This window comes from Coptis chinensis, chromosome 6, assembly GCF_015680905.1.
Source record: "Coptis chinensis isolate HL-2020 chromosome 6, ASM1568090v1, whole genome shotgun sequence".
Taxonomy (NCBI): domain Eukaryota; kingdom Viridiplantae; phylum Streptophyta; class Magnoliopsida; order Ranunculales; family Ranunculaceae; genus Coptis; species Coptis chinensis.
The window spans coordinates 63,432,690-63,576,868 of NC_141461.1; the positions used below are offsets into that span (position 1 = coordinate 63,432,690).

Sequence of the window (144,179 nt, forward strand, 5' to 3'; positions counted from 1 at the left end):
AGAGTAATACTTGTTTATAATTAACAATGTATCCATTTATTATAGTTACGAATACTTGTTTTATTTTTCTTTGTAGCAATGGGTCCTCGATCAAAGAATGTGAAGAATGTAGCGAAAACTACATTCAAAGGTGTGAAGAAATCGTTTGGCGGCGGTTCCTCTAGTAGTGACGCAGTTGGAAAAAAGAGACAAAGGGCAGAGGGCTTAACGACATCAGCGCGTAGAGGGGACCACAAAGAAAAAGAGGTTCCTGAAGTTCATTCATCGAGTAAAGATATTGTAAATAGTGTAGATAGTGATAACAATATAGGTTTAGATGTAAATATGGACAAAGGGAAGAGTATAGTGGAAGAGGAGAGTGAGGAGGGTGAAAAGGAGGGGGAAGAGGATGGTGATGACAATGGGGATGATGAGGAGGAGCAGGATGATGATGTGGAAGAAAATGTGGTAGAAATTATACCACCAATGGAAGAAGCACCTCCAATATTGGATTTTGTGAGAAAATCCAATGATGATTTGGAGTTCAAAAGAGGTGAGTATAGGGGTGGCCCGCATAAGTCAGAGTTGTTGTATGACTATGCAGTGCATGTCGCTCACGATGTTTGGGAGAAGAGGGTAATATTTTGATTTTCTTTAGTACTTTGATTTTCTTTTACAAAATCTTTTGTTTCTGCTCATATATATCTAATACGTGCTTGGTTGTTTCAGGAGGATCACGGAGCGTTGAAGTGTGTTTCGCAATTAGCGAAGTTCTGCCAATGGGATTTCATGAGTGAATTTAGAAGGTCTCTGAGATTTGCCCGCGAGCTGAGAAGGACTAGGTTGTATGATCTCGTGTTAAGTTATCACGAGCATATGGATCCACCCATTGGTCTCTGCGTTTGTGGAGAGGTGGCATCCAGAGACTAACACCTTCCATATGCCATTTAGGGAGATGACTGTGACTTTGGACGATATTGTGCAAATCTGTGGAGTCGCAGTTAGAGGAAGAGCGGTGCAAGGGGACAGTGAGTTGAACTTACAACAATCGGTAAATCTCCTACACCATGCTTTGGGTTTCCCCATTCCTTTGATTAAGGCGGAGATGGAAGCTAGCAAGTTCACTTCAAAAGTAAGGCTAGAATTCCTCCGAAAGCATTTTGCTAACAAGGTTCATGATAACGACTTACATGACGCTGCTGGGAAGGTGGTGGAGAAGGCCTCAAGTTTACAAGAAGTCCAACGGGCTGTCAGAGCTTTTATCCAGTTTTTCTTTGAATGTGTCGTTTTTACTGACAAGTCTGGGACTGGAGTGCCTCTATGTTATCTGAGGCCGTTGTTGAAATTTAGTGAGATAGGAGAGTATGCATGGGGTGCAGCAATTTTAGTGTTTTTGTATAGAGGTCTTGGGGCTGCCATATGTGCGAAGGTGAAAGGGGTTACAGGCTATATGACTCTTCTACAGGTAAAACTTTAGTATTTTAGAGCTTATTTTTAATGTTAATTTTATTACTCTATCAATATGTTAACTATTTGTGTATATATATATATATCTAGGCGTGGATCTATGAGTACTTCCCGGTATTCAGTCCCAAACATGGATTATAGCTTGACTGAGGCGCATGCTCATAGACACACAGTAGTCACTCTACACTATGACAATACAACGCATGCATTGCAGTATTATCGAGCGATACTTGATGATATGAATTGTTTCAATGTAAGTATTTAAGTTTGTTTATAAGTTTTTTTTTTAGTAATTGATCATTGGAGTTGTTAATGACATATTTGATTTTGTTTCAGGTTGATTGGCATCCCTACAATAATGTCAGAGCTACAACCCCGATCGATGACATTGTAGTTTTTGAGGGATTGATATGTTTTTTCAACATTATCGAGCTTTACGTTGTCGCAAGGGTTGTGCGTCAGTTGGGTCACGTGCAGCTTATACCCGTAGATCCTCCAACACCAACTTGGAGGACAAGAATTGTAGCAGGACGCGGGTATGAGGTGAAATGGGCCAATATTAGGCCAACTTACTGGGAGTTGTGGCAGAATCATGTGATTTAACCTTACAATCGAGGAGTTATCTCATCTTATCCATGGGAGTGTCATCCAAACTACATGATTTGGTATACAAAGAATTCTCACATTCGATTGGAAAACCCTGAGCGTGCTCCTATTCATTTCTCCATAGGGACACTTCCCAACTTTACACCGATTGTGAGTATTGTGATTTTTATTGGAGTTTCTCTAATTGTAATTTTTTGCATTTGATTTGTAACTTATCTTGATTTCCCTTTTTTCGACAGAATGACGTCATCGATGAAACTAGTCGTATGCTAGAGAGAGGTTTGCAATTGGCTGAGAATAATATTCCAGAGGAAGCATGGTCCTCCTTCGAACAGGCTTACAACTTGACTAGGTGCAAGTATAGTGGTGGGCATTATAATGGATGAATTTGTAATGAATGATGTTTGATGTTTGAATGAATGATTTTGAATATTTTGATTTTGATTTTGAATGAATGATGTTGTTTGATTTTGAATGAATGATGGATGTTTGAATGATGTTTGAATGAATAAGTGGAATTTGTTATTATTTTGAATGAATGAAGTTTGGAATGAATGGATGTTTGTGTGGTTGTATAGATATGAAAGTGTTGTAAAAACAAAATGAAATTCGAAATTTTTTTTGTCCAAACGACCCAGCCACATCGTTTGGTATAAAGGCCAAACGACCACTTCAGATCGTTTGGCTAAAAAATGGACAACTTTTCTCAAATGACCAGCTCAAACCATTTGGCTCAAAGCTCAAACGACCCAACCACATCGTTTGGTATAAAGGCCAAACAACCAGCTCAAATTGTTTGGCTCAAAAAACAAACAACTTTTATCAAACAACCAGCTCAGACCGTTTAGCTTAAAGGTCAAATTACCAGCCCACATCATTTGGTTCAAAGGTAAAACGACTTGACGATGTCGTTTGTGGTAAAATCAAGTAAAATCAAATCAAATCAAATCAAATTACACTTATTCCAAATTGCATCAAAATATCATATTGACAACATACGAACATTATTTCCAAATCACTCCATTGCCATCCAAATCAACTTAGTCGATCAGTCGATTTCCAAATCAAATCACTCGATTTCCAAATCAAAAGCCCAAACATTATTTCCAAATAACATAAAAATCAAATCAAATTACACTTGTTCCAAATTACATCAAAATAACATGTCAAAATGAATTTACAAATTACATCAAAATATCATATCGACAACATACGAACAACTTAGTCGATAACATGTATTGGGTCTTCAACAGGCTCGTCTTCCCATATTAGATTGGGAATGTTCAATTCCATCAATTGCAATTGCCTTGCTGTCAATGCCAAATTCTAACTTTCAGCAATATCATATCGAGCTCTAAGCTATTAGTGCATTACTGGAGGAACCGGACAATCTTTAACAAGTTCAATATTAACAAAATGATTTCCACCAACATGTGCGCTACCCAACACTTTTTTCACTCTCTCAGGATTTGCTTGGGTTCTCAGCGGCATGATAAGGAAGCACTGACGAGCTCCTAAATGCAGGAGGACAACATTAAATCTTGAAGCAAATAGTTATCCAGCAAAGGGAATGCTCATCCACTTATTGAAGGGTGCGTAACCTTTTTCAGGTAGGATTTGCTTCATCACATAAACAACCTCATTTTGACTGTACAAAGTACAATAAATAGGAAGGTGGTCAATAAGCTCTTGGTACAAGTCCTTTCTCATCTATGGCCAGTCTTCTTAACTTCTTCCTAATGTAATGCAAAAAGCGAGCTCTATAACCGCAGTTGCCATCGCCAACAGGGTCATCAACTCTAACAATGTATTTGTGCATTTCTTTAGGAATATCTAATCCGTAATCCTTAGGACCCCTCGTCTTTTCAAAGTCTAACCCATCTCTCACATTTCGTGGTGTAGCTGTTTTTGGAGAAGCCTTATTTCTTGGTGTGGTTGTATTTTTAGTGTTTTTGGAGAAGGCTTCTTTCTTGGTGTGGTTGTTTTTGGTATTTTTGGAGAAGCCTTATTTCTTGGTGTGGTGTGGGTGTTTTGGGTTGGTATTTTTGGAGAAGGCTTCTTTCTTGGTGTGGTGTGGGTGTTTTGGGTGGGCATTGTGTTTGGTTGTGACGAGACCCACTCCTCATGGTCACATTGAGAATGTTCAAAATGAGATAGATCTCACTTTGAAGAGTTCTCATCTCCAGTTGGAAGCTTTCTCCTGCAGCTACCTTTCGGCCGACCTTTGGTTTTTGCTTCCTCACGAGGCGATACTAGCCATGTACTTTCTGGTACGGCAATCTCCATAAGCTTCCTAATCATAACCCTCTGCTCTTCTTTAGAAACCATTGCAAACCTTATCATGAACAAGTCGATCGAAGGTGTAACATTGGGACCAACACCCACTGACACATTGGGAGAAGCAGACAATGTTTTCCAAAAAGGGTCGATAGCAGTCAAAGGAATGGACCGTTCTTGCTCTTCAAACTCAATTAATTCATGAGCACATGGCAGTCCATGGCTCGTGCGCAAATAGCACCAACACCTGATCTCTCCATCTTTAACACACTTTACGCAGGTATTTATTTCTTTAAATAGCAAGTCCAAACACTTGCGTAAGACAAGGCCTCTGAGTTCACGAAACAAAAGAATCTGGTGGTGGTGCTAAGTTACAATCATACTCCTCTCAAAGGTAGCTCTAATCTCCAACATCTGGATCTCTAGAATCGGGTGGATTAAGCTAAACATACTCAAAAAATCATGACAGTTTGCATTTCCTAGTACACGCTTGACCTGAGCATGAGACCCTTCAACTCTATTGGTCGTTGTACTCCTAAAGTGAATGTGTTGGTCAGTCCAACAACATACGAATCGATCCCTGTCAGAAAACCAAGTCTCTCGCAAATAACTAACAAAATTGGAGTACTCAACCCTATAATATTTTTCCAAAGCATCCCATCTACGCTGGAAAATAGCCTCTATCTTTGATTTGACTATAGTGTTCCACGAGAACTGGGCCTTCTCTACAAGTTCTATGCTTTGGAAAAATATCGTAACATTTTGAAAGGACGCACATAGCGATATGCCATCTACATAGATGATTGTGTACGTTAGGGAAAACTTTGTCAGTGGCACTCATCAGGGCCAAATCCCTGTCAGACATGATCACAGATGGACTTATGTCACCATGCAAGCCACTAAATTGATACAGGGCCCACTCATAGTCGACTATTATTTCAGACTAAAGCAGCACCTAACACACGGTGAAAGACTTCCACGTTGAACTCACCCTAACAAACTGTACGAAAGGCCACTGATACCTATTAGTTTTGTTGGCAGCGTCTAACATGAAAACTATTGGAAAAGTCTGAGCCAACTTAACACCTTCTGGATGGGCTCATAATAACCCCGTTATCTCCTCGATATTCTCATCCTGTCTCAACTCCTCAAAATAATGTTCTTTTGCTAACAACTCACGCAATCTCTACAATTGTGTTAGACTGTTTATATCCAATTTCCTCACCTTCTGCCTTGCAGTGTAGACTTGGGATATACTAGAAATGTTTTCATGATACCTATTCTTGATGGAATCCAAAATTTGTTTAATCTTTATTCCACACTTACTCATCTATGACAAGTACTCGAACTCTGGAACGGTCAGACGAGTAGAAAATGCACGTCTTTCAAGGGTTTTGCCAATACATGATTGTGAATACCATTTCTAACTTCTATTTTCCATCTATCGACAGTGCCGCGTTGGAAAACACCTTTTAACTTAAATGGACATCCTGATTTCTTGGTTCCTGACCTTCTCTTATTAGCCCTCCCTTCGCCTTCCTTCTTGTGTGACCGATGATAGAGTTATATACTAAAAGCATTACTTTTGTAATAACTCTAATTCTTTATATTTTGAATGAAAATCATATGGGCAAATGTTATGCATATTATATATGTTATTAGTTATATGCATGTGTCTAATACTTTATGTTGTAGATGATATGGTGTGTGGTGACACCACGAGGAAGATCATATCATCAGTACCTTATAAAGTATAAGTAAACGTTCACAACCTAGATGGATTTGGACAAACCATTGGTACGGTTGTAGTATAATCTGGTGTTAGTCTATCTTGACTATAGGATTACACTAGTACACTTTCTGTGTATTGAACATGACCAAGTGAGGTTGTTTCTCTTTATACTGACTATATAAGAGAACAAAATCCTCTGTTATTATGGATGATTGTCCTCTTAATCCGGATATAATAATGGGCACTTAAGTGCATTGTACATTGTTTTAAATCATCAATGACTGAGATTCATTTGTGAATCAACAAACTCAATGGATTGGGTAATGACATTGTATGTAAGGTGTGTTGTTGATTATAGAAGGAATCCGTGTCCCGCAAGAAGTCGGGCTGATGATGTCCCTTTGAGGAGCTCATAAGAATTGTCATGTAAACCCTGCAGGTGGATTTGATCCGACATGACAATGAGGTTGACTGGTACTACTCAAGGACATAAGAAATTGATTAATGTAGTTGTCAGTAACTTGACTTAATCAACGGGCATTCGATATCTTAAACACGGGGAGATCAACGAGCATATAATATGGAGCCCATAAACGCTGACACGTAATTTGAGATTAGGGCGGTAGTGCAACAATGGCCACTACTAAAAAACAGACATATTATGACGCTTGTTTTTAATCTATCTTGACGGCTTTGTTGAAAACCGTCAAGATAGGTGTCTTGGTGATATTTTTATGACGGTTGTTGCAACATCATGTCATGTCTCACACAGGCGTCAAGAAAATATTATGAATTTATGACAGCTGTTGCAACATTATGTCGTGTCTCACGCAGGCGTCAAAAAAATATTATGAATTTATGACGGCTGTTGCAACATCATGTCATGTCTCACACAGGTGTCAAGAAAATATTATGAAATTATGACAGCTGTTGCAACATCATGTAGTGTCTCCCACAGGCGTCAAGAAAATATTATGAATTTATGACGGTTGTTGCAACATCATATCGTGTGAGTGTCTCACATAGGCGTCAAGAAAATCTTATGATTTAATGACGGGTTTACAAAAACAGTGAAGTTAGTAATGTAATAAACCATCAACACCTTCCATAATTTTTTGGGATATCAATTGAACCGTCAAGAACATTTAAAAAAACAAAAAATAGCAAAAAATAAAACGAATCAGTTAACCGTCAATAATATAAGGTTGCTGGTTTTGGATTTTGGTATTTAGAGTCAACCGTCAAGACTCAAAAGAGTTTTAGCTAATAAATTCTATAACCAAACTTCCAAAGCATTGAAAAGTGCAAACCCCCGACTCCATCTCTTCTCAACCCATTTTCTCTTCTCGAACCCTTCTTCTAAGAGTTTCATCTTCCCTCGAACTTTTGCACAAAACCCTAAACTGTTCTATCTTCCTCTTCCATTGTCCACTCTCAAACCCTAGCTGTTAGAGGAGTCTGATTTTTTCTAAGAAGGGTTCCGATTTTTGCTGAACGTTTGCGAACAAGTAATATTATTTTCCATATTTCGTTCTTTTTTATGTTATTAAGGAATAAAAGTTGATATTTTGAATCTGGTTTCCCCCAATTTGACTGAAAAAATTGGGTTTTTAGTCGAAAAAAAATTATGTTGTTAGAATCTTAGTTCATTCTCCTTTAGCCATAAGCATGATATGGTCTTTTTTCTAATGGGTCATGCAAAAAAATTTTGAAATGTTCTAATATGTTTCATCTGAGGCACTTCTAATTCACATATCAAGTTAAAAATTAAAATTTAGAACTCTTACAGCTGTTGTATAAATGTATAATTAATTTTACAATATGGATGGGTGTGTGTTGGGATTTCTACACAAGCTTATGTTTTGTGCCCAATAAGACGCTCAGATGGGGTTGCATTTTGTTTCATTCAGTTGTAGTGCAGTCTAGCTAGCTAATTAGTGGATTGATTAATCAATTAAGAAAGGAAATTGATTATTGATCAGTTCAATTAAATTGATAAAATATTTGTGTATTTACTTCTTTTGGTTCGTATGCATTTGATTTTAATATCTTCCTTTGGCCTATCTAGGTGTATACCACGTAAACAAACCAACCTCTTCTGTTTGAATTTGCATTCTTCTTTTACCAAGTTCAAGAATTGAATCCTAGCATAGGGTAGGTTAGTATACTGCTCAAATAGTTCACTATTGATGAGTGTTTGTAGTATTTCATTTGTCCTTTTGGTTACTCTGACTCTAGTGAATGTGATGTAAAGATATATGTACCTCATTTTCGTCTTGTGTAGCTTAGCCTTAGCCATGGTTCAGCCTAAGACCAGCTCAAGACATGGCAAGTATGTGATGGTATGTTTCTTATGTTGCATTGTGGATTTTCATGATACTTGATCCCTTCCCGCCATGCTTTGCTTGAATGCTATAGAATTTCAGTAGCCACTATGCAATAACCAAGCTTAAACACTTCAAAGTTGTACCAAGTAGTGAACTTGTTAGACACTAAACATACATATATTAATACATACATACCTTCTGGAATTCTTATGTTTACATACATGTATGAACTTGCTGCTGATTATCTTTATGATGATATCAAACTTAAGGTAATCTGTTTTTGGTATTTTTCTGTCTTTATTTCTCATTTGTTTCAAATCTGTTCTTTGTGTTAGAATTTGTGCTTTTGCGTTTCTTTGAATGTAGATATATGAATCAGTTTAAGTTTATTGTAACTGTTTTAGATCTGCTTTACTTGAAGATTAATTCCTTCAATCTGATTGATTCTCATTGAGCATATATCTTCGTTCTTGTCAATTGACAATAGAAGAGTGGATGCAATGAAGGTTCATTTAGTTGAGATATAGTGCTCTTGATCTGGTTTTGTTTCAAATCATTTTTCTTTGGTCAAATTTATCTGTGCTACTTAAACAGTAAGAAGGAAGCATGGAATTTATCGTTTTATTTTATTTATTAACTTACATGACGGAATTTTAAGGAGCTGGCTGGGCAAGCAATTCCATATTTCCCCTGATAATAGTATGGATCCATGTCATGTGTCTTCTAGCTAAATTATTTATTGTCATCATTTGCAATCCTTAATGTGGAAATGCATTCAACTGGTACTTGATTATTGAGACTTCGTCGTTGGTAAAACTGATTCACTCCTCTTGTTGCGTATTTTAGGTAATGATCGAGGAGAGCCTAGGGGATCCCAAGCTTCAAGGAGTTCAGCTCCTCCAAAGATCTTACCCATTGAAACGCCAGCAATATCTTTGGATGAACTGAAGAGGTTAACTTCTAACTTTGGGACAAAGGCTTTAGTTGGAGAAGGGTCTTATGGTCGAGTTTTCTCTGCGACCCTAAGTACTGGTGAGTCTGCAGCTGTAAATAAGCTAGATCTCGATAACACACAAGATCCGATTCTGATTTTTCTTTGCTTTCGGTGACTTGAGTAATAAAATGAAATATGTATAGCTCTTTGAAGGGCAGTATATGACGCGTTTAAGCCCCGATTCATTGTCTTGACTTTAAAATTTGTTGGCTGCAGTTATCATCAGTTTCTAGACTAAAGCATGAGCATTTTGTGGAATTGTTGGGCTCTTGTTTGGAGGCAAACAATCAAATTTTGATATATCAGTATGCAACGAAGGGTTCTTTACATGACATTCTACATGGTATATCTAATGTGTTCCTTATCATTTGGACTTATTAGCTCTACTGATCATATATGTCACATCTTACTATTTTTGTTCTCATTTTCATCTCTTAGAATTTAAATTGCTAAGTCACTAATTTCTTTATGTAGGAAGGGAGGGAGTACAGGGGGCTACACCTGGCCCTGTTCTCAGCTGGAATCAAAGAGTCAACCTTTCACATCACTTCTCACATGTTATTAAGTCACTAATTCATGTTGAGTGTAACCTTCTGACATCACTCGGTTTCTTTTTTTTTTTTTTTTTTTGCTTGGTAATTTCTTACGTTCTTTCCTTTGCATATTAGGTAAAGGGTTATTTGTGTATATAGATCAGATATCCTACAGTGGTGTACGTTTGGGGCTTAACCAACATGATTCTCTGTCATAGTAGTGTTGATCGTATCTATTTCATTTAGTAGTTATATGATTATATTTTTAGTTTACTTATTAAACAAACTAACACATTCTTCTTCATATTGTTTTTTAGGTTATAAGTGAGATAACATGGTAGCTCGATTAAGTTTGTTTGAGATGGATCGGTTTATTAGCAATTTGTTAGATGGGTTATGTAAATTGCATTATTGTTAGATTATGACTTGATTTTGAACCAAGTGTTTGAGTTATTTAATTTTTTTCTTCGTGAATAAATCATGTAATATGAACAAGTTCTTGGAATGATATATGTTGGTAATAAAAGTATGATTCTTGTTTCCGTAATGAACTTGAGTTGTCAAGGTGTATGAATGCATTGGGTTTACAGGAATTTCAGATTTATAGGAATTTTCAGATTTACAGAAAAAAAAAATGAAGAAGTTATGACAGCTTCCAAAGAACGTTACATGCCAATTTTTGACAGTTTTTAATGTTAATTTATTGACGCTTTTGTTTCTCATGGTGATGTTTAAATAAAAACAGTCATAAAGAAGGTTTATTTCTTGAGGTTTTTCTAATAAAATTATGACGGTTAAGTAAAACATGTCACACAAAATGAACCAATTATGACGTTTAAAAATGAGTTTTTGTCATATTAAGTTCGAGCGTTTATGTCAGCTTATTCAGAACCGTCATCCAAATTATGACACTTTTTGTTAACTTTTATGACGGGCTCTATAATGACAGCTGTTTTTAAAATGAAAAAAATGTCATTAAACTTGTTTCATGTCTTTTTTTTAGTAGTGGGCCTTTAGTGGAATAAGCTATTTGTTGATGGACTTGGGCCGTGTGTTATGGGCGAACATGGAAAGCCCAAGCCCGTCAGGTGCCCCAACCCTAATTTCTCCTCATGGTCCCTATTGTAGCCTATAAATAGAAGCCTCTTTCTCTAGCCGTTTTCTAAACAAGAAAAATCAAGGTTTTGCTCAAGAAAAATATATCCAAAATCGGTTCCATTTTTTAGAGTGATAAAGGTCAAGTGAGAAAGGAGAGGTTGGTAGATCGTTGCCCACACAACGTCCAATCTAAAGATAGGAATACAACAGAAGATCAAAAGGTTGATTCGGATTCATAGCTATTGGATTCTCAGAGTTATCTTAACCGGATTTATAGGTATGTTTTCCAATCCAAAATCGTGCGAAAAATTAATTCAGCTGCGCGTGGTTTCCATGGTTTGTAGAAATATTCATTCTGAAATAACGGTTCTACAATTGGTATCGGAGCATGTAGATTTGTTGGTAGATGTAGAATTGTTCTAACATGGTTTTGCAGGCATCTAGACCAACAGTTATGGTCAGAATGATTTCTGGAAAGAAATGGATCGATTTTTGTTTTTATGAAAAATTGATTGGTTTTACAGCTTTTCATTATTGGTGGATGTAATTTAAATCACGGTATGTATCGTGTTATTTGTTTATTATCCTTGATGTAATCTATTGTAAAGATCAAAAGATCAAAAAGATCAATATTTGGATTGGTCGAAATCTGGATCTGAGTTTTTTATGCTGGAGCGCGGGTGGAGCGCAGGTCGCGCTCAAGCGCCTGGAAGTCGCAAAAGGCAGGAGCACAAGTGGAGCGCGGGTCCCGTTGAAGCGCCTGGAAGTCATTGAAGGCATGAGCGTGCCACGCGCCTTATGCAGGCATATTTGGAATTGGTCGCCTTCTTCAACGATGTAGGAGAGATTTTTTTTTTCTCAGTGAGATGAAATCTATTTTTCGTTTGGGGTCTATGCGGTGATTTCGTGATGTTTCCAGTGAAGGAAATAGGCCACGATTTCTAATAAAAAATAAAAAATCGGGGCGCTGCCCCGAACCCCGCGACCTGAACACCGGACTTTGCGAAGGCAACAAAAAGAGTTCGGCGAATAGGATGGAGTAATGAATATGGGCCATATCAGTTGGGAATTTATTTTCCATTTTATTGTTCATATTTGCTTATTCTATATGCATGTTTTTATTTGTGGATGTTTGCTAAAAACTAAGCCCACATGAATAATAGATAACATGGACATAGGCCTGACCAGTAAACAAAAAGATCCTCAATTCTAAATAACTAAGTGGGAGCGGGAATTTGTTTCGTATAAATCCCACGGTCTCCATTACTGGTTTGTTGGTGATGTAATTATACTTGCGCGTCGGTTTTAGTGCCTTCCTCCATATCGGATGAGTCTAATTACAGATCACCAGAACAAACTTCTGAAGGACAACTATATGAAGTTATTAATGTATGGATTCACTTCTCCATCTGAAGGGATTCATTACAAATAATGGACTAAGAAGTTGAGTAATGGTATACACTTAGATGCAAGTAATGGTATCCTCCCCATCGGAGTCACTGCTATTATTTGTAGGACCAAAGAAGGTCAGCATTTTAGTTTTACTTGTCTAGATGGCATGTGTCCACTCTAACGAGTGGTGTGCTATTAAGTTGACGAGAAGTAGAACTAATAGGAAAAATCTCTCTACACGAATGTAGATATGGTAAACGTCCACACTATCGTGGCTTACTACTTCTCGATGTGTAGGGTGCTGACGGGGTTAATTAATTGATTTTTAAGTTAACTCCTAAAGTATTTCCACGAATGTAGAATGGTAAACGTCCACACTATCATGGCTTACTACTTCTCGGTGTGGAGGGTGCTGACGGGTTGATTAATTAATTAATTTTTGTTATTAACTCAAGAAGTTTTTGCCCTACATAATAGTTATTGTATGTGATTCTCAGGCTTTCAAAATGGTTACTTTCAACCCACTAGCAACTATTCTTAAGGAAAACAAACTTATTGTCCCTTATAACATAGACTGGAAGGGAGATGGTCCTCTTGTCAAACCAGAGAATAATGGAGGTATGTGTCATGCACTAGTTGTTGAAACATGTTTAGCGGTGTTATCTACCAATACCTGGTGTGTAGATACAGAAGCCACTGACCATGTATGCATTTTGATTCAAAGGTTCTAGGAAACCAGAAAACTAAGTGCTTGAGAGATTACCATATCTTTGGAGGATGCTACGAAAGTAGTACCTGTTGCAGTGGGAGATGTTTGTTTATCTTTTGGTAGAAATAAGACTATGGTGTTAAAGAATTGCCTTTATGTGCGTAATTTTAGAAAGACTTTAATTTCAGTTTCTATGGCAATTAAGGATGGATATTATGCTTCTTTTAATGACAAGGTAGTCATTAAGAAAAGTAAACATTTTATCTGTTCTGGTACATTAGAAGGCAATTTATACATCATTAATCCTATTCCACCCACAATGCATCAAATGGAAATTAATAACACATCTTCTAATTCAAATAAGAGAAAGGAACCTTCTCAAATGAACCAAACACATCTCTGGCATCTACGGTTAGGTCATATCAACTTGAGGAGGATTCAGAGATTGGTAGCCGATAGACCTTTGGGTTCATTGACTGTGGAAACTTTTCCTATCTGTGAATCCTGCTTGGAAGGTAAGATGACGAAAAGGCCTTTCACGACCAAGGGGTATAGAGCCAAAGATGTGTTGGAACTGGTTCATTCTGATTTATGTGGACCCATGACTATCCAGGCTAGAGGTGGTTTTGAATACTTTGTCACTTTCATTGACGATTATTCAAGATATGGGTACATTTATTTGATGTGTCGTAAGTTTGAGTGTTTTGAAAAATTCAAAATGTACAAGGCTGAGACGGAGAAACGTCATGGAAAATGTATCAAGTCACTATGATCAGATCGTGGTTGGGATTACATCCCAAATGCCTGCACCTAAGACTCCCCAACAGAATGGTGCAGTAGAGAGGAGAAACAGGACTCTTATGGAAATGGTTAGATCGATGATGAGTTATTCGGATTTACCAATTTCGTTTTGGGGATATGCCTGGGAAACGGCAGCTTACATTCTGAACCTGGTACCTTCTAAATTAGTACCTAAGACCCCCAACAGAATTGTGGACTGGGCGTGAGCCTAGTATGAAACACATTCGGATTTGGGGTACCCCAGCACATATGTTGGGAGATGCTGATAAGTTGGGACCTCGTACAAAAGTACGCTTGTTTGTAGGCTATCCTAGAGGAACGAAGGGTGGTTTGTTTTATAGTCCTAAGGATCAGAAGATCATTGTTAGCACCAATGCTCGATTCTTAGAAGAAGACTATGTGATGAACCACAAGACCCCAAGTAGTATTATTCAAGAAGAATTAAGAGGAGAGAGACCAACTACTTCAGTACCAATTGTACAAGAACAGGATCCACAACGTGTCACTAATGACGTACAAGAACTAGAGGTGATTCATCGTAGTGGGAGGGTTGTTAGACAACCTGATAGGTGGATTGGTTTGGGAATGTCTTCAGACATAACCACTAATAACTAAGATCCTGATCCCTGGACCTACAATGAGGCACTCCAAGATAAAGATGTAGAATCTTGGAAAAAGGCAATGATTTCTGAGATAGAATCTATGGATTCTAATCAGGTCTGGGAGCGGGAGCTTGTAGAGCCACCTAATGGTGTTAAAACCATTGGATGCATGTGGGTCTATAAAAGAAAAAGAGGGGCAGACGGTAAGGTTGAAACCATTAAAGCAAGGCTGGTGGCAAAGGGCTTTACTCAGAGAGAAGGTATCGATTATGAGGAGACCTTTTCACCAGTAGCCATGCTTAAGTCTATCCGGATTCTTTTATCTATCGCAGCTCATTACGATTATGAAATTTGTCAAATGGATGTCAAGACAGCTTTCCTTCATGGAAGTCTTGAGGAAACCATCTATATGAAGCAACCAAAAGGATTCATTGAAAAAGGTAAATAGCATCTTGTTTGTAAGCTTAAAAGATCCATTTATGGACTTAAACAAGCTTCTAGATCTTGGAACATTCATTTTGATGAGGTAATCCAATCTTATGGATTCGATCAAAGCCTAGACGAATCTTGTGTGTACAAGAAATTTGATGGAAACGTAGTGGTATTTCTTGTGCTTAATATAGATGACATCTTACTCATTGGAAATAATGTGAAAGTGTTGTCAGACATAAGGGTATGGTTATCAAAGTAATTTGATATGAAGGACTTGGGAGAAGCGGGTCATGTCATTGGGATCAAAATCATAAGAGATCGCAAGAAAATGATGTTGTGCTTATCTCAAGCTACCTATATTGATACTTTGTTGACTCGTTTTAGCATGCAAAACTCCAAGAAAGGTTTCTTGCCTTTCAGGCATGGAGTTCCTCTATCAAAGGATATGTGTCCCAAGACACCAAAAAGATAGAGGACATGAAAGCGGTTCCTTATGCTTCGGATGTAGGAAGCTTAATGTACGCCATGTTATGCACAAGACCAGACATCTGCTTTGCTGTTGGCATGGTTAGCAGATATCAGAAAAACCCAGGACAAAGGGCACTGGACTGTGGTAAAACATATTCTGAAGTACCTGAAAAGGATTAAGGATTATATGTTAGCATACCAAGCAGATAGTTTGGTTCCATTAAGGTATACAGATTCTGATTTTCAGTCAGATAGGGACAAGAGTAAGTCTACCTCAGGTTGTGTGTTTACCTTGGGAGGTGGAGCCATAGTATAGAGGAGTGTCAACCAGAAATGCGTGTCTGACTCCACCATGGAAGCTGAATATGTGGTAGCCACTGAGGCAGCCAAAGAAGCAGTTTGGCTCTGGAACTTCTTATTGGACTTGACAGTGGTACCTGGTTTACCTAAGAGTATCACACTTTTTTGTGATAACACTGGTGCGGTATCTAACTCGAAGGAACCACGAGCCCATAAAGCAAGTAAACACATTGAGCACAAGTACCACCTGATACGATCAATCGTAAAAAGAGGAGATGTTACTGTTACCAAGATAGCATCAGAATATAACCAAGCTGACCCCTTTCCAAAGAGCTTACCAGCTAAGTATTTTGACAGGCATGTTGAGGAGATGGGAATCAGATGCTTGGCAGCATAGCTTTAAGTATAAGTGGGAGATTTGTTAGTAGTATACTAAAAAGCAATGGTTTGAGTATAAGTGGGAGATTGATAGAGTTATATTAAAAGAATTACTTTTATAATAACTCTAATTCTTTATATTTTGAATGAGAATCATATGGGCAAATGTTATGCATATTATATATATTATTAGTTATATGCATGTGTCTAATATTTTATGTTGTAGATGATATGGTGTGCGGTGACACACAGAAGATCATATCATCAGTACCTTATACAGTATAAGTAAACATTCACAACCTAGGTGGATTTGGACAAACCATTGGTACGGTTATAGTATAATCTGGTATTAGTCTATCTTGACTATAGGATTATGATAAAACATAAAATTGAATAGTTTACCTACGAAATGAACGATGAACTCAAAACGTAAGTAAACTAAAACTATCTTATGAGCCTATATGTTTATCAAAGTTTCTACTCTCAATTCTATCGAAATAAAGTGGAGTAACAAATTCGTTCCACTCCTAGTGCTCTAGCATGGAATGTTTTCTAGTCTAATTAGTCGGTCTTAAGTCTAATGAGAGTTTTACGAAGGATGTTATACTACGATACAATATGAAATTGATTATGTTGAATTTAAACTACGAATGCTATGGAAATATGATTGTTTTTTAATCTAGATAAAGGATTATAGGGGAATTGAATCCACCTCGAATCCAACTTAATAACCTAGCATAGATTCTTGTATCTCGATTCTTACGTTCTTACGGCAAGAATTTCGAGTTCTAATCCCTAGTGTTCATGGCATTTCTACCAAATACTAACTAGCATGTGAGGTCATCCACCCATTCTCATGGCGACTCACGACCTTCTAGAGTGGAATAGATTCTACAATGTTTTTACACTATACCACTAAGTTTTCATCAAAGCTTCATCAACCCCTCTAATGGAGGTTTTAGCCTTGAGTCATCAAATCATCATTTCTCATTGAATTATAACTACTCATCATATTAAAATTCTAACTTAACTAAATTAACTAACAATGTTTCAATCTACTTAAACTACAAAATGATAATCAACAAGAATTAAAACTAGATCTATAAATCGAGATGACAAAAATCAAAATTGATAAAATAACTATTTTATTTATCTACTCAATCAAGAACAATGATTCAAAGACTTAATCTAAAACAAGAATTGAAAATGGAACTAAAACTTAATTAATCTACTGAAAACTAGATCTAGAATTATCTATATTGTTTTAGGTCTAACTAGCTACCATTAACAAAGAGCTAAGCTTTGGTTTTTATACTTTCAGATCCAAAAATCGTGCATGGGCTTGGAGCCATGTTTTGGGCCAGAGAATCAGGCCCAAAACCCAATACTTTCAATTCAAAAAGGCCTCTTCAGCTGCAGTTGGCTTCAACAGATGTTTCGTCCCCTTCTGCTCCTCTGATTGGATCAAGGCTTAGACCATTGGAAATCTCTTTCCGAGCCGGTCGTTTTGACATAAGGTAGGCCCAATTCCGAGGTCTGAGTCCAAAGATATGGTCTTCGGAAGTTCTGTTGACTTTGTGCACTATTTCTGCCCGCGTGGACCTTGACTCTTCATCTTTTGACCGGGCTTTACAGAGGCTTTGTCTTCTTGAATCTTGGCCTTTAATCACAGAACTCCTTAGCAACCGACCTTTGCTTCTTTATCTCGCTAAAGTGGCACATTTCTGCACATAATGGACTTTTACGCCTGAAATGCATAAAAACACGTAATCAGTATTAACTCTTAATTATTACTCACATAATTGGTCTAAAAGTATGACTGTTACAGGGTTAAAACTACAGTTTTAGGCTCTTATCAAACCACCCCCAAATAGCATTTTGCTTGTCCTCAAGCAAAGATGAGAAATTAGAATAAGTGACCAAAAATGGAGTTCTATCTACTCGTTTATTTGAGTGACGATTCATTGACCATATGCAACAAGGCCTTAAACTACTAGGAATTCCCTAGTGGACGAGTTATAGCCTCATGAGAGTTTTCCAGTGAAGGTACTCACAAACTTAAACTATACTACAACGACTAAGAAATAAAACTATTGTTTCCTCATTCATGTCCCAACTATCTATACATCTCACTAGCAACTGAATAAGAATAACCAAGTTAAAAACCTAAACTAATATATGCATAATAATCAATCATCTATGATACAAATATATATACTATGAGTAATACTATGAAATGCCTAGCAGGTTAAGTTTTGAAAACTTCGAATAAGCGTCCTTAAGTAGGTCCTCACATAATTGTCAAGGCGAAAACCACTCTAATTTTTCCGCTCAAGTTAGCTACTCTCCAATTAATGCGATGGGCACACTTTACCTTTACAATCTCAATGACAACAAGGAAGCCAGAGTCGATCAAACACATCTGCCACTTACTATCACCCTAACCTATTCCTAATTGAGCTAGAGGTCTTCATTAGGTGTTGCGGGGATTAGGAGATGGTTTAAGAAGGAAGGAAATGGATATTCAAAAGGACAAGTCTGAGATAATAGAGTATTTATATTATGTAACTTAGAGAAAACCTTGTTATTTTCTTTTGCTTCTATACTTTGTTTCCATCCTTAGCCATATTTTTCTTTTTCTTTTCTTTGGCTTTTGACTCCCTTTTATTCTATTTTTTGGAGTTTTTATTTATTTCTATTTTTATTATTTTTTTTTTCTTTTCCTTGGATGGAAACTTCTTTTCTTTTTCTGAAACAACTACTAATTTTTGTTTACACAGGTTTTTCTCTTCTTCTTTCTTCACTCATTCTATTCTCAGACTTATTCTAGATTGGGTAAGTTGAATTTTTTATTTTGTTTGTTTTTGTAACAGGGTAAAGGAATTGTGGGTTATGGAAGGCTAAAGAAAGGCTCGAGAGGGCTTAACTAGCGGAAAATAATTCATAGGTTTGAATTTCGGCTATATCGATCCAAAGAGGGCCTAAATTCTTTTAGGATATGGCATAGTGATCAAGCAAGTGGACGTGTGATTTCTCTATCCGGATTTTACTTCTCCCCTTATGTCATTTCTCAAATGTTTTAGCTCATATAAGGCTTTAGGCTATATTCTCACAGGATTTGTAGAATAAGTACTCTAGCCTAGATTTCAGAAACTTATCGCTAACAATCATAGATACTCATGTAATATATTTATAGATAGATGCAAAGATTATTACCTACATATTAACCTAAGTTGCTAACAATTATTCGATGCAAAAGCTACATTGAGACTTCTATATTGTTAAGCACATAGAGAAGGAAAACAATACCAATATTCCTAAGTGTATAGCATAAACTTATTTATTTATATTTTTAAAATTTTTAACTTGAAAACAAATGCATATTATACATATCTATATCCTAACGGATGCCTTTAATTACACGTGTTTCTATGCCCCAAAACAAGAAGCATGCTTTGTCCTCAAAGCATTTAAATAAAGAGGGTAGAACAATACCATGGAAACGCGTGAAATTCTGGGACATCTCCAAAACAAGGTTAGATCATACTAATATAGGAAATAAAAATACTGACGCAACTCTATAAGAGTTCCACCCATTATGGGGTTAACAGAATTAAATATGCTTGGGACATAAGAAAACAATAACAAAACTAAAAACTTACCTTATATCCCGCTTAAACGCTCCTCCTCATTAAAGAGATGAGGTTCCTTCGCATCCTGCCAGTCCATTATAACTTGCCAAGCTTGCCACCATTTATCATCTACTATTGCTAACATGTTAAGTGTTATTATGTCTGATGGGATGTACGGGGCGACCAAATGAGGCTGCACCTGCCATCCCGGCCAAGTCATTATTCACAATGAGCGAACCACCCAATTGGTGGGTCTCATGACTTCAACCCTTTTCCAATCTGTGAATTGTGCACGAAACTGGGTAAACAACTACGCGATGATGCGGCTTACCAACACAGGCATAAGAAGATACTTCGCCTCATGGTTTGGGCTCTCTTAAGACTAGCGACTAAAACTTCGGGGAATGTCATATCGGGCGACATCCCCTCCTAAAGCGAGGAAGATGTCACCAGCAGATCTTGTTTTGCGAAATGAACCGCCATTCCCCAAAATATTCATCAGGATGAATAACATGGTGGTGCCTACGTTTAGGGAAAGGCTACCAAGGGCAATGTTATATCGCCCCTGGTCCATTACTCGAAATACCCCTCCCCCATAATACTCATGGAAATATGTATAATCATAAAGATATGCATTATCGGTCATATATGCCCATGTGTGAACAGGATCAGGTATTGGTAATCCTGAAACTAAAGCGACCACATTTTTATTGAATTGATGTGTTGTGTCATCGACTACGATGGAGAATTCTTGTTCTCTATCCTGATTACAATAGAATTTAACGTGGTCGTAGAAATAAGCAGTATGATCGCTGTGGTGAATATGAATCGTCATCACTTACCAGTTGATGACGCCATCCTAACTGCAGGATCTTGTGTCGGAACCAATGTCCATAGGTCTCGGTGCCCAACACGTCTTCGAAAGACTATTCAGGTATGACTATAGGGGATGTCATCTCAACTACTCTTTGAACAGTTCCAAAAAAAATCCTGGAATGACCCTCTGAAAATTGGAATTTTCCGCGTTGACAGAAGAGCGAATGCTGGCCAGATAGGGTGCGATTCATCACGCCAAGGAGGCGCTGGTCGCCTCGACTAAAGTTTTTGAAAATGCAGAACAGCTGGCTTCGTAAGTCTTTGAAACAGAAATTTGGAGGAAAAAGAAGGAAAAGCTTAGAGTGAAAGGTGCGGGATGATGGTGGGGTGTAGTGTGGTTTGTTAGTGTAGAATAAAGGGAGTTTAAATAGGTTTTGAGCTTCCAAAACGAATCGGCAAGTTCCCAAATTGGTTTAAGGCAATTTCCGGAAATAGAAAAATTCCAAATCCGAAAACGGAAAAAAACCATTTTCGTGATTTTCTAAAAATCCTGGTATCTTTCATAATGGATTTAGAATAGTAACTTCTAAACTCTCCTACATTTCATGCTACCACCACACAAATCATAGATATGCCGATATCGGCCAAATTATCAACCTTTCCTTCAAGACTACTTTACCGCGGATGATCATATAACGAATTATGCTCGGTATAAATATTACCACCCCAAACAAATCGGGAAGGTGGGATTAATGATAAAACAAGCAAGACTTTCGAAATTAACCAATTATATTAAAAATAAAATTTAAATCCAAACAACATTAAACAAACACATTAATATTTAAATTTAACTACTTAATTAAAATCCAACTAATAAAACAATCAAAACCATGAAATAACAGCGAACACAACTGATGGTGAACACCTAGCCATGTGATGAAGATGGGCTCGGAGATGGAGATTGGTCCTGGCATGGAGAATGGCTTGAACCATCTGTCCTTCGGCGACGATACTCATGCCTGTCGGACTCGGCTGAAACAGTCCTCCACGGGTGGCATGCGTCGTAGCATCTCTATTCGAACAAGCTACCGCGGCTTCCATCTCGGTTCGAGTAATCTTGCATCTTGGGCTTGTTGATCTTTGGTGGATAGTCTCCATGTTAGACAAGATATCGTCCTGAACCCCTTCGAGCATTTCAAGTCTCGTCTGCAGGTTTGTTTGCTTCTTTCGAACTACAATCTGTCTATCTCGGATATCTTCACAAATACCATAAACGCAACGCAAGGCAGTTTGCAATACTTGCATGCGTTCTAAATTAGAACTACATGCATTTATCTAATGCATCGTCATCCAGACATGTCATATCCTCCCTTTCATCCTCCGACTCAACCATTTTTTCTTCAGACAACGGCCAAGTCTCTTGGATGCAATCCGTATAGATACTTGCATTAGAATGCAATTTCATCTTAATAGGAGCAGATCTTGCGATAGCTCTAAAGGAGAGCATGATCTTAGTGATCAATACGGGGAAGAAGCCAAGCTTTTTCCCCACTCCTCGAATCACATTAAACATTAAATCGAGGATGCAGAAATTATACTTATTTGTTTGCAAAATCCAGAGAACGCGCGGACATTGCGGGCCGATATCATCGACTTTGTATTTCCCGAGGGCGTTCCTACCAATCCACCGAGCTTCTGACCGGTTGATTGGTTCTCGTGGTTGATTGGCGGGCCTTAATGAGATGTCGGATTGTATTCACCCTCCACGACGGTATCCTTCATCAAAGGGAACTCCGATATCTTGGGATTCCTGAATTGTTGTTACCGAGTTGCTTTCTGCCGTAATTCCTAACAGTTCGACCAACAACCGCCTCGTTACTTCCCTCCTCGTTCTCGCTACCTTTATGAAAATCCTATCCCCCTCCAATTCTCGCTTCTTTTAAAATTGTTCTACCAAATCATAGTGATAAAACTCCTCAGTCGAGTACCACAGTCCATTCCAATGCCTCCTAATCATCTCCGCGTCGTAAAATGGCGCGAAGCTGTCGGAAGCAAAAGCATGCTCCGGCAAAATTCTTCGTCGTAGTGCCATTAAAGTTTTTGAGACAACTAATGGTTTTGTAGACTGTGGGGGAGGCGAGTTTGAAGAAAAACAACTAAAACAATGGTGGTGGTGGTGGTTACTTGAATTGGTGGCGGTTTTTCGGAGTTATGTTGGTGGTGGTAATGGTTTAAAGAAGATTTTAGTTGGATTTGATTATCTTGGAGTGGGTGTAGTTAGGTTTTCTTCTCTCTATTTTTTTTTTTTTTTATTTTGGTGTTTAAGGTTTGTTTTACCTTGATAACCGGCGGGATTGACTAAAAAGAAGGAAACCGTGCGTTTTTTTTTTTTTTTGGAAAGGAAGGAGACGCATAGACGTGCGTGCGGTTTGGGCCCAAGCCCAGTTTGAATTCTGAAATTTTCCGATTTTTCGCGCAATTTCAAACTCAATTTGCAGCCGTTTCCGATTTGGTCCGAAATTATGGAAATGAGATAATTTCCAATCTAATGATCCATAAAACACTCAATTTCAACCAAGGGTGACGTATAAAAGGGTGGAAAAATGCCTCGAAGTGCGTGTATGACGTAAGTTATGCGAACGAAGGAAATCTAAGTTTAGATTACGTCAACCCAATTGAACTACAAGTAATGGGCCTAAGCAACACAAATGGAAAGTTCGAGCAATCCAGATGGAGAGACCGATTGCCCACCCCCAAACAAATTTTTAAACACAAAATTTGTTCTAACACGGGTCGTTTAAATTCAGATTCCCAAGACTTGTTGGATTGCTATTTCTATGATTAAGAATTTTTTATTATTATTTATTTTATTTATTTATTTATTTTTATTATTAGTTTATTATAAGAAAAACGAAAAACATTAAATACATAATTCACCCCTTAGAGTAGGGCTGGTCATCGAGCTACCCTAGTCGAGTTTTGCTATACTCGAGCTCGACTCGCACATGTAGAAGCTCGACTCGAACTCGCATTCGAGCTTAATATTGAAGCTCAAGCTCGACTCACCTAGTTATACTAACAGCTCGAGCTCGACTCGGCTCGACTCGTTTTACACTTCGAGCTCGAGCTCAGGTTCAAACTCGAGTTCAGTTATGCTCGTTTGAACTCGAACTCGAGCTCAAACTCGAAAAAAATGTATATAAAACATTAAAACTAATATAAATTGTAAATTATAGTTGGGTATAAAGTATAAAATGTAGGTATAAATTATAAATTATATATTACGTATGGGCTTATAAAAGCGAGTAGCTCATGAGCTACTCAAGCTCGAAGCTTCGACTCGAGTAGCTCACGAAAGTAACTTCGCGAGCTACTCGAACTCGAACTCGAACTACTCATTATCTAGAATGAGCTTTAAATTAAGCTCAAGCTCGACTCATACTTTTGTGCTTAACGAGTTTGAGTCGAGCCTTCGACGAGCCGAGCTCGAAAGTTACTCACTTAATAGCTCGACTTCGATGACCAGCCCTACCTTAGAGGAACATGACTCAAAACCGAGAAAACATGCAAAAGTGGAAAAACGGAATTATGTTAACCGTGGACTTAGGATCCGGTACTTACAGCCACACACCTCCATAGGGAGGGCCCGGTTACCTAAATGGTGCACTTACCACTATATGGAAGTGAAAGGAAGTACACCAATGACAAAGGTCAATCCTCATAGACAGGGTCCTGTAAAAGGACTTCCTCTACATCAGGGGACAGAAGTTCATGAAAATTTTAACCATTGACCATTAACTTGAAAGGTACTGTTGTCATTTGGATTTACCAAGGTGATTGCCCCGAAAGGGGTGACTTCAGTAACTAGAAAAGGGCCAGAACAACGGGTTTTTTGTTTTCTTAGGAAAATATGTAGATGGGAGTTGTAAAGCAAGACCTTTTGACCGACCACAAACTCTTTGTTTATCATGAACACGTTTCATGTTAGCTTTATAATCCTTCGCGAGATCGTAAGAATCGCTACGGATTTCTTCAAGCTCATTCAATTGTAACTTGCGTTTGACACCTACCTCATCAATATTGAAGTTAAGGCTTTTTATAGCCCACAGAGCACGGTGCTCTAATTCAACGGGCAAATGATATGGTTTCCCAAATACAAGTCTAAAGGGAGACATACCTATAGGAGTTTTGAAAGCAGTTATATATGCCCATAAGGCATCCGATAAACGCTTCGACCAGTCTTTCCTATCAAGGTTTACAGTTGTTTCTAAAATCTTTTTGATTTCCCTATTAGAAACTTCTACTTGTCCGCTAGTTTGTGGATGATAAGGAGTTGCTACTTTGTGTGTAACTCCATACTTTTTCACTAGGGATGCAACAACTCTATTGCAAAAATGTGTTTCACCATCACTAATGATGGCTTTAGAAATGCCAAACCGACAGAAAATATATTCTTTAATAAAAAATACAACTGTCTTATGGTCATTGCTACGGCAAGCCAGGGCCTCTATCCATTTAGACCGTAGTCCACGGCAACTAGAATATAAATGAAACCGTGGGAAACGAGGGAAAGGACCCATGAAATCAATGCCTCAAACGCCAAAAAATTTCTACTATTAAGATTGGATTTAATGGCATCATATTATGTTTCGTGGATTAAGCCCAAGTTGTTGCCAACGAATACACGCCTTGCAATGTACTTGGGCATCCATAAAAAGGGTAGGCCAATAAAATCCACATTGAAGCACTTTAGCGGCTGTTTTTATCCCACTAAAATGGCCACCACACTCTTTGTCATGGCAAAACGATAGAATTTCATTGTATTCCCACCGGGGAATACAACGATAATAATAATCTGATCCGCACAATACTTAAAAAGGTATGGCTCATCCCGGTGAGTATAACTTAACTCGGCCAAGAACTTACGTTCATTTCTTGACCAATTATAAGGCATAACATCAGCTGCTAAATAATTTACAATGTTAGCATACCATGGTGCTGAAAAAATTGCATACAGATGCTCATCAGGAAAAGAGTCCGGTATGGACTCAGAATCACTCTGATCATCGTTTGTGAGTCTAGATAAGTGGTCGGCAACTACGTTTTCGACCCCTCTTTTGTCCTTTATTTCTAATGTGAACTCTTGTAGGAGAAGGGTCCAACGGATTAATCTCTACTTAGCATCCTTCTTTGCAAGAAGGTACTTAAGGGCTACATGGTCCGTGTAAACTAAAGTTTTAGAACCAACCAAATAAGGATCTAAACTTATCTAAAGCATAAATAATGACTAAGAATTCTTTTTTTCGTAGTTGAATAATTTCGTTCAGAATCGTTTAAGGTTTTACTAGCATAATAAATAACAGTGGACTTATTATCTAGTTTTTGTCCTAAGACTGCACCAACTGCATAGTCACTAGCATCACACATGAGTTCGAAAGGTTTAGACCAATCGGGAGGCTGTATAATTGGTGCAGAGGTTAGGGCGGCTTTTAAAGTTTCAAAAACCTGCGTACAGTTAAAATTAAAATCAAAGATTGCAATTTTCAAAAGCATATTAGTTAAAGGCCTAGCTATTTTCGAGAAGTCTTTAATAAACCGCCTATAAAAACCTGCATGGCCTAGAAAGGCTCTAATATCACGGACAGTCCGTGGTTTAGGTAGAGTCGCTATCTTATCTAGTTTGGCCTTATCAACTTGATGCCATCACTAGATACAATGTGACCTAGTACTATGCCTTTTTCACCATGAAATGACACTTTTCCCGGTTTAAAGCGAGACTATTTTCTTCACACCGTGTCAAAACCTTAGACAGGTTAGACAAACAGTCTGTGAAGGAGTCTCCATAGATAGAAAAATCATCCATGAAAACTTCCATAAAGCGCTCTACCATGTCACTAAATATATGAAGCATACTCCGCTGGAAGGTTCTAGGAGCATTACAAAGGCCAAAAGGCATTCGTTTATAAGCATACGGGAAGGGACATGTGAAGGTAGTCTTTTCTTGGTCATCAATATCAATAATAATCTGAAAATAGCCTGAGTAGCCATCCAGAAAACAATAAAAACATGACCAGCTAGGCGTTCGAGCATTTGATCTATAAAAGGTAAAGGAAAGTGATCCTTTCGTGTCATAGCATTTAAACGTCTGTAATCAATACAGATCCTCCATTTCATAGGACCTTGTGTGACAACATAGTCACCCTTTCCGTTACGTACCATCGTAACTCCCGATTTCTTAGGAACTACATGAATGGGGCTTGCCCATTCGCTATCAGAGATTGGGTATATGATACCGCGATCGAAAGTAATCGTAAGACTTCTTCCCTAACCACCTCTTTCATGGCTGGGTTCAAACGGCCGAGGAGGCGAGCGAGAAGTCTTCGCGTTATCCTCCATATGGATACGATGAGTGCAAATATTAGGGTCAATTCCCTTAATGTCGGCTAGGGACCAACCAATCGCAGACCGATGTTCCCTAATCACCCGGATTAAAGCGTGTCTCTTCATTCTTAGATAACTGAGAAAATATAATTACCGGATGACTACCATCCGGATCAAGTTGATTATATTTTAACTCTGGGGGAAGAGGTTTAAGCACTGGGGTGGAAGGAAAATCAATAGATGTTTCGTCGGGGTCGTCATTTTGCATAATGAATACTTGCTTAGGTAGCAAGTCTTCATACTCAATATGTGGAGCAACTGAAGGGTCTACAATTGGTGTGGACTCAAGGATGGTGTTGACTTCCTCTAAGTAGGAGTCATTTACAAAATCTGAAATTCAAAAGAAAGGAATTTGTACATATTATTTTCGGAAGCGTGTTGTTAAAATAATCTTGAGCTAAACTCTCGATCATGCTAACCTCCCCATCTATAGGCGAATCGGTAATTGTTTCATCATTTTAAAACATTTACCTCAACCGTAAGATGGCCAAAAATAAGGACATCTTACCATCGCAAAGCAATTTATAAGTGCATTGGCGGTTGCCAAGAAGGGCCCTAAGATGATTGGTACAGAGTCGTTGGCGACTTTCGTATCGAGGATAACAAAATCATTTGGATAGTAGAAATCCCGAACCTTAACAAGCACGCGTTTTCCACTACACCCTTAGGATACTTAATTGACATGTCCGCTAATTACAGCGTTATTTTTGTAGGTTGCATTTTCGTAGACCTATTTGTTTATACAAATAGTATGGGAATAAGTTAACACTCGCCCCGTGTCTAATGCGGGTCGTGTGGGAATCTCCTAAGGTGCATTTTACAATAGGGCGACCGGGGGTCCTTGTACTTAACAATTCCATTATTTTCAGATAAGGTTGGGAATTGTTCAGTTAGAAAGGCGTCTTTAGGTATGTTGGTCTTACGCCTAGTAGTGCACAACTCTTTAAGAAACATAGCGTGGTTAGGGAGCTTTTTAATAGCTTCAAGAAAAGGAAGGTTTATTGTTAGATTCTTGAAAACGTTCCTAATCTCCTCAAAGTTTGTATCCCTGGTTAGCATGGCTAACTTCTGAGGGAATGGTGGTTTCGCTCTATATTTAGCGTATGGCTCGACTTGATGTGTTACCTTGGCTTTCTGTTTCTTAGTTTGTTGTTTAACTGGTACCTCTACAATGGTAGGCTCTTCAGTTTCTACTTCGGTATCTAGTTCGATATCCGGTGTAGGAAGTACTTATGGGGTAACTATAGACATAGTTACTTTGTTATCAACCACTCTTCCAGAATGGAGAGTGGTGATGGCATTCAGGTCACCTACTATTGTCGTTTCCGTACTAGTATTACCGTTTACCTCAAAGGCTGTGTTTGTTGTTTTAGGGTTGGGTATCGCTTGTCCTGGAAACACGCCTTTTGGTTTGGCTTTCTCTTGGGCTAACTGTTGTATGCCTTGATTTATGGATTGTAAGATATGTTGGTTTGACTGAGTCATTGATTGGAAAATTTGTTGGGTAACTTGTATAAAGGCGTCTATCACGATCGGATGTGATGGTGTAGTAGTCCGCAGGTGGTGCATTTGGAACTATCTCACGTTGATTATTTATGGGTGGGTTGTGATAGTTACTATTGTTAACCGGAACGATACCTCTATTGGTATTATAACTATTATAATTACCCTGACCTTGTCCGTGTTTGCGATTGGTTGTTATAATTATTATAATTTCCCGACTTAGTCCCTGGCCTTGCCTAGGTGGAGCTTGATTATAGTTGTTTGCTTGCCTAACATTTTGGTTATTAGACCCTGGAGGTGAAACTTGTTGATTGTTTTGCCAACTAAAGTTGGGATGTTGTCTCCATGGGGCATTAGGAATAGGATAGTTATTAATGGAGTACACATTATCTTGCTCTAATTGTTGTTGTTCATAGGCGAAAGGACAATAGGAGTCGGGGTGCTTTCGGGACTCAAACGGACATTACATGGGTTGGAGTTAACATTCATGAGGGGTAGGCTTTTTTGTTACGTAAATAGCCTCAACCTTTTTAGTTAGAGATTGATTAAATTTTTAAGTTCTAAATCGGGTTTCATCTCAAACATACCGGCGGCCTTAAGCTGTTGAAGAAGAACTAACGGTAGTAGCGGGGATATCATCACTACCCCCAATTGTTATTACATTTAGTTTGATCTTCTAAAAATTTGTAAGCCTCAGGGGCTCCTTTACTTAGGAAACTACCCCATTCATTATGTCAAGGACTTCTTTATGGTGATGTTGAAGTCCCTTGAAAAAGGCCGCGAACTAACGTGTCTTTTGCTAGGTTATGGTGTGGACACTCAATAAGCGATCGATGAAACGATTCCAAGCCTCGTAAAACGATTCATGAGGATTTTGTCGGAAAAATGAATCTTGGAAAGCATCTCATCTGTCTTTAGGGGTGGGTAAAATGTTCCATAAACAGTTGAACAAGTTTAGCCCACGAGTCCACAGAGTTAAGCTTGGGTAGTTAACCAAGACGGCTGCCTTATCGGCTAAGGTGAAGGGAAATACCCTCCGGTTTAATTTGTTCGTACCAACCGTAGGATGATGGAATGTTGTAAGGACTTATTCAATCCCTACGATGTGTTGGTAAGGTTTTTCATGGTCTAAACCATGGAAAACGTGTAACAAATTAAATATGTTTGGGGGAATTCGAAAATCCCCCACTGGGTCTGCTAGAATGATGCAAGATTTAGGGTTATCGCTCAAGGCTTTGTAAAAGTCGGAGAGAGGAGTCTCTCTTTCTTCAGCCATTATGTCCGGCGTGGTTGGTGGAATAGTAGCTAGAGGTGTAGTGATTGGTATACTCGATAGATTTGTTTGTTGACGTTGACGGTTAATTACGTCCGGTGTTTTTCTCCGACTAGACCTTAATCTCATGCAAGTCTAAGTCTAAACACGACAACAATCCAAACAATCTTGATATATTAGTATGAACCTCTAACTGGAGATGCGAGGTATGGAAGAAAGGAATACATGATAGCGTCCTTGCTTCGCTTATGAATAGCGTCTTGTTTACTGGCGTGTTTGGTGTAAATAACAAGTTAGAACACTGAAAAACTTAAAAAATCGAAGTTCGAAACAAACCTGTAGAAATCCGGAAAATTTGGCTTAGTAGCGGTCGTCAGCATAGAAGGCGCTGTGTAACGTGTAACTTGAAATTCCAGTGTTTTAGAGGGTCGCTCCACACCGGGGTGGTCGCTCCGTATGGGGCGGTCGCTCCGTGTTCCAGTATAGCTATAGGCGCAGTGCGCTCTTATATAAGCCGATCAGCTTTAGTGTAATTTTGTCACGAATTTTTCAACGCTGAAACGGATAACCACAAGATGAATCAAACGAGGGTGGGTGGGTTTAATGGGACTTAAAATGACTAATTCTACTATATGATAACAATGCTAAAGTGCAACTAAGATGGCAGTAGCCATTTGATAAAACATAAAATTGAATAGTTTACCTACGAAATGAACGATGAACTCAAAACGTAAGTAAACTAAAACTATCTTATGAGCCTATATGTTTATCAAAGTTTCTACTCTCAATTCTATCGAAATAGAGTGGAGTAACAAATTCGTTCCACTCCTAGTGCTCTAGCATGGAATGTTTTCTAGTCTAATTAGTCGGTCTTAAGTCTAATGAGAGTTTTTCTGAAGGGTGTTATACTACGATACAATATGAAATTGATTATGTTGAATTTAAACTACTTAATGCTATGGAAATATGATTGTTTTTAATCTAGATAAAGGATTAGAGGGGAATTGAATCCACCTCGAATCCAACTTAATAACCTAGCATAGATTCTTGTATCTCGATTCTTACGTTCTTACGGCAAGAATTTCGAGTTCTAATCCCTAGTGTTCATGGCATTTCTACCAAATACTAACTAGCATGTGAGGTCGTCCACCCATTCTCATGGCGACTCATGACCTTCTAGAGTGGAATAGATTCTACAATGTTTCTACACTATACCACTAAGTTTTCATCAAAGCTTCATCAACCCCTATAATGGAGGTTTTAGCCTTGAGTCATCAAACCATCATTTCCCATTGAATTATAACTACTCATCATATTAAAATTCTAACTTAACTAAATTAACTAACAATGTTTCAATCTACTTAAACTACGAAATGATAATCAACAAGAACTAAAACTAGATCTATAAATCGAGATGACAAAAATCGAAATTGACAAAATAACTATTTTATTTATCTACTCAATCAAGAACAATGATTCAAAGACTTAATCTAAAACAAGAATTGAAAATGGAACTAAAACTTAACAAATCTACTGAAAACTAGATCTAGAATTATCTATATTGTTTTAGGTCTAACTAGCTACCATTAACAAAGAGCTAAGCTTTGGTTTTTATACTTTCAGATCCAAAAATCGTGTATGGGCTTGGAGCCATGTTTTGGGCCAGAGAATCAGGCCCAAAACCCAATACTTTCAGTCCAAAAAGGCCTCTTCAACTGCAGTTGGCTTCAACAGACTTTTCGTCCACTTCTGCTCCTCTGATTGGATCAGGGTTTAGACCATTGGAAAGCTCTTTCCGAGCCGGTCGTTTTGACATAAGGTAGGCCCAATTCCGAGGTCTGAGTCCAAAGATATGGTCTTCAGAAGTTCTGTTGACTTTGTGCACTGTTTCTGCCCGTGTGGACCTTGACTCTTCATCTTTTGACCGGGCTTTACAAAGGCTTTGTCTTCTTGAATCTTGGCCTTTAATCACAGAACTCCTTAGCAACCGACCTTTGCTCCTTTATCTCGCTAAAGTGGCACATTTCTGCACATAATAGACTTTTACGCCTGAAATACATAAAAACACGTAATCAGTATTAACTCTTAATTATTACTCACATAATTGGTCTAAAAGTATGACTGTTACAGGGTTAAAACTATAGTTTTGGGCTCTTATCAGATTACACTAATACACTTTGTGTGTATTGAACAGGACCAAGTGAGGTTGTTTCTCTTTATACTGACTATATAAGAGAACAAACGCCTCTATTATTATGGATGTTTGTCCTCTTAATCCGGATATAATAATGGACGCTTACGTGCATTGTACATTGCTTTAAATCATCAATGAGTGAGATTCATTTGTGAATCAACAAACTCGATGGATTGGGTAATGACATTGTATGTAAGGTGTGCTGTTGATTATAGAAGAAATCCATGTCCCGCAAGAAGTCGGGCTGATGATGTCCCCTTGAGGAGCTCATAAGGATTGTCATGTAAACCTTGTAGGTGGATTTGATCTAACTTGACAATGAGGTTGAGTGGTACTACTCAAGGACATAAGAAGTTTATTAATGTAGTTGTCAGTAACTTGACTTAATCAATGGGCATTCGATATCTTAAACATGGGGAGATCAACGAGCATATAATATGGAGCCCATAAACGCTGACACGTAATTTGGGATTAGGGCGGTAGTGCAACAATGGCCTTTAGTGAAATAAGCCATTTGTTGACGGACTTGGGCTGTGTTTTCTGGGAGAACATGGGAAGCCCAAACCCGTCAGGAGGCCCAACCCTAATTTCTCCTTATGGTCCCTGTTGTAGCCTATAAATAGAAACCTCTTTCTCTGGCCGTTTTCTACACAAGAAAAATCAAGGTTTTGCTCAAGGAAAATAGATCCAAAATCGGTTCCATTTTTGAAAGTGATAGAGGCCAAGTGAGAAAGGAGAGGTTGGTAGATCGTTGTACACACAACGTCCAATCTAAAGATAGGAATACAACAGATGATCAAGAGGTTGATTCAGAGTCATAGCTATTGGATTCTCAGAGTTATCTTAACCGGATTTACAGGTATGTTTTCCAATCCAAAATCATGAGAACCATTAATTCCGCTGCGCGTGGTTTTCATGATTTGTAGAAATATTCATTCTGAAATAACGGTTCCTACAACTGATACACACCCGAGCACTTGCAAGCCAAATTCAATCTTGCTACTCGGTTTCCCCTAGCATACTCCAACTTTTTAATTACCACAACCATATTAACTTGTTTTCCTCTAGCGGTTGCCCAACCAATTGCCTCGCTACGTGTATGAAAGACCTAAACACATAAAAAAAACAACAACTATTATTAATACACTAATAAAATTACATTTAGAAAATTAAAAAATTAAATGAAATCAATGCCTGCTCCATCATACCTCTTCCATAGTAAAAATTTCTGTTATATCACTTAAAATCGGTTAACAATCCACGTCATTCGAGTTTGCAGAGGATTAGTTCTCGGATAGATACAAAGGATCCTACATATAGAATAAAATAAGAGTCTAAAACAATTTGGGTAATGAGGGATTTCAAAGTCACCAAAAAAAAATGAACTTCTCACTAAATTTAGTCCAAACGACCCAATCATGTAGTTCCATAGAGGGTTCAAACAACCCAACTATGTAGTTTCCATAGTCGGTCCAAACGACTAAGCCATGTAGTTCCATAGAGGGTCCAAACGACTCATCCATGTAGTTCCATAGTGTCCCCAAACGACCCATCCATGTAGTTCCATAGTGTCCCCAAATGACCCAGCCATGTCATTTGGGCTCGGGTTTTGCATTCATTCAAGTGCTTTGCATTCATTCATTCATTCAATCAAGTAATTTGCATTCATTCTAATCAATGCTCTCTTGTAGATCCATTCATTCATTAATTCAATCAATCAAGTGTTTTGTATTTATTTTAATCAAGTGTTATCTCATTATTTAGGTTTTCTTGTCTTTGTCGTCGACGATTTCTCGGCATCTCATTTGCTCGACTAGTCGCATCTTCTATTTCTTCAACTTCTTCACCTTCACCTTCAACATTTTGTGCCACTTCTTCACTTTCAACATTTCTTCTATTTTCTCCTTCTCTAATTTGTTGTTGCACCTCAAGCATTACCTCAAATGCTTTTTCTTCATCTTCGTGTTCCATTTAGGATTTTGATTGGGTATTCTATGTAGAGAAACTTGAGTATTCTATGTAGAGATATTTGAAATTTTGATATATTTCAAATAATTGAGTGAAATATGTTTGTAAACCCTAAACCCTAAACCCCAAACTAATTTATTATTCACAATTGAAAAAAAATGGAAAATAACAAGTTTAGATATAAAACAAATTATTATTTTAGATTTGTATAATTGAGTGAAATATGTTTGAAATTAATTTTTTTTTATGTTGGTACGAAATTTATAAACCATGAATCCTAAACCCCAAACCCCAAACTAGTTTATGATTCACAATTTGAAAAAGAAAATGGAAAATAACAAGTTTAAATATAAAACAAATTATTATTTCGACTAATTAAGTGAAATATGTTGGTAGGAAATTTGTAAACCCTAAACCCTAAACCCCAAACTAGTTTATGATTCACAATTTGAAAAAGAATATAAAATATAACAAGTTTAGATATTAAACAAATTATTATTTCGAATAATTAAGTGAAATATGTTGGTACGAAATTTGTAAACCCTGAACCCTAAACCCCAAACCCCAAACTAGTTTATGACTCACAATTGAAAAAAAAAATAAAAAATAACAAGTTTAGATATAAAACAAATTATTATTTTAGATTTTGGCATGTTTGATTACATGTTTTAACTTGGTTATATAGATACTATGTCATAACAGATAAAGAGTGCTGAATGCATGTAATTGTGTTAGTGCAACTAATTGTGTTGTTTCTAACCCAATTTTTTAAATCGGATCTCAATTTTGCTAATTCAATTGGGATGTGTTGAGAATTGATCATTACTAATTCAATTTTGCAGATCATTGTTTAAATAAATTATGATCGATTAATGATTTTGTATTATAAGAAAAGTGTTCGGTGTTTATGTATAAGAAAAGTATAATTGGTGTTTATGTAATCAATTTTTATTGGTTAATCGGGTTAATCATTGGTTAATCGGGCTAATCAATTATTTTAGTTCAAATGACTCACACAAGTTGCCCTATAGTAGCCCCAAATGACCCAGCCATACCGCTTTCATGTGATACCAAACGATATAGTGGTATCGTTTGAGTGTATACTCAAACAACATGGCAATATCGTTTGAGTGTATACTCAACGACCCGGAGGTTTCGTTATGGCGAGACCGGTTGAATTGGTTGTTGGGCCTAGGCTTTGATGGCAAACTTGTAAAATTTCTTTTTTTTTTGGGGGTTGCCCAATCCAATTTGATGAGTGCCCGATTGAATCACCAAAAACCATTCTCAGTCCAAGAATTTCCAAAAACAAACATATATAGACGGCCATAAATACCGCTATGTAGTTCGCTCAATCGACCTAGTGAAGTCATCGAGGGAAGCTAGAGCGACACTGCTAAATCGTTGGGGCACCGTCAAGTATTGAATCCAATTTCCAAACGACCCGACTGGGTCGCAGAAGCTAAGCCCAAACGACACTGCTAAATCGTTGGGACATCCAATTCCCAAACGACCGGCTAGGTCGCAGAAGCTAAGCCCAAATGACACTGCTAAATTGTTGGGACATCCAATTCCCAAACGACCCGGCTGGGTCGCAGAAGCTAAGCCCGAACGACTTCACCACATTGCTCAACATAGTTCCAACGATTTAGCAGGTGTCTGCACGTAATGTTTTTTCCGAAGTATAAAACGATTTAGCTCAACATAGTTCCAACGATTTAGCAGGTGTCTGCACATAATGTTTTTTCCGAAGTATAAAACGATTTAGCACGTAATGTTTGGGAAGATAATAGCACTCTTATGTTTGGGAAGATAATAGCAGCTGGGTAAATAATAGCTAGGTTCGTTAATGAGTTTCAACCTAATTTTCTTTTTATGATAATTGTTTTGCTTTTGTGTCAATGAATACACAAATACCTGTGTATTATATGCGACTAAACCAAGCATGTATAACTTTAATTGGTAGGGACTCCTAAACTTTATCTGTTCTTAGTGGTCAATGCGTTTTGAAGCAGAAGAAGAAAAGGTAGTTACCCTTGGTGCCGGTTGGATTGCTGCTGCTACAAGTCTAAATTTTCTTCGCATCTTTATTGAGGGTGGCCTGCAGGTTTGTGAAATAACTTTTTCTATTTCATTGTTGCTAGAAGAAATCTATCTTAGAATTTTGACTCATTAGTCATTTCAATTCTAGCTTTTTTGTAATGACACTCGGGAGGAATTACAAAATAAAAGATTAATATGCGCTTACTTCTGTAATAACTATGACAGGGTGGATCAGTAAACCACCACATACATTGATTTTCACCATTTCTTTTTTTAGTGCAGTAAGTGTCGGACGAAATGGGGAAGGACGAAGGGTTGAGGACGAAGAGAAAAAGAGAAATGGGAAACTGTTTATAACCGGTTTCTTGGTTTTTTGTGTATTTGGGTGTTTTTGGTGGGGGTGTATTGGACTCCTGGTAGTGCCCAACACAATTGCAGACCCCAATTTGCGCCGGAGTCTGCCCAACATAATTTGGGGTCTGTCAATAGTAGGACCCTACAAAAAACACATCCATGAGACCATGATTCAACCAAACTTTCGCAAGGATAGAAGTCATAGAACCCATCACCTAAAGTGAACTGGAAATTCACAGCACAGCATAACAAGATCAAAACATATTGCAGCACTACTTGCGTTAAACATTCAGGCAAAAGTCACCGCATCGTGGTTTGATTTTGTAGTAGTTTCTATTGAAACAATCCTCATCTTTTCAGATAAAACCTAATACAACTTGTGCAACAGAATTTAATAGGCTACTGGTTGAGAAAACAGCAGTTCATACACATTTAAGAAGCAAACAGCACAGTACCTCAACCAAAATTGTCATGACCACTGTCACCAAAACTCTTGATAAAAGAAAGTCTATATACTAAATACCTCCCACCATATCAAAATAATTAAAAACAAACGACACTAATCTGAACCAGCAGAGGCTACAAAACAAACTAGCCTGCAGAAAAAAAACCATTACTATATCTATGCTGCAGCAACATCAATTTCAGTGGCCGGCCATCAAAGCTGGCCTCACGTATTCCTCCTCGTCCTTTGGCATGTGGATAGTTACGAGATCAGGCAAGGTCATTGGACCCTGCTTGCCCTTGGGATCCCAGTCTAACATGATTTTGACCTTGATACCAAGAACACCCTGCAACAAAAACAGGCAATCAAATACTAGACAAACTAGTTTATACCCTTTGGTTGGAGATCAGTTAAAATATGTTTTAAGTGCATTCAAACAACACCCCGGCATAACTTATTTATTTTAAGAATATCACTGCCCTAGAAAAAAAACACAACATTTAATTGATACTATGACGCCAAGTGGAACAATGGTAGGCTTAATCAAAACTACCATCGGTTGAGAGTAGTCTCGTAATTCTGAGAACACCTTGGTCTAGGTTTGAGATTCATTCGAGCGGGACAAGAAGTCAAGAATGAGCATTTCATATTTTTCTGTCCGATCTTAAGACTATCGTATGCACTCGCTTACTATCTCAAAGGGATAAAGGTATGGTAGCATAACAAAAATTTACACTCAATTTCATTGATTAAAACATCAATAAGAACTATTAATTATTAAAGATAAGCATTTGGAGATGGGTGTTGACTCTCCCTGTCCTGCTCCCTCAAACACAGAAGACATCCATACTTTGTTAGGCATGTTCCTTTCCCTGTCATGAAGTGAAATATCAATCCCTGTTTCCAAAAGTGAGATAGAAGACTATTGCCACTATGACCTAAAACAAGCTGACTTTTAGTAGATTGTCACTCACCGTATTGTTCTAAGCCTAGGTAGCTCCTTGGTATGATGGTATATCGATACTTGTAAGCTTTGGCCATATTGAAAATTTATCTAATTAAATTGATATTGATCTAGAAAAGAAAACAAGCATCAGTGCCGTTCCATCCAGGAGTTGTTTGTTTGGGATTAGCTTTCTGGTGAACAAAAGAAGTTGTAGCATTATCTAGGAGGATGCTAGTTCGTAACTTGGTTCTTAGGGATGAAGCTGAAGATTTACCGAAGAAAAGAAATCCTTGGTTCAACTTCTTAGAAAACACTTAAACTGCAAAGTAACTCTCCTGATGTATATTTTTCCTTGAACAACTACACTTTCTATTCTTACTTCTAACAGTAACGTAAAACATTTGCAACAGCAACAAATACTCCAAACATGTACTGTGTACATGGCTAACCTCAGCATGCACCCCCATGAGAGAGGCATTATGAGGTCATATTTCTGTAAATGAATCTATCAGCTGATGCATTATTTTGATTTGCATTTCTGATATGTAACGGTGATTCCATCGGGCACTCATCAAATTGGATTGGGCAACCCCTCAAAAATAAAGAAATTTTACAAGTTTGCCATCAAAGCCCAGGCCATCAACCAATTCAACCGGTCTCGCCAAAACGAACCCTTCGGGCCATTTGGGTGTGCACTCAAACAATCCCGCTATGTCGTTTGCGTATACACTCAAACGATATGGCCACGTCATTTTCATATACACTCCAACGATATAGTCAAGTCGTTTGAGTATACACTCAAACGATATGGCCAAGTCGTTTTGGTATACACTCAAACGATATGGCCACGTCATTTGAGTGTTTGAGTAACACTTAAACGATATGGGCACGTCGTTTTTGTATACACTCAAACGATGTGGTCAAGTCGTTTTAGTATACACTCAAACGATATGGCCACATTGTTTGTGTGTGCATTTTAGATTTGGCTAATCATTTGGTATCACATGCAAGCGGTATGGCTGGGTCGTTTAAGGCTTCTATGGGGCGATATGGTGAAGTCGTTTGGGCATAAACACCAATTACACTTTTCTTATACATAAACACCGAACACTTTTCTTATAATACAAATAATTAATCGATCATAAGTGTACAATAATTTATTTAAACAATTATGTGCAAAATTGAATTAGTAATGATCAATTCTCAACACATCTGTTTCGACCCCCACCTACGTGGCAAACGTCCATTAGTAGGAGTCTCTATTTTATTCATTTAATCGACAAGGCTAAAGCCCAATTTGTAATATCATGGATCAATGTACAGGCCCATTAACGCATGTGTCTAAGGCTGAACCTTAGCCACATGACTTGCCACTAATGTACATTGATTTATGTCCATATTCATTTCTTATCAAAGAGATAATTATCAGTTGACAGTTATATTATATCACAATTATTCAAGCAACAAAATTACTTGAGCTACAAGGACTCTCTACTCTACTTATATAAATACCAAACTATTTTTCATAAAGAACTACGTGGAAACTTGATCCCTAGAGAATAGATCTTGGGTACGTAGGCAGCCATTATTTGGTTCAGTTTCATCTCCCCCAACATCAAATTCCTCTGTTTCTTAGTGTGTTCTTTACCATTGCTCTCGTTGTGTTGAAGCGTTTCTTTGCCGAAACATAATTGGCGCCGTCGTGGGGATTTTGAATCCATTATCCGTGAAACAATCAAGATGGTAAGCACAAAGAAGCGGACCGAGCGATCAACATATTCCTCCTGCCAATAGGAATCGCAACCCTCGAAATTCAAATCGGCCAATGCAAGAACCGTTGAACAATCAAGTTGCTCCTAGTGGTAAGATCAATTCTTAACATCCAACCGTAGCAGCGCCACCACCACCACCGCCGCCTCCGCTACCGCCACTCCTAATACGGTTGAGTGTGAGTTACGACAAGTCAAAAATTTTAAATAGGAACTTGAGAAGGAAGCTGGCAAAGAGGCAAAGGCCGGTAGACGAGACTGCAAATTCAACAACATCAGGCGACCACGAAGGGACGCAGGCCATTCCAGTGTATGGGACCAGTCTTGAAGATCCACTTCATCGTCCTCAACAACGTGTTATTTCTTAAACACAATCAACCAGTGCACACTCTAAGAGTAATGACCCTATTACCCGTACTTATGGGGAGAATCAGATTGGCAGGGATAACTACTACCCTCGACATGTCAGATCACAAATGGAAGATTTACCTCTGAGAAGCAATTTCAGGGAAGACCGCCATCCGAGATATGTCCGACATGACTGGGAAGGCGGGCATCCCAGACAAGAGCAACAAAACATGGAGAAGTGGTATAATTATACCGACCACCCAGCCAAGGGTGACTATCGACCTAGACAGCCGGTTCTGAGGGATAGACAAAGACAATCACCCGGTCGGAGTTGATCGCGTCGCGTACGCCAAAGATCTCTAACTCCAATAAGAGATAATGGAAGGTATCCTTCTCCACATGGGCACGACCGGGGGCGTCCAGTTGTTCTAGCCAATACTTTAACTCAAACAGAACAACAGTTGAAAGAGTTGATTTCAAAAGAACTTAACGATAGAGAGTCGAGGGATGTAAGAATGAAAAACTTGACAATCAATGATGGCGTACTTGATAAGTTTTCGCTCGACATTCAGGAAGCTTACCACCATCCCGACTTCAAACAATCCGATTTTGAACTTTATGATGAAGGAAGGAGATCTTCGGCTTGCATGTTCTATCATTCAAAAATAAGTTGGTGTTATGGGGTGGAGATGATCCGCTCATATGTAAGCTCTTTCCATCAACTCTAAAGGGAGAAGCATTACGCTGGTTTAGTGAGTTGCCTTCAAGATCAATTCACCAATACAATGAACTAGAAAATCAGTTTGTTAATCGTTTCCGCCACAATTGCAAGACGCCAAAGGATGTCGACTCACTTTTGAACATCAAGCAACAACGTGACGAAAAGTTACGTACTTTTGTTACTAGGTTCCGAAAAGCAGCAGCACCGCCGCCGCCGCTACCGCAAACGGCGGTACAAACGCCTCCGAAAGAAGGCGTCGCGGAAGAAAGTATAAGGAAAAACTTCATCCCAGATTGGACCGACTTGACAGGGAAGGCCGACCTCGCAGATTTGCAGAAAATCGCCATCCTAGACAGGTCCGTCCAGACATGGAAAAAAGGCGTCACGGAAGAAAGTATAAGGAAAAACTTCATCCCAGACTAGACCGACCTGACAGGGAAGGCCGACCTCGCAGATTTGTGGAAAATCGCCATCCTAGACAGGTCCATCCAAACAGGGAAAAAAGACGTCACGGAAGAAAGTATAATGAAAATCTTCATCCTAGACTGGATCGACCTGACAGGGAAGGCCGACCTCGCAGATTTGAGAAAAACTGCCATCCCAGACAAGTCCGACCAGGCAGGGATAAAGGTGTCACAGAAGCAACTAGAGGGAAGACCACAATCCCAGACAAACTACCGACCTAGATAGGTTGGTTACACGCAAAGAAAAATACAATCTCCAGTCTGGCCCAAAAGTGTGTACCGCCTAAAATCTCTAACTCTTGTAAGAGGTAATGGCAGGTGTCATCTTCCACATAGGCTCGACCGGGGCGCCTCATGTTTTAAATCTTTCGGGTGAAATGGATTTCACTCTTCAATACAATTTTTTCCGATCTGCTGGGAAAAATAATGGAAGCTTATATCGATGATATACTCGTTAAATCGAAGGATACTGAGACTTTAAAGAGGGCGGCAACTTGGAACATTGATTGTAAGATGGCATTGCAACAACTGAAGAAATACTTGGCCAGTCCTCCTATATTGACAAGTCCTTCAACGGGTCAACCTAGTGGCATATACCTGGCAGCTACAACTAAAGCTGTTAGTGATGTTCTTTTCATTGATGATGGTAGACCCGTCTTTTTTTATCAGAATCAAGTAGATTAGCCGAATGGGAAAGTTATCTTAATGCATATAGCATTGTCTTTGAAAGTCGTACTACTGAAAAAGGACATACTCTGGCTTCTTTGGTAGCTGATTTTCCGATTGATGATTCTCCTATTGACGATTTTTTGCGCCAGGAAGAATCTGTGGAAGACATTCTGCCGCCAATAACTGGGGGCGATGAAGACCAACTTGAAAACGCAATTCCTAAACCCATTGACCTATGTATTGTTTACTCAGATGGCTCCCATAGTAAATCTAGGTCGGGAATTGGATGTGTTTTTGTTAAACCCGGCGGAGAAAAGATTGGGAAATCTATGCGACTTGGCTTCGCCGCTTCAAATAACGAAGCCGAGTATGAGGATGCCATTTGTGCCTTGAGAACAGCTTTGACACTGGGGGCGCGAAAGCTCCAGTTATACACGGATTCTCGCCTTGTTGCAAATCAGTTTGGTGGGTCTTTTGAAGCAAGAGATGAGCGTATGGCGGCTTATCTTAGTTTGATACATAGTCTTGTTCGACAATTTGATAGCATCTCTATCACTCAAAGACCCCGAAATGACTTACGTCATGCAGATTCATTGGATTATCTCTCCGCCACCGTTAGAAGCGAAGGGCTTGACACATCACTTTTGCAGTCATCTTTTCGTCAGTCTAAGTTTGAACGCTTTTACGTTCGCTTAGTTCATTACTATCATTACGAAAAAAAATCTGACGAAGTTACCACATTTAGCTTTGTCAGTCTAAGTTTGAACGCTTTTTACGCTCGCTTACTCATTACTATCATTACGAAAAAAATCTGACGAAGTTACCACATTTAGCTTTGTCAGTCTAAGTTTGAACGCTTTTTACGCTCGCTTACTCATTACTATCGCTACGACAAAATCTGACGAAGTTACTACGTTTAACTTCGCTAGTCTAAGTTTGAACGTTTTTACGCTCGCTTAGTTCGTTAAAATCGCTATGACAAAATCTGACGAAGTTATCGCATTTAACTTTGTCAGTCTAAGTTTGAACGCTTTTACGCTCGCTTAGTCCATTACTATCGTTCCGACAAAATCTGACGAGGTTACCACGTTTAGCTTCGTCAGCCTAAGTTTGAACGCTTTTATGCTCGCTTAGCCTAATTTTGCAAAGTTAAGTACGTATTGGGGGCATTTTTCTCTACATGGGGGCGTCTCGTTCTATTTCATTTCAATTACATAAATCTACAACATTGTCAGTATTCCGCAGGTATGTTATCTGACACAACAACAATATTCAATAGCAAACCCATTTTTATTTATTTTTCATCAAAAGAAGTTTTAGCTCTATGGTATTACATTCACACAATTACCTAATCAATTGTCTCTGTCAATTATCTTACAATCGCTCGAGTAAATCTTCGTTTTCTTCTTCAAAATCTGCATTCGCTTCGCTTAGCACTTTCGGTTAACTATCTTCCGCATTCATTATTTTTTCTAAGGCATTGAGCCGATATTTCTGAGAGACACTTTTCGTCGATTTTTCTGAGCAAAAATTTTCTCCGACTTCTTTATTTATTCTACGGCATTGCGGCGTGATCACCTTGAGCAAAACCTTTCTTCAGCTTCTTTATTTTTTCTAAGGTATTAAGATCTTTCCACTCAAAATTTTTCGTCACTATCTTTTGCTCGTAATTCCTCCGTTTCAACCTGCGACAAAAATACAAATATTTTCGTCAGTTTTTCAGACTTAACCAAAATTTTACGATAACTGATGAAAAAAAAAATACTAACATATCTGTTTCCGACACCGCTTTGTCATATTCTCCGTTTTCTTCGTCTTCTTCGACAGACCAAATTTAAGTTTTATCGAAACTCAATAATTTAAGCTTAATATCCTAGCCGATCCAATTTGAAGCTGCTCGATCCTGAGCTAGATTATGTCGTGGCCTCGTGTATTCGTTATATCTGTCACCTTCTTTCCACCTCACCAAGTCTACGATCGTCAACGCATCTTCTTCTTCTCAATTATATTTCTCCCATATATTACGGTCGTTTCTACCACTTAAAAAAAAAAAATCGGGTTAGATAGCTCAAAAACCGAGTTTACTAACTCCACAAGGGTGAACCGGGTCAGATCAAGGCAACACCGGTACAGTGCCCCTTCCTTCCTGGCACTGCACCGTATCTTGTTTGGTTGTAACATGTTTTTGTATATACTAGCACCATCAGTATCGCCCTCACCATCTTCTCCAGCAGGTCTTGAGGGGGTTCACTCAAAATAAGAAAAACCAAAGTGAATATTTTTCGTCGCCACTTACGTTCGACCTTTACCAGCCAAGGTCTATAAACAACAACTATCAAATATTGTTGTAGCAAGAACAGTGGCAAAAAGATATTTGATGGGACAGTGAGATTGAAGGCTTATGAAGGAGTTCCTCCTCATTATGATAAGGTTAAGAGGATGATCGAACCTGATGTTGCAAGTGGATTTTATTCTGTCTCATGAAATTGTTGTATAGTGTCGCATGTACTCCAAATCATGACTCAGCATATGTGTTTCAACTTCCTATATACGAAGATCGAGATGAGATACAGGACTTATTATCTTATCTCATTCGTTGTGCGAGACTTTTGAAGTTTGGTCTCAAATTCAAACAGAGGCCATTTTCACGCAATCTTCAATATACGATGAAAGATTATACAGAGACGAAGTGGGTGACTATCAGTTTTAAAACCGTATAAATAGACAAGCACAGTACTCATCCATAACAATTTAAGGTACGGTGGGAGACTCAGTGGTATATGTGTTATCTAATTCTATTATCCAAACCGACTTAAGTACTGGTGGGATTCTTCTCCAACTCCAACTTCATCTCTACTCTCAATTCTTATCTCATCCGAGCACTTTGAGTCCGATTAGTAGCTAACTTCCTTTGATTACTATTATTACTAGACTGCCCCTACGTTTAATTTTCAACGGTATAATCCAAGTATCGCTATTCCATTGGCACGCATCATCGAATTCAAATTTCGTATTATTACGTGACGCGTTCAGTACAGTTTTCGCCAATCGAATTTTTTTGCAATTTTATTTCTGTGCATATTTAATTTTTTTTAGTGCATTTTCGGCCATCTTTTATTTAACTACATTGCGTCCCGTATACATTAGTTTGACATTATTTCGTTCCCGATAATTCACGATTTTTTTTCGACAGTCAATTTTCCAATTATTTCTTTTCGCACGACACTTTGTTATACATTCCGCTTACTCTTTTCTTATTCCAAGTTTTCTTTGATTTTTCTTCTCTTCTTTGCCATGTGCACTTCGTTCGCATGCCAAAGAGGGGGCTGTCTTTCGACCCCCACCTACGTGGCAAACGTCCATTAGTAGGAGTCTCTATTTTATTCATTTAATCGACAGGGCTAAAGCCCAATTTGTAATATCATGGATCAATGTACAGGCCCATTAACACATGTGTCTAAGGCTGAACCTTAGCCACATGACTTGCCACTAATGTACATTGATTTATGTCCATATTCATTTCTTATCAAAGAGATAATTATCAGTTGACAGTTATATTCTATCACAATTACTCAAGCAACAAGATGACTTGAGCTACAAGGACTCTCTACTCTACCTATATAAATATCAAACTATTTTTTATAAGGAACTACGTGGAAACTTGATCCCTAGATAATAGATCTTGGGTACGTAGGCAGCCATTATTTGGTTCAGTTTCATCTCCCCCAACATCAAATTCCTCTGTTTCTTAGTGTGTTTTTTACCATTGCTCTCATTGTGTTGAAGCAGTTTACTGCCGAAACAACATCCCAATTGAATTAGGAAAATTGAAATCCGATTTAAAAAATTGGGTTAGGAACAACACAATTAGTTACACCAACACAATTACATGCTCTCTGCACTCTTTATCTGTTATGACATAGTATCTATATAACCAAGTTAAAACTTGTAAGCAAACATGCTAAAATCTAAAATAATAATTTGTTTTATATCTAAACTTGTTATTATTATTATTTTTTCAATTGTGAATCATAAACTAGTTTGGGGTTCAGGGTTCAGGGTTCAAGGTTTAGGGTTTAGAAATTCGTACCAACATATTTCACTTAATTATTTGAAATAATAATTTGTTTTATATCTAAACTTGTTATTTTTATTTTTATTTTTAAATTGTGAATCATAAACTAGTTTGGGGTTTGGGGTTTAGGGTTTACAAATTTCGTACCAACATATTTCACTTAATTATTCAAAATAATAATTTGTTTTATATCTAAACTTTTTTTTTTTTTTATTTTCTTTTTCAAATTTTGAATCATAAACTAGTTTGGGGGTTTGGGGGTTGGGTTTAGGGTTTAGGGTTCAGGGTTTACAAATTTCGTGCCGACATAAAAAAATTTTAATTTCAAACATATTTCACTCAATTATCCAAATCTAAAATAATAATTTGTTTTATATCTAAACTTGTTATTTTCCATTTTTTTTTATTCAATTGTGAATAATAAACTAGTTTGGGGTTTAGGGTTTAGAGTTTAGGGTTTACAAACATATTTCACTCAATTATTCGAAATATATCAAAATTTCAAATACCTCTATATAGAATACTCAAGTGTCTCATTTACTCCTCCTTACTCCTTTTTTCATCAAAATCCTTACTCCTTACATAGAATACTCAAGTTTCACTAAATGGAACATGAAGATGAAGAAAAAGCATTTGAGGTAATGTTTGAGGTGCAATAACAAATTAGAGAATGGGAAAATAGAAGATATGTTGAAAGTGAAGAAGTGGAACAAAATGTTGAAGGTGAAGGTGAAGAATTTGAAAATTTTGAAGATGCGTCTAGTCGAGCTAATGAGATGCCGAGAAATCGTCGATGACAAAGTGCAAACCTAAATAATGAGGTAACACTTGATTTGAATGAATACAAAACACTTGATTGATTAAATGAATGAATGAATGCAAAACACTTGAATGAATGCAAAACACTTGAATGAATGCAAAACCCGAGCCCAAAAACATGGCTGGGTCGTTTGGGAACACTATAGAACGACATGACTGGGTCGTTTGGGGACACTATGGAATGACATGGCTGGGTTTTTTGGAGACACTATAGAACGACATGGCTGGGTCGTTTGGACCCTATATGGAACTACATGGTTGGGTCGTTTGGACTAAATTTAGTTAGAAGTTCATTTTTTTTTTTGTGACTTCGAAATTCCTCATTACTTAAATGCAAATTGTTTGAGACTCTTGTTTTATTCTTCTATATGTATGATTCTTTGCTGCTATCTGGGAACCGATCCTCTGCAAACTCGGATGACGTGGATTGTCAACCGATTTTAAGTGATACAACAAAAAAAATTACTACGAAAGAGGTATGATTGAGTAGGCATTGATTTCATTTTTTTTTTTAATTTTCTAAATGAAATTTTATTAGTGTATTAATAATAGTTGTTGTTTTTTATGTATTTAGGTCTTTCATACACGTAGCGAGGCAATCGGTTCGGCAATCGCTAGAGGAAAACAAGTTAATGTTGTTATGGTCATTGAAAAGCCGGAGTGTGCCAAGGGAAACCGAGTAGCAAGATTGAATTTGGCTTGCGAGTGCTCGGGTGTGTATCGGTCACACAAGAAGGAAGACGAAGGGAGGGCTAATAAGAGAAGGTCGGGAACCAAGAAATCAGGATGTCCATTTAAGTTAAAAGGTGTTTTCTAACGCGGCACTATTGAAAGTTGGAAAATATAAGTTATAAATGGTATTCACAACCATGTATTGGCGAAGACCCTGGAAGGACATGCATTAGCTACTGGTCTGACCGTTCTAGAGTTCGAGTACTTGTTAGAGATGAGTAAGTGCGAAATAAAGCCTAAACAAATTTTGGATTCCATTAAGAATAAGTATCATGAAAACATATCTAGTATATCCCAAATCTACACTGCAAGGCATAAGGTGAGGAAATTGGATATGAACGGTCTCACACAATTGCAGAGATTGCGTGAGTTGTTAGCAAAAGAACATTATTTTGAGGAGTTAAGACAGGATGAGAATACCGAGGAGATAACGGGCTTGTTATGGGCCCATCTAGAAGGTGTTAAGTTGGCTCAGACTTTTCCAATGATTTTCATGTTAGACGCTACCAACAAAACTAACAGGTATCAGTGGCCTTTCGTACAGTTTGTTGGGGTGAGTTCAACGTGGAAGTATTTCACCGTGTGTCAAGTGTTGCTTCAGTCTGAAACAACAGTCAACTATGAGTGGGCCATGCATCATTTTAGTGGCTTGCTTGGTGACATAAGCCCATCCGCGGATCGTGATTCGAGCGGGGACTTGGCCCTCGAAGAGTGTGCCGACAAAGTTTTTTCCCTAACGTACATAAGCATCTATGTAGATGGCATATCGCTACGTGCGTCCTTTCAAAATATTACAATATTTTTCCAACTACAGAACTTGTAGAGAAGGCCCAGTTCTCGTGGAACACTGTAGTCAAATCGAAGTCAGAGGTTACTTTCCAGCGTAGATGGGATGCTTTGGAAAAATATTACAGGGTTGAGTACTCCAATTTTGTTAGTTATTTGCGAGAGACTTGGTTTCCTCACAGGGATCGATTCGTATGTTGTTGGACTAACCAACACATTCACTTTGGGAGTACAACGACCAATAGAGTTGAAGGGTCTCATGCTCAGGTGAAGCGTGTACTAGGAAATGCAAATTGTCATAGTTTTTTTAGTATGTTTAGCTTAATCCACCCGATTTTAGAGATCCAGATGTCCGAGATTAGAGCTACCTTCGAGAGGAGTATGATTGTAACTCAGCACCACCACCGGATTCCTTTGTTTCGTGAACTCAGAGGCTTTATCTCACGCAAGTGTTTGGACTTGCTATTTGAAGAAATAGATACCCGCGTAAAGCGTGTTAAAGATGGAGAGATCAGGTGTTGGTGCTATTTGCGCTCGAGCCATGGACTGCCATATGCTCATGAATTAATTGAGTTTGAAGAGCAAGAACGGTCCATCCCTTTGACTGCTATCGACCCAATGTCTGTTTCTCCCAATGTGATGGACTTGTTCATGAATGCCAATGGTTACACCTTTGATGGACTTGTTCATGAAGCTTATGGGAAGCAAAAAACCAAAGGTCAGCCGAAAGGTAGCTGCAGCAGAAAGCTTCCAACTGGAGATGAGAACTGTTCCAAGCGAGATCCATCTCATTTTGAACATTCTCAATGTGACCATGAGGAGTGGGTCTCATCACAACCAAACACTAAGCCCACCCAAAAAACCCACACCACACCAAGAAAGAAGCCTTCTCCAAAAATACCAACCTAAAACACCCACACCACACCAACAAATAAGGCTTCTATAAAAACACCAAAAATAACCACACCAAGAAATAAGCCTTCTCCAAAAACACCAAAAACAGCCACACCAAAAAATAAGCTTTCTCCAAAAACAGCCACACCACGAAATGTGAGAGATGGGTTAGACTTTGGAAATACGAGGGGTCCTAAGGATTACGGGTTGGATATTCCTGAAGAAATGCATAAATACATTGTTAGAGTCCATGACCCTGTTGGCGATGGCAACTGCGGTTATAGAGCTTTCTACATTGCATTAGGAAGAAGACAAAAAGAATGGCCGCAGATGAGAAAGGAGTTGTACCAAGAGCTTATTGACCACCTTCCTATTTATTGTACTTTGTACAGTCAAAATGAGGTTGTTTATGTGATGAAGGAAATCCTACATGAAGAAGGTTATGCACCCTTAAATAAGTGGATGAGCATGCCCTTTGTTGGATACCTATTTGCTTCAAGATTTAATGTTGTCCTCCTGTATATAGGAGCTCATCAGTGCTTCCTTATCATGCCGCTGAGAACCCAAGCAAATCCTGAGAGAGTGAAAAAAGTATTGGGTAGCGCACATGTTGGCGGAAATCATGTTGTCAATATTGAACTTGTTGAAGATTGTCCGGTTCCTCCAGTAATGCCCCAATGGCTTAGAGCTCGATATGATATTGCTGAAAGTTGGAATTCGGCATTGACAGCAAGGTAATTGCAATTTATGGCATTGAACATTCCTAATCTAATATGGGAAAACGAGCCCGTTGAAGACCCAACAGTACATATTATCAACTAAGTTGTTTGTATGTTGTCGATATGATATTTTGTTGTAATTTGGAACAAGTGTACTTTGATTTTATTTTTATGTTATTTGGAAATAATGGTAGGGCTTTTATTTGATTTGATTTGGAAATCGAGTGATCGACTAAGTTGATTCGGACGGCAATCGAGTGATTTGGAAATAATGTTCGAATAAGTGTAATTAGATTTGATTTGATTTGATTTTACTTTATTTTACCCCAAAACGACATGGTCAAGTCGTTTGGCCTTTATACCAAACGATGTGGCTGGGTCGTTTGATATTTAAGGCAAACGATTTGAAGCGGTCGTTTGGCCTTTATACCAAACGATGTGGCTGGGTCGTTTGAGTATTAAGACAAACGATCTGATGCGGTCGTTTGGCCTTTATGCCAAATGATGTGGCTGGGTCATTTGGACAAAAAAAAATTAAAAGTTCATTTCGTTTTTACAACACTTTCATATTCATACAAACTAACATCAAATTCCACTTAACATCAAATAATAATAAATTCCACTTAACAACAAACAGAAACATCCATCATTCATTCAAAATCAAATAACAACAAATTCCAAACATCCATCATTCATTCAAAATCAAATAATCTATCCATTCGTTCCAAAGTTACAATTATAAAGTTAATGATAAGAGCCCAAAACTGTAGTTTTAACCCTTTAACAGTCATACTTTTGGACCAATTATGTGAGTAATAATTAAGAGTTAACACTGATTACGTGTTTTTATACATTTCAAGCTTCAAAGTCCATTATGTGTAGAAATGTGCCACTTTAGTGAGATAAAGGAGAAAAGGTCGGTTACTAAGGAGTTCCGTGATTAAAGGCTAAGATTCAAGAAGATAAAGCCTTCGTAAAGCCCGGTCAAAAGCTGAAAAGTCGACACGGGCTGAAACAGCACACAAGTCAGCAAAACTTCCGAAAGCCGTATCTTTGGACTTAGACCTCGGAATTGAGCCTACCTTATGTCAAAACGACCGAATCGGAAAGAGCTTTCCAATGGTCTAAGCCTTGACCCAATCAGAGGATTAGAAGTGGACGAAAAGTCTGTGGAAGCCAACTGCAGCTGAAGAGGTCTTTTTGGACTGAAAGAATTGGGTTTTGGGCCTGATTCTCTGGCCCAAAACATGGCTCCAAGCCCATGCACGAGTTTTGGATCTGAAAGTATAAAAACCAATGTTTAGCTCTTTGTTAATGGTAGCTAGTTAGACCTAAAATAATATAGATAATTCTAGATCTGTTTTCATTAATTAAATTAAGCTTTAGTTCCATTTTAAATTCTTGTTTTAGATTAAGTCTTTGAATCATTGTTCTTGATTGATTAGATAAATAAAATAGTTGTTTTCTCAATTTCGAATTGTGTTATTTCAATTTATAGATCTGATTTTAATTCTTGTTGATTATCATTCCGTAGTTTAAATAGATTGAACCATTGTTAGTTAATTTAGTTAAGTTAGAATTTTAATATGATGGGTAGTTATAATGAAATGGGAAATGATGGTTTGATGACTCAAGGCTAAAACCTCCATTAGAGGGGTTGATGAAGCCTTGATGAAAACTTAGTGGTATAGTGTAGAAACATTGTAGACTCTATTCCAATCTAGAAGGTCGTGATTCACCATGAGAATGGGTGGACGACCTCACATGCTAATTAGTACTCGGTAGAAATGCCATGAACACTAGGGATTAGAACTCGAATTTCTTGCCGTAAGAACGTAAGAATCGAGATACAAGAATCTATGTTAGGCTATAAGTTGGATTCGATGTGGATTCAATTCCCCTCTAATCCTTTATCTAGATTCAAGCACAATCATATTTCCATAGCATTCGTAGTTAAATTCAAGTAATCAAATTCAGTAAGTATAAGAGTATATCACTTTCATTAAAGCTCTCATTGACTTAAGACCGATTAATTAGATTAGAAAACAATTCCATGCTAGAGCACTAGGAGTGGAACGAACTTCCTACTCCACTATCTGTTCAATAGAAAGAGAGTAGAAACTTTGATAAATATAGACTCGTAAATAAGTTTTAGTTTACTTACGTTTTGAGTTAATCGTTCATTTCGTAGGTAGACTATATTTTTTATGATTATCAAATGGCGCCGCTGCCATCTTAGTTGCACTTTAGCATTGTTTTCATAGTAAAATTAGTCATTTTTAAGTCCCATTAAACCCACCCACCCTTGTTTGATTCATACCGTGGTTATTCATTTCGGCCGTTGAAAAATTCGGGACAGAATTACACGGGCTGATCGCTTATAAGGAGCGCCGCCTATAGTTCTGACTTCGAGCCGCGCGCTCATATAAGACCCACCCTCACTTGGACTTCGGAGCGCGACCGCCCTCATAAAAAGCGACCAGCCACCACTTATGGACAAGGAGCGACCCGCTGCCCTATGCAAAATTTTGCGGATTTCTACAGACGCTATTCATAAGCGAAGCAAGGACGCTTATCGTATTCCTTTCTTCCATACCTCGATCTCCGTTAGAGGTTCATACTAATATATCAAGATTGTTTGGATTGTTTTCGTGTTTAGACTTAGACTTGCATGAGATTAAGGTCTGGTCGGAGAAAAACACCGAACGTAATTAACCGTCAACAAACAAACATATCGAGTATACCAATCACAACACCTCTAACTACTATCCCACCAACCATACCTGACATAATGGGTGAAGAAAGAGAGACTCCTCTCTCCGACTTCTACAAAGCTTTGAGCGATAGCCCTAAATCTTGCATCGTTCTAGCAGACCCAGTGGGGGATTTTCGAATCCCCCCAAACATATTTAATTTGTTACCCGTTTTCCATGGTTTAGGCCATGAAAACCTTACCAACATGCGTAGGATTGAACAAGTCCTTACAACATTTCATCATCCTACGGTTGGTGCGGAACAAATTAAACCGAGGGTATTTTCCCTTCACCTTAGCCGATAAGGCAGCGTCTTGGTTAAGCGCTAAGCCTTTAACTCGTGGACTCGTCGTGGGCTAAACTTGTTCAACTATTTATGGAACATTTTTACCCACCCCTAAAGACGGATGAAATGCTTTCCAAGATTCATTTCTTCCCACGTAACCCTCATGAATCATTTTTCGAGGCTTGGAATCGCTTCACCGACCGCTAATAGAGTGTGTCCACACCATAACCTAGCAAAAGACACGTTAGTTCGTGCCTTTTTCAAAGGACTTCAACATCACCATAAAGAAGTCCTTGACATAATGAATGGGGGTAGTTTCCTAAGTAAAGGAGCCTCAGAGGCTTACAAATTTTTAGAAGAACAAACTAAACGCAATAACAATTGGGAGTGATGATATCCCCCATTTACCGCTAGTTCCTCTTCAACAGTTAAGGCCGCCAGTATGTTTGAGATGAAACCCGATTTAGAACTTAAAAATTTAATCGAATCTCTAACTAAAAAAGTAGAGGCTATTTCTATTCAACAAAAGCCTATTCCCATCATGAATGTCAACTCCAACCCATGTAATTTTGTTTGAGTCCCGAAAGCACCCCGACTCTATTGTCCTCTATGCCTATGAACAACAACAATTAGAACAAGATAATGTTTGCTCCATTAATAACTATCCTATTCCTAATGCCCCATGGAGACAACATCCCAACTTTAGTTGGCTAAACAATCAACAAGTTACAACTCTGTGGTTTAATAACCAAAATGTTAGGCAAACAAACAACTATAATCAAGCTCCACCTAGGCAAGGAGGGGACAAGGTTAGGGAAATTATAATAATTATAATAACCAACCAAACAACCACGACAAGGTGTAGCACAAGGTCAGAATAATTATAATAATTATAATACCAATAGAGGTATCGTCCAGGTTAACAATAGTAACTATCAAAACCCACCCATAAATAATCAACGGAGATAGTTCCAAATCGCAGCACCATTGCGGACTACTACACTTACACAACCGACCGTATCGGCCTTTATACAGATTACCCAACAACTTTTCCAATCAATGACTCAATCAAACCAACAGATATTACAATCCATAAATCAGGGCATACAACAGTTAGCCCAAGAGAAAGCCCAACCAAAAGGCGTGTTTCCCGGACAAGCGATACCAAACCCCAAAACAACAAACACAGCCTTTGAGGTAAACGGTAATACTAGTACGGAAACGACAATAGTAGGTGACCTAAATGCCATCACCACTCTCCGCTCTGGAAAAGTGGTTGATAACAAAGTAACTATGCCTATAGTTACCCCATCACCCTCCCTACACCGGATATCGAACTAGATAATCGAAATAGAAACCGAAGAACCTACCACCGTAGAGGTACCCGGTTAAACCACAACCTAAGAAACGAAAGCCAAGGTTACACATCAAGTCGAGCCATACGCTAAATATAGATTTAAACCACCATTCCTCAAAAATTAGCCATGCTAACCGGGGATACCAACTTCGAGGAGATTAGGAACGTTTTCAAAAATCTAACGATAAACCTTCCTTTTCGAAGCTATTAAAAGCTACCTAATCACGCTTAAGTTTCTTAAAGAGTTGTGCACTACTAGGCGAAGACCAACATACCTAAAGACGCTTTTAACCTGAACAATTCCCAACTTTATCCAGAAAATAATGGAATTGTTAAGTACAAGGACCCCTCGGTCGCCCCATCAGTAAAATGCACCTTAGGAGATTCCCACACGACGACCGCTTTTATTAGACACGGGGCGAAGTGTTAACTTACTCCCCGATTACTTGTATAAACAAATAAGTCTACAGGAAATGCAACCTACAAAAATAACGTTGCAATTAGCGGACAGTGTCTATTAAGTATCCTAAGGGTGTAGTGGAAAACGTGCTTGTTAAGGTTCAGGATTTCTACTATCCCGCTGGATTTTGTTATCCTCGATACGTAAGTCGCTAATGACTCTGACCGATCATCTTAGGGCCCTTTTAGCAACCGCCAACGACTTATTAATTGCCGCGATGGTAAGATGTCCTTATCTTTTGGCCATCTCACGGTTGAGGTAAATGTTTTAAAATGATGAAACAGATTACCGATTCGCTCTATAGATGGGGAGGTTAGCATGATCGAGAGCTTAGCTCAAGATTATTTTAACAACACGTTTCACGAAAACAATATGTACAAATTCCTTTCTTTTGGAAAGTCGATTTTGTAAATGACTCCTACTTAGAGGAAGTCAACACCATCCTTGAGTCCACACAAATTGTAGACACTTCGTTGCTCCACATATTGAGTATGAAGACTTGCTACCTAAGCAAGTATTCATTATGCAAAATGAGGACCCCGATTTAAACATCTATTGATTTTCCTCCCCACCCTGCTTAAACCCCTTCCCCGTGAGTTAAAATATATTCAACTCGATCCGGATGGTAGTCATCCCGTAATTATATCTTCTCTGTTATCTATGGATGAAGAGACACGTTTAATCCGGGTGATTAGGGAACATCGGTCTGCGATTGGTTGGTCCCTAGTCGACATTAAGGGAATTGACCCTAATGTTTGCACTCATCGTGATCCATTTGGAGGATAACGCCAAGACTTTCGCTAACCTCGCCGCCTTGAACCCCGCCATGAAAGAGGTGGTTAGGGAAGAAGTCTTTACGATTACTCGACGCGGTATCATATACCCCATCTTCTCGATAGCGAATGGGTAAGCCCCATTCATGTAGTTCCTAAGAAATCGAGTTACCATGGTTCAGAACGGAAAGGGTGACTATGTTGTCACACAAGATCTTATGAAATGGAGGATCTGTATTGATTATGACGCGTTTAAATGCTATGACACCTAAAGGATCACTTTCCTTTACCCTTTATAGATCAAATGCTCGAACGCCTAGCTGGTCATGCTTTTTATTGTTTTCTCGGATGGCTACTCGTGCTATTTTCAGATTATTATTGATATTGATGACCAAGAAAAGACTACCTTCACATGTCCCTTTGGAACGTATGCCTATAAACTAATGCCTTTTGGCCTTTGTAATGCTCCCCGAACCTTCCAAATGTGTATGCTTCATATATTTAGTGACATGGTAGAGCTTTTATGGAAGTTTTCATGGATGATTTTTCTATCTATGGAGACTCCTTCACGATCGTTTGTCTAACCCGCCTAAGGTTTTGACAAGGTGTGAAGAAAAGAGCCTCGCTTTTAAACCGGGAAAAGTGTCATTTCATGGTGAAAAGGGCATAGTACTAGGTCACATTGTATCTAGTGATGGCATTGAAGTGGATAAGGCCAAACTAGATAAGATAGCTTAATTTTACCTAAACCACGGACCGTCCGCGTGATATTAGAGCATTTCTAGGCCATGCAGGTTTTTATAGGCGATTTATTAAAGACTTCTAAAAATAGCTAGGCCTTTAACTAATCTGCTTTTGAAAGATGCAATCTTTGATTTTAATTTTAACCGTAAGCAGGCTTTTGAAACTTTAAAAGCCGCTTCTAACCTCTCGCACCAATTATACTGACCTCTCGATTGGTCTAAACCTTCAACTCATGTGTGATGCTAGTGACTATCAAGGTTGGGTGCGATTTGGGACAAAAACTAGATAATAAGTCCACTGCCATTTATTATGCTAGTAAAACATTAAACGATGCTCAACAAAATTATTCAACTACTGAGAAAAAGAATTCTTAGCCGCCATTTATGCTTTAGATAAGTTTCGGCCCTTATTTGGTTGGTTCTAAAACTTTAGTTTACAAGGACCATGCGACTTTTTAAGTACCTTCTTGCAAAGAAGGATGCTAAGCAGTAGATTAATCCGTTGGATCCTTCTCCCGCAAGAGTTCACATTAGAAATAAAGGACAAAAGAGGGGTCGAAAACGAAGTTGCCGACCACTTATCTAGACTCACAAACGACGATCGATCGATTCTCGAGTCCATACCGAACTCTTTTCCCGATGAGCATCCAGATGCCATTTTTTCAAAGCACCATGGTATGCCGACATTGTAAATTATCTAGCGGCTGATGTTATGCCTTATAATTGGTCAAGGAATGAACGTAAAAAGTTTTTTTGCCGAGTTAAGTTATACCTTGGGATGAGCCCTACCTTTTAAGTATTGTGCGGATCAGATTATTATTCGTTGTATTCCCAATTGGGAATATAATGAAGTTCTATCGCTCGCCATGACAAAGAGTGTGGTGGACATTTTAGTGGGATGAAAACAGCCGCTAAAGTTCTGCAATGTGGATTTTATTGGCCTACCCTTTTAAGGATGCCCAAGTGCATTGCAAAGGCGTGTATACGTTGCCAACAACTTAGGCTTAATTACTTAAACGTAATATGATGCCATTAAATCCAATCTTGATCGTAGAAATTTTTCGACGTTTGGGGCATTGATTTCATGGGTCCTTTCCCGGTTTCCCACGGTTTCATTTATATTCTAGTTGTCGTGGACTACGGTCTAAATGGATAGAGGCCCTAGCTTGCCGTGAGCAATGACCATAAGACCGTTGTATTTTTTATTAAAGAATATATTTTCTGTCGGTTTGGCATTCCTAAAGCCATCATTAGTGATGGTGGAACACATTTTGCAAATGAGTTGTTGCATCCCTAGTGAAAAAGTATGGAGTTACACACAAAGTAGCAACTCCTTATCATCCACAAACTAGCGGACAAGTAGAAGTTTCTAATAGGGAAATCAAAAAGATTTTAGAAACAATCTGAAACCCCGATAGGAAAGATCGGGTCAAAGCTGCCTATCGGATGCCTTATGGGGGCGATAGAACTGCTTTCAAAACTCCTATAGGTATGTCTCCCCTTTAGACTTGTATTTGGGAAACCATGTCATTTGCCCATTAAATTAGAGCACCGCGGCTCGTGGGCTATAAAAGCCTTAATTTCAATATTGATGAGGCAGGTGTCAAACGAAGTTGCAATTGAATGAGCTTGAAGAAATCCATAGCGATTCGGACGATCTCGCGAAGGATTATAAAGCTAACATGAAACGTGTTCATGATAAGCATATCTTGCGCAAAGAGTTTGTGGTCGGTCAAAAGGTCTTGCTTTACAACTCCCGTCTACATATTTTCCCAAGAAAACTAAAAACCCGTTAGTCTGGCCCTTTTCTAGTTATCAAGTCACCCCTTACGGGCAATCACCTTGGTAAATCCAAATGACAACAGTACCTTTCAAGTTAATGGTCAACGATTAAAACATTTTCACTTAACTTCGCCCCCCGATGTAGAGGAAGTCCTTTTTTACGGGACCACGTTTTATGAGGATGACCCTTGTCATTTGGTGTACTTACTTTCATTTCCATATACCGATAAGTACACTATTTCAGTAACCGGCCCTCCCTATGGAGTGTGTGGCTGTAAGTACCGGATCCTAAGTCCACAGTTTACATAATTCACGTTTTCCACTTTTGCATGTTTTCTCGGTTTTTGAGTCATGTTCCTCTATGGAGTGAATTATGTATTTATTGTTTTTCGTGTTTCTTATAATAAACATATAAAAATAAAATTAAAATTTTAAAATCATAGAAATAGCAATCCAACAAGTCTTGGGAATCTGACTTTAAACGACCCCACGTTGTAAACAAATTTTGTGTTTAAAAATTTGTTTGGGGTGGGCAGTCGATCTTTCCATCGGGATTGTTCAAACTTTCCATTGGTTTTGTTTAGGCCCATTAGTTCAATTGGGTTGACGTAATATAAACTAAGATTTCCTTCGTCAAGATAACTTATGTCACACACGCACTTCGAGGCGTTCTTCCACCCTCTTATACGTCACCCATGGTTGGAATTGAGTGTTTTATGGATCATTGGATTGGAAATTCTCTACTGATCATTTCCATAACTCATTCGCCAAAATCGGGCCAGTAACGAAGCGGCAAATTGAGTTTGAATTTGCGCAAAAAATCGAAAAATTTCGGAATTCAAACTGGGCTAGGGCCCAACCCGCACGCACGTTGCGCGTCTCCTTCCTTCCCAACCCGCACGCACAGTGTTTCCACTTCAATCCCAAACCACCGGTTACATGTTAAATTAAATTTTGGAAACCAAAATAAAAAAATAAATATAGAGAGAGGGAAGAAAACCTAACTACACCTACACCAAGGAAATCAAATCCACCTAAATCTTCTCTAAACAATCATCACCACCAACCCAACTTCGAAAAACAGCCAACAATTATAGTTTCCACCACCACCACCAACGCCGTTTTTAGTAGTTTTCTTCAAAACTCGCCTCCCCCACAGTCTACAAACCATTAGTAGTCTAAGAAATTTTAATGGCGCTACGACGTAGAATTTTGTCGGAACACGCGTTTGCTTTCCAATGCCAAGGCCATTTTACGACGCGGAGATGTTCAAGAGACATTGGAACGGACTGTGGTACTCAACTGAGGAGTTCTATCACTATGATTTGGTAGAACAGTTTTATAAAAAGTGAGAATTGGAAGGGGATAGAATTTTCATAAAGTTAGGAGGAACGCGGAGAGAAGTAACGCGACAGTTGTTAGTCGAATCGTTAGGAATTACGCTTGAAAGCATCCTAGTAACGACAATTCAGGAACCCCAAAGATATCTTTGGAGTTCCCGCTTTGATGAAGGATACCGTCGTGGAGGGTGAATACAATCCGACATCCCATTCGTCCGCCCATCACCACTCGAGAACCAATCAACCGGGTCAGTAGCTCGGTGGATTGGTAGGAACGCCCACGGGAAAGACAAAGTCGATGATATCGCCCGCAATGTCCGTGACGTTCTCGGATTTTGCAAACAAAGAAGTATAATTTCTGCATCCTTGATTTAATGTTTAATGTGATTCGAGGAGTGGGGAAGAGTTTAGCGCCTCTTCCCGTATTGATCACTAAGATCATGCTCTCCTTTAGAGCTGTCGCAAGATCTGCTCCTATTAAGATCAAATTGCATTCTAATGCAAGTATCTATACGGATTGCATCCAAGAGACTTGGCCGTTGTCTGAAGAAAAAATGGATGAGTCGGAGGATGAAAGGGAAGATATGACATGGATGGATGAAGATGCATTAGAGAAGTGTAATTCTAATGTAGAACGCATGCAAGTGTTGCAAACTGCCTTGCGGTGCGTTTATGGTATTTGTGGAGATATCCGAAATAGACAGATAGTAGTTCAAAAGAAGCAAGGGAACCTTCAGAGGAGATTTGAAATGCTCGAAGGGGTTCTGGACGATATCTTGTATAACATAGAGACTATCCACCAGGAACAACAAACCCAGTATGCAGTACTCGGTACTGAGATGGAAGCCCAACGCTTGTTCCGAATAGAGATGCTACGACGCATGCCACCCGTGGAGGACTCTGTTTCAGCCGAGTCCGACAGGCATGAGCGTCGTCGCCAAAGGACAGAGGGTTCAAGCCAATCTCCATCTCAGGGTCCATCATCATCACAAAACTAGGTGTTCACCCCAGTTGGAGTTCGCTTTTATTTCATAATTTCGTTTTATTAGAAGGATTTTAATTCAGTAGTTAAATTTAAATAGTAATGTGTTTATTTAATGTTGTTTGGATTTATATTTTATTTTATTTTTAATATAATTGGTTATTTTTTAGTACTGCTTGTTTTATCATTTATCCCACCTTCCCGACTTGTTTGGGGGTGGAAATATTTAGACCGAGCATAAGTCGTTAAATGATCATATATATGTGAAGTTGTCTTGGAGGAAAGGTTGATAATTTTGCCGATATCGGCATATCTATGACTTGTGTGGTGGTAGCATGAAATCTAGGAGAGTTTAGAAGTTCCTATTCTAAATCCAGTATGAAAGATACCAGGATTTTTAGGAAATCATGAAAATGGCTTGTTTAGTTTTCGGTTTGGGAATTTTCCTATTTCGAAATTGCCTTCAAATAAATAGGGAACTTCCCGATTCGTTTTTGGAAGCTCCTAACCTATTTAAACTCCATCCTTTCTACACTAACAAACCACAATACATCCCACCATCATCCCGCACCATCCACTCCAAGTTTTACCTTCTTTTTGCTCTAAACTCCGGTTTGGGCTTTTACGAAAGCGCGCCAAGGCTTTGTCGAGGCTACCGCGCCTTTGACTTTTTTGAAGAATTTTGTCGAGCGAATACCCGCGCCTCATATCGAGCATAACCACCATAGCCTCACATCTTGGACCTAGAGCGCGACCATAATTCGCCCATAACACCGTAAATCATATTTACACAAAACCGTAATCGATTTATATGAAGAGAGCGACGCTACCGCCTTCTCGTGAACGCTGAAATTTCCAATATTCACGTGGTCATTCCAAGATTTTTGTGGAACTGTTCAAAGAGTAGTTAAGATGACATCTCCCCGTAGTCATACCCGAACAGTCTTTTCGAAGATGTGTTGGGCACCGGACCTATGGACACCGGTTCCGGCCACGGGATCCCGCATTAGATGGCGCCATCTATCGGTAAGTGATGACGAGTCATATTCACCACAACTTACTGCTTATTTCTATGACCACGTTAAATTCTATTGTAATGTCGGGATGGAGATCAAGAATTCTCCATCAGAAGTCGATGACACGACACATGAATTCAATAAAAATTTGGTCGCCTTTAGTTTTAGGAATACCAATACCGATCTTGTTCACACATGGGCATATATGACCGATAATGCATATCTTTATGATTATACATATTTCCATGATTATTATGGGGGGAGGGTATTTCGAAAGTAATGGACCGGGGCTTATATAGCATTGCCCTTGGTAGCCTTTTCCTTAAACGTAGGCACCACCATGTTATTCATCATGATGAATATTTTGGGGAATGGCGTTCATTTCTCGCAAAACAAGCATCATCGGTGACATTTTCCTCGCTTTATGAGGGACGCCGCCGCTATGACATTCCCCGAAGTTTTGGTCACTAGTCTTAAGAGAACCCAAACCATGAGGCATAAGTATCTTCTTATGCCTGTGTTGGTAAGTCGCGATCACGCGTAGTTGTTTACCAGATTCTCGCACAATTCACGATTGAAAAGGGTTGAAGTCATGAGACCCACCAATAGGGTGGTTCGCTCATTGCGAATAATGACTTATTTGGGATGGCAAGTGCAGCCTCATTTGGTCGCCCAGATATCCCATCGCATATAATAACACTTTAAGGTTAGCATTAGTAGATGATAAATGCATGCAAGCTTGGCAAGTTATAATGGATGGCGGGGATGCGAAGGAACCTCATATCTTTAATGAGGAGGAGGATGCTTAAGCCGGGAGATAAGGTAAGTTTTAGTTTTTTTAGTGTTTGCTTATGTCCCAAGCAATTTCATTTTTGTTAACCCCATAATGGGTGGAACTCAGATAGAGTTCGCGTCGGTTTATTTCCTATAGTAGTACGTTCTAACTTTGTTTTGCGGATGTTCCCTGAATTTCACACGCTTCAATGGTATTTTTCCTACCCTCTTTTATTTACAATACTTTGAGGACAAAGCATGATTCTTGTTTGGGGGCATAGAAACACGGTAATTGAGGTATCCGTTAGGATATAGATATGTATAATATGCATTTGTTTTCTAGTTAAAATTAAAAAAAAAAAAAAATTCAAAAATATAAATAAATAAGTTATGCTATACACTTAGGAATATTGGTATTGTTTTCTTTCTCCATGCTCTTAACAATCTAGAAGTCTCATGTAGCTTTTGCATCAGAATAATTGTTAGAAACTTAGGTTAATATATAGGTAATAATCTTTGCATCTATCTATAAATATATTACATGAGTATCTATGATTGTTATGAAGAAGTTTCTGAAATCTAGGCTAGAGTACTTATTCTACAAATCCTGTGAGAATATAGCCTAAAGCCTTATATGAGCTAAAACAATTGAGAAATGACACAAGGGAGAAGTAAAATCCGGATAGAGATATCACACGCCCACTTGCTTGATCACTATGTCATATCCTAAGCGAGAATTTAGGCCCTTTTTGGATCGATATATTTAGAAATTCAAACCTATGAATTATTTTCCGCTAGTAAGCCCCTCGAGCCTTTCTTTAGCCTTCCATAAACCACAATTCCTTTACCTTGTTACAAAACAAAACAAAAAAAAAAAAAAAAAAAAAAAAAAAAAAAATATATATATATATATATATATATATATATATATATATATATATATATATATATATATATATAAATCAACCTACCCAAGAATAGAATGAATGAAGAAAGAAGAAGAGAAAACCTGTGTAAACAAAAATTAGTTAGTTGCTTTAGAAAAAGAAAAGAAGTTTCCATCCAAGGAAAAAAAAAAAAAAATATAGAAATAAATAAAACTCCAATAAAAGGGAGTCAAAAGCCAAAGAAAAAAAAAAAGAAAAATATGGCTAAGGATGGAAACAAAGTATAGAAGCAAAAGAAAATAACAAGGTTTTTCTAAGTTACATAATATGAAGACTCTATTATCTCGGACTTGTCCTTTTGAATATCCATTTCCTTCCTTCTTAAACCATCTCCTAATCCCCCCGAACACCTAATAAAGACCTCTAGCTCAATTAGGAATAGGTTAGTGTGATAGTAAGTGGCGATGTGTTTGATCGACCCCGCTTCCTTTGTTGTCATTGAGATTGTAAGGTAAAGTGTACCCACCGCATTAATCGGAGCAAATAAACTTGAGTGGAAAAATCGAGTGGTTTTTTCTTGACATTTATGTGAGGACCTACTTAAGGACGCTTATTCGAAGTTTTCATAAACGAACCTCGCTAGGCATTTCATAGTATTACTCATTGTATATATATTTGTATCATAGATGATTGATTATTATGCATATATTAGTTTAGGTTTTTGACTTGGTTATTCTTATTCAATTGCTAGTGAGATGTATAGATAGTTGGGACATGAATGAGGAAAACAATAGTTTTATTTCTTAGTCGTTGTAGTATAGTTGAAGTTTGTGAGTACCTTCATCGGAAAAACTCTCACGAGGCTATAACTCGGCCCACTAGGGAATTCCTAGTGGTTTAAGGCCTTGTTGCATAGGTTCAATGTAATCGCACTCGGCGAAACGAGAGTAGATAGAACTCCATTTTTTGTCACTTATTTTAATTTCTCATCTTTGCTTGAGGAAAAGCAAAATGCTGTTTGGGGGTGGTTTGATAAGAGCCCAAAACTGTAGTTTTAACCCTTTAACAGTCATACTTTTGGACCAATTATGTGAGTAATAATTAAGAGTTAACACTGATTACGTGTTTTTATGCATTTCAGGCTTCAAAGTCCATTATGTGCAGAAATGTGCCACTTTAGTGAGATAAAGGAGAAAAGGTCGGTTACTAAGGAGTTCCGTGATTAAAGGCCAAAATTCAAGAAGATAAAGCCTTCCTAAAGCCCGGTCAAAAGCTGAAAAGTCGACACGGGCTGAAACAGCACACAAGTCAGCAAAACTTCCGAAAGCCGTATCTTTGGACTCAGACCTCAAAATTGGGCCTACCTTATGTCAAAACGACCGGATCGGAAAGAGCTTTCCAATGGTCTAAGCCTTGACCCAATTAGAGGAGCCGAAGTGGACGAAAAGTCTGTGGAAGCCAACTGCAGCTGAAGAGGTCTTTTTGGACTGAAAGAATTGGGTTTTGGGCCTGATTCTCTGGCCCAAAACATGGCTCCAAGCCCATGCACGATTTTTGGATCTGAAAGTATAAAAACCAAAGTTTAGCTCTTTGTTAATGGTAGCTAGTTAGACCTAAAATAATATAGATAATTCTAGATCTGTTTTCATTAATTAAATTAAGCTTTAGTTCCATTTTAAATTCTTGTTTTAGATTAAGTCTTTGAATCATTGTTCTTGATTGATTAGATAAATAAAATAGTTGTTTTCTCAATTTCGAATTGTGTTATTTCAATTTATAGATCTGATTTTAATTCTTGTTGATTATCATTCCGTAGTTTAAATAGATTGAACCATTGTTAGTTAATTTAGTTAAGTTAGAATTTTAATATGATGGGTAGTTATAATGAAATGGGAAATGATGGTTTGATGACTCAAGGCTAAAACCTCCATTAGAGGGGTTGATGAAGCCTTGATGAAAACTTAGTGGTATAGTGTAGAAACATTATAGAATCTATTCCAATCTAGAAGGTCGTGATTCGCCATAAGAATGGGTGGACGACCTCACATGCTAGTTAGTACTCGGTAGAAATGCCATGAACACTAGGGATTAGAACTCAAATTTCTTGCCGTAAGAACGTAAGAATCGAGATACAAGAATCTATGTTAGGCTATAAGTTGGATTCGAGGTGGATTCAATTCCCCTCTAATCCTTTATCTAGATTCAAGCACAATCATATTTCCATAGCATTCGTAGTTAAATTCAAGTAATCAAATTCAGTAAGTATCATAGTATATCACCTTCGTAAAGCTCTCATTGACTTAAGACCGATTAATTAGATTAGAAAACAATTCCATGCTAGAGCACTAGGAGTGGAACGAACTTCCTACTCCACTATCTGTTCAATAGAAAGAGAGTAGAAACTTTGATAAATATAGACTCGTAAATAAGTTTTAGTTTACTTACGTTTTGAGTTAATCGTTCATTTCGTAGGTAGACTATTCATTTTTTATGTTTATCAGTTAACAAAGTTACAAACCCTAAACTGAAACAAATCATGAACTATAACACCCACCACTGTACTTGCACCTAGTCAAGTTGTACGCCCATTTGAAGGAGGACCTTGCTTCCTCTGGAATATTATTCCCAGCCAATTGCAGACCTCTCTCTAGCAAACGACTAGTTTCATCGATGATGTCGTTTTGTCGAAAAAAGGGAAATCAAGATAAGTTACCAATCGAATGCAAAAAATCACAGTTAGAGAAACTCAATTAAAAATTAATCACAATACTTACAATCGGTGAACAGTTAGATAGTGTCTCTAGGGAGGGATGAATAGGAAGATGCTCAGGGTTCTCCAATCGAACGTGAGAATTCCTTGCATACCAAGTCATGTAGTTTTGATGACAATCCCATGGATAAGACAAGATAGGTCTTCGATTGCAGGGTTGTATCACGTGATTCTGCCATGACTCCCAGTAAAGTGGCCCAATATTGGTCCAGTTCACCTCATACCCGCGTCCTGCCACAGTTCTTATTCTCCAATTTGGTGTTGAAGGATTTACGGGTATAAGCTACACGTGACCCAACTGACGCACCACCCTTGCGACAGCGTAAAGCTCGACAATGTTGAAAAAGCATAGTAATCCCTTAAAAAATGCAATGTCATCGATCGGGTTTGTATCTCTGATATTATAGTAGGGATGCCAATCAACCTGAAACAAAATCAAATGTGTCATTAACAACTCCAATGATCAATTACTAAAAAAAAATAATATAAACAAACTTAAATGCTTACATTGAACTCATTCATATCATCCAGCCGATAATATATACTGCAATGCATGCATTATATTGTAATAGTGTAGAGCGACTACTGTGTGTCTATTAGCACGCGGCTGATACAAGCTATAGTCGAAGTTTGGGATTGCTCTGAGTACCAGAAAATACTCATACATCCACGCCTAGATATACACAAATAGTTAACATATTGATAGAGTAATAAAATTAACATTAAAAAAAATAATCTCTAAAATACTAAAGTTTTACCTGTAGAAGAGTCATATATCCTGTAACCCCTTTCAGCTTCGCACATGTGGCAGCCACAAGACCTCTATACAAAAATGCCAAAACTGCTGCACCCCATGCATACTCTCCTATCTCACTGAATTTCAACAACGACCTCAGATAACAAATAGGCACTCGAGTCCCAGACTTGTCAGTAAAAACAGCACATCCAAAGAAAAATAGGATAAAAGCTCTGACAGCCCGTTAGACTTCCTGGAAACTCGTGGCCTTCTCCACCACCTTCCCATCAGCATCACATATGGGGCTATCATGAACCTTGTTAGCAAAATGCTTCCGGATGAATTCTAGCCTTACTTTTGAAATGAACTTGCTATCTTCCATCTACGCCTTAATCAAATCAATAGGGAGACCCAGAGCACGATGTAGGAGATTTATCAATTCTTCTAAGTTCAACTCACTGTCCCCTTGCACCGCTCTTGCTCTAACTATGACTCCACAGATTTGCAAAAAATCGTCCAAAGTAACAGTCATCTCCCCAAATGGCATATGGAAGGTGTTGGTCTCCGGATGCCATCTCTCCACAAACACAGAGACCAATGGAGGATCCATATGCTCGTGATAAGTTACCACGAGATCAAACAACCCAGTCTTTCTCAACTGTTGGGCAAATCTCGGAGACCTTTGAAATTCATCCTTGAAATTCCATTGGGAGAACTTCGCTAAGTACGAAACATACTTCAACGCTCCGCGATCCTCCTGAAACAACCAAGCACGCATTAGATATATATGAGCAGAAACAAAATATTTTGTAAAAGAAAATCAAAGTACTACAGAAAAACAAAATATTACCCTTCTCTCCTGATAAAAGGTAAAAAGATAGTTTTACCTACGAATAAGCAACGAGACTCAAACGCAAGTAAAACTAAACTAATTTCAACTTATGTTATCAAAGTTTTCTACTCTCGATGCTATTGCAATAAGTTGGAGTAGAGAATTAGTTCCACTCCTAGTTCTTTAGAATTCACGTTAACTAAGATTATCAGTTCTATCAAAGTCAATGAGATTAACGATAGAAATTATACTAATCAAGATGCGAGAATTCAAAATACAGAAATACTAAATGGGATGAATTCAAAATACGGAAATACTAAATTGACAATATGATAATGAATTAGGGGAATTTAATTCCACATTGATTCGACTTATTAAACTAACGAAGAAATGTTGTAATCCAAATTGAAATGCTTTCGCATAACAATTGGGTGTTTCTAATCCCTAATTGTTCATAGTAATCTCTACTAACTAACAACTAGCATGTGAAGCAATCAAACTCATTCTCATGGTGAACTAATTACTTTCCAGAATAGAATAGATTTTTACAACCAATTTCTATGCTAACAATAATCAAGTTTCATCAAGACTTCCTCAAACCCCTCTAATTGAGGTTTTAACCTTGAATCATCATACTATCATTTCTAAAACAAGAACAATCAAAACAAGTCATTATTGAATAACTAATTAACTTTCTTAATCTAATTTATTAATAGTCTAAGATTCAAAATGGATTACAACTGAAATTTAAACTAATCTAGAACTAAAATTATGAATACTAATTATCAATTTAAAACAACTAAATTTATGAATGCAAGATTGAATTCGAAATTAAAGATTGAAATATAAACTAAGTATTTTATTCTAAGATTCAAAACTTGTTCTAACAACTAATAGAATTGACAACTAACTAGATTAATATATATAAACTAATTTAATGAATTAAAACTAAGTATTTGGATCATTCACTAATTCAAACTAACTAAAAACTAAACTAAGTAAAAAACTAAGATTAAAACTAATTTTCTGATCTAAAACTAGGTAGCTTAAGAGCTAAGCTTTTGTCTGTTGATATAGAAGAGACCAGATCCACAATTTCATACATGGGCTTGGAGCCATGTTTTGGACTGGAAAATTGAGCCCAAAACCCTCGTACTTCAGTCCACAAAGGGATTTTCAACTGGATTTGACTTCAACAACCATTTCGTCCACTTCTACTCCTTTTATTGGCTCAAGGCTTAGACCATTAGAAAGATCTTTCCGAGCCGGTCATTTTAACATAAGGTAAGACCAATTCCGAGGTCTGAGTCCAAAAAACGGCCTTCGGAAGTTCTGCTAACTTTTGGATGCTATTTCTGCCCGCGTTGACTGTGACTTTTCAACTTTGACCGGGATTTAAAAAGCCTTTTTCTCCTTGAATCTTGGCCTTTAATCATAGAACTTCTTAGCAACCAACCTTTGCTCCATTATCTAGCAAAAGGGGCGTATTTCTGCACATATTTGACTCCAATGCCTGAAATACATAAGAGCACGATAACAGTATTAACTCTTACTTATTAATCACATAATTGGTCTAAAAGTAATATTGTTAAGTGGTTAAAACTACAGTTTTGGGCTCTTATCAAACCACCCCCAAACATCATTTTGCTTGTCCTCAAGCAAATATGAGAAATTAGAATAAGTGACCAAAAATGGAGTTCTAACTAATCTCGTTTCGCCAAGTGCGATTACATTGACCATATGCAACAAGGCCTTAAACCACTAGGAATTCCCTAGTGGACGAGTTATAGCCTTGTGAGAGTTTTCTAGTGAAGGTACTCACAAACTTTATTTATACTACAACGACTAAGAAATAAAACTATTGTTTTCTTATTTATTCTCAATATCTATCCATCTCACTAGCAATGAATATAGAATAATCAAGTCGAAACCTAAAGCTAATATATGCATAATAATCAATCATCTATGAAGAAACATATATACAATGAGTAATACTATGAAATGCACTAACAGGCCCGTTTATAAAACTTTGGAATAGCGTCCTTAAGTAGGTCCTCACATAAATGTCAAGACAAAAACACTCTGATTTTTCTGCTCAAGTTTCGCTACTCTAGTGTGCAGTGGGCACACTTTACCTTACAATCTCAATGACACACAAGGAAGCCGAAGTCGATCAAACACATCTGCCACTTACTATCACACTAACCTATTTCTAATTGAGCTAGAGGTCTTTATTAGGTATTGCGGGGATTAGGTGATGGTTTAAGAATGAAGGAAGTGGATATTCAAAAAAAACCAGTCTGAGATAATAGAATCTTCATATTTTGTAACTAGAGAAAACCTTGTTCTTTTGCTTTTATACTTTGTTTCCATCCTTAGCCATTTTTTTCTTTTTCCTTGGCTTTTGACTCCTTTGATTCTGTTTTTGGAGGTCTAATTTTTATTTTATTTTATTTTTTCTTTTCTTTGGATGGAAACTTCTTTTCTTTTTCTTTTCGGAAGCAACTAACTAATTTTGTTTACACAGGTTTTTCTCTTTTCTTTTCTTCACTCATCCTATTCTCAGACTCATTCTAAAATGGGTAGGTTGATTTTTTATTTTGTTTTGTTTTTGTGAAAGGGTAAAGGAATTGTGGTTTATGAAAGGCTAAAGAAAGGCTCAGAGGGGCGACTAGCGGAAAATAATTCATAGGTTTGAATTTTTGGCTATATCGATCCAAAGAGGGCCTAAATTCTCACTTAGGATATGATATAGTGATCAAGCAAATGGACGTGTGATTTCTCTATCCGGAATTTACTTATCCCTTGTGTCATTTCTCAAATATTTCACTCATATAAGGCTTTAGGCTATATTCTCACAGGATTTGTAGAATAAGTACTCTAGCCTAAATTTTAGAAACTTACTGCCAAACAATCATAGATACTCATGTAATATATTTATAGAAAGATGCAAAGATTATTACCTACATATTAACTTAAGTTTCTAAAAACTATTCTAACACAAAAGCTAACATGAAACTTCTAGATTATTAAGAGCATAGAGAAAGAAACAATACCAATATTCCTAAGTGTATAGAATAAACTTTTTATTTATATTTTTGAAATTTTGAAATTTTTAATAGAAACAAATGCATATTATACATATCTATATCCTAACATATGCCTTAAATTACGTGTGTTTCTATGCCACCCCCAAACAAAAAATGATACTTTGTCCTCAAATTATTGAAATAAAAAGGGTAGAAAGATACCATGCATGGAAACGCGTGAAATTTTGGAACATCTGCAAAACAAAGTCAAAAGTACTAATATAGATAAATAAAAACAGATGCAACTTTATATGAGTGCCACCCGTTATGGGGTTAACAGGAGTAAATTGCTTGGGACGTAAGCAGACACGAACAAAAATAAAAACTTACCTTATCTCCACCATTTAAGCATTATCCTACTCTTATATAAAGAAGTGAGATTCCTTCGCATCCTGCCATGCCATGATGATTTGCCAGGCTTCACACCATTTATCATCTATAATCGCTAACCTGTTTAGCGCCACTTGGTCGGATATGGTGTAAGGTGCAACCTGATGAGATTGTATCCTCCACCCTTACCAAGTCATTGCATGGAAAGATCGAATAATACAATTGGTGGGTCCCATAATGTCGACCCCAACCCAATCCGTGAAGCGGGCACAAAAAACAGGGAAGAAACATAGCATAATACGGCAAACTAAAATAGGCATAAGAAGGTACTTATGCCTCATGCTATGGGCTCGTGCTAAACTAGACATTAAGGTCTGGGGAATATCATAGAGTATACGTCCCCCAGCTAAAGCAAGGAAAATATCACAAGTTCCGTTATTTGTAGAAGAATAACGCCATTCCCCTCTAATGTTTAGCATGATTCAAAACATAATAGTGCCCACGTTCATGGACAGGCTACCAAGGGTGACGTTATATTCCCCTTGGTCCTCTATCCTAAAGATTCCTGCCGCATAATGCCCATGCAAATCCTCATAGTTATAAAGGTACATATTATCTACCAAATAGTCTTGTGAGTCTTGTATTTCAGCGGGCATAGCAAGTCCAGGAACAAAGGCTAGCAAGAACCTGGTAATTTCCATTGGTTCATCCTCAATGGTGACGGAGAACACTTGTTCTCCATCCGGTCTATCAAAGAACTTACAATTATCATAAAAATAAGATGTAAATGTCAGAGAATAATGTTCATCAGGTCTTACCATTAACGGTTCCTAACCTATGTGTATGATCACCTCGCGAAACCAAGCACCGTAGGTGTTGCTTTGGAAGAAATCTTCAAAAGACTGCTTCGGTATGATTGTAGGAGATGTCATCACAATAAACACTCTCTAGAAGTGCTGCAACAACCCTGGAAAACTCACAAAAATCAAAAAATTAAAGCGGCTACGAAGGTCAGGGCGCGAGGTAAGCTCCGAAATAGCCTTTGAAAGGCGCGGGTCGCGCTCCTTTCTAACTCGAGTTCCAGCCGTTTCAACGTTAGGTGCGCTCAGAAGTAGCCTATACAGGGCACAGGGTGCGCTCCGTGTGTGAAGAGCAAGATGAAGTGAAAAACAAAAGGAAAAATTCAGAGGTTCAAGGTGAGAGATGCACGTGAGATGTGTGGGTTGTGAGTGTAGAATGAATCAAGTATATCTAGGGTTTTAGTTTCTAAAACGAATTAACAAGTTGCCCAAAAATTTTAAGGCAATTGCCGGAAACAAAATATTTCCAAAACCTAAAATGGAAACAACTCAGATTCATTATTCCAAAACAAACATATTATCTTTTAGATTGAATTTAGAATAGCAACTTCCTAACTCGTTGAAATTTCATCCTAGCACAATATCTAATCCTAGCCACACCAATATTGGCAACATTCTCAACCAACTCATTGCAAAATTACTTCTAAAATGGTGGATCAGATAAAAGCAATGCTAAAAATAATAATATCACCCCCAAACAATTCGGGAAGGTGGGATTTACGCAAAAATCATCGCATGCTTAGACAAACCCCAAGTTAAATTAAAATAGAAATTCAAATAACAATTAACTACATAATTCAAATTTAACTACTGAATTTAACAACTTAACATCCAATCTACTAAAAACAATAAAAATAACAAATTTATAGAATAGAGTTTAGGATGGAAATATCAACACCCCACCCCCAACAAATTTTATAGAACAGAGTTTAGAAAATTTGTTTGAAACGTGGGTCGTTTAAAGTCAGATTCCTGAGACTTCATCTCTAACATATGTATATAATGAACATGCAGTTTACCATATATCAACAACCGAAATAGTTATGGATCTTGCCATAAATAATTAACATGGAATGCACCCCCAAACAGAATCAAGCACCAAGATTTTCTACGACGCAACTTAGTGAAATGAAAGCGAAGTCTGATAGACCTCGAACGTAACCGAGAATGCACTTTCTTCTTCATCTTTGAACAAAAGGGTGTCCAAGTGAATGATCGTGAGAAAATGGATGTTTGTGGAAGATATATTGGAGATGGATAAGTTTTAGAATGAAAGAATGGAAAAAATGAGAATGTGGGTTTAGCACAAAACTCATTCATGGTGTAGGTAGGAACTGTCTCAATTCTGAAAATGAAGGTGTCAAGTGCCTTTTCTTTGGAAATTATTTCCATATTAGGAGGATTTAGAAAATCATGAAGCACAGGAGAAACAAGAGGGTCAAGTGCAAACTCAAGGTTCCTTTGAAAAGGTGGAAGGTGGGGAAAATTGGTGATGGAAGATGAATGAGTGATAGGATGATGTGAGGTGGATGAATGGTGCTTGGCTAGAACTCTCAGGTCTAGATCATCAGAAGCCTTGAGATATGCAAGGAATTCCTTAATAGGTGGGTCAAAAAAATCACTGGGATAGAGGGTGAAAAATTCATCTTCCGTCATAGTGTCAAGGGATGAATGGATGTTGACAGGGAGGGACTCTCGAGGTGGCAAGGAAGAGTTGCAAAAGAGTCGAAGGAAATCTTCCTCAACTTCCAGGGAGTTCTCATCTAAGTTGGAACTTCCAAAGGAAAGGAATTTGTGCATATGATTATCAAGAAACGTGGTTTTGAAATAATCTTAAGTTAAGCTCTCAATCATGCTAACCTCTCCATCTGAAGTCATATCTGGGAACTGTTTCGTCATTTTAAAAACATTTACTTCAACAGAAAGATGACCAAAGGACAAGGACATCGAACCATCACGGCAATTTATAAACGCGTTGGCAGTTGCCAAGAAATGACGCCCTAAGATGATCGGAACAGAGTCGTTAGCGACTTCTGTATCGAGGATAACAAAATCAGCAAGATAGTAGAAATCCTGAACCTTAACAAGCACGTTTTCAACAACACCCTTTGGATACTTAATAAACCGATGAGCTAATTGTAATGTCATTTTAATAGGTTGCATCTCTTGTAAACATATTTGTTTATAGAGATAATAAGAGAGTAAGTTAACACTTGCCCCCAGGTTTAATAGCGCGGTCATCGTATGGGAATCTCCTAAGGTGCATTGTACAGTAGGACGACCAGGGTCCTTGTACTTAACGATCCCATTATGTTCGATTAAAATTGGAAACTGTTCAGTTAAAAAAGCGTCTTTAGGAATATTAGTTTTATGTCTAGTAGTGCACAACTCTTTAAGAAACTTAGCATGGTGAGGTAACTTTTTAATTGCTTCCAGAAAGGGTAGGTTTATCGTTAGATTTTTGAAAACCTCCCTAATCTCATCGAAATTCATATCCTTGGTTAACATGGTTAATCTCTGGGGAAACGGTGGTTTCTCTCTATATTTAGCATATGGATCAACAGGATGTCTAACCTTGCCTTTTTGTTTCTTAGGTTGTGGTTTAACTGGTACCTCTACTGGGGTAGGATCTTCAGGTATTACTTCGGTATCTAGTACAATATCCGGTGTAGGGCTACTGGTGGGATAACTACAAGCATAGTTACGGCGTTATCAACCACTCTACCAAAACGGAGAGTGGTGATGGCATTTAGCTCACCTACGTTTGTATTTTCCTTACTAGTATTACCATTTACCTCAAAGGCTGTGTTTGTTATTTTAAGATTAGGTATCGCTTGACCTGGAAACACACCTTTGGGTTGTACTTTCTCTTGGGCTAACTGCTGTAAGGAAAGATGGATGGCTTGTAAAATCTGTTGTTGGGTTTGCATAAAGGCGTCAAAATGATCCGATTGTGGATGTGTAGTTGTTACAGGTGGTGTGACAGAAACTATCTCACATTGATTATTAACAGGTGGGTTGTGATAGTTATGATTAACCAAAATGATACCTCTATTTGTATTATAATTATTATTGTTATAATTATTATAATTACCTTGTCCTTGTCCTTGTCCTTGTTTGTCTCTGTGGAGCTTGATTGTAATTGTTTGCTGGCCTAACGTTTTGATTATTATACGCTGGAGGTGTAACTTGTTGATTATTTCGCCAAACATAGTTGGGGTTTTGTCGCCAAGGTGCATTAGGTTCGCTATTAATAGAACAAACATTGTCCGGCTGTAAGGATTGTTGTTCATAGACTACAGGACAATATGAGTCAGGATGCGCAGGACTCAAACATAAATTATATGGAATAGAGTTAACATTCATAACAGGGGTAGGCTTTTGTTGAACAGAAATAGCTTCTACCTTTTTAGTGAGGGATTCAATTAGAGTTTTAAGCTAAGGATTGGATTTAACCTCAAACATACTGGTAGCCTTAACTGTTGAAGAAGAACTAGCGGAGCGGGAGATATTGTCACTACCCCCAATTATTATTACGCTTTGTTTGATCTTCTAAAAATTTATAAGCCTATGAGGCTCCTTTACTGAGGAAACTACCCTCATTCATTATATCAAGGACCTCTTTATGGTGGTGTAAAGGTCCATTGAAAAAGGCATGAACTAACATGTCTTTCGCAAGGTTATGATGTGGACACTCTATAAGCAGGTCAGTGAAACGATTCCAAGTCTCTGAAAAGGATTCATGAGGATTCTGTCGAAAAACATGAATCTTGGAAAGCATTTCATCTGTCTTCAGTGGTGGGTAAAAATGTTCCATAAATAGTTGAACAAGTTTGGTCCAAGAGTCCACAGAATTAGGCGTTTGGGCAGTTAACCAAGACGCTGCCTTGTCGGCTAGGGTGAAAGGAAACACCCTCAGTTTAATTTGTTCCGCACCAACCGTAGGATGATGGAATGTGGTAAGGACTTGTTCAATCCTACGCATATGTTGATAAGGATTTTCATGGTCTAACCCATGAAAAACGGGTAACAAATTAAATATATTTAGGGGGATTCGAAAATCCCCCACTGGGTCTGCAAAAACAATGCAAGATTTTGGGCTATCGTTCAAGGCTTTGTAAAAGTCAGAGAGAGGAGACTCTCTTTCTTCAGCCATTATATCAGGTGTGGTGTGGTATACTAGATAGGTGTTTGTGTTGACGTTCACGATAGATTACGTTAATCATTTTTTCTCTACCTGATCTTAATCTCATGCAAGGCTAAGTCCAATATTGAAAAAAATATGACAACAATCAAAACAACCCTAATATGCTAGTATAAGAACTCCTCTGACAGAAGATTCGAGGAGTGGAAGAAAGAAGTACCTGAATGCCTCCTTGTTTCGCTTATGAATAGCGTCTTGTATACGCGAGCTCAGTGTATTTAACAAGTTAGAAACACTGAATAACTTGAAGAAATGGAAGTTTGAACTGACCTGTGAAAATCGGGCTGCTCCAGAAGAGGGCACGGGTCGCGCTCAGAAATAGCCTTGGTAGGGCGCGGGTCGCGCTCAGGTCTATTTCGAGTTTCAGGCGCTTCAGCCCAGGGGGCGCTCGAAATTTGCCTTGATAGGGCACGGGTCGTGCTCAGGTCCAACTCGAGTTTCAAGCATTTCAATGCAGGGCGCGCTCAAAACTTAGCCTTGGATGGGCGCGGGGCGCGCTTAGGCTTTCCCTGGGAAATTTTTTTTTTGTTTCTGAACCAGACAATCACTATTAAAACCAAACAAGGGTGGGTGGGTTTAATGGGACTTTGGGAAGACTAACAATACTAATGAAAACAATTCTAAATGGGACTAAGATGGCAGCAGCGCCATTTGATAAAAGTAAAAACGATAGTTTTACCTACGAATAAGCAACGAGACTCAAACGCAAGTAAAACTAAAACTAATTTCAACTTATGTTATCAAAGTTTTCTACTCTCGATGCTATTGCAATAAGTTGGAGTAGAGAATTCGTTCCACTCCTAGTTCTTTAGAATTCATGTTAACTAAGATTATCAATTCTATCAAAGTTGATGAGAGTAACGATGGAAATTATACTAATCAAGATGCGATAATTCAAAATACAGAAATACTAAATGGGATTAATTCAAAATACAGAAATACTAAATTGACAATATGATAATGAATTAGGGGAATTTGATTACACCTTGATTCGACTTAATAAACTAACGAAGAAATGTTGTAATCCGAATTGAAATGCTTTCGCATAACAATTGGGTGTTTCTAATCCATAATTGTTCATAGTAATCTCTACCAACTAACAACTAGCATGTGAAGCAATCAAACTCATTCTCATGGTAAACTAATTGCTTTCTAGAATAGAATAGATTTTTACAACCAATTTCTACGCAAACAACAATCAAGTTTCATCAAGGCTTCATCAAACCCCTCTAATGGAGGTTTTAGTCTTGAATCATCATACTATCATTTCTAAAACAAGAACAATCAAAACAAGTCATTATTGAACAACTAATTAACTTTCTTAATCTAATTTATCAATAGTCTAAGATTCAAAATGGATTACAACTTAAATTTAAACTAATCTAGAACTAAAATTATGAATACTAATTATCAATTTAAAACAACTAAATCTATGAATGCAAGATTGAATTCGAAATTAAAGATTGAAATATAAACTAAGTATTTTATTCTAAGATGAAAAAATGGTCGTTTAGTACCATGAACTTTGCTGGTTTTATCAATTTGGGCCAAGAACTTTTTTTTTGAGCAAATTGGACCATGACCTTTCTTTTTTGTATCAGTTTGGGCCACCAGTGTATTTCCGTTAGAAAATTTGCCTATGTGTACAAACGTCTGTTATGTGTGCTGGACTTACCAATGGGCCCAAATCCGCTACATAAAAAGACTGAGACGGTTCATTTTTTTCTAACAAACTTAAGCCCAAAGGAAACTTAAGTTTAAGAAGGCGTATGCCCAAACTAAATAGTGATGATGTCATCATGCATCATCTCATCTTCTTCATATATGAGCACGCACAGATCATCAGTAATGGGTTTTGAAAACCCATGTTCGCCATAACCCGAAAACAAATACCAAGGATCATAATCAATCAAAACCCACCAAAAGGTGAAATCATCACTATTCTCATTGAAGATACTTACCCTTCCCGCAAGAAAATACTTGGGCCGGGTTTGATTTTTTAACCCGAGCTACCGTGAGATTGTTTGTGGAAAATGGATCTTTTGTTGTGATAGCTGATGTTCAAGATGAGTTGGGTCATCAAGTTGTGGAATCCATAGCTGCTGAAAAGGCTAGTTATCGGCATTGTGATGTGAGAGATGAGAAACAGGTTGAAGAAATAGTAGCTTATACTTGGACAAGTATGGAGGTTTGGATATTATGTTTAGTAATGCTGGTGTTATACGTGCTATACATGGGATTCTGGAGTTAGACATGGAAGCATTTGATAATACCATGGCTATTAATGTACATGGTGTGGCAGTAACAATGAAGTATGCAGCTCGTGCTATGGTGGCAAAACAGATTCGTGGTTCGATCATTTGCACTGCTTGTGTTGCGGCGTGTATAGGAGGCTCAGGTCCACATGCTTACACCACGTCGAAGCATGCAGTTGTGGGCTTGGTCCGATCTGTTTGTAGTGAATTAGGAGAGTATGGGATCGGAGTCAACTCCATTTCACCTTTTGGTGTTGCTACACCTCTAGCTTGTAGTCTTGAGGTTGAGTAGTTTCCCTGATGAAGAAGAAAAGAACTCGACCTCTTATTTGCATTTGATTACATTGCGAATTGTTTGTTTGCATTTGATTACAAAAAGCCCCTGCAACTCAAAGTAATAACAATCCCAGGGATTTCTATCTGAATTTGGGGAAACACTTTGAAATTTCTGTAAAATTTCGGGTTTGAAACACTTTGAAATTTTGATGCCACATCACCGTTGATTAGGTGTGCACTTCAACGGTGACACATGAGCATTTGGTCGGACACATACATCCGGCACGCCACATAAGCATATGAAGTAACGGAATGGTAACGGTGGCCCAAACTGATACAAAAAAGAAAGGTCATGGCCCAATTTGCTCAAAAAAAAAAATTCTTGGCCCAAATTGATCGATAAAACCAGCAAAGTTCATGGTACTAAATGGTCATTGCTGCAACTGCTTCTAAGATTCAAAACTTGTTCTAACAACTAATAGAATTAACAACTAACTAGATTAATCTATATAAACTAATTTAATGAATTAAAACTAAGTATTTGGATCATTCACTAATTCAAACTAACTAAAAACTAAACTAAGTAAAAAACTAAGATTAAAACTAATTTTCTGTTCTAGAACTAGGTAACTTAAGAGCTAAGCTTTTGTCTATTGATATAGAAGAGACCAGATCTACAATTTCGTGCATGGGCTTGGACCCATGTTTTGGGACAGAAAATCGAGCCCAAAACCTCAATACTTCAGTCCACAAAGGGATTTTCAATTGGATTTGACTTCAACAGCTTTTTCGTCCACTTTTGCTCCTTTTATTGGTTCAAGGCTTAGACCATTAGAAAGCTCTTTCTGAGCCGGTCGTTTTGACATAAAGTAGGCCCAATTCCGAGGTTTGAATCCAAAGATACAACCTTCGGAAGTTCTGTTGACTTTTGTACGCTATTTCTGTCTGCGTTGACTTTGACTTTTCAGCTTTGACCGGGCTTTAAAAAGGTTTTTTATCCTTGAATCTTGGCCTTTAATCATAGAACTTCTTAGCAACCAACCTTTACTCCATTATCTCGCAAAAGGGGCGCATTTCTGTACATATTCGACTCCAATGCCTGAAATACATAAGAACACGATAACAATACTAACTCTTACTTATTAATCACATAATTGGTCTAAAAGTAATATTGTTAAAGGGTTAAAACTACAACTTTGGGCTCTTATCATCTTCTAAACATCGCGAGTGACATGCACCGCATATTCATACAACAACTCTGACTCATACGGGCCACCCCCATACTCACCTCTTTTAAACTCCAAATCATCATTGAATTTTCTTACAAAATCCAATACCATAGGTGCTTCTTCCACTAGTGGTACGACTTCTACCCCATATTCTTCCACATCATCATCCTGCTCATCCTCCTCCTCACCCTCCTCACCCTCCTCATCATCCTTATCATCCTCCTCACTCTCCTCACTCTCTTTTTCCACTATACTCTTCTATTTGTCCATATTTACATCTAAACCTACATTGTTATCACTATCTACACTATCTTCACTCGATGAATCAACTTCAGGAACCTTTTTTTCCAAATGGTCCCCTCTACGCGCTGATGCCGTTAAGCCCCCTACCTTTTGTCTCTTTTTTCCAACTGCGTCACCACTAGAGGAACCGCCACCAAACAATTTCTTTACACCCTTGAATGTTGTTTTCGCTACATTCTTCACATTCTTTGATCGAGGACCCATCGCTACAAAGAAAAATAAAACAAGTATTAGTAAATATAATAAGTTTAATCAAATCTACACCTATGTTAGAAACAGTAAATTACAACACTGGGAATAACCGATAAGTCCATGGTAGCTATATAAATCAAATAGAGGCTGAACATATATAAAAGGGAAATCTCAATCAAGTAATCATTAGCCTATAAGTCCATGGTAGCTATATCATATTATCTATCAGTCGTGTCAAACATAATAATAAGCTTCTATATTACAATCAAGTTGATCAATAATTTGACATCCAACAAAGTAGTAATGGACGATTATTTCCTGCATTTCAAACTTGTAGAAAAACAAGATAACAGATACTGAAAGTTGAATGGACAGGTGCCTAATTAAGTGCTGATCGATTACAAACACATACACACACACACACTAAGGACATAAACACTGCGACGCTAAAAACATCACTCTCAAATTAACAGCAACGAATTTAACAAAGATAATAGGGGAGTTTAAAAACATCTTTGTTTTGGTTTATAAGGGAGTTTGTTGCATCCTGCGGGTTCAAGAGTTAAGGGGTCTTTTAAGAAATCTCAGCTTCTAGAGTTCCAGGTGTGGGCCATGTGGCCCACCTGTGTTAAATCCCCTACCCTCCTCTTGACATTCATTATTTCAACCCACTCTACAAGTTTGAGCTTGTGATGTCAATGTTAAGGCATGTGTTCCTATTTTTTTTTCCAAAAGCATACCCCAAGCAGGCTTGGCCGGTAAATGATTAGGGAGTTGTTACCATAAACCTGGGTTCACTACCAACTAGTAATGGAGCCGGTTGGGGGACAAATTTTTAATCAGTAAAGCACAAAAGTTGAACAATCAGAATTGAGCAATATACAAAATGGTCTGACAAGTGTTCTATATATTGCCTACATTGCGTGTGTGTAAATCTCTTGGTTGAACTCGAGATTAAAAAGAAAATGAATAGAAGAGACTTTCACCTCTTTAAATGATATGAAATGATCTGACTTATTAGCCTACTTATTTCGACTCTCAAAAGACGAGTGAGATCAATTATAATATTGAATGTCTCTAATTGCAAATTAAATACCTAATAGTAATGAATTAAATGAATATGTTGATATTCTCTAATGGGTCAAAAACCTTTTATTTTGTAAAAGAGTTTGCATAGAGCAACCCAATTTTAAGAGAAAGTTGACAAAGACTATAGGGCAGCAATTGGTGCTCAATCAGATGATGCAGATAAGCGTGCTGACAACAAATAATCATTTACTTCCACTAGACCAAAATTCCTTTTTCGACCAATTCAACTGCTACACTAAAAGTATAGCTAGATATATTTACACCACAACCTAACAACTTTAGTAGTGTTAAAACTATTTTCATGTGGCAATTTGATAACATACATTCAGTAAGTTTGAAGGAAGGGCAAACAGTCAAAAAAAACACCACAATTCCCTGGGATAACACACTCGACTTTTGGGTCTAGTTATATGGCATTGCTAACATCAATTTGGGTAGAATCAGTGCCTAATGCTGTCATATGTGCTTTTGGGTTAAACATTCTACACTGGCAGAGGTAGTAAAACAGGTAAGTGTTTATAGTATCTCAAGCTCGACTTTTGCTACTTAACTTCTCCTTAAAGAGAAGCCAACTACTCTGCCGACACCCAAGTATAGATCAATCTTAGCTAAATATATGTACATTTTAAATCCTACGCGTGAAACACAAGCCATTACATTTTAAAACACATGCTAAAGAATTCATAAACACAATAAAGAGAGAAATATACAGAGTGAGTGAAGTCCATTGGTCCTAATTAAAATAATGAGCCTCATAATTTAAAACATTCAGTTTCAATTATTAGTTCAGTTAGTCCTTTCAGAAAAATGCAGAATTTAGCTTTTACGACTAAGGCTTCAAAGCTTGGAAAGCAGTATTGCTAACTGCTCATCTGACACATTCACTTCCACACAAGCTCCAACAGATGCAGCAAGCCTCATAGCTAACCGATGCTTACACTAAGTAGAAAAGAAAATTTGAATCAAAATCCACATGATAAAAAAAAAAAATCACATAGACAGTTTCTGAGTTATACGAAATCACTTAGGACAGAAAACCTACACAAAGTTGTTCTTCCCTGTTAATATCGTAGAAAAACGAATAGCAAGCACAATAATGCTCGGCGAAACATAAATACTCCTCTTTCCTTCTAGATTCACCAACAACCTTACACACCCAAATAAAAAATCAATATCAATAAACAACAAAACTGGAGGAAACAAAAGTTAAGATTTATGTACTACGATTGCGAATCGGAAATTCGTTGTTATACTACGATTAAAAATTTTGTTGTTATACTACGATCGTACTACGATTATACTACGGAATATTATAACAACGATTAAAAAATCATTGTTATACTACACCAATGATAACAAAATTTGTTCTAAATCAACTGAACCAAGGTTATCGACAACACAGATCAACACTCTACGGAATGGGCAAACTGAATCATATAACTAAACCAAGGTATCAAACATTAACATTCGTTCTAAATCATTAATCATATAAGCATTTGCAATATAAAACATATAAACAACACATATCAAAACAAAACCTAACTCAACACTTACAATTAGATTGGGCGATTTTTAATTGGACTGGGCGAGAATTGGATTGGGCGATTCTCAATTTGATTGGGTGATTCTCAATTACAATTGTAATTAAGCCGATTCTAATTGGATTGGGCGAGAATTGGAATGGGATTAAATTATGGATTGGATTGCTTCAATTTTAAGATTGGATTGTTTTTGGATTTTTTTTGTCAGGGTTCGAAGGGTTTTTTGGCCGAGTGCGCAAGAGAGATGACCGGCTAGATAAGGTTTTTCCGATTTCGCGATGGAAGTGGGGGGTGTACTGGGCTTTTTGTTGGGCTTTGCGATTTGGGCTTGGGCTGGAGGCTGCCCAATCCAATTCTGGTGGCGCCCAATATAGGACCCTATGTAATATAGGTATTCCAAGAACAAATACATAGCTTAGTTAGTTGTTAATAGTGGCCTCTAAGGGGAGATTTTAAACCTTAGGGGTATTTGAGTCTTTTTCACAAAATTTTAGGAAAAAATGCAAAACACACTAGAGTTGAGAGTTTTAGGTTTAGGAAACCCTAGCACACTTGTTAGGGTTGGGCACAAAGGAGATGGTACTGAGAACAAGACACCTTTGAGTGAGGATGAGGACATCGATTTCTGTACGACTGTTCTTTTGAAAAAATATGGAGAGGGGTCTTTGGAGAAATTTCATAAAAGATTAGGCCTTGCTAAAGTCCAATCTAGAAAGCATCACAAGATCGAGGATCATGCATTGGATATAGCATTGAGAGTCCAGGAAGCAGAAAGCAAGGAAAGGAAGTCAGAAGACGCAACAACAGTGGACCTAGAAAAAATCAGATCTGATGAAAAAGTTGTTGATCGTGAAGGCCTAAAGATAAAGCAAGAGGTGCTGAACTTTGTTCTAGGCAATGATGACATATCGTTGAGAATCCAGGAGAAGGTAGCTAATATAGCAGCACAAGAAACCCAAGATACACTAGAGAAGATGCAACAAAATGTCGAGCAATATTTCACAGTCTAATGTATCGGGAATGGAAGAGAGTCCTGGATCAAGGAATACCGCAATAATAGGATTAGGAAAAGAGGCACAAACAGAAGGAAACTGGAAGAAGGCTGATTATACTGAAACAGAAAAACCATCGGAAAAGAAAAGCTCTTGGGCTGAGATGATTGGTAAGAGGGCAGTAGGGAGTGATGAACTCACATATATTCCACCTGCCATGGTTAATGGTAAGGCTGTAGTACATGTTAACAGTTCTCAGTTTTCATATTTGAACAAAAAATTTGAGAATCTCATTGTTGGATCCTTTGTTGGGAAAATGCTTAACTATAACTATGTTAAGGATATAGTAAGTCGTGCTTGGAGAACAAAGAGCTTCGTTATGAAACCATATGGAGATACCATGTTTACTTTTAAGTTTCAAAATGAGGATGAGAGGAAGGCAGTTCTAGATCTCGGATCTTTCCACATAGCTAGCCAACTGTTTGTAGTAAGGCCATGGAAACTTTTTGTTGAGGCAGAAACACGAGAACTCAGAACAATACCTATATGGGTAGTTGTTAAAGGTCTGTCAATGGAAATGTGGAATAAACAAGGATTTAGCCAAGTCGGGAGTGCCATCGGAGTTCCAATGTTCACTGATCGTTTAACAGAGAATATGTCTCGTAAATCTTATGCAAGACTTTGTGTAGAGATTGACACAAAGTGCCCGTATCCAGCTGGTATACCAGTAATCTTGGATCAGAGGAACGTATACAAAGTCTCATTTGAATATAATTGGAAGCCCCAGAGATGCATGGGCTATGAAGTCTTTGGTCACTCTGATCAAAGTTGTCCTAAGAAAGTGAAGGTGGAGAGAGACAATCCTAATAAGGTATGGCTGCAGAAACCCAAAATTGTAAGCAAAGATGTGGAAGCTAAACAAAAAGATGAAACACAAGAAGTGCAGAACCATAAAGGAAAGGCAGTAGTCAATGAGATTCAAGAAATTCATAATATTGATGAAGATGGGTGGGAGTCACCTAGTAAGAAACATCGGTGTAAAAGGCAGAACTTGATTGGAGAAGGAAGCTCGAGGGTAGATGAAGCAGTAGAAGCAAAAAATTCTGAGGCAGAAGAACTAAAAGAGAAAGGCCATGAGAGTGAGGAAACAGATGCACAAAATGAACAAAGTGAGATGCAAGTGGTAATACGCAATGAGGAGAGGCATGAACACACTAAGTTGCAAGATTTAAACGATAAGGAAACTTATGGGAAACAAGCAGAGAAAGGGATGGGTAGAATGGCCAAAGAGAGACTTCCAGAGCAACTGATGGTAAAGCATGGAGAAAGCAGACTCAAGCAGCCCAATGTTAATAGTGAAACAAACCCTGTTATAATGAAGAGAGGCAGCCAAGTAACAAAACAGGCAAAAAGAACATCACAGAGCAACAGCGGCAAAGAAGGGGTATCGAAAAGCCTTTTGATTCACCCTAACACTCTTAAATGATTAATTTCTCATGCTGAAATATGAGGGGGTTTAATAAAGGTTTTAAACAAGTTGAAGTTAAACATAAGGTAAGGAAGTATGATATTAGTGTGATGGGGCTGGTAGAGACAAGAGTCAAGCAGAAAAATCGAGAGAAAGTTTTTACAAGAACTTTCGATCAATGGCAGATGGAGGGCAACTATACTATAAATGGTGGAGGTAATATATGGTGTTGCTGGGACCCGAGGAACTGCCCAGCAGTAGTGTTACAAAAGAATACTCAACATATAACAATGGAGATGACAACGATTACCGGAGAGGAGTTTGTAATTTCGGTCGTGTATGCGAGTACAGAGATGCATAATCGAAGAGAGTTATGGAGAAACCTAGTGGATATGTCACGCATCATTTAGAAGCCTTGGATGTTAATGGGAGATTTTAACTCCATTATGGCGCCTCATGAGAAGGATGGGGGATTGGAGGTACGGACTCAGAACTTCTCTAAGCTCTTGGATTGTGTTTCATCAGCTGGTTTGGTTTATATTAAATTCAAGGGAAACATGTTTACGTGGAATAATAGGCAGGAAAATAGGATTAGTTGCAAGTTGGATCGAGTAATGGCCAACGAAGAATGGATTTGTGAGTATGGGGATCATGAAGCGGAGTTTATGAACTCTGGGGCTTGCTCAGATCACACGCCCATGATTGTAGCTTCAGTAATACAAAGGCACCAGCAGAGAAAAGCATTTAAGTTTTATGACTTTTGGTATCGAGAGAAAGACTTCATGAGCCCGGTAATAGCAACTTGGGGCAGTGAGGTAGTAGGGAATCCGATGTATGTATTCATGAGGAAGCTGAAACTGACAAAGGAAGCATTGATACATTGGAATAGAGAAAGAATTGGCAGTGTAGTGAGTCGGGTAAAAGAAATAAAGGCTGAACTAGATAGGGTACAAACTAGGTTACAAGTACAGCTGAGGGACCAAGCTTTTATAAGAAAACAGAGGGAAGTTATTACAGCTTATGCACAAGCAGTCACTTTTGAAGAAGACATGTATAGGCAGAAGTTGCGAGATCAAGTGATAGGCTCTGGGGATAATAACACAAAATACTTTTTTAAGTCTATGCAAGCTAGAAGAGTTATAAATAAGATCACATGTTTGAGAGACACTGCAGGGAATGTTATACAAGACTCAAATGATATTGGTAATGAGTGTGTGGAGTTTTTCAGAGAACTGTACAGTCCTACTACTATGCAGGAGGTAGACTTCTCTGTGTTTCAAGATATTGGATCGAGAATGAAGATAAGGACAAATGACTATGAGGAAATACAGCGAGAGGTAACAAGGGATGAGATTACGGAGGCATTGGCCAATATTGGCAATGAAAAAGCACCGAGTAGTGATGGATTCTCATCTTTCTTCTTCAAGTGTACATGGAAAATTATTGGGGAAGACTTCATCAAGGCCATAAGGAATTTCTTCCACTCGAGTCAGATGCTCAAGGAGGTAAATGCAACATGTATTACTCTTATACCAAAGATTCATATCCCTTTGTCATTGTCAGATTACAGGCCCATTGCGCATGCTGTGGGGTAATATATAAGTGTATAACTAAGATAATGACAAGAAGGATGAAAGCATTAATGCCTAAAGTGGTTAACCTTAATCAGTCAACTTTTGTGAATGGTATGAGCATCCAGGACAATATTTTGCTGTCGCAGGAGTTAATGCATAATTATCACAGGAATGAGTATCCCCCAAGGTGTGCGGCTAAGGTGGACTTAAGGAAGGCATATGACTCAGTCAGATGGGAAGCAATAGAGTTTGCTTTGAGAAGAGTAGGGTTACCAGCAAGATTCATTACATGGGTTAAAGTATATGTGGAGACAGCGTCATATTCTATAATGATGAATGAATCTTCTTATGGCTACTTTAGAGGAAGTCGAGGGATTAGACAAGGAGACCCAATGTCGCCATATCTGTTTGTACTTGTTATGGATTTATTCATTGAAATTTATGTTACACAGTGTTAGAGAACGAGTACAAGTTACATCATAAGTGTGCTGATCCGATTATTACTCATTTATCTTTTGCGGATGATCTGATGGTATTTATGCATGGAGACAATGGCTCAGCCAATATACTAAAAGAGAATCTTTATAAGTTCAGAACAATTACAGGATTAGAAGTGAATGTACAAAAAAGCAATTTATTCTTTACAGGGGTGGATGATGCCACAAGTACAGACATATAACAGACACTTCTCTTCCCAAGGGGTGACTTGCCAGTGAAATATCTAGGGCTTCCTTTGATCACTACAAGGTTAAAATCACTAGATTGTTGTCCTCTTATAACCAAAATTACAGGGAGAATACAGAGTTGGAAGGGGAAACTTCTTTCTTATGCAGCCGACTACAGCTGGTAAAAGCAGTTCTGAACAACCTAAGTGTGTATTGGGTTGTTGTGTTCACTTTGCCACAAAAAACTATTGAAGACATAAAAAAAAATCCTCAGGAACTTCTTGTGGACAGGACCGGATTGCAAGCAGTCTCATGCCTTGATAGGGTGGGAAGATGTATGTTACCCATACGAAGGAGGGCTTGGAGCTCGGAGTTTAGAAAAGGTTAATCAAGCAGCAACCATGAAGCATCTCTGGAAAATAATTACAAAGGCTGACAACTTGTGGGTACAGAAGAACTTAATAAGGGGGAGAGATTTTTGGCAGCTTAAAACACCCAATGACTGCTCCTGGAGTTGGAGGAACATCCTCAAAGTCAGAATGGAAGCATCAGCTATAGCCCTTCATCAAATTGGGAATGGAAAAGCCACAAGCTTCTGGAATGAACCTTGGCACCCTTCTGGCATTCTACGTGACAAGTTTCCCCAATCCCTGTTATATACCTCAAATGGCAACTTACAAGTGAAAGTCTCAAATTTCATAACAGATGGCCAATGGGCATTTCCACAAAATGTAAAGCGGTACATAAGGGACATTGTTGATGTCACAGAGGGTGAAGTGGAAATAATGGGGGATGAGGATAAAATTGTTTGGTCTGCAGCAACAAATGGTGAATATAATATGAAGGAAACTTATGAGAGTCTAAGGGGAATAAGGCAAGCAGTACAGTGGCATCAATTGGTGTGGTATGCAAATAAGATACGCAGACATTCCTTCATAAGTTGGATGGCGCTGAGTGGTGGAGTAAAGACATTACAAAAACTCAAAGAACAAAAGGTGGTCCAATCTGATGTTGCGTCTTCTGCTAGAGAGAAGTAGAAATTGAGTAGCATCTGTTACACAATTGTCCGATTCCAGAAGCAGTGTGGACCATGTTACTGGAAAAGATGGGATTCAACAGACAGAGAGCACCTAACTGGCAAGGAGAAGTTAACTGGCTTGTAGCTGCTATGAAGGGGAAAGGAATTAAGCAAGATGTGGTAAGGCTTGTGTGGAATGGGTTTAATTATTGGATGTGGAAAGCAAGGAATGCCAAAAATTTTGAAAACAAGCATGTGAATGTGCAGCAGTTATTCCGATCAGTGATTGATGATGTGAGAATCAAACTAATGGCGATTGAAATTAAGATGCCGCGAGGACCAGAAACTGAGAGATTTATTGAGATATGGAATGTTGGGGTACATATTAAGCAAAGAAAGAAAGAATTTTGCAGATGGCAAAAGCAGAATCGAATATGCACAACCTCAACACAGATGGTTCACTTAAAGGGTCGATGATTGGGTGGGCAGCAGTTATAAGAGACAATAATGGTGAGGTACTAGCAGCTAGTCATGGGAAAGCAAGCAAAAATTCGATTGATCTAATTGAATTGGAAGCTTTAGAGCAGGGGATGAAGATGGCAGCAAGACATGGAATTCGAAGACTCCAGGCACAAACTGACTCTACCACGGTGACAGATTTCTTATCCAACAGGTGTCACCACCCGTGGCAAGCAGAGAGGATGATAAGGTGCATTGAGCAAATGAAGGGGCAGTTTGACCATTTTAGCATTATCCATGTTTTCAGAGAAACCAATAGACTAGCAAATGCTTTAGCATCTAATATCCCAGCATGTAGTTATGTAGAATTAGTACCGAGCTCATTTGCAGAGGATGTAAAGAAAATTTTATATGATGATGCGAGAGGAAAGCAATATGTGAGAGAATGAAAATGTAACAAGCTATTTTATTTTAATAAAATGGGGTAGGAGACCTCTCTAAAAACCTCGCTTACCGACCCAAAAAAAAAATCAATAGGGAAAGTTTTTGATGCTAGCTCTTATGTAACTGATAATTTACCAAACATGGATGATGCAATTCGTAGAGGTGAATATGCGGTCATAAGAAGCCTAACTAGGGTCTTAGAGGTGAATATGCGGTCATAAGAAGCCTAATTAGGGTCTTAGAGATGAGCATTGCCTACATCTTCTCGATATTACCTTTGAAGGAGGTTCTATTCTACATTTATCAAATTTATGATTTTAGGGCGGAGTAGAAGGAAAAAGGCAAGTGGATAAAGTCATTGATAAGTGCACCTCAATGCAGGTAAACATCTCCATCTGTTATGAACTGTGAAAGCCTAGACTTTAAGGTCTTTTCTGTAGATGCTTTCTGAACTAAAGATTGAATTTTCCTATAGCTCTAGATGGGTTCTATCGTGAACAATATGCATCATCCGTCTAAGATGATTTATTGTGAAATCTGTAACAGAACTTACGTGAAGCATTTGCTGTTTATGTCAACAGTATTCTGCGCCAACCAGATGAGATGAAGAGGGAGGCTTTCTTTCCTTTTTGTTGAGTATCTGGAGCGGTATTATTTCCTAATCTGTTTCGCTGTATACATTCATACTGACCTGGCAACAGAATTTAATTGGCTACAGGTTGAGAAAACAGCAGTTCATACACATTTAAGAAGCAAACAGCACAGTACCTCAACCAAAATTGTCATGACCACAGTCACCAAAACTCTTGATAAAAGAAAGTCTATACTAAATACCTCCCACCATATCAAAATAATTAAAAACAAACGACACTAATCTGAACCAGCAGAGGCTACAAAACAAATTAGCCTGCAGAAAAAACCATTACTAGTATCTATGCTGCAGCAACATCAATTTCAGTGGCCATCAAAGCTGGCCTCACGTACTCCTCATCCTTTGGCATGTGGATAGTTACGAGATCAGGCAAGGGGGTCATTGGACCCTGCTTGCCCTTGGGATCCCAGTCCAACATGATTTTGACCTTGATACCAAGAACACCCTGCAACAAAAACATGCAATCAAATACTAGACAAACTAGTTTATACCCTTTGGTTAGAGATCAGTTAAAATATGTTTTAAGTGCATTCAAACAACACCCCGGCATAACTTATTTATTTTAAGAATATCACAGCCCTAGAAAAAAATACAACATTTAATTGATACTATGACGCCAAGTGGAACAATGGTAGGCTTAATCAGAACTACCATCGGTTGAGAGTAGTCTCATAATTCTGGGAACACCTTGGTCTAGGTTTGAGATTCATTCGAGCGGGACAAGAAGTCAAGAATGAGCATTTCATATTTTTCTGTCTGATCTTAAGACTATCGTATGCACTCGCTTACTATCTCAAAGGGATAAAGGTATGGTAGCATAACAAAAATTAACACTAAATTTCATTGATTAAAACATCAATAAGAACTATTAATTGTTAAAGATAAGCATTTGGAGATGGGTGTTGACTCTCCCTTTCCTGCTCCCTCAAACACAGAAGACATCCATACTTTGTTAGGCATGTTCCTTTCCCTGTCATGAAGTGAAATATCAATCCCTGTTTCCAAAAATGAGATAGAAGACTATTGCCACTATGACCTAAAACAAGCTGACTTTTAGTAGATTGTCACTCACCGTATTGTTCTAAGCCTAGGTAGCTCCTTGTTATGATGGTATATCGATACTCATAAGCTTTGGCCATATTGAAAATTTATCTAATTAAATTGATATTGATCTAGAAAAGAAAACAAGCATCAGTGCCGTTCCATCCAGGAGTTGTTTGTTTGGGATTAGCTTTCTGGTGAACAAAAGAAGTTGTAGCATTATCTAGGATGGCGTGGCGCAGTGGTGTACCTCCTAAAGTGCAGTTCTTCCTTTGGTGTTTTCTACAAGGAAAAATACTGACAACGGATAAACTGCGCACAAGGGGTAAGGATGTGGAGGCAGAGCGTGTGTTGTGCACTCAACTTGATGAAACGGCAGTTACACTGCAGTTTCAGTAAAGGCGTGTGGCAAAACATTCTACAACCGGTGGTCTGCCCTCATTCAGTAGTCTCTTGCCTTTATAGCTGGGTGTTGCCAAATCCTATGGCCTATGGGAAATGCATTTGGCATTTAGTTCCTTATGCCACGTGGTGGTCTATCTGGAAAACAAGGAACGATGCCACCTTTAACAGCAAGCCCGCATCTATTGAAACCACAATTCGTAACATTAAAGCGAACTTGTGGCTTTGGTCATCGATGCTTTCGGAGAGAAGGGGCTACTGTTTTGGGAACTTAATGTTAGAGTGGGTATCTGTTATTTCAGGTGTACATTAGCTAGGATTTTCACTTTTATGTTTCTTTTTTGTTAAACACCTCATTGTATTGGTGAGTCTCTTGCTCACTTTTTTCTTTCTTCTCATATGAATAAGATGCATATTTATCAAAAAAAAAAATAAAATAAAATAAAAAAACACAACAGTCAAATGTCACTCCTCCATCAAGGAGGGGTAAAGTGTTCGGTTTAATGCAAAGATCCACCTACAACATCTTCAATAAATATTAAACTCAAGTAAGCTAACATTAAAGCAACTAAACTAATGTTTACAACGTAGGACAATGTGGTATATCACATGGAATAGACTCAGAGCAGAGACAATTTACATGAAAACAGACAGATAATATGAAACTCAAAGATGCTGACCTGTCTGAGAAGAACATGTCTCACGGCCGAATCAATATACTCGTTGACAGGCTGACCAGAAGAAATCATGTACCCATCCTTGAACTTCATTGACTTTGCACGTTGTGCCCTGAGCTTACCACTGACAATAACCTATTTCAAAAAGCATTGTTATTTCTGATTCAAATAATTTGTGAAGTCCATTACAATAAAGAACGGAAACTGAGAATGGTCCCATACCTCACAACCCTTTGCCCCACTTTCCATGATAAATCGAAGAACACCATAGCAGGCCCTGAATGATAAGAATTGGACATCCCAAAGAATCAGTTTTGCTAGAATTCTATATGCATAAACTTAAACACCGCAATTTGAATCTGCTTCTTATAGTCAATTATCTGTAGTTCATAACTTCAAACCAAAGATATAATAATAGATCCAAACTGAGCATCTTAATTCAAAAAAAAGAAGAATTTCAGTAGAATGTAGGAGAATATTCCAGACTCCAAGCACATAGAAAAAGTTCAAGAAGCCTGACAAACTCCATGGAATATCATTTAATGTGAGCATTTGACAAAATGGCACCAAAGTAAATACACACATGATGGCAATAAATATATCAATGCTAGAAGCCTAGAATGAAGACACAAAAAGGAGATTGTTCAACCAAGTGATGTATAAGTAACATAAATATCACAAGGACAGGCACAAAAACAGAGTAACACTGAAATAGAACAGTGAACATGTAATAAAGAATATAAGAAATAACAACTATTATGTATCCCTCAAATCAGTAGTACATGAAATGATATGCATATCAATTCACAATTGCAATGGCTTACAAGGAACAATCATTATAGTCTACTTCCGACACAAAGTTGGTACAAAAAAACCTATTTGCTTTAAAGATGACAGCATTAACAAAGAGATTTTGCACAAACTAGAAAACAAGATAACGAAAAAACATAAATATATTATTGGCATAAAGAAATGTATCATCCTCCAAAAGGCTACTACTTGAAAACAGAGTAATTTCATAAGAATTATGACCTGGAGGATAAATCTTAATCTAGTCATCTTCCGACACAAATTTGGTTTATAAAAAAAGTAACCAGTTTGCTTTAATGATGACATATTGTATATAAAAACGTCTAATAAAAGCAAACAATCCTAAATCAAATATCCAATTCATGCTAATAGAGCAAAACAATAAACAATATTTCCCTCAAAATTAATTAGCACAAATGGGTAACAATTTATAGTCATCTTCAGACACGAGATAGGTACAGTGAACCATCACGCTGTAATAATGACATGTCAGATAAAAAAAAATGAAATTTATACCTGCGAACAGCGAGACCACCGAGAAGCTTATAACGAAGAGATTCAGCTTGAGCAATAGCGCAAAGACCCCTATTGTTAACTTTCTCAGCATAAAGCTCAACACTGTTTTCAGGAAACTTAAACCTCTTCTGAACGACAGATGTCAGTTCCCTAATCCTCCTTCCCTTCTCACCTTTTAACAATCCAAATAAACATAACATAAGAAAAGCATTTATATATCGAGATTAAAATAAACGTACAATTTTTAATTTAATTTACCGAGTACGTTTTGGGTACGGGTGGCACGGATGATGATTTCAGTACGCATAGGAGTGACACGGACTTCAACACCAGAGTAACCATCTTCAGCGAGTTCTCTTGTCAAGACCTCATTCAGTTCCGCATAAAATACGCCGTCAGCAACAAACTGTATAACAACAATCCAAAATTAATATATTATAATTTATTAGATCTAGTAAGAGAAAGGGAAAAGAGAGAGAGATACAATAAAACCTTTCTTTTTTTGCTCATCTGGGTCGCCATGATTTGTTAGCGGCTGAGAGAGAGAGGAAACCACCTAATGTTTGAGTGAAAGAGAGTGGGGTGTAGTCGTGTAGAAGATGACGGTTAGATTGAGATTTTATTTAGGTTAGATATTAAACCCTAGTGGGTATGTATGAAATGGGCTTGTGGATATGCCCGGTCCAATAATATTTAGGGATTCTTTGTGTAATTGTGTGTATTCGTTGTGAAATCAACTTTACCCAGTGTGTACTCGTTTTTAAAACTCAACTAGTAATATGTACACATGGGATCCTTTTAGGTCATACACACACTCTTTCGAAGTATACCAGTGAAGTTGCTTTTTTGGGCAAGGAAATATCTTCTTATAATGATATTCAATTGTGATTCACATAAATATGAAAAGAAATATCATGTGATTTAGGGAATCAACAGGGAAAGGGTTGAACAGATGGAGTCTCGCTGGAAGGAAGATATTCTCCAAGAAGCTACAAGGTGCTGTATTTTGTTTTACCTCTACTGTTCTTTTATAATACCTATTTACACCATTGGTTACTTTTTCTCTGTATGATACTGTTAGTATACTTGACCTAGCAGATATGGCAATAAAATCCTTGTAACTGATGAACTTCAATTCCAGATGGTCAGATGGTTGACCAATGGGAACCAGTAACTCATGATTCTGTGAAAACACATGTGAAAATTTTGATCGGTGTCTTGTATGGTTGAATGTTGATGAGGTGTTAGGCTGGTACTATTACACACATTTCCGTGATTCTTTTTTCACATCTTGTTCTCGTTAGGTTTATGTGGAACTACAAGTGGAAGGATATCTTGTTGACTACGAGCGTGTTCCTATAACTGATGAGAAATCACCGAAGGAGCAGGATTTTGACATTCTGGTTAGTGTTTTCATTTTCCTTCACTAAGGTTTTTGTTCTTGTCAAATAGGCATAGATATTTAAGTGGAATTTGCATATATATATATACAGCCCCGCTCCTAGACGGACGTCCGTTTACGGACTTTACTTAAAAACCGAAATTTCAAAATATAATCTCGCGAAGGGTTTTCTAAAAACTCTCTCACTCGCTCTCTCTCTTCTATTCTCTCTCCAAACATAGAGTGATCTCTCCCCCTCTGTACTCTCTCCCTCTCTCATGGGGTTCCTCTTTTCTCTATTTCTCTTCCTAAAATTCCGATTAAAAATGAGGTTGCAAATTCGCGTGTGAAGAATGGTGGAGAGATTGAAGAAAAACAAAAAGAAAGTCATGTGGAGAAGGAGCAAGAACAGAAGATTGTTTCAGAATTTATCTCCTGGTTTTTGGTTGCTGTCGACGATTACTGCAGATTCATATAATTTATCTCCTGACGTATAAAGTGGGAACTGGTTTGGTAGTTGCTCGAAGGTCAGATGGGTCATGGTCTGCACTATCTGCATATCATCTGTTGGTTTGGGTTGGGGTGCTCAGGTAAGCATATAATATTTATTGCCTTTATCATTTGCATAGAATTCATTTGTGGTGCATTGTTTTATATACGCAAAGGTATGTTGTATACGTGCTGCATATATCCTTTGGCACCTTATAAAACTTGTTTTGGTGTGGATGATGCTGGTAGTAGTTATGTTATTTTCAATTTTACTTGATGACCCTGTTCGATTTATCATTTTTTCTTCAGATGCTAAGATTCATTTGGCCAACTTAATGTACTTATGTACCTAAATAAAGTAAAATAAATTGCGCTGACAAAAACTTGGCAATGTGTTTCATTGAGACCCTCCATAGAATCAAACACTCACATCTTTCCTCTATTGCAAGTTATTCTAGCATTTTCCTTAGATATGGTATCTTCCAAAGACAATATCAGATTCCTTAATTTTCTACTGTATTGCTATAAGCTTATAAGACTTGTGTGTTCTTATGTTGATAAATTATTTGATAAGCGAAAAGAGAGTGATGTTTCCAATCATAATAATACCGGACAAAGTGGATAGAATACGAGTGGAAAAAAATTCATTCGAAGCATCCGTTTGTAAACTTAAAAAACACATGTTCTGGATTATATGTTTTGTTCTTATAGGATACAGGATGCTGAATCTTAGTTTCTACTTTTCTACGGTAGACAAAATGTCAGTCACAGCCTATCCACTAAGATGGTCGGCCATTTTCCAACAACATAAGATTAAATCTGGTTTGCAGGCAATTCAACCATCACTTTAAGGATCAATTTCACCACAATTAGATAATGGGGTAGAATCCATTTTATTCTATCTTATAGAAAAAAACTCAGTCGAGAGTGAAACCAAATAAAGAAGCCTTACGGTAGGATTTTATCCCGGATTAATACAGTTGAGAGTTATTTATTCAAATATTGGTTCTTGTAGTTCAATTTTGAACTAGATGTGAAGCCTCGTTATGGAATTCTGTAAGAATTTTTGCATATAGTTACAGTACGGATTAAACACTAGCTCAGGGGGTTCCTCTACATGTGCAGCGCGGAGAATCTATGTATCATGTGACCTTGGCTGCATGAATGGAAAATGCTGTAAATTATTTAGAGAAATGAAGAAGAAAGAAGTCGATGGCTCTAATACACTTAAATAAAAAGCTTGTTTAGTATTTTAGTCTAGTGTTATTGTGACCCAATTAATTTAGTTTCTAATATTGCAAACATAAATGACTGGTAAGTTTCTTTTCTTAGGGGGCTTGATATTTATTTTTGACAATAACCCTTTGATTTGAGAGATTGGGGGTGAGCTTACAGACTATTTAATAGCGCTTCACGATATCAAGGCTGTAAAAACAGTCTGTAGTTGTTTGCAATTTTCTCTTGGGGCTGGATGCGGTGCTGCTGCAGGACCTGTAGGGAGAGTTTTAGAAGCAGATCTTAGAGCTGGAGATAGAGGATCAGGCATGTGCTATACTTACAGGTGCAGTAAAGGTGAGATGAGATAGCTTCTGTATAATTTTTTGTGGACTAGTTACATTTTCTTTTACATCCATACTAAAGAATTGATGTATGTGATGATGTACTAAACAGGTGCATTTATTGGAGTTTCTCTTGAAAGTAATATTGTTGCATCACGGATGGATGCAAACCTATGCTTCTATGGTGATCCGTATCTCACCATGACTGACATTCTTCTTGGGACTGTTGAGAGACCCAAAGCTACTGAGCCTTTGTACTCTGCTTTGAGAGACCTTTATTCTAAGCTGCAGTACTAAAGGTTACTTCTGAAACATTTCAATGTACATACATGTCATAGTATCTTGCCACCTGCAAATCAAGATGTAGACTGGTCTCCCACAACAGTGGTGTCGAATGTTAATATTGTGGATATTGATTAAAGTTCAAAACATGCTTTTTATTTATGTTTTATCATTTCCTTTACACGGCTTGAAGTTGCCTATAGTACAGAAGGTGGAAAAGAATTATGGCTTTTACATTCTAGGAGGTGATTAACCAGTTTTTCCAAATACATTGTCCAAATTATGACAGTGTTTAATGTTATCCGTGTAACACAACATTCTAAGCAATTTTGGATTCAATATTTGTTCGGATAATGTTTATTGCTGTATCTAAACAGCATGGCATTGGCTGCCTACAGAGTGTCGTTATTCCACTATAGTTTTACTGATGGTCTAGTGGAAAATAGAACAATTGCAAATACAGGTTATCTAGAAAAATGTATTCTCCTGTTAATCAGAGATACAAAGAACAAATACACCCAACATATTAGGGAAAAGAATACCATCATCATCACCTAAAAAATGCCTAGTACTATCATCTCCAAAACTATATCATACTGCACTTGTTCATCTTCATTTAACCAGCTTCTTTGATGCAGAATCTTTCTTATACTCTTCCATTTCAGCAATCCACAAATCAGCAAACTCGCAATTCTTCCAAGCATTGCGAGTTTAAATCCATGAAGATGGTAGATGGGCTAAATCCCTATATGGTCATTAGGCGTTTCGTTCGGCTGTATTGGGTCGGTTAAACTCCATGAAGAAAACGTTCTTTCATTTTCACTCTGTAATGATTAATGATGATTTGGTAAGTGCTTGATAGAGATATATCAATGAAAGGAGAACACCTAAGAGAAAAGTTTAATATGCATGCAAATTGCGATATTTAAATGAAAGAAAAAGCTTCAGAAGCTTAATTTCGTAATGCGGAGAAATCCAATTATGACAAACAAAGCAAGCTTCGAAATGTTAGTTTGTAGTACAACTTCAGCTTATGGCCCCAAAAAGTAAGACTTGCTTCTTTTCTGGAGACTATTCCGAACTCCAGTGAATCATCCTCGAATCAGATGAAATGTTTCTTTGAACATGCCCATTTCTACTGTATGCTCAACTGTCACAAGTTTCCTGTTCGTTGACTTGATGAACTTAGTTTCTTTCAGATTTTCACCTCCAACATTCCTAATAATCAATCAGAATGCACTAGTGTTAGAAAATATAGCTAGAGTAGTGTCGAAATCAGCTTTTGTCGAGAATGAAAAAGGCAATGGCACTTACATGCCCAAATCTCATAAATCTTGGGACTGCTTTAAGAGATGTCAATTACACTATGCATGGAGCCTTTAGGAACCATTAGCAATTGTTTAGTAACCTCCAATTGCTTATCTGGATCTGACAGTAATTCAGAAGAGGAAATGATAGTCATTGTTTCCAAGGCTCTTGCATTCTTCAGCAAAAATTTAAGGAAACATAGCTCATTCTTGCTTCCACTAAATTCCGAGACTTCAATTGACTTAAGGTTCGACAGAAAATCTCGAGGAGTTGCCTGATCTGTCACACCATCTTCTTCAAATTCACATACACCAAGTCCACCAAACTTTAGACGGGAGAATACAAATACTAGTAATAAAGGAATAAATGAAGAGAACTATATACTAATATATTGGAAACTTACATAGTCAATGAAAAGACATTCCATGTTAGGCAAGTAGTGAAGCAACTCCGTCAAATATTCACCATTAAACCAATCCACACCCACGCTCAATCTCACATATTTCAAGTTTGAAAATTTTAGTAAATTTTCTATGAGACCTGCTTTAGAGAGCGTCTTGAATATCAAACCATGTTACAACATTTATCAGGAATCAGCTATCCAAATGGTATAAAAAGTATTGGCAACAACAATGAGGTTATATGGCATGCATGTAAACTAGAAAAGCCAAAAAGAATAAAGAACCTACCTCAATTGAATCATTAGATAACCTAAGATCCTTTACATCACAGATCGCTTTAAGAAGCTTATCCACACGCTGACCAATTTTTCGGGTGCTACAGATATCAATAGATGCATTGAATAGAGAGAACAGGTTGCATAATGATAACTCATACGCCATATTGTAATCCAACTCCAAGGATACCAACTCTCTGCATAAACCTTTATCTTACAATCATGAAAACTATCCTTATGCTCTAAAATATCAAGTATTACCAGTCTCTTCAGGACGGGAGTAGAAATGTTGATAGCCTTCATCTTCAACCATCGACAATTCAAAAAAACAAGCTCTTCAAGGAAATAGTTAAGTTTGGACTTCGGAATGAGAAGGAGCGAGTCGTGAGAAAACCGTTGGTGAGAGTCTATATAATAAAGCAGTTTGGTTTTTTATGCTGTTATATCGAGCGGGGAGAAAACAATTTTGGGACGATCCTACGGTCCATAAATCAATTTCTTTTAAGTCTAAAGAGTCCTACTTACTATAAAAATACTTACTCTAAACCGAAATAAAAACAACTACTTTTTCCCCTCTTCGCGGCATGAAAAAAACCCCATCCTCTTCACGCCCCAAAATAAAAAGAGGCGCTCCCAAGCTCCAGGTTTAGGTTCAATTAAAAGGTATATATCATATCCTTACTTAATTTCTCCACAAACAAGATACCTGTTTGAAAATGATATACTATTGAGTGCTATGATTTTTGTTGGTATGAGTTATCTGAAAGAAATTTTGTAATGATGGTTTGATGTAGTATTGAAGAGATATTAACATGATTTGTGGACCACCTAGAACAAGAGCGAGGGTGGTGAGTCATTTTTCAAGTTGTTTATATGGGTATTTTTTTGTCATTAATTTATGGATATATTGCCTACCAGATGCTGACGGTTTTGATCTATTTGTTTATTGTGGCAAAATGTGTGTTATTTTTTGTGTACCATGCAATTACAAAGATTGCTTAATCAACAAGTAAACTCAGTTCATTATTTGTGATACGTTGTCGGCATTGGCTGTAAATTATCATTTAAATTAGACGTCGTATCTAATTTACCATACGAATGACGTATCACGGTGAATTAATCTCTTTGTAATAATGGTTTTGAAGAAGTTATCAGGGTCGGAGATGTTGGACCAAACAGTTTGGGGTTGTTTATGCAGGTTGATGAATATATTTTAGTAGTTTTAGCACAATATTTCTCTCCAAATTTTTAGGAAGTCTTCCAACAATCTTTCATAGTTAGTCGAAATATAATAAGTAATTCGAATTTTGTCTTAACACTGTTGGTTTGTCTATTTATGCAAAAGAAAGGCTCGGTGAGGAGCATGTCGGAAAGGCACATGCACACACAATTGAACTTGAAAAGCAGGTTAGTTAAGGATGGAAGAAGACTCCACCCTCTTGAAAACAATTATAAATGTTTAAGTTAGCTGATTATAAATGAATGTCTTTTAACCATTTATTTATTTATTTTTGTTGTCTACTCTACGCACCTTAATTGAAAGTCGCAACATCTCTCTGAAATAACTCTCTTTCTCCCCACTTTACCCGAGCAAAAATATATGTACCCACGAAATTAGGAAATAAGAATAAGAATCATTCGTATGGTAAAACTTTCCAAAAAACAAACAGACTACTAACCACCGAGAAAAAACAGTTCGTTCAACCCCTTTTTTAACTTTTCTTCACTGGCAAAAAGTTTTTCTTCACAAGCCAAAAAAAAATCCCAATAGAGCAAGTTCGACTCTCTTTAGTGGTTTCTACAAGTATTCTAAGAGCACTCCAACTCTCCAAGTTCCACTTTTTAGTGGGTTTCTTCAATAACGACAATAGAATGTGTTTTCATCTAATTCTTATGTGAGTCTTTAATTCTTAGTTTGATTGTCACCTTATTGCCTTATTCTTAGCAATTCACTAATGCTACCCTGTTGACCTATACCGACTAGCGACTACAGTCCACCATAATCCTTGAGAAAGCTAGCTAGAGTATTTTTATTTTTATTATTATTTATTATTTTTTTGTATCGATCAACTTTACAATCTAGAATGGAGCCTCTAAATGAGTATATGACTGAACTTTTCATAAACTTAAAATAAGTGTTTTGGCAGGTTATCTCATGCAAGGAATGCACTCGATTTTTAATACTTTGCATGACTTTAAGATAATGTAGTTCAAAAGGTTATTAGTTAAATAGTACCATGTATTTACGTTGTGGAATATCCAAGCTAGGAACCCCAATTCATCTCACAATTTCTATTGTACATTAGACACCAAGGTATTTGTGTTGGATGCTCACACTTTTTTTTTTTATCAAAGGTGTATGCACTGGAAAGTTAATGAGTATGCATGATCAGTGAAGACTACGCACTACTATTTTTGTGGGGTATCATTTGAACATTGATTAATTTTGGCCGTTATTTAATTGGTTGTGTGATGATGCAGGGAATCAAATGAATATGAAATGAAGCCTCTCTGTTTTTTCAACTTAAAAATTATGAATAAATAGCATTGATCAACAGAGAAAGTTATCCATACTTACCGTTAATCTGCTATGCTTATTAGTCCGATCTGCATATGGTTTCATGTGCCATTATAACTAATGTGGGTGCTTACTATATATTTTTTGTTCTTGGTGGTTTAAATTGCTTGATGATAACGATTTGGAATTTTCGTTAAGTTATTGTTATAGTTCATAGTGTTGCTCTGTAATTCTTTTCATTGTCTTCTTAGACATTTTTTGAGTTGTATGCTTTAAAAAATGAATTTATAAATATGTGAAGTTATTGATAATCCATATCATGTCTAATATCAATATGACGTATGCATGTTCATTTCATATGTCAAAAAAAAAGGGGGAAATCATGCCAAATTTTTAAAAAATAAATTGGTGTAAAATGGTGTTTGATTCAATAAATTCACCCATAATAACAATCGAGTGGCATCACCACGGGTTAAATTCTAGTATATCTCTACTAGTAGTATAGCCTATAATGATCGTGGCCTCTTAAATTCATCCGGGTCTTTTTCTGATGCATAATACCCTTGATGAATAATAAAATCAGATGCCTAGATATTTATTAATGAGGACTACTTTGTCTTTTTATGTCTTTATAAATTTTTATTACCGATATTGTCCTTAAATAAAAATATTGTTTAACACCTTTAAATGGGAGCAATCAGTCATTTCTTGTGGTGATAAATTAAATTCCCAAATCCATGCCACATTTGAATTGTACGCACACCATAAATACAATTTAATTACCATAAATAGATAGCATTTAATTAGACGTAATTAGACGTGTAGAAATTGAAAAGACTAGAGAGAGAGAGTACAAAAGGTTCTCAACAACAAAAACAACTTACCCCTTGCTCTTCACGCCTGCTTCTCAACAACCAAAAAAAAAATTCCAATTCTTCGTCAAGAACAAACAATAAAAAACCAATTTTATTATATATAAATCCCAAATCAAAGTACCTGATGTCTCGATGCTTCTTTCATTTTGTTTTTTTTTTTTTTTAATATGTTGAGTTTAGATTGCTTAAGATCCTTTTGTTTTATATTGTTTTGTAGGCTTTCAGTTTTTAATATTTGACTATTGAAGGTTTGTTTTGGTATGGACAAACAGGAACAGGAAAGACCTTCACAATGGAGGGTATTGAGCAAAATCGAGAGTCAATTATAGGACTCTAGAGGAATTGTTCAAGATTGCCAAAGAAAGGAATGAGACTTTTGCCTATAGCATATCCGTCAGCGTGCTTGAAGTCTATAATGAACATATTAGGGACTTGCTTGCAAACTCGCCAACATAAAAAAAAGTAAATATAACATCATTACCTTTAGTGTAAAGTTAAAATTTATCCATTTCACGGGTTCAGCACTTAGCAGGCTTAGAATCTGCTGCTAAGTTACAAATTACTCTTTAAGTTATCAATAATATAAGTATTGAATTTCTGCCAATAACGGCTAGATTTGGATGTAGGTTGGAGATGAGGCAAGTTTCTGAAGGGGTTCATCATGTTCCAGGAATTGTTGAAGCAAAAGTGGAGAACATAAAGGAGGTATGGGATGTACTGCAAGCTGGAAGCAATGCAAGGGTTGTTGGATCTAATAATGTTAATGAGCACAGTAGCCAATCTCACTGGTCTATGGACACTCGGAACTTTTATTCTTTTTCTTTTATTTTTTCCTTGCAACACATTTCTCTGTTACTTTAGAAGAAAATAAACTAATTTTCTACCTTTTCTAGCATGCTCTGTAATTATCTGGGAGTTGTTATGGGTATAGGTATTTTGGTGCTGCGAAGAAGTTACCCGGTGTTAGAGAGTTGTTTGAGAAACCGCCTGAGTTAAGGAAGAGGAGGTCTAGGTATGATATTTTTAAAAGGATTGACATGAGTTATTATGGGTATCGTGATGATGAGGATGGGATTCTTGGGAAACTTGAAGGACCTGCTGAAGCTGAGATGCGTGCTGCGGCTGTGAAGGAATGGCAGAGGATGGAAATTATCAAGCTAGAGGCTAAGAGAGCGGTTAAGAGTGGGGAAGTTGCTAATGCTGCGAATATATTGTTTGAAGAAGAGGAAGATGTTGTGGAGGAGGAGAGGAAGGCGAAAGAGGAAGAGAATCAGAAAGAGCAAGAGTTGGCTTGTAAAGATGGTTAAGTCAAAGAACTTGATAAATGGGGAGTGCACCAATAGCAAGCTTTGGCTTGTAGATTTGGCTGGCAGCGAGAGGCTAGCTTGCAAATACTGATGTGCAAAGGGAACGACTCAAGGAAGCTCAAAACATCAATAGATCACTTTCAGCTCTGGGTGATGTCATATCTTCTCTAGCAAACAAAAGCAGCCACATTCCATATAGGTCGCTCTTCCGTAACTTGCTTATTCCGTTGGACTTTATCTGGGCATACTTTATTCTTCTGATCCACACACCATGGGGATGTTGCAGGAATTCCAAGCTGACACATCTACTTCAAGATTCATTAGGTAAGGCCAAGATCAAATTGTCATACTTATTTGATTGCCTATCTGCCGCGTCGAGACGCTGGGAGTCTTCAAGGTTTTTTTTTTTTTTTTTTCTTTTAATTTCTGGGTTGGATGGAGATTGTCGTTTGTGTGCTCAGCTTATGGAGGCTTATTTGCGTAACGGTAAATATGAAGGTATGTAGTCAATCTTTCATTCATTTTTGTATTTGATGTTTATTCTTTGAATGGTATACATACTGTTTGCATTGCTCGCAAAGAAATTGTATTGTCAAGTATTGGTTTGTTTTTGAGAGTTTTAGCAGACGGAGGTACATCTCTTAATATTGTCAAAATGTTACTTCTCAAATTTCAGTGGGTATAAAGAAGAGAGAGGCAGATAGTGGGTTTTAGCCTTTTAGGGACAAGTTGATAATGGGTTATACTCCTAAATGGACTGATTTTAAAGGTATGAAAGAAATTCCAATTAACTTTACAATAGGCAAATCAACTACTTGATGCTTTTGTGTGAGTTTGTCATAACATGCCTAAAAGCTCTGCATTTTCATGTTTAGTGCGTCTCATTGCCTTTAATTTTGTATTGTGAATATGTATTTACAAGAATCGATGGGTTCTTTTTTTGTAAGTCTAAATACCATAAAATGAATTATTTTGAGTGCTCAACATGTATTCTGCTTATGGCCATATCTAATTCCTATTGTTATGTGTTTTGAATTAGCATATATGTTTTGTTGCTAACTAAAATGATTTGGGCTTTCTAAATGCCTCACAAACATTTAATCCGAGAATCCCTACTGTGGATGCAGGTTTCAATTATGGAAGGGGAAACCAAGATGCAACTCTACATTTCATAAACCTTACGAATTTTAAACTATATTTTGAACATGGTAACAACCTTCATACATGTATCGTGAGCAATACATTATTGAATTTTAAACTTTTTTACTTTAAAATGACATGTTCAATACTTCAATGTGATACAGTAATATTGTTTTCTTAATTACAAATAGTATCTTCGTAGTAATACACTTTTAGTTATTGCAAACTATATTTTTGTCTTCCAAAGTGTGTTTTCCCATTCACTCATAAAATGGCAGACGTCGAAGCAACCAGAGCAATAAGAATTTTTTTTATAAACTCTTTCTTTCGGAAAATAAATTTAGTTGAAACAAACTAACCCATTCGGGTTCAAGCATTTGTGGAGATTCAAGGTCGTATGATAGAAGCTACTGGCAAGTTGAAACAGGTATTACTCTAAAAATGAATTAGTGTACTCAAATTGTATTCATTTATATTATATTATATTTTAATTTACACTAAATGTATTTTTCAGGTGGTGGCTCAAATGCGAAACAAAGAGACGGAAAAAAAACGTGCTTTTTTAACACTGGAAGAATTACGACCATTGCCCGAGGATACAAATACTTACAAATCTGTTGGTATGATTCAGATATTAGTTCTTGAATATGGTGAGATAAGATTTTTCCGAGAAGTCTGCATGCATTGGTTGCTCATGAATTTTTTTGGTTTTGATTGCTTTTAACTTCACGACTTGCAGGTTTGGTAAGGCAACCTAAATTTGGGCATCTGAAAAATCTTCATATGGGCTATTAAGCTCTGTGAGGGTGCTTTAATTTCTGTCGACCCCATTACTACTTCTTTAATTTAGTACCTTGCCAACGCAAACGTTGAGTAGCATTAAAACGATAGACAAAAGACGATACCCTGGAATAGCACACAAAGTCAGCAGAACTTCCGAAGACTATATATTTGGACTTAGACCTCGGAATTGGGCCTACCTTATGTCAAAACGACCGGCTTGGAAAGAGCTTTCCAATGGTCCAATCCTTGACCCAATCAGAGGAGCAAAAGTAGACGAAACATCTGTCGAAGCCAACTGCAGCTGAATAGCCTATTTTGGACTAAAGAAATTGGGTTTTGGGCCTGATTCTCTGGCTCAAAACATGGCTCCAAGCCCATGCACGATTTTTAGATCTGAAAGTATAAAAACAAAAGTTTAGCTCTTTGTTAATGGTAGATAGTTAGACCTAGATTAGAAATTAGATTAGTAGCCTCCATTAATTAGTTTTAGATCTCAGTTTTAGAATTTCATTCCCTGTTTTAGATTAAAACTTTAAATCATTGTTCTTTATTGATTAGATAAATAAAATAGTTATTCTTGTCAATTTCAATTTTTGTCATTTACAATTTATTAGATCTAATTTCAATTCTTGTTATCATTCAATTATTAGTTATTAATTAGATTTCGATTATTGTTTAGTTAAATTTCATAAAGTTAGAATCTTTGTAATATGTTGTATTCAATTTCAATGGGAAATGATGGTTTGATGAATCAAGGCTAAAACCTCCATTAGAGGGGTTGATGAAGCCTTGATGAAAACTTAGTTGTATAGTGTAGAAGCGTTGTAGAGTCTATTCCATTCTAGAAGGTGGGTGTTTAGCCATGAGAATGGGTGGACGATCTCACATGCTAGTTATAATTGGTAGAAATGCCATGTTAATTAGGGATTAGAGCGAGCAATTCTTACCGTAAGAACGTAAGAATTGGATTACAACAGTCTATTCTAGGTGATTAAGTTGGATTCGAGGTGGATCCAATTCCCCTCTAATTATTTATCTAGATTCAAAAACATTAGTATTTCCATATATTTCGTAGTGACATTCAACATATTGCTTTTCATATTGCATCGTAGTATAATTCCCCTTCATAAAGCTCTCATTAGACTTAAGACCGACTAATTAGACTAGAAAACATCACATGCTAGAGAACTAGGAGTGAAACGAACTTGTTACTCCACTCTATTTCGATAGATTTGAGAGTAGAAACTTTGATAAATATAAACATATAGACACGTAAATAGTTTTAGTTTTACTTGCGTTTGTAAGTTTAATCGCTTTATTTCGTAGGTAAAACTATTATTTTTACGTTTATCACCGCGTGTGAGGACTGTGGAGCGCATCAAGGAAGATCGCCCAGTTTCTCATCTAAGAAGAGGTGGGATGCAGATGGATGCTCATAAGCACTTACATAATAGAACCCTACCACCTTATCAGATAGCAAATACCAAATCACCCATCTGCACATCAGCCTTTTTTTTTTTTCAAGTATTGAATATAGTTTAACATGAGCACAATATTAAGTATAGTGCTCCAGTTAACCATTGAGTAAACTTAGCAATTCTCTATTTTGAATTTCATTTTTTGAGTAATCTTAATATCAGTTTAATTTCTTCTTGCAGTTGCATCTTCGGAGTAAGATGACTCACTGATACAAAAGGCTTAGAATCAGCAGTCAAGCTTCTGAGGATGAAATACAAGCAGCAAGGAACTTTCCATTAGCACTTCGTCGAGTTTGTGCTGCTGGTGAAGGTGGATATTGGAAGATAATGGGAAGTAGTTCAAAATTTTACGGCAAAGATGAGAATGTCAGGTATAAGAAGTCGTTCAACTTTTATAGAGGGAGGCCTGGTCGTGATGAAAAGACAGATTGGATTATGCATGAATATATAGTACAGCGTGGATCAGGAATGGTGGTAAGAAAATTTACATTCAGTACAACAATTTTTCATAGCATATGAAATTGAAATGACATTGTTTGTTCTGCAGTGAAATAGAGGATACTATATTGTTGGCGCTACATAGTCATAAAGTATATGATGATATTGCTCGTGGCACTCGGTGAAAGTTTGAGTCTAACAGACCTCATGTTGTACTTTTTGAAGGCCCCCTAGGTTTGCCATCTTCTATAATCTTGGAAATTTAATACATTTCACTTATTACTCCCACGTCTTGGTTTTGCTCTACAGTTGAGGATTGCCTTGGGTTCAGCAAAGGGTATTCTTTACCTCCATAATGAAGCTGATCCTCCAATATTCCATCGAGACATCAAAGCCAGCAACATACTGTTGAACTCAGATTTAATGCCAAGGTTGCTAACTTTGGACTTTCAAGACTAGCACCGGTTCGGATGTTGAAGGGACCATACCCGGTCATGTATCCACAGGTTGTAAAAGGGGCCCGGTAAGCATGAGTATACGCTGAGATTCCCCTTCTTCAAGCTCCACCTTTTTGACCTCCTTCTGCCATAATAGAGGATATACAGATCAAGAGTGAAGGAATTCTACTAATTCAAGTAACGACCTAAGGTAACTCTGTATCTCTGTACACTTACTGCTGTAAATTTAAGTTAGAAACTTGTAACGCTATACAAAACATTGTAGACTAGGGCATTATATAAGTACCTCAAAATTAATTGACAGGGATAATGGGATGTTTATATATGAGTAATTGAATTATGTTATGCTTACTTTGTCTTAAATGTGAAATGTAATCAAATGTAGCTTCAACTCTGTTGACTCAATCCATAATTTAGAGTGATGCTTGCAGTTTTCATATATGGATGCTTGATTTTCTGTTGTTTAATATGCCTTAGTTTCTGAAATGTTCTATAATTGTTGAAGTTTCAATCTAAGTATGTGTGTTGAACTGTTGGTTTTAGACATTATTAAAATTGACCATATGATTTAAACTGGTAGATTAATCTTGGATAAAATGCATTTGAACTCTGACTGACAATAATATATAGTGATTATAGAAAAAGTGCACTATAATGGATTGAACAATTAAATCACACTTTACCATAGTAGAAGGTGCCCTAGATACTATAAATGAAAGAAGTGAGTTTCTCTTAGATAGTGAGTGAGAACCATTAAGGAAACTGGGAAGAAGGTACTAACTTCGAATTGCTGTTTTTTTATTTGTGTTCATATAAGGTGTTGACATGTGTTTTCCCATTAAAGGTTTTGCGATCCACGTCCCTCTCAAAGGCTGGTTTGTCCAGGACTTAGGATTAATACTATGCAATGCTTTGCATGTGTTAGACATTTTAGACTCTAAGTTGTTGGGTTATCTTAGCTGTTCAGTAATTCTCGAACCAAGGTGATATGACAGTCTGGCCTCCCTCTTGAGGTTTTATCTTGCATCTGTTTTTTGTTTTTTGTTTTTCTTTAGATGATTTGAGTTGTGCCCTTACCATTGATAATATGCAGGCCACTTTTGTTATAAAAAAATGTGATATGTATAATGACTGAAATGAGACTATTTTCATTGAAAGAGTTCAAGCTCAGGTTGGGGTGTGTAAAGTATGCTATTATGACTATTAGATAAGATCAAAATCTAGAATCTCTACCTTTAGGGCTCTAATTTTATTGCTTTCCATTCTAAAGTCTAGCATCTAATTATATGTTGTTTCTACCTTGGTAGTTTGAAGCTTTTTTCGGTGGATCTTGATCTTCATAATAATAAATTTCTGATACTGATAATTCTAATAATCATCCAACGTTAGTGAATTTTTAAAAGACGACTTATCATTGTTGGAGTGGTAATTTGGCTGCTGCCTTCCATTTCAGTATCACGCTGTCTCCACTATAGCCTTGACAGCTTAGTCTCTTTGCTGGACTAGGTTCACGACTTCACACTATAAGAGCTATTATTAGCTCACATCTAGTGTTCTTCTGAAGTTATTTGGTCTTTAGTCTATTAGGCTGCTCTTGAATTTGACAAATGTGTAAGTCAGACGCAATTCCCGTCCTGTCCAGTTATAACACCCCGTCTTTTTATTTGCATTTTCCTATAATAATATTAATAGAAATAATAATAATGTAAATAGGAAACAGAAATAGGATATCCAGTAGTTCGGGTGAAAGCCCGTAAGTAAGTAGTTTTGGAAAAAAGCCCGTAAGTAAGTAGATAGGTTTAAAACCCTTGTTTTTCGGAGAGGTTTGAAAAACTAGAAAATAAGGGTTTCTCACGTAGATTTTTGAGGAAAGAAAAAAAAATGTGAGAGTTTTACTGAGAGAAAAAAAGGGGTTTGAACAAGAAAGATCGTTGTCGACTTCAGGCTTTGGAGGTTTTCGATTTCGGGAGCCGTCGGTCGTTTCGTTTTTAAGCGTGAGTAGTCCGAAGTTTTTCTTGTTATATGTGCTTATTTCGACAGAATTGATCTGAGGGGTAAACCTCTTTAATGGTGTCGACCGAAGTTATCTGAATGTCACAAGATCTTGTAAAACTCTGTTAAGGTCTCGTAGACTATGTTAGATACGTTTTTTTAACAATACAAAGCATACAAAACTATGACTAATTTAGCTTTGAGATGTCGAAGACTCGACACGGTGGTTAAGGCGAAACCTCATAACCCAAAAACGCCTTTCTTGTTTTCATTATGTATAGTTTCTTGGACTTTTTGTTGTTGGGATGGATGAACCGTGGTTATGTGGGCTGTTAGTTGATCGTGATTGTTGAGGTTGAATAGGTGTCTTTGTTGGGATGAGGAGGGATTGTCTTTGTTGAAGCTCAGGAATAGCTTCAATGGTGACCAAACAAAATCTCCGTTTTTTGATTGTTTGGGTTGGTTTTGTTTGGGATCGTTTTGTTTTAGATTTTGTTGTGAGGATATGTTGTTGGGTTGAGGGGATTGTTGGTGGTGGATTGGGTGTTGGAAATTGACAATTGAAGCTTGAATCAATATAAAGAATCAAGTATTTTTGATATGGGTAGAGAGGTTTTTCTCCCCTGAACCAAACCGCTGGGTTTGTTTTTTCGATGGGTGGCATATGGTGGTCGGTAGTGGTTGTTTGAAAGTAGAGAAGAAGGAGATGAAGCGATTACAAAACGATTTTGGGCTTGGGCCAAAATCATGGGCTATTCTCTTTTTGGTTTTGGATTTTAAAATTTGACTTTTAGATTAGACTATGGGCCTTAGGATTTGGGCTTTTGGGTTTTTTGGAGTTTAGGCCGGGTTGACCAGAGTTGACTGTTGACTTTGACCAGTTGACCCGAAAATTTGACTTTTTCCTAAAATTATGATTCGGTCTATTAGAATAAGTCTAGGACTATTAGCATGTTTGATTTAGGCTAGGACCTTTATAAATATACTTGTGTACGTGTATTTACTGCTTGGTGATTTTTCAGTCTTTTGAGATACACAACGTTATGACACTTATATATTCATGAAATTAATAACGCGTAAACCAAAAATAATTGAATCAAGATTTTCCTACGTTCTCTGAAATAATCTATGCAATAAAATACAATAATGCGTAAACAAAACTTACCGCACCCTTTTAGAACTCTCCACGCCTCAAGTCTTAGAATTGAGTTTATGACTGATGAAGTCATATGTAGGTGGGCATTTATTGAATGTGCCATAAATGGCCCGTTAGTGTTATATAAGGGTATTCATTGAATGTGCCATGAATGACCCGGGTATTCATTGAATGTGCCATGAATGACCAGATTGTAGTTGACTGCCCTAAAGAGGAACTAAGGTATTCGCCTTGCGGGTTAGTTGTATTCCTTGAATGTACGGGAATGTAGGATTGGGTATTCCTTGAATGAATGTGAATCATGGCATTCATTGAATATGCCATGAATGGCCCGTTAGTGATATGATAGGTATTCATTGAATGTGCCATGAATGACCACGAGTTTTATTGCCCAAAAAGTATGAAATATGTGTATGAAAGCCCAGAGATGGCTATGATATTGTGATATTCGGTGGGAGAGAGGCACACAGGAATGTGTGATTTGGCAAATGTGTGGAGTAGGTACTAAAGGGTGGGTGTATAAGAAAAGTAATTGATTAATTGATAAGAGAAATGGATTTGATTTTGTGAGTGTGTTGGGCTTACTTTTGAATGCATATAGGATATTTACATATGTTATATATACAAGTTCTAACTTTCTTTTGCAGGAGGGTAGGACTTAATAATATTTTGTGCAGGGACGCGGTCCTACCCTTATACAGCAGCGGATATCGGTAAGTTGTAATTCAATTATGTAGATATTAAAATGAGTTATTAGAATGGGTTAATAAAATGGAAGTTTTGCTTGGGAAGAAACTATGCCGTTTGAGATAACGGAACTACTTGTCTTCCAAGCTGAGAATGATTAGGTTATGATAGAATTTAAAATGTTAGTTGGATAAGTAAAGTTTAAAATGTTTATATGTGTTTAGTCTACTCATACCAGCAAATTCAAATTTGCTGACCCATGTTTGCTTTGTTTTTAGCGTGGGTTTCTTGGGAACATAGGTGGTAATGGAACCATGATGATTGTGATTCGCGGCCCGGAGCGGTTGTTAGTTTTCTTTTAGGTTTGATTTCTTTGTTGGAAGAATGTAATAACGTTTTTGCCTTTTTCATGGCATGAGAACATGGTAGTGATGAATTTTATTTGGAGAGTTGTTTGATGTTTTATTTGGAAGGATGTAAGCTTAATAAAGAGATTTCGGATAATTATTGGGATTATTTTATTTTAAGTTGTTTCTTTTATGACATGGCTATTAGGGTTTGTATGTGTAGTTTTCTCCGTCATAGTCTGGGTTTTTAAACAAGTGAACCTAGTGATGTTTGAGATATTTATATTTCAAATATTCACTTTGTTATTGTTTAGAAATTTGGGCTGTGACACCAGTTCTGGTCCAAGACATGATATAGACTAATCCTGGTCGTAGATCAAGTGTTCTCTGTTTTTTTCTATTTCGGTAAAATGTGATGTATATATATATATATATAATCATAAAGTCAAAGTTCGTAGGATGAGATATCCCACTCAGATACAACAAAGGAAAAGACAATACAAAATCAATACTAGAAAAAAGAAACTACAACTATTAGAGAAAACTAAAACAAAGGGATGCAATCATGCATGGCGGAGCAAGGACTCCCATCTTGAGCGCTTTATTTATGTGCCCTCAGGATGAATTTTTGAAGGAAGCAATTATTATTGCTCTTTCAAGTTATATAGCCTCTAGAAGTTCATTTAATAGTGTCCTCACAAGTTAGGTATTCTTTCAAGGTGTATGGCTCGTATTAGATAGGAGTCATAGGATTTCTTTTTCTTTCATGTAATCATGGTTTTAGCTCGAGTGTTCTTTTTATTTTTATTTAGTTTTTAATAATTGAATTTTATTGATAAGAAAGGAGATATTACTCACTCATGACATTACTAAAAGTAATGGTGTACTGTGGTGAGAGAGAGGGTCACTAGCATCATAGTGATGATACAAACAAAGAGCAAGGCAGCTTAACTAATATCTCGCAAGAGATGCAAGCAACACCTAAAAAAACCCAAATCACTGGTTTTGTTTATTTGCTAAAGAAAAGTAGAGTTACCAATAGATATATTAGGAGATGGAGGAGTGAGGTAAAGTTCGACAATAATGAAGATATATAGATTTTGTTTTCTTTATTATGGACAAGTTGTAAGTATATTGTTAGTAGTAATTTCACCAATATACATGTGGGGTATGTTAGAGGTGAGCGGGGATATTCTTGACGTACTGGGAGCTGGTTGTAGCAACAATGGTTTTGATGTTCCCCTGAAACTCCAGTTGGATGATAGTTGAATTCAACAAAACTTCTTAAAGTTTACTGCTCTTTGGAGTTGTTGCATCCTCGCATTATTTGAAGTAAGATTTTTAGTAGGGTCTTCTTTTAAGCCCACCCAAGACCTGTGTTTAAGTTAACTTCAGGTATCCAAGATGCCAAGTTGAGTTTTGGAGGTTCCTTACTACCTCTGAAGAAACAAGGACAACTTAACTGTAGTACATATTTCAAGGTATCTAACTCCCAAGTGTGCTCAAAATGTTTGAAGAAGACGTTTTTACTTTCTCTGATTGGCAGGAAGGTGTATAATTATTCATCTTCGAATTTGCTGTATGAGTTAAAGAGTAATGTTACGGCATGTGTACAATTACAGATCGTTACAGGAGTGTATAGCTATAATGCTTAAAGAACCATGGGAAAAAGAAAGAGTTTCGCTGCTCGATCTTCATTTGCAGATAATACTTCTGTTTTGTTGTATTGGCCCTATTTGAACTCTGATAGCAATTATGCAAGGATTATAGGGAGTCATTGGAGGTGCTACACAGATGCTTACATTGTGCAAAACAATGGATAGGAGGGTTACATTATAGATTCTCAGAAAGGCTAGGATTCTCTTGGGGAGGGGTTTTGGTTGCGGTTTGGGGTGTCACACAGGTACTACAGGATCCAGTTGATCGGCCCCTATTTTCATTCTGAACATCTACTAATGTTCAGGAACAGACTTCCATAATTTAAGTGAACAAGAAACTCTGAAAGTAACGTTTAAGTACAACAGCAAATGTCAATTTAATTTGTTATGTTTATAGAAACAAAGAGCTAGGCAAAAGTATACATCCCTTTGGCGGCCCAACTTGAAAATTAGTACTTTGAGAAAAACACCTAGAAAAAAGAGGATATTGAGCTTCTCAATATAAACGAGACATTAGTATTGTCTTTTTTCTTTAATTTTTTTTTTTTTTACAATTAACACTTAACAGTTAACCGTTGTCAATGCAAGCTGTCAAACAAGGATTCCAGGATCTTGGTGCACCCTCCATTGGTTCAACTCACAAGTTTTTACAATCAAGTGTACTACGACTAGAGGTATGTTCCATTAATTGCTTATTATTTTCTTACCTCTTTTTTTGTGGTGTCAAAATTGGTTTTATACTTTTATTTCGCATCCTACAATCTCATCGACATGGTATACTTCATATTCCAAAGTGGTTTTAAAGCTATCAGTTTACTCTAACGGCTCATTTTAAGGTGTACTAATGCCTATGTGGTATCCGTGTTTTGTGGAGATACCTTAAGTTGGAATAAGGGTTTTTTAAGGACCCTATTCTTCTGTATTTCTTACATTTCGTTATTTCACACCAATAGACACTCGCTATCTTTTTAACATGTACAGAAGGTATATATAGTGTAAAACATTGGTGGACTCTTTCAGAAGGTTTGAATAAAGCATATAACGTGTTTGGACTATACATCATATCCTTCAACTCCTAACTATAGCATCTCTGTTACCACTAAAGGATCTATTTTTTGGATATGATGCTCCTCTATCCTTCTTCACATGTAGTCTAGAAATTTTGAGTGGTGCATCGTACCTTAAGTGATCCTAATTCTTGCAGGCATGCTTGCTGAATGGCCAAATGATTATAAACTTGGAATAAAAACTACAATTTGTATATCAGTTACAAGGCTCTTAGTGCTTTTTCTATTTGGGATTGGTGTCATTGCTTTGGCAAGTAAAATAGTTAACATATTGGATCGTGGTGATCAAATATATAAATTTGTGCTTCTATGCATAACACAACTCCAAGTTCCATATTACTTCCTGGGAACATTTGCCAACTTGAAGCGGTATGCAGTTCATGTAGTTTCTTCGCGGCTTCTTCCCTTCTCTTCTGGTCAGCATATCTTTGTCATTTTTTCTCTTACCATGTATATAGCCATTTAGTTTAATTTGTTGCCATGTATTTGAGATACACAAGGAAGATTTTCTTTAAATATTCAAATTTTCGATTATGTATATGTTCTCCAGCACATGTCATCATGTCAACTAATGTTGTGAAATACCAGAGGTAACGTCCTCACTCAAATAGAAACAATTACTCAAAACCACCTCACCAGTTCACACTCAACGAGCGTGCCCAAAAGGCTTCCAATTTATTGTCCAGCATGCAATCAAGCGAAAAAGAGACTATGTGAGTAACTTCTTATTAAATACTATGCCATTGTAACTTCATTTTGGATGATTGATTAACAAACCAAATTACTCATCTTTTGGAGGGTATGTCCCATTCTTTCGATTCAATACCTACGGTTGCATATTACCTATGTACCTAAGGTTTGGATATTGGTTTCAATGCATAATGTTAATTACATGAATGCTTTTGATGCACTAACCTTTTATCTTTGTCGTTTGCAGCGTGCACTTGCTAGGATGAGAGGCTCAAAGTACATGTGATTTGGAGCTATACTTAGAAGTTTATTACTTACGTATATCTGGAAATCAAATAGGCATGGAGTTCCATTTAATTCAAATTTTAAACGGCTGTCAGTGTGTCTGTTCAGGCATAATGTCAATTGTAAGTGTGCTCACCCAAATTTTATTTACACTCTTCCTTAAGTTTTGTTTGACATCGCGTGCATAGCACGTGCATCTTGTTATTGTAACTAAATATCTTCTGACAATCTACTCATATCTCCTAATTTCAGGTATCACAAGCGTTCAACATGCTAATCTTTAAATCCATGCAAATATCGTTTCATTATTTTATTATGCAATTGCATTTATACACATATAAAGTAGGTACTTCCGATTTGTAATGATACGCTCAGTGTATAATGAACACACACATTCATGATTCATGCATAGTATCTATGCTCAGTGTTCCGAACCCCTAATGCATTATACAACATATGATATATGTCAGTGACTCACTGCAAGGATGTTTCTGGATTTATTGTCGAATAATTTGAAGAACATACCATCAGAATATGAAGATTTACCATAGAGTAGAGCAACCATTGCCTTAGTATAGAATATGTCATAACAAACATAAACAAAGAACTTGAAGGGAGAGATTACTAACCAGAAAATACATACTAATCAATCAACTAAAATATTAATCTGAAAATAAAAAGACTTAAACTACTCACTCGTGATACGCTCCGGCAGCTATCTCTCAGTAGATTTCCAGCAAGAATTTTTCCTTCTCCTTTATGTGAAAAACTCCGTTTTTATTTTCTTTTCTGTGTGTAAATTAAACTCTACGTGTGAACTCCTGTGTAAAACCCCATTTTTTTTTTTTTTTTCAAAAACCCCTTAAAAATAGGGAATGGGGTTTATCCTCTTTACCTTATCTCTTTCTAATGTTTATCATTTTTTTTTATCTATTATTATTATTATTTAACTTTATATATATATATTTAATTAAAAAGGAGAATAAAAATAGGGGTGTTATAAGTAAAGTCACTGGAAGTCACAGATCTGGTAATAATTATTATCCGCATATGTAAATTGGCATTAATATAGCCTAGCATATGTAACAAGTCAGAACAAGAATGCTATAAAAGTTCATATTTGCATATGTATGCATTCATCAGTATTGTTTTGGTTTCTATTTTCATATGTAAAAGTTTACTTACATAGCTTTATTTGCTGTGTAAATTTGTATTTTCATATGTGAAAGTAAATTTTGAAATGTCAGTTTAACAGATCGAGTTATTTATTACAGACCCTTATTGCAACAGGAGGTAAAACCTACTAGCTCTACCAAGGTGTTCCGTTCTTCTGCTTTGCCTATGCTAGCACTTTCCCAAGAGTTCAAAGGAAGCATTAAAGATGTTGATATTACCAAGATGAAAGAAACTCCTTTTGGCAAAACCTTTTTTTTTATGGTTTTTGTTGAAGGAAAGGTGGATAAAAAAAAAGTTATAAAAGCAAGCCACGCCATAATAAAATTGGTGCAAGGAGAAGCATAAGTTCATGATTGGAAATAAGTTGGTGCCCTTAGCTCCATCTGACATAGTTGTAACATACCAAAAAAAGAAGATCATGAAATGATGTGTTGCGTTTTATTGGTGGATCACTTTGGGATACTAATTTTGTTTGAATTATGGACGTAAATCTTTGATCTTTCATGTAATGCCAGTTTATCTTTGAATTCCGGATGAAACTTTTGGATACTATCTTTGAATTCTGGATGTAATGCAAGAAATGAGCCTGATTAGTTTGTGAGTTTGTCAAATTTTTATAGCTATGCTAGAAAACAGTTTATTAAAATTCATATTTGCATATGTAAATTTACATTTCATAGCCTGTGTCACAAGTCAGATGACAAGAAAAAAATGTATGTGAAAATCAATGTGTACATGTAAATTCATATTTACATATGAAAATGAATGTTTACATATGAAAATTAATATTTTCATATCTATATTCATATTTATTTACATAACTTGTGTCACCTGTCAGATGTCAGAAAAAACGTGTATGAAATTTCATATTTGCATATGTAAATTTGTATTCACATATGTAAATTCATATTTGCATATGCCAATTCATATTTTCATATGTAAATTCATATTTCCATAACCCGCGTCACCTGGTCAGAACTCAAATGTCAAAAAAATGTCTATGAAAATTCATTGACTGTAAATATAGTTTGCATGCCTTGGAAAACAATCGTCGTCTCTGAGCTTGGTTTAGTTTTGATTAGATTAGGAACTTTGTTTGCGTAGACATGTATGATGGTACATTTGCTTGTTTATTATTAATCTACAAGTAGAACCAAATTGTATCTATACAAGTGGTTAATATGAAGTTCTAGTTTCCTTGAATGCGTTTTTTTGCAATGAGTACTTTAAAATTGGAGCTCGACATAGCTGACACATTTAATAAATCAAATCCCGGTGACCTTTGCAGAAAGGTTAAAGGAATAAAGTGTTATTGTTAATCTTCTTATCTTTTCAGTAGCCATTTTCTATAACAAAATATTCACATGTACATACAAATTTGCATAGTTTAAACTAGTATGAAAATATAAATTTTCATAGTTTAACTAGTGTGAAAATATATATTTTCATATGTAAATATAAAATTGCATAGATTAACTACTATGAAAATATAAACTTTCATATGTTATCTCAAATTTATAGATATGTTCAGTTTCAAAAACTACTATGCAAATGACAGTTTTCATATGTAAAAAAAAATTCATGTTAACCAACTATGTAAATATAAATTTTCATAGGAAAAATCAGAAGTCATGCTTGTTCAGATTTAAAATTTTGGTACAGTACCAATTGCTAGTTCAATTGCGGCTTGAGCTTTTTATTTTTCTCGTGCAACACCACTATTTTCATTCATTTTCTTGTTTCATATTTTTATTGGCTTCTTGATTGTGGTTCATGTAATTATTTTCCTCTTGGACATTTCCACAAATACGCAATGAGCATATTCAACTTCTCCCCCACCTTGAATATATACCACTCAAATTTGTACCTATAAAATATGGTTATCCATGAACCCATTTTCTATCACAAGAAATCGGTATTCTTTTTTTAGTGTAACGAAGAATCTTCACTGCTTTATTGGAAAAAAGTAGTTCTTCTTCGAAGGATCTTGATTTAATAAAAAGAGTAGAATAGGAAACCAAAAAATTTAGAGGATAAAAATTAGACTGCAAATTACTTACAATTTGGAAAGCGAGGACTTTATTTGGAAAGGCCTAAATAATAGGGAAATTCTACGGATACGTTAGTGAATGAGGAATTTACCCGTAACCGGATTGGATTGAGGGGGCTAAGGCCCATTTCTTGCATAGATTTAATGCTAAACAGTCTTTGTCGACAATTTTCATACGGGGTTGAATTGGATTTTGGGTAAGATCGAATCCAACACGTTTTCTGCGAGAGCAAAAGTACCTGTATAGGTGTATAGGTGTATAGTGGTGTGTAACGTGTCGAATGCAACATTCCAAGTCTTTACTTCCTAGACCAATGTATCCAAGGACTTTTTTTTTTTTTTTGATAATCATCTATCAATCTATGTATCCAAGGACTTCCTTTGCCAATAACAAAATTATGTTAAATGGGAGCTTAATTTTTTGACGTGTGGAGCCCTCGACAAGTGGATTTTTTAAGAGCACCTCTAATCCTTTGTTTTTTTTCTATAAATACTTTCCTCTAATCCACTCTCCAAATGCTCGAGCGCTGAATTTCCCTTCAAATTCTTCATTTATACATCTCCACTTTCATTCAACAATGGATCACTATAGCAAATCTCTCCATGATATTTCTTCTTCTTCTTCTCCATTTGATTGCCTTCTCTTTGGTAACTTTTTGGTTTTTTCTAACACTCATTCTTTTTGGAATCAATCAATATATATGTGAAATATGCAAAGCTAATTTATATTAACTTATAGACAGATCTCGATGACACTTTGTACTCATCAACGATTGGAATTGCCGCAGCATGCAAGAGAAACATTGAAGGTACTAAAAATTTACTAAATTAATTGTAAGTGTTTTAAGTCTGATCATTTTGTTTTTCAGATTTTCTAGTAGAGAAATGTGGTTTCGCTAAAGATAAAGCTTCAAGTCTTCGAATTGAACATTTTAGAACTTATGGAAGCACTCTAGCTGGTTTAAGGGGTCGTTTGTTTTTCTGAGCCTATGAATGCTGAATGCTAAATGGCTCATTCTCTTAATGCTAAATGCTGATTGCTGAATTCTAAAAAACATGTTTGTTTTTACGTTAGAATAACTGGCTCGGAGAATTTTGAATATAAATCATTCGGACAATTTTACTCATGTTATCTATTTTAAACACTAACTTGATTTCTTGTTAAACAAAATATATATTATATTTGAGGAGAAGAGATGGATTATCGAAAAAAATAAATGATAAATAAATTTATTTAAAATATGTTTTCACAAATATATTTTAACGGTTTATTTTCATATTTTGTTTATTTTCAGAATATATATATGTAATTCTATTTTTAACAAAGTGGATATCATTCACCCAAAAAAATGAAAAAACCCGTGACGCCAACATCAAATTTTGAAGAACTTATTTTGAAGCCATAAAAGTCAAGGTAGGAAAGTAGATGGGTTCTTAAGATTGGGTTCTTAAGAAAGGGCAAGAAGGGACTTCTTGTTTCAAGTATTAGAACTAGCCATTTGGCCCGGCCTATGGCCGGACTTGCTACATAGATAGCTAATGACTCAAAAGCTTAAAGTCTATTTGAATAAATAATATATGTATATTGATAGCTAATAATTCACTACATACTTTATTTGAAGGGTTTATGTTTTTCTATTTTTTTTTAAGAGATTGCAATCAAAATACTATACACACACAATACTTGTATAGATGAAAAAATTTCGATTAAAGAATAAAATATCTCGTCCTCACTTGGCATGCAAAGAAACACCAACAAAGAAAATAATGGATTACATGCATGAGTAAATAAACCTATATTAATGGTACGTCGTTGGACTCAAAAGCTTAAAGTCCACTTGAATAAATAATATATGTATATTAATAGCTAATAATTCACTACATACTTTATTTGAAGGGTTTATGTTTTTCTATTTTTTTTTTAAGAGATTGCAATTAAAATACTATACACACACAATACTTGTATAGATGAAAAAATTCCGATTAAAGAATAAAATATCTCATCCTCACTTGGCATGCAAAGAAACACCAACAAAGAGAATAATGGATTACATGCATGAGTAAATAAACCTATATTAATGGTACGTCGTTGGCATATATTTAGGGTTTAACTAAGAATAGGGAGGCATGTTGTCTTGGATTGCGGGAGCAAGAGCATATCATCACTTTCCGGTAGAAGTCTTTCAAAGTTTTAAAATCAAATAACACATCAACAACCATAGGCAATACCACCATCTTAGCAATCACTTTTTTTATGACCAACTTCCTTAAGACCAACGTTGCATGCCTACATATAGTTTACATTGCCAAAAACTTTAAGCTACTTGACTACTTCGACTAAATCATGGAACCATGAAATGTAATTAAAATGATCTACTATGAAGTTGATTGATGTTAATTTAATTTGTAATCAAATTTACATGTGCAACGATTTGGAATATAGATTAGCCAAGAGTGATGAAATCAATGCGAACTTGATTACAATCTGACGCAACTGAATGCAACTTATTGCAAACCCATAAATGATACTCTGTGAAATGTCATATATTTTTCCTCTTAATTACAGTCTTACATCAGTTTACTCTGTATGTAGTAAACTACAACCAAGATATGGGCCATATACTATGAATCCATCATCGTTGTGAACACCCAACCTTCCTAGATGATCTGCTGTTTTGTTTACTTCTATGTGAACATTCTTGTAAGTAACCTCCTCCAAGAAGAAAGTAAACAGAACATATAAAGTATAAAGTGCTTTGTATGGGCTGTTTCTACAAAAGATTAAGAAAAAAACTTTGGTACAAATATTAACACATTTGTATGTGGATATGTCTTTTTCATACAGTCAGCAACATCAACTTGAACGAAGCATTTGCATACATTTAGTAACATTAAATTCAACAAAGCATTTGCATCCAATGACACGTTCAAGATTGAAAGAAACCATAACACCAAAGTTGTCAGGCATGTAAAAGTCTCCTCCACCAATGCCGCAAAAAATACAAAATAAACTATGAAAGAAAAGAAAGTTCAAAGAAACAGTGCATGCTCAGAAATAGCAGCCAAGATGTCAAGACATTTCTCCTTGATTGGGCTACGCAAGTGCTGCTTTCGAGGATTGAAATCCCAAGGCAGTGTCTTTAAGTGGAGCTCCAATATGTTGAAACAATCATAATTGGGACTTTATTGTTTATCTTACTGCCTTGCTAAGGAACATGACACATAGTGGGCTAAGAGGTATGAGCCTAGCTGAGATGTCTTAGTTATCAATATAGATTCCTTAAGACCTTTTTGTTGATTGTTACTTATCTATTATTACCAATCAACAAATTGATCTGGTTCTAGGTAGAGACATCTTAGCATTTTGGCCCCTATAGACCAAATCCCATCATCTTGACCACATGTATTTGGTAATTTATGACATTTCTCTTCAAGTCATACTTTTTTAAGAATTGGAAGGAACATATTTGGCTTACCAATTCCGCCAATTTTTACAAATCATTCTCGAATAGTTTTTTCACTATCCTTTGGTTTATATTGAACATTGGCCAAGTAGCACTGAAATCCCTTATCGTCATCTGTACCGACCTTTCTAAATAACCAAGAAATCTGCAATTTTGAGGATAAATTTAAACCCTCCAACCATTTATATGAGATTTCAATCAATTTAAATTTAAACCCTCGATCAAGTCCTCAACCAAACAGGTATATAGTTCTCTACTATTAAGCACTATAATTTCAACTAAATCTCCACATTTTAGATATAAAAAGATTACTTAAAATGAGAAGATACATAGCCCGCTGATATTATATGACTCAAATTAAGATGGCAGTGAGAGGTCTAAGAGATCAACATAATAAGTCACAAATGAAAAGAGCAAGGAGATGCATAAGGAATGAACTACAAGAAGTACTTGCCTCAGTAACAGGGAATTCTAAAGTTTGTTTGGCTGCTAACTTTATAGCAACCTCAGAACTGCATCAACCATGCTAAATTCTTTATTTCGAGAAGGTCCAATCATCCTATTGTAAGCAAGGTACCACCATGGTACATCACCCAAAAAACAAACACAATTAGGTAAGTTAACATTTTCTTGAAAATTGGAGGTTCTTTAAATATGTATGATGAACATGAATAATTGCTAAAATGAACCAAAATTATACATAACCACTCTTAGGTTGTTTGAAATGACCATGAATTGACCCTTCCTCAACGATAAATACTGCTGTCTTTTTATCGTGGTCCAGCATTTTACATCCTCTCCCTCTGTGGTTTCCGTCTTAATCAAGCAATTAATCACGGATGGTAAAACTGTAAAATATATGACTATCATTTTAATAAAAGTGTGATCGGACTCGTACATTTTAGTAGCAAAAAAAAGTACCTCCTTTGTCTTTGATAGAGGAGACTTCAAATGATGAGGAATAGCAACCGAAGTCCTTATATATAACCAAATCCGGTAAGATTACAATATAAATTAGGTGTCAAAATAGAAATGTCCAAGTAGAAGATGTAATAGCAAAAAAAAAAAGAATGCAATTACAGACCATCGTCTCTTTTCAAGAAACTCATAGAAACCAAGATATAAAGGAAGCTAGTGAATTGAATTAAACAATCGAAAACCCTAGCCCTTCTTCAGTCGTTTCAACATATGTAATTCCGTTGTTTCAGCATATGGAATAAATAATTCAACTTAAATTAATTAATAAAACACTTGCATTCCTACAATAAAATCACTCAAATTCAACAAAATATGAATAAAATGTCCATTAACAAATAAAAATCATTCATAAAATAGTCTAAACCCCAAAATGAATAAAAAAAACAATATAAATTCAAAACAAAAACAAATAAAATCGTCGGTATATGGGTTATATATATATATATATATATATATATATATATATATATACCAATATATATAAATATATATATATATATATATATATATATCAATATATGTGTTACCAAACTAAAAAGCTTTTGAGAACTAAATCAATTTTTGTGTTGGGAAGCATTTGCATGAATTTTTTTTTGTTGAAAGAATTTTTTTGGGTTTGGGTTTTTGGGTTTGGGTTTGGGTGTAAGGAAAGAAATTTTGTGTTTAGTAGTCAAGTGGTTCGCTTCTTTAGTTAGCGTAGAAGAAGAAGATTGAACCGACGTATGAGGCTTTTTTGGTACAGAATACAGAAGAAGCAAGTCAAGTTCAGTTTTCATATTTTGTTTCTCTCCATGACTATATTATATTTAGTTCTAAGGCCATTTCTTTCCGGTCACATCAAATATATCATGCAATGAAGAGGAATGAGTTAACAATACCTGAAAGATCTCAAATGAATCCAAGAAGATGATGACGCCACCGAATAAGAAGAAGATAAATTTGAAGTTTGAGTTCTAATATCATAAAACAAAAATGAAATTCGGTACAGAGGGATTTGAGAGGTGTTGCCAGAGATAGTAAGTAACATGACATTTCCAACTGAACTGAGTATGCATTCAAGTACCTGGGGAGCAGCAGAGCGAGCTCGTAAAGGAGCTTGTGCCAACGTTTCAGCCATGTTAAGACCACCTATCGAGCTAGGAGGCCACAGTGGACAACTTTGGGGAGTGTTACGTTGAACCGATGAGTGTATGTGTTGTTGCTTCCGGTTAAAGGCGCGATTTACGCCATAGAAGAAGCCAACCCATCAAGTCCAATCATGGACGAAGCACTACCCATCAAGTCCAATCATGGACGAAGCACTATTGGGAGAGCTCAATCTAGGAGATGGGACTCTAGATATATCAGGACTTACTTGCCTTTCTTGACTTCAAGAGAGGGAAAACGCCTTTCAAACACAACCTTCGAATACTTCCGGTCCACGGTGCCCAAAGACTTGTTGTTGTTATACTCTTTTCTTGAATATGTTGCTTTTCGTTGAAACGAGAACTCACCATTTTTCCCGATACTACCATAGGCTGCATAACGCTTATATGCATCATTCCTACCGGTGAAGTAATTGGACACCTCAAAAGTAGTGGGATAAGGATCTCGTATGAATAATGATCTCTCAGAGCCCCCTTGGGTCGATCTCTCATCATTTGTGGTATGCATCACAGTCCCTATAATGATGATTTCTACCAAAACTGCTGGAATGCTTTTCTATTACAACAATAAGCAATAACAATGACTTAATTTCAAGAGAACTAAAAACAAATATATAAACAACTTGGGCAAACCAATAAGTACCTGAACATAACGAATGCCGATTAGATTGTTGCTTTGCACCATTACTACTACCTATACTTCCGTTAATCCTCAACCACTCAGGAGATAATGCAGGCTCAATTCTTTCCATTACCATCCACTAAGCATGATCAGAAAAGAACCAACCTTTCTCCACAATCCCCTACACAACTATTCCTATCTAATCTAAGTATTGCACTTTTGGTCCTTCGAACTAAAAAACTTTCCTTTCTTCAAAATATATCACCACCACCCCCAATAAATTCTCTCTTCTCTAAAAACCTTTGCTCTACAGAATATAATTAATCTACCAATCCCCAAAAAAGCTACGACTATCAAACTACTATCAAGTGTGGAAAAACTCAGGATTGCACTACAATTACCAGACACTAAAATCAAAATAAAGAAATAAACTTTGTGAAAAAGAACGGGTTTTAAATTTCCCAACGAACCAAAGAGAATAGAAAGAGTAAAAAAATTTAGTATGATTGTGTGTTGAAGTAGAACAAACATCTTCGTAATTTTGATATTACTCTATCATCTTGAACAATTTCTTAGTTTAATAAGAGAGAGGGTTTGAAGAGATCAATTTTTTTTTGCAGAGTTGAGAGTATTTTGTAGAATTGAAAAGAGAATATGGAAAGAGATTTTTATCTATTTTGGGTTATCCCCGAACAATTGAAATCGGCAAAAAAAGGCGTATAATTCATTTTTTTATGAAAAATCTGATGTGTCAGTCTCAGAGAAAAAAAGGGGGCTGACGTGGGTCACTGGGAGCATTTTCCACTACTCAGTATTAATGGTCTTTGATTATGTTCCCTAGTGGTACACTGTTGGGCCTCTCTCCAACTCTAGGGCTTTTCGAGTGAAGTCATTCTCAATGGAGGTTGTAAAATAATGTGATACATCTCAAAACTCAAAGACAAAGGAACTGAAAGTTTTCAGCTTAGACAAACACATAATACTACACCAAAACCAAAACTGAATAGCACTTTCATTTTGGACATTAGTGCCCAGTCACTACAGCTTAATCATCATTATCTTGGACTCTGTATGATTGTATATCTAATGAAGAAACAAAGTAGTCAAATACACTCATGCTTAAGGAAAGAGCATACCATTGCATTTTGAGATACATTAGCACCATCACAAACTGCTTTGGGAACACTGAAATCCTGCAACTTCTGGGTTGTAGTTGATAATCTAGGAAGTTTGGATTCTGAGTCAGTTGTTTCCCTGACAGGTGGTTCACTATTTCTTCGAGTAGTCGCATTCCTCGGATTTAAGAAAAATCGAGATCACTGAACTGTGGCATATATTTGAATAAGTTAGGAGCCATCTCCGCCTTTCTCTTTGCAATTGATTTTCCAAATCCACAATTTTTTCCTTCATCTTTTATCAACTTATTTGGTGAAACATCAGTGACACGCTCATCCAATATTTCCTTGCTTTCTAATTCATTAAGACCATCTGATGGTTCACTGCCCAGAACAAACTCGATTACCACCATTTCATGATTAGAAGACTTCAGCTCTGTATCAACGCTACAAGTACTGATTTCTTCCAATATGTTCCAGCAAGAGGAACATAGGTTACGCTAGCATCTATCTTTCTCCAAAAGATGCCAATCTAAGTATATCACATCAGATGCAGATGGAGGGCGGCGGAAATGAATCTTCAATTTCAGTTCAATTCTCCAAATTTTTTAATCCACAGACATTTGGGTTTCGAATCTCGGCTATTTGGTGAGTGAACCAAACACATGCATAGTTCTCACTAACTAAATAGAGATTCTAGATGAATGGGTTGATCAGAAGTAAACTACCAGTTTTTGAGTTCATACAAAAAACTTATTCTCTCTATGACAGATTCAGATCTTACCTGGCTTTTTATAAATAAGAGCAGCATGCAAAGCTGTTCGACCATTTGGGCCTTTATAAGAACAATGTTCAGCTTTCAACAATTCCTCTATGACATCTAATTTCCCTGCTTCCACGACAACATGTAGTGGAGACTCACCAACATCATTAGTTATACATACCAGTTCGGGGTCTTCTTTAATGAGAAATATTACAATTTCTCACCTGATTCCTTTTTGGGGGAAGACAACACAATCCACCATGTGGTGTAAACCTGGTTCATTGACCGCCCGCAGAACACGTACATCACCAGGGTGCAAGCAAGGATTTTTAGCAACAACAACTGTCCCTTCCACAATACGATTACGCTGGTGTGATCCCGTCCAACTGGATGCAAACAACCCCCGTTACCATTTTGCTTACAGCCGGCGTGAGAAATTTGTATAAACACCTCCCCATACTCCAAGGTTCTAGTTTCGTCCAGGCATCCCATCAATGATCTTCCATTCGGAATATATATCCTTGACTTTTTTAGCAGCTCCAATAGCTTTGATTTACGAAGGGTTTGTAACATCATAGAGAGAAATGGCTCAGCATCGGGCTTTGTTGAACTCAGGAAGAGTGGTTTTGTTTCTGTCAAGAAGAAGAAGAAGAATGCGGTTAGGTTAAGATTAACGAAGGGTTGGATTATTTTTTTTTATTTTATAATTACTAAAATAGCCCATGCGGCATAATTGAAATAAAACGGACGTAGTTTTATTTTTATTTTTTTTCAACACATGAAAATACAATTTTGACTTATATTAAATTAGAGAGGAACACCAAATTCAGAATTATTTTGGTAAGAAGGCGAGTAATTATTTTCTAAATAAGGACTTTTTTTAAAAATATGCTGACATGGCTCACTATGAGCATCCTGGGAGAATGGATATTAATGTAGGTAGGATTCAAAGATTTGGAAAAATTTTGAATCTTAAAAAATCTTAAAAGCATTTGAATGCTTAAACTACTTAAAAAAAACAAACAAGTTTTGAGCCTCCGAATGCTTAAAACTTAAGTTTAAGAGGTTCTGAATGCTGAATTCAAAAAAAACAAACAACCCCTAAGAGTAATTTTCTTAACCTGATCACGAAATTAATATGTTTTACACTAGTCCAATTTATCGATAATACCCGAAATATCATTGTGCCATTTCAGGCTCTAGGCTATAATATTGAAGCAGATGATTATCACAGGTGAGTTTTATGTGTAATTTCTCTAAGTGATCAAATTTGAAGCACGTCTTTGAAAATAATTACATACTTTTTATTTTCGTCAGTTTCGTGCACGGAAGGTTGCCTTATGAAGTGATCAAAGCAGATATTCAGCTGCGTAACATCTTACGTAGCATAAATCAAAGAAAACTCATAAGAGAAGTCCCAGCTTTTCATTTCTTGTTGCTTTAACTGCGGACTTTAGACTAAATTTTCGTGTTGCTTTGCTTGCTATTTTGCAGATTTTTACTAATTCAGATAGAAAACATGCTATCAAAGTTCTTGAAAGATTAGGATTACAAGATTGTTTTGATCAAATTATATGTTTCGAAACAATTAATCCTAAAACCGTCAATGGATGCTATGAGAATAGCTCTCACTGTTGCAGACGTGGATCCTCGTTGTACGGTGTGCCCACTAATTCATTATCATCGTTTTTTTTTCTCTTTAATTATTGATTGTCCTTTGTTTTGAAATGTAGGTGTTTGTGACATATTCTTTTATAATTTCGTTTATGCTTCATGTTTTTTCAGTTGTTTCTAGATGACAATGACCGTAACATCGCTGCTGGTAAAGCTATGGGTCTTCAAACCGCATTGGTGAGTTTTTCTGCTAATAGGAAAAAATGTACTTTCTGAGTTGCTGTTGCATACTTGCCCCACACTAAAAAAAGTACTCAAGATTTGAAATTATAGTTGTTCCTAGACACAAAAAAGTTTGTGTCTTTCAGAGTTTCAGTGAGTTGCAACTTGCCCGGCTGATCTGATCTCTATATTGTTTTTTTTTTTCAAAAAAGTAGCAATCGAAATTGACATCTATGCTTTGGTTTCGAACAATAGTTATACATATAATCCTCCCAAGCTGCAGGACACCATAGATTGTGAGCCTGCAGGACACCATAGAGGTTCATGTCATTGTCACCAAGTCACCATAGATTGTGACCCTGAAGTCAATATCTATAACTTCGATATATAATGTTACTTGGCACGTAACGAAACTTCAATTCGTGTTGGCCCTTTAGTGTTTTGTTCACATCACATTTCGTGGAAATGATAATTTGTGTGATGGCATATAGGTTGGTAAGCCATTGAAAAGCAAAGGAGCTGATTATGCGTTGGAAAACATTCATATTTTGAAGCAAGCAATACCAGAAATCTGGTTTGGTGGGGCAGACGTTGGAGATCACAAACTCATACGCACTAGAGGCGAAATCAATTCCATTATTGCAGCAGCACCACCTGTTGGTGCTTGATTAAACCAATTAGACAAATCATTTAAAGCCGTGCGCCAGTGCATGACCACTTGTATGTACATAAAATACAATACAATGGCGTGGCTAGCTCTTGCGTAATATGTGTAAATTTATAATAAATGAAAATGTAAGTTGGGTTGTAGTGTTGTACACTTGTACAGTTGCACATAATAAAGTCTGTATCGTGTTCTTGTTTCCATTTATTTTTATTTTTTTGGTAAAACCACTATATATATATATATATAAACCACTAAAGTGCGTCAGGTACCTAAATATTACGTCATATGATTCTCCTGCAAATGTCCTAGTAACCAAGTGGGTGCTTCCATCTCCCAAAAACAGTCTCTGAGATGATAAGCATTGGTCGCCAACAGATGTGCGACCTTATTACACGTTCTATCTACATGGGTTCTACTTAGGAAATCAAAAGATGAGATGAAGTAATGTGCACCTATAATTATATTAGCGGCTATCCTCCCGATGTTAGTAGCTTGGTGATTCCAAAAGTCAGCTACTATTTTGCAATCAGTTTCAATGATAATCATGTTGTAGCCTAAGACATACGCCCATTGGATGGCGCACTTGAGCCCTCGGCTCTCTCCCTCGTCGACATTTCGTCCACACGTTCTGCTGGTACCTGTTGCTAAGAAAATTCCATTGTTGTCTCGCATAACATAACCAATACCAACAAGTTTAAACTTTGAATAAAAAGCTATATCCATATTAATTTTGACATAGGATGATGGTGGTGCAAGCCAAGCTTTGTTTATAGGTAAATGGGTGGATAGTTGTGTTAGTGTTTTATGATGTTTAATAAGGTGTAGAGAAGTGAGGTGGTTGGTTGTCCTAGGTATATCAAAAAGTAATGGAATAGTTTTTCCTGTGAAAATGTGGGCACATCTTTCTTTCCAAATAGTCCAATATGTGTAAAGGTATATTAATTTCCACTCCTCTACCGCCACCGGCCAACCAAGGGGTGATTTAAACCGGAGACCAACAAAATCTTTAACAACTAATGTTTGAAAGTATCAAGCTTGAAATGTCATTGAGACGCAAACCAGACTGCCCCCTAGTGAACGGGCAATCTATGAGCAGATGGTGTAAAGTTTTGACCGGTGCTCTACAGAAAACATAACGCTGGTCTTTGATAGCGAAGATGCGATTGATACGTTCTCTAGTCGGGACAATATCATGAATGCTTTTCCATGCGAAAATCTCAGTCTGTGGGTTCCCATTTGATTTCCACATTTGGAGAAAAAAACTTAGAATATCCACAATAGGTTTGCTAAGCTTGGCATGACTGAGGTACTCATATAAGGATTTAATACTGAAAGACCCATTTTTCGTACCCCCAAAACAAAGATTCATCAGTAGCATTGTCTTTGACATAAACGTTCATGATATACTGGTCGATAAAGGCAGGGAAAAGAGTTTCTAGCAGGTGGATGTTCCAGGATTTTGTGTTTGGCAGAAAGAGTTCAGAAACTCTCGATCTCAGGTGCCATTATAGGCCTGGGGCCATAAATGCGCACTGGTTTCTCTGCCTTATAGTGGGGTTGTGGCTGATGTTTGATAAGAATATGTGACGCAATATGATGAGAAACCCACGCATGTATCTTATCATCCTCATTATTTATCATATAAGGATATGCATTACACTACCAGTTATTCAGCTTGCAACTTATTGTCAAGAGGAATCAAAGACCATTAATACTGAGTAGTTAAGAATGCTCCCAGTAACCCATGTCAGCCCCTTTTTTTCCTCTGAGTTGGACACAGGGCAGAAAAAAAAAAAGGCAAATCCACGCCATTTTCAATTGTTCGTACGTCTGCCAATAAAAAATAAACCTAAAAATAGAAAGTCCAAAAAAAAAAAAAACTTTGTGCGCCCTCCCAAACTCTCTCTTCCTTTTATCTCCATGTAAACAGAAACCCCAATCACTTCAAACTTCAATTTGATGAAAAAAGAAAGCAAATAGAAACAAATCCATTAAACAATTAAACAATTCCTTATCTCTTTTTGAATAGGAATTGCATTTAGACTTTTGGAATCTTAGATTATCATATTTTCTCTCTCCTTCGAGCACAATCAATTGACTACTTAGCACGTAAACAGAACAAAGATACAAAATTTTACTGAAAGGTTCGTTGGATTACCTGCATTTCTTTAGCAATAGAAGGTAGCCACTTCTCCCCCCTAATCTTTTTCAGCTCTGCCACTCTTTCTTCCTCTTTTTTGGTTGTCGCTTTTGGTCAAAAGCATCTTTGGCTTGAAATCTAGCCAATGATTTTTGACAAGCGTCTCTTGCTGAAGCCATTATATCCATTCCATCAACAACAATAGACTGGAGCTAACGTCTAAACTGATTTCATTCACCATTACAACCAATAGAATGATATCACGTCATTAATTCTTTTCACTGAAATCTTCATGAAATTATTATTTGCAGGTTTCAATGTGGAGACTATCGAATACAAGAACATCTGCTTCATTGTTTGGGATGTGGGGGGGTCAGGACAAGGTATCGTTTCTACTTATTTTATATTACATTGCATAACATCATTAATCGCGGAAGTCTTTGCTCACCAATATATCATCTTCAGCCTTGAAATGTGAAATGGAATACCCTTCTGGCCTGTTTAATTGGATGGATGACTGTATACAAAATACTATCATAATCGTGGTTTTTAACTATAATGGCATTTATCTATACTATAATTAATAAAGAGGCTCTGCGACTCAACCGTGAGAGCCGATGATGTGGAATGTTAGTATGTCGAATATGGCAATGCAAAGGAGATTTTTCACTAATGTGTCCGCTGGATGGATCTTAAAGTAAAAGGGAAATTTAATAACTGCTGAACTTGCTACTTCTTTTCTTGATAATGGTGGTTATGTTCATATTCAATGGTGGCTATATTAATAGTTCATGGCTATACATGTCCATGAAGGCCGGTGATTGGGCACGGGGAATGGGTGCAATAGCATTGAGTGCTTCGAGAGGGACTCAGAGTATATGGATTAGTTTATGGTGAAATAACAAGTTCAAGGTGGATTGCTATATATTTTGCAAGTGGAGTGATTCCACAAAATAGTTCGTGTGGACGACACTATTGATCCAAGTGTGTGTGGATGACTTCCTTTTCCTTATCTTTATTTATTTTTCAAATCTTTTTATCCTACTTTGAGAAAGTTTCTTCGTATTTCAACATATGTATTTTTTTCCACTATTTCTCAATTGCCCTCGGGTTTGGCGGTGCGTTAATTGCTACTCCTCTATCTTTTTTGGGTTTATTCGATTTTAAGGGTATTCGGCGTTTGGTAAAGTTGCTTAATTCGTTTTTGCTACTCCTCTATCTTTTTGTTCATTATCATATTTTTATAATCAATTTTATTATCTTGCACATGGAACATAATTTAATATACAGTTTTTTTTCCAAAATGTACAAGTTTTTCATTACTCAAGGATAATTGAGCCATTATCATTGTGAAAAAGTTTATTTAGTATGAAATTGAATTGTGGGATTTTTAGTATACATTTGAACTGTGAGACATATTCTATCATGAAAAGTATAATTAGAAATGAAACTACATTGTACAATGAAGTTGGTGGGAGGATAAATTGACCCTAATTAATTTAACAATTAGGGTTCTATTTTGCAAAGTAACTTAAGCTCCATATTTTTTCATTTTTTTTGTAACTATATATTTTATTTTTGGCCCCTTTTTAACAAAGGAATTAAAGGACTATGGGGGTTGGATTTGGGAAAGACCATTTTGTTTGAAGTTCGCTAAGTAGGGAGCCATTTTGAAATTTGTAAAACCTCAGTTAAAGTTCTTCTCTTGATTAAGCAACTTAAAGGGAGAGAAGAATCAGGTTTGCATAATTTAATATACATTTTTCCAAAATGTACAAGTCATTAGTTCATGTGAAAAAATGGTATTTATAGATACTAAGAAAAGTATAATTGTTGATCTTTGAGACACGTGTACTCCCATATTTTGTACATATGTAGGGTGGAAGATTATTTGGGAAAAGAGTTGTTAGGTTGGTATCTTTCTTGGTAGGAAGAAGCGGTGATCATTGTAAATGGAGATGAGTGTTGCGACCGTGTTCATAATTCCCGGTAATTGGAAGTACAGATATGGCTTTGGTAATGATTACTCTTGGATTAAGGAAAATGTCTTTATAAGGAAAATGTCTTTTCCCTCTAGGTCGATTCGATCTTCTTGGAACGTTCTTGAGTGAGCTGGAGTGTACCACCTACATAAAGCGAGCTGCTCGCGAGTCGATCTTGGAGGACAATGTCCTGATTGCACAACGATCTCTACTTATGCTTAACGCGTGCTTAATATTCTTTAATGAGGATATTACTCCCTTACACAGCCCCCTCTCAGTAGATTGTGATGTTTATGGAAGCGATCTGCTGAGAGAAAATAGCCATACATGTTGAGCATGAGTGGACGAGCGGCTGGTGCAAGTTGAGTAATTGGCACGCTGTAACGTTCAACTTGGGTTGCATGATAATTCGGTTGGAAAACAAAAGTTGTCACGTGATTGGCATGTGATCGAATCATAGCAGTTGGTAAAGAAACGTGTCGCCGCATTTTCCAAAATCGTGAAAAGACAGTTCCTTGAGCCACGTGTGTGGGCTAGGCCGTAGGTTGTAATCATAACTCCTTGGTAACTGAACGGGCGGTTACACAAAATCAAATTTGGGACAACTGCAAAGTTATTTTTTGTTTTCGTCTTCAGCAAAACTGCAAGCTAGGGTTTCTCAGGTGAGTGTTTCTGCTGCTGCTGTCTTTGTGTTTTTCATTTTCTTTCATCTTAGTCAAGCGTTGTGTGTTTAGTAGATAGGTCGGTGTTAGGCTTTATTATTTAAGTTTGGGTAGTCGGTAAGAAGAAAACGTAAAAATGTCTAATTCTGACGATACTCGATCTGAAGAGGTTCGAGAGGTCTCTTTAAGCTGTGGTGAGTATGAGGATAATAAGGAAGAGTTAGTGAGTCTTGGTAATCAATCTGAGCATGGTGAGGAAGTTAGGGGATATGAGGGTAGTGTTCGATCTGGCTCTGTTGGTGCTGTGGCTAGCACGTCAGGTCGTAGTGAGGGGTCGTCTTCAAGTGGGTTACCCCCTAGGACGGTGGATCGTCGTGCAGCGAGTGCGTTCCCCGAACTGAGGGCAGCTTATGGAATAAACGTACTGGACCTGGAGATATACGAACCAAGGTCGAGTGAAAATGTGCGGAGTGAAGAATACAATCCGCCGAATGGTGGGGTAATAATCTGTGAGGGTCAGCTAAGAGCGCATATGCAAATACTGTTCTCGAAGCTGGTTTGCGACTTTCTAGCTCATTGTTAGAAGTCCCCTTGTCAGTTTGTTTGTAACACCTGGCGGCTGTTCAAGGTGTTCGACCTGCTGAATGCAAGTGGCGAGTACCACATAGGGGTGTCGATATTCCGAGCACCGTTTGTAAGGCTTAACCGGTAATTTCAACTTTAGCCTGCAAACTATGACCACACGTTCTGGTGTGATCGACGAGTGTGAGCAACAAGGCATGGACCAAGAGGCCGTTGCTGCTAGTTGGCAACTACTGTGCTAGCGGGTGTAGGTTAATCTTAAGGAAGCATTATGCATGTAGTTACCGCTTTCTTTTATGGTTGTTGCGCTTTGCTGTGAGGCTCATTGGGAGTACTCTCGTCGAAATGAGCTTAATATTAAGGATTTCTCACTAGGTGAGTTGGTAAGGCGTTGGGGCCTGTAAGCTGTAGATAGCGTTCTGCCCGTAGATAGCGTGTTGGCTTAAGAAAGTGTTGTTGCTTCAATCGTTTCTTTCACCGATCCTAGAAGTATAAGTCCTCGACTAGCGAGACTTCGGGAGGCGTGGAACTGTAAGCTCTTGAGAGCATTACGCTCCGCGAGGCGTGTGGGCTTATGGCGTGTTGCTTTCGAGGCGTTCTCGCTAAGTTGATCCTAGAAGTATAGGTCCTCGACTAGTGAGACTTCGAGAGGGCTGTGGAGCACTGAAGCTTCGCGGAGAGGCGTTCGCTCCACTCCGGAGGCGTGTGGGCTTATGAAAGCGTGTTGCTCACTGAGAGCGTTCTCGCTGAGTCGATCCTAAAAGTATAGGTCCTCGACTAGCGAGACTCGGAGAGGCTGTGGAGCCTGTAAGCTCGTGAAAGCGTTCTGCTCACGGAGAGCGTGTGGGCTTATGAAAGCGTATTGCGAGTAAATGGAGTGAATTGTAATAATAAACAAAAGTAGATTAACTTTGAATTTATAGTAAGAGAAAACATGGGATATATGACAATGTAATTTTATTGATAAAACTTTTTCAACAAAAAAGTATTCCAAGGTCGTGGTAATAATTTCCCTTCTTGAGTTTTGATCTAGTATGCTTCGTTGCCTACAACGCGTTCCACTATGTATAGGCCTTCCCAAATTGGTGCTAATTTGGAGTCATTCCGAGTCTTTTTCAAAACTAGATCACCGGGTTGAAAAGATCGAGGATGCACTCGCTTGTTGTCGAACTTCTTCAGAATTTGCTGATAGGATGTTACTTTGATAGCGGCTAGGTCGCGCCGTTCTTCCAGCAGATCGACCTCTCGTGCTAAAATGGAATCGTTGTCTCCAGACTCGACAAGTTCTGACCGAGTAGTGGTGACTGTCAGCTCGGTTGGAATAACGGCTTCTGTGCCGTAACACAAAGAGAATGGCGATTCGCCTGTATTTGCGCGAGCTGTGGTGCGGTGAGCCCACAAAATGTTTTCTAGCTGATTTGACCATTGGCTTTTGGTCTTCTCAATCTTTTTCTTCAAATTTTCTAAGATTTCTTTGTTGCTAGCCTCAGCTTGACCATTACTTTGTGCTTACTGGGGAGTAGAAAATGCATGAACTATCTTCCACTTGGCCAGAAATTCTTTGACCGTTTTGCCCTTAAATTGTGAGCCATTGTCCATCACCAGTGTGTGCGGCAAACCAAATTTGGTGATGATATGAGTCCAGATGAAGTTTCTGACATGTGATTCTTTGACATTTGCGAGTGGAATAGCTTCGACCCATTTAGTGAAATAGTCGATTCGCGGCTAAAGGCTAAACGGAATCCGATGCTTTTCGTGGGATGAATGGTCCCATGATGTCAATGCCCCACATATGAAATGGCCAAGGGCTCGCGATGCTAATCAACTCGCGAGTTGGTTGTATGATGTTGTGGCCAAAGGTCTGGCATTTGACGCACTTGAGTACATATGCTTTGGTGTCAATCTGCATGCGAGGCCAAAAGTATCCCTGGGAGATCGCTTTGTGAGCCAAAGAGCGACCTCCCGCATGGTTTCCACACTCTCCTTCATGAATCTCAGCGAAAATTAGTTGGCCTTGTTCTGGGTTTACGCACCTCAAGTGAGGGCCTCCCGCGGACTATCTGAATAACTTGTTATTGAGCACGCAGTAACGGCGCGCTTGATATGGGATTTGCTTGGCCTTGGTACGCTCGTCTGGGAGCGTGCCGTGTTGGATGTATTCAATGATGGGCTGCATCTATGTTTGGCTCATCTGATTGGTAGAGAGCGGGCATAGGTCGCTGATCTCTAATACATGGTCTACTTGATAAGCAGGTCGATCAACTACTTCAATGAGTATTGTCTAGGGGCGCAGCTCGGTGTTTGAGTGGCCAAATAAGCTAAACTGTCTGCATGACGGTTCTCGTCGCGCAGGAAATGGTGTATCGTGACTTTTTTGAAAGAAGGAAGTAACTGATTAACAACTTGAAGGTATTTAGCGAGGTTACCTTCATGGGTAGTGTACTCTTTTGCAATTTGGCGAACAACCAGTTGCGAGTCACTAAAGACCTGAAGCTCCTTGGCACTGAGCTGCATCACCATGCGAAGTCCCATTATTAACGCTTCGTATTCGGCTTCATTGTTAGAGGTCGCAAAGTCAATGCGAACTGATTTCTTGACCATGGCTCCCTCTGGGGATGCTAAGATGATGCCGATCCCACTTCCTCCCGGGTTACTAGAACCGTCGACAAAAAGAGACCATATTGACTTGGTGGCTTCCTTTGTGTGTACGACTTCTGCTTCTGGTTCCCAATTTGGGTCATCGACAGGGAAATCTGCTAGGAAATCAGCCACGACCTGCCCTTTCTGTGAAGTGCGAGGGACGAACTCCATGTGGTGCTCTCCGAGCTCTTCGGCCCATTCTGTTATGTGAGTTGTCTTGTTTTCTTTGTGAAGAATTTTCTTCAAAGGTAGGTCGGTGAGAATCTTGATTGGATGTGCTTGAAAATAGGGCCTGAATTTTCTTGCCGAGAATAACAATGCAAGTATTGCTCTTTCAATGTATGAATAATTCTTCTCAGCTGGAGTGAGTGTTTTACTTGTAAAGTAGATCGGCTTCTCGGAGTTGTTTTCTTCTTTGAAAAGAACCGAGCTAATAGCAAAGTCTGATACCGCCAAATATAGCCCCAGCATTTTGCCATCCTTAGGCTTGGCCAGGATAGGGGGTGTAGTCGGGTACTCTTTTAGGGTGGAGAACGCCTGGTGGCATTGATCGTTCCACGAAAACTGCTCACCCTTTTCGAGAAGTTGCAAGAAAGGTCGGCACTTGTCTGATGCCCTTTATATAAATCGGTTAAGTGCCGCGACCATTCCAGACAACTTCTCGATTTGCTTCTTTGTCTGGGGATCAAGCATGTCCAAGAATGCTCGGATTTGGTCTGGATTAGCTTCGATCCCTCTTTGTGATACTTAGTATCCAAGGAACTTCCCAGAGGACGCTCCAAAGAAACACTTCTAAGGATTAAGCTTCATTCTAGTTTGGCGCAACCTGGAAAACGTTTTCTCGAGATGAGTGAGGTGGTCTTCCGCTTTCTTGCTTTTGACGACCATGTCATCAATGTAGACTTCCATGGTGTCACCTAACATGTCTTGGAACATGTCGGTGACGAGACGCTGGTATGTTGCGCCAGCGTTCTTAAGTCCAAAGGGGAGGACGTTGTAACAATAGATTCCTTGTTTTGTAATGAATGATGTTTTTTCTTGATCCTCTTCAGCGAGTGGGATTTGGTTGTATCCATTGTACGCGTCCATGAAAGAGAAGAGCTCATGGCCACACGTCTGATCGACAAGTCGGTCTATGCAAGGTAGGGGGAAGCTATTCTTTGGCGTTTCCTGATTAACGTTCGTGAAGTCGACGCAAAGACGAACTATGCCGTTCTTTTTTGGAACTGCGACGATGTTAGCGATCCAGTCTAGATAGTCTACTTTTCTAATGAACCCAACTTATTTAAGTTTTTCGACTTTATCATTGATGGCTTTCTGGAAGCGCAGGGAGAGTCGTCTAGGTCATTGGCGAACTGGTCTGGCATTAGGGTTCACATTTAGTCTATGACACGCAACATTAGGATCTATTCCAGGCACATCGACATACGACCAAGCGAAAACATTTTTATTCATGGCCAAAAAGTTTACAAGCTGGGCCTTGAGTGTGGGGTCAATGTTAGCCCCTACATATACGAACTTGGGATCATCTTCGGTTCCTAGGTTCACTCGCTCTTTGTCGGCCTGTTGAGGTGATGTCTTTGGTACGGATGCTTCCTCAAATGGGGATGCTGTATCGATCTGAGGGAGAGTGGAATTGGTCGCACGAGCTGGAGCAATATCTGTGGCTACGACAACAGGGGCTGGAATGGCCTTTGTGGTTATGACAACAGATTCTGGAGCGACCTTTGGGATTGATATTTGTTGCGTGACACATGACGGCGCAACTTCTGATGTGCTAACTGGTGGAACGACAACAGCGGATGTGACTTCTGGGGTCTTGACCGCTGGATTGACAACAACTGATGCAGCTTCTGGGATCCGACCTGGTGGAGCGACAATGACTGGATTAACTGCTGGAGTCGAAACAGATGATTGAACCTTCTTGCTGGAGCCCCCAGCGTGCTGCTTTGATGCTTTGGCTCTGACCTTAACAACCAGGTCTTTGGCCATTGTATAACTGGTGGGTTCGTTCCTTGTGTGTGTATGCAAGTCAACGGTCTTGTTTGCAGAAAGGATTTGATTACAATGATAAGCTTCAAGTTGATTGCTTCGAAGCTCCATCATGCCTCTTGGTCCTGGGAAGCGGAGAACTTGATGCAGTGTGGATGGTATAGCTTGCATTTGGTGAATCCAGCGCCGCTCTAGGATAGCATTATAGGATGACTTGATGTCTAGAACACTGAAGCGTGTATTGAAGCTGACTTTGTCCTCTCTAGATCCCACTGACACTGGGAGTATGATATCGCCGATTGGGTCGGCCCTGGAGCCATTAAACCCATAAAGAGGAGTGATCGGATCTATAAAGACTGACTTAGGTAAGTTCATTTCTTGAATTGTATGATAGAACGGGGATGTCGCCATCTAACTGCACGGGTCTATCGGGGCAGCGTTATTTATCCGGTCGCTGATCTTGACATGGACCACAAGTGCATCGTTGTGTGGGAGGCAAACCTTGTTGTGGTCGGCCTCGGTAAATGTTATATCCCCTGTGTTGCGACCTGAACTTCATGGAGCGTGTGACGCTTGTGAAGAAAAATGATAAACTTCTTGAAGGGCACCGACACGCCTGCGTTTCTCTCTGAAAGATATCACAGAATCATCTGGGAAAGTGATAATATGAATAGTTCTGGCATTGTCGCGATCTAATGAGTGCTGTCGGCGTTCATGGCGAGAACGGTCACAGTCTCGGGGCGTCCTCTGCTGCGGGAGCGAGCTTGAATCTTGTGATGGTTCTGGCGAGGTGGGGATCTACTGCGCACTCGGCGAGCCATGAGTTTATGGCGTAAGTCGCCGTCGGCTATGTTAGTATACTGTTTGATATGCCCTGCTTTGATGAGATCTTGGAGGTAGTGGTTTTGCCCCCAGCATGCATCAGTCTCGTGACATTTGGCTCGGTGAAATGCGCAGTACGGTTTGTCAGGTCGGTCCACTGGTTGCCGCACATCAGGTTGGAAATATGAGGCTCGTTTGATCTTTTCTAAGATGTAACTGGGCGAGCGTGTGAGAACGGTGAGCCGCGATTGTTATTCATTCTATTACCCAGCTTCCTCTCTTTTGCTGTCGGGGGCGCCTTTTAGAGACTGGGGGGTCATCTGATATTGCTGCGACGTCTTCTTCTTCTGGTAGGCCTTGACGCTTCAGGCCTTCTTGCAACTTTATATACTTGTCGACTCGAGTGTACAACTCGGATAAAGTCTCGGGACGCTCTTTCATCAGCGATCTGGCGAGTGCCGTGTTGCGCACACGGCAAGCGTTGTAGAATGCCAAGGTGGCGAAAGACTCTTTCAATCCTTCTTCCATGCATAGTAGTTTGGCTTTGAACCGACCTAAAAATTCACGAATTGTTTCGTCTTCGCCAAGTGAGAGCTGGAACAGCGAGTCCAGATCATCTTTCTTACGTCTGTTATGCACATACTGGCTAGCAAATGAATCGGTAAGTTGCTCGAAGGTCTTTATTGAGTCTGGCTCGAGTGAGAAGAACCAATCGAGTGCTCCATCTTTGAGACTGGTAGGGAACAAGCGACAGTGGAGATGATCGAACTCTGGTGCACTATATAATGCCTAGCTTTGGATATAACGAGCCACATGTTGCCCAGGGCATGTGCTGCCATCGTACATCGGAAAACGTGGCTGGACGAAATCCTGAGGAGAGGGTTTATTTAGTACCTCCGTGGTGAATGGCGATGCACGGTACGTCTTGAGCATTTTCTGGACGATCTGGGTTGCGTCTTTTCTCACTGCGCTTTGACCAATTCTTTGCGATAGTTCGTTAATTTGTTGATTAACTTCATTGATCTTTGTTTCGAACGCGTTCCCGGTGGTTGTTGTTTCAGGCGTCTACTTTGTGCCACGAAGAGCAGCATTTTCCTACCGGAACAAGGAAATGCTCTCATTAGTCACACCTAGTTGGTTCGCGAGGCTTTGAACTTAAGCTTCGAGGCTTGCCATGCTTTATGGGCTTGAGAATTTTCATTTTTGAGTTTTGATTTGTGTGAAATTAGTGTCTCAAGTAATCGAAACCACAGACGGCGCCAATGTAAAGGAGCGTTTTTCCCTTACCGAGAATCAAGTTCATAATTCCCGGTAATTGGAAGTACAGATATGGCTTTGGTAATGATTACCCTAGGATTAAGGAAAATGTCTTTATCCGAAGCGTTCTACTCTAGGTGGTTCAGTCTTCTTGGAACGTTCTTGAGCGAGCTGGAGTGTACCACCTACATAAAGCGAGCTGCTCGCGAGTCGATCTTGGAGGACGATGTCCTGATTGCACAACGATCTCTACTTATGCTTAACGCGTGCTTAATATTCTTTAATGAGGATATTACTCCTTTACAGGTACCATGTGCACCAGTATACTGATGGCACAAGTTGTGATCTCACCAATCGGCCTCGAGAAACCGAGGTATGTAGAAATCAGCTTGACTTTTGAATCCTCTAATATTTTTATCATTTAGTTCCAAGTTAAATTTTCTGATGAATTGCTAGACACGTATAATCCATCGGCCTCCATGTGTTTATGCACATGTAGGATTTGTGTGCTCGGAGCCTAGAGCTGTGATTGCTTCTATAATGGAGCTGTCAACTTGCAAGTATGCGCTCACACTTCATAGCCCAATGCTTTGCAAGCACCCGTAAGTCCCTTTCATCTCCTAATCCTTTTTATTCATGTTTAAACCTATCTCCTTTTTTACTATTCTCTTTTTCTTCGATCTATTTCTTCACTCGATCTATTATATCCATATTGTTTTAAATAAAAATCAGTAACAATAATGGTGTGAACTAGAAATGATTAATTAATTAAATAATTTGTTTATTTTGTTTTTTGGTTGGTTTGTGCAGGTAGTGGATTATGGTGTTCATAAGCTATATATGGGATCGAGCCAACAATATCGGGGTATTAATTCTACTACTCTAATTTAGTCTGTCTATTTATCAAATCATATAGCTCGCAGTTTTAAGAACAATTTAACCATGATATCCTCGACCGCCCAAACTTAGGTTTGCAAGCAATTACTTGCTAACGAGTAAGAATGTTTGTTCTTCTATTTAGTAAGACTTACTAGGAGTACCTTACAGTGTGAAGTTATGATGATTTTTTGCACTTAGTAGGAAGCATGTGGACTAGACCAAAATTTGGATCATAAGATAATCAACTGAGGAGCCAACCTTGGACGAAGAAAAAATCTTACCAAGCCAGTTGCATATGTGCTAATACTCTTCAGCATATAGGAACATTTTGATTCCATTCTCAAAGAGGCGAGGGGATCCCGACTTCTAGATTCCTCTTCCTGTACATCATCATGGCTTCGTAGTTTAAGTTTATACACAGTAGGGGTACAAGATATGAAATCCACTCCATTAGCATATATTGATGGATTTTTATTTGTTTGTTAATTAAGGTTTCTCGATTGTTCGGATTTGAAGAGGTTGATTTCCCTGTACTTGAATCTGAGGCGTTTTTTATTTGCAAAGTCGGGGAAGAGATTAGAGACCAGGTATGCATTCTTTTTTTTTTGTAATAATGCAGTTTGTATTTATATATGTATATGAGTTCTGGGGTAGAATTAAAGAGATTGTAAATTCTTGACTGAATTAAAGAGATTGTGAACTCGCGAAGTGAGAAAGACCACTTTGTTATTTGGAAACATAATTATCTTAATAAGCTTTACCGATTATTGAGTTCTTCTCAATTGGTTGAAATTTGTCTTTTTCTTGGCATTGATGAACTTTTACCCTTAACAGATATCTCATGTCATGTATTGTAGGTGGGGATCTCAGTATACTCTTACTTCATTTTGTTCTTCCAACTCTTTCATTTTAAAAAGTGTATTTAGCATCTGAAACTTTCATACCTCCCAAGATCACGACTCATGGTTTCTTGGGCTGGGTCGTAAACTATCATGCAACATACCTCTTTTTTTAAGAAATAAGCAAGGGTTAGACAGACCCCTACCTGTATTCATTAAGATAATTTTACATATTGAGTCCCAATTGCATCCTCCTCTATCAGTACATCGAGCTCACTACCTAGAAGAGGACCAAAAACCAACAAAGATGGAACATATTATATCACAGGATCTGTCTAACCCTTGCTTATTTCTGATAAATTGACCACCTTGCTGATCTTTCAAAGTGTTTATATCATTTAAGGAGAAGTTCATCTTCTTCCAGCTCAAAATTTCAGTGAGTCGGGTATTTAGGGGACTTCATTTAAGGAGGGTATTTTGCGAATGAGGAAGCTCTTTTCAGTAAATGTTGTTGCAACTCATGGTATTTAGGGGACACTAGCATACGTTTTCATTCATATCATAGTACCATGAGACAAACCAACTACAATTTATTTTTAATAGACAGGTTTTGGTGTTTTTCTTTTTCATTTTAGTTCTAATCAATTGAACTCCGATGTTTTGTTTTGTTTTGTTTTATTAGGTTCCATTACGATAAGTTTCTTTCACTAA

General features: G+C 37.5%; 3 protein-coding genes, 3 long non-coding RNA genes and 2 pseudogenes across 12 annotated transcripts; 5 read left to right on the forward strand and 3 right to left on the reverse strand.

Annotated features, from left to right (window-relative positions):
- Positions 1 to 9,157: 9,157 nt before the first annotated feature.
- LOC147493899 (protein CYTOSOLIC ABA RECEPTOR KINASE 4-like) lies at positions 9,158 to 109,034 on the forward strand (annotated as a pseudogene).
- Positions 35,636 to 36,584, forward strand: LOC147493900 (uncharacterized). Its single transcript, XR_015198836.1, has 2 exons — positions 35,636 to 35,763; positions 35,889 to 36,584. It is a non-coding gene; the product is annotated as an uncharacterized LOC147493900 (long non-coding RNA).
- Positions 36,726 to 38,068, reverse strand: LOC147493901 (uncharacterized). The gene is made up of 2 exons (XR_015198835.1): positions 37,739 to 38,068; positions 36,726 to 37,636 (listed from the first exon to the last, which is right to left on the reverse strand). It is a non-coding gene; the product is annotated as an uncharacterized LOC147493901 (long non-coding RNA).
- LOC147493902 (short-chain dehydrogenase reductase 3b pseudogene) lies at positions 48,712 to 78,227 on the forward strand (annotated as a pseudogene).
- On the reverse strand, positions 89,905 to 93,917 carry LOC147493903 (small ribosomal subunit protein uS3x). Its single transcript, XM_086565681.1, has 6 exons — positions 93,776 to 93,917; positions 93,542 to 93,689; positions 93,284 to 93,455; positions 92,180 to 92,234; positions 91,961 to 92,092; positions 89,905 to 90,282 (listed from the first exon to the last, which is right to left on the reverse strand). The coding sequence occupies exons 1-6, from the start codon at positions 93,803 to 93,805 to the stop codon at positions 90,118 to 90,120; spliced, it is 702 nt and encodes a 233-aa protein (XP_086421807.1). The 5' UTR covers positions 93,806 to 93,917; the 3' UTR covers positions 89,905 to 90,117.
- On the forward strand, positions 94,142 to 98,197 carry LOC147493904 (uncharacterized). 5 transcript variants are annotated; one of them, XR_015198461.1, is made up of 4 exons: positions 94,142 to 94,279; positions 94,588 to 96,725; positions 96,825 to 97,011; positions 97,633 to 98,197. It is a non-coding gene; the product is annotated as an uncharacterized LOC147493904 (long non-coding RNA). The 5 variants fall into 5 exon arrangements; XR_015198462.1 differs by having other exon boundaries at positions 97,660 to 98,197; XR_015198463.1 differs by lacking the exon at positions 97,633 to 98,197 and having other exon boundaries at positions 94,588 to 94,686; positions 95,017 to 96,725; positions 96,825 to 97,215.
- A 10,462-nt stretch (positions 109,035 to 119,496) lies between the features above and the next one.
- On the forward strand, positions 119,497 to 129,869 carry LOC147493905 (uncharacterized protein C24B11.05-like). The gene is given in 9 exon segments (XM_086566293.1): positions 119,497 to 119,731; positions 119,827 to 119,892; positions 119,953 to 120,049; positions 128,366 to 128,404; positions 128,488 to 128,584; positions 128,665 to 128,765; positions 128,767 to 128,830; positions 128,956 to 129,021; positions 129,498 to 129,869. Coding segments are annotated over 9 exon segments (777 nt in total). The 5' UTR covers positions 119,497 to 119,661; the 3' UTR covers positions 129,675 to 129,869.
- On the reverse strand, positions 121,570 to 127,936 carry LOC147493906 (uncharacterized). 3 transcript variants are annotated; one of them, XM_086566292.1, is made up of 5 exons: positions 124,589 to 124,681; positions 124,404 to 124,478; positions 123,469 to 123,523; positions 123,248 to 123,395; positions 121,570 to 123,106 (listed from the first exon to the last, which is right to left on the reverse strand). In XM_086566292.1, exons 1-5 carry the CDS (start codon positions 124,640 to 124,642, stop codon positions 123,043 to 123,045), a joined length of 396 nt encoding a protein of 131 aa, XP_086422418.1. In that variant the 5' UTR covers positions 124,643 to 124,681; the 3' UTR covers positions 121,570 to 123,042. The 3 variants fall into 3 exon arrangements, 1 of the variants encoding a protein (XP_086422418.1); XR_015198880.1 differs by adding an exon at positions 125,314 to 127,936 and having other exon boundaries at positions 121,570 to 123,395; positions 124,404 to 125,226; XR_015198881.1 differs by lacking the exons at positions 123,248 to 123,395; positions 123,469 to 123,523 and adding an exon at positions 125,314 to 127,936 and having other exon boundaries at positions 124,404 to 125,226.
- Positions 129,870 to 144,179: the final 14,310 nt, after the last annotated feature.

What these genes read in the sequence shown, in the direction of transcription:
- LOC147493906 (XM_086566292.1), bottom strand. Translation starts at nt 124,642, where the DNA reads ATGGCTGAAACGTTGGCACAAGCTCCTTTACGAGCTCGCTCTGCTGCT. An exon ending in ATTCATTTGAGATCTTTCAG is followed by an intron (nt 123,524 to 124,403) that starts GTATTGTTAACT and finishes GTTATATATAAG; the next exon opens with GACTTCGGTTGCTATTCCTC. An exon ending in AACAACCTAAGAGTGGTTAT is followed by an intron (nt 123,107 to 123,247) that starts GTATAATTTTGG and finishes TGCTTACAATAG; the next exon opens with GATGATTGGACCTTCTCGAA.
- LOC147493903 (XM_086565681.1), bottom strand. Translation starts at nt 93,805, where the DNA reads ATGGCGACCCAGATGAGCAAAAAAAGAAAG. An exon ending in CCGTACCCAAAACGTACTCG is followed by an intron (nt 93,456 to 93,541) that starts GTAAATTAAATT and finishes GATTGTTAAAAG; the next exon opens with GTGAGAAGGGAAGGAGGATT. An exon ending in GACATGTTCTTCTCAGACAG is followed by an intron (nt 90,283 to 91,960) that starts GTCAGCATCTTT and finishes TTTTTGTTGCAG; the next exon opens with GGTGTTCTTGGTATCAAGGT.